General features: G+C 41.2%; 4 protein-coding genes and 1 non-coding gene across 8 annotated transcripts; 1 reads left to right on the top strand and 4 right to left on the bottom strand.

The window, feature by feature from the left end:
- Window positions 1–20,292: 20,292 nt before the first annotated feature.
- Window positions 20,293–25,395, top strand: LOC104137922 (cytoglobin-1). Its single transcript, XM_009665295.2, has 3 exons — window positions 20,293–20,767; window positions 22,940–23,171; window positions 24,224–25,395. The coding sequence occupies exons 1-3, from the start codon at window positions 20,673–20,675 to the stop codon at window positions 24,350–24,352; spliced, it is 456 nt and encodes a 151-aa protein (XP_009663590.1). The 5' UTR covers window positions 20,293–20,672; the 3' UTR covers window positions 24,353–25,395.
- Window positions 25,396–35,634: 10,239 nt separating this feature from the next.
- LUC7L2 (LUC7 like 2, pre-mRNA splicing factor) lies at window positions 35,635–70,638 on the bottom strand. 4 transcript variants are annotated; one of them, XM_068940265.1, is made up of 11 exons: window positions 70,196–70,498; window positions 61,055–61,125; window positions 59,277–59,371; window positions 47,967–48,065; window positions 46,958–47,068; window positions 46,005–46,148; window positions 44,678–44,854; window positions 42,352–42,443; window positions 41,612–41,641; window positions 40,477–40,671; window positions 35,635–36,553 (listed from the first exon to the last, which is right to left on the bottom strand). In XM_068940265.1, the coding sequence occupies exons 4-11, from the start codon at window positions 48,060–48,062 to the stop codon at window positions 36,361–36,363; spliced, it is 1,038 nt and encodes a 345-aa protein (XP_068796366.1). In that variant the 5' UTR covers window positions 48,063–48,065; window positions 59,277–59,371; window positions 61,055–61,125; window positions 70,196–70,498; the 3' UTR covers window positions 35,635–36,360. The 4 variants fall into 4 exon arrangements, with proteins under 4 accessions (XP_068796366.1, XP_068796375.1, XP_068796346.1 ...); XM_068940274.1 differs by lacking the exon at window positions 70,196–70,498 and adding an exon at window positions 69,143–69,945; XM_068940245.1 differs by lacking the exon at window positions 70,196–70,498 and adding an exon at window positions 64,117–64,363.
- Window positions 70,639–73,157: 2,519 nt separating this feature from the next.
- On the bottom strand, window positions 73,158–74,070 carry FMC1 (formation of mitochondrial complex V assembly factor 1 homolog). Its single transcript, XM_068940286.1, has 2 exons — window positions 73,683–74,070; window positions 73,158–73,461 (listed from the first exon to the last, which is right to left on the bottom strand). Exons 1-2 carry the CDS (start codon window positions 73,818–73,820, stop codon window positions 73,258–73,260), a joined length of 342 nt encoding a protein of 113 aa, XP_068796387.1. The 5' UTR covers window positions 73,821–74,070; the 3' UTR covers window positions 73,158–73,257.
- An 850-nt stretch (window positions 74,071–74,920) lies between these two features.
- TRNAR-CCU (transfer RNA arginine (anticodon CCU)) lies at window positions 74,921–74,993 on the bottom strand. Its single transcript has one exon. It is a non-coding gene; the product is annotated as a tRNA-Arg (tRNA).
- A 495-nt stretch (window positions 74,994–75,488) lies between these two features.
- UBN2 (ubinuclein 2) lies at window positions 75,489–131,190 on the bottom strand. Its single transcript, XM_068940234.1, has 17 exons — window positions 130,639–131,190; window positions 126,473–126,565; window positions 119,772–119,873; window positions 110,632–110,769; window positions 109,511–109,623; window positions 107,912–108,410; window positions 104,316–104,386; window positions 103,454–103,583; window positions 102,062–102,180; window positions 101,269–101,382; window positions 99,763–99,906; window positions 94,611–94,661; window positions 93,141–93,183; window positions 90,922–92,460; window positions 86,669–86,915; window positions 85,960–86,049; window positions 75,489–84,785 (listed from the first exon to the last, which is right to left on the bottom strand). Exons 1-17 carry the CDS (start codon window positions 131,110–131,112, stop codon window positions 84,736–84,738), a joined length of 4,017 nt encoding a protein of 1,338 aa, XP_068796335.1. The 5' UTR covers window positions 131,113–131,190; the 3' UTR covers window positions 75,489–84,735.
- Between the last annotated feature and the right edge of the window lie 5,676 nt (window positions 131,191–136,866).

The raw sequence follows: 136,866 nt of genomic DNA, 5'->3' as shown, positions 1-136,866 counted from the left end.
CCCCCTTGATGGCAGTAATACTATCATCAGAATTATTACCTTGACACAGAAACACTTTGTATGAAATTGATTAAACGATCTTGTAATTAAACTCAAGAGGGAATTAGCTGCTGTTGGGGTAATTTTTCTGTGTCAGGTTTTGCACACTGAAGTAGGATCCTAGTAATTACAATAACAATTCCCTGACCTCTTACATATTCTTTTTACTTTGTTTTTTTTCAGATGTAAGCCATCGAGGCATCAGCTTTTTGGAATGTTATATTAAAACGTGCATTAATGTAGGTTTTGTTTGAGTTTTATTGCTTGTTCACATCTATAAACTGAGATTTTTGATGTTGTATTCATTAAGAAAGATGCATATTTCCTAGTGGGAACAATTTTTACTAAAAAAAAAAAAACAGGAAAAAAAAGTGACCAAATCTGGGGTTGATTTGGAATTTAAAAAAAAAAAATTGTAGAAGTCATTTTTGCTCCTTCTAATTTCTTCACTGGAATACTTCTGTTATTTGTATTGGACATATTACAGAATAGAACAGGATCTGCTTTGTTGCTGTTGCTTTCTCTTTAGATTAGAAATGGGAGTTGCCGTTTTAAAGGCAGACTGTCGGATCCTGGGTGTGGATCCTGGGTTCTCTACATGGGAGTTTTCGTGTCCTGCACCACTAGAGGAGGTAGGTGCACGCTTCTTGCTAAATGTTAGCTTTCCGGAGACCTCCCAGGCATCAAACAGCTCGTGGGGTTAATGTGTTTGTCCTGTGATCAAACCCTGGCAGTGCCACTGCCGATGCGTCGCTCAAATGTTAGAAAAGAGACTCCAGCCTGGGATAAGGCATTACACTTCAGAGATCTAATTAATTGTAAGGTATTTTTTGATATAACGGTGAGCACAGAGCTTTGTTTTTCCATGCCACCAGCACCTTCCCTGGCATCCCTCCCCAGCAGCTGGCAGAGGCAGGCAGGTGCCCCCCATGCCCTGTGCTGTGCCCCCCGGGGACACGTCGGTAGGGAAAGCCACACAACCGCGCTGTGTCGCGGGACCTTCCCGGTGTCTGCAGGGAGGCTGGTGCTGGTGGCTGGTGCTGGGGCCAGGCTCGCACCCTCTGAAGGGAGGCACAGTGGTGGGGGCTGCAGTTTCTGCTGCATCTGACAAAGTATTTGCTCTGGGACCCCGCCATCACCACCAGAGGAAGTTTGTCTTACAGGACCCCTAGGTTTCATTATCACTAAAATAACTTTTTACACCAAAAAGCCCAAGACCCTAAGAGCACTACTAGCAGCACTGACCAGGGATTTCTAATGCTCTACTAAACGGAGTCCACTGGATGAACGCTGGCTTGCTCCTTCTTCCGAGAGCTGAGCCTCCTGGGTGCCAGCCCCACTGCTTTCTTGTCTTCTGGGCTTGCTGCCGCCACTGAGCGGGTCCTCTGTCCCCCCACCCTGCTCTCTCTGCAGCTATCAGTGAGGAGCCACAGGAAGCAGCACCTGTCTTTGTGGCTCAGGGACTTTACATGGGCTAATTAATGAAACTTAATCTGACCCCAAATGCAAATATCCTCAGCTGTGGAAAGTCTCCGATGAGAAAATATTGATGTTTCATCCTTGGCTGTCCCTTCTTCAGAAAGTTCAGCTAAAGGAAAGCGAAAGAGCCAGTTTCAGCAGGCTTTGGGCAGAACAAGGTGCAGCAGTAAGAAATCACAGACAGGCTCTGTCAGAGGAGGAAATGCCATTTCGTACTACAACCCATGAACCTTCCTTCTTTGGGCGGGGACTGTTTTTGCCTGCTGCCAGGAAAACCAGGGCAGGAGGGCTCGCTCAGAGCCACAAGCACCTCCTTTTGCTTCCTCTCTCCAGATGCCTGAGCCCATGAACTCTGGTCCTTTGCAGCTGTCAGGGAGGAAGAGGCTGAGTGACAAGAGACGGATCCAAGGGTTCGCTGCTCTCGCAGTGCGCGCTTCCTTCAGCCTGCCCTCACTGGTATCATATCGAGTACTCGAGGCATTTCTGGTTTAACCAGTGAGTTGCGTCAAGGTCCAGAACATGAGAGAGAAACTGTGAGTGACATCCGAGGGCAGCTTTACGCCACCTCGCACACACACACCTGCAGGGCTGTCAGGCCATCAGAAGTCAGTCCTTCAGTACTGCGAATAATGGAGGAGATACCCAGGTGTCTGGACTTATGGAAAAGCCCACGTGAGGCAACTTATCTGACCTCGGCTCTCTTCTGCAGAGTTTATTGTGACCCTGCCCCTTGTGCTCCAGAACGTCAAGCTGATCGCCACTTGATTTTGGTTTGAATGTGTTCAGCCTGACAAGGCTCTGCAAGCATCTCCAATGCATCTGAATAGATGCTGTGGCTCACTGACCGGTCTGTTCTGTCACCAGAGCTTCCCACATGCGTGAAATAAATGAGAGCTGCGCAGAGATAGGAAAGGTCAAACCCCAGTGAACAGCTAAGCAGACATCTGTGGAGTATAACTACTGGCATACTTTTCCTCTGATGGAAAATATTCCGTCCTCCAGAAACTAGGGCTCTTTGTGTTATGGAGCAATAGATGGCAGCTCTGCACAAGATTATGAGACGTCAGACGTGGGCTGTGTGCCTTCCAAATTTCTTAGCCTGTGCAAAGCAAGATCAGTTCACCAGGAGCACTGAGGGTCGCTGGAGTTATGGAAGGTCACAGGGAGTTACGTTGCTGCTGCAGAGTGTGGGAGGTAAAGAGCAGGCTCAGCGATTCTCTGAGTCAGAGCAGTTACAGACTTGTGCAGGAGAGGCAAGAGAGGCCAAACACAGGATGGTTTCAATTTACCCGGTCCAGTTGGCCTTGCGCTTTGCTAACATGTAACGTGCATGACCAGGTCCGTACAGTAGCCTGAAGAGAGAGCCCTCACGAGTACCCCAAAAAGGTTGGGGGAAGCCTCAGTCTGCTGCGTTATGTATATTATTATTCAACTTTCAGTGGTACGGTCTACCCTTTACCCTTTTGGTTAATGCTAGTTCACTTCAATTAGGATACTAGCAAACTGTTTTCTTAGACAAGTGGAGCACTGAGTGGCTGCTTATGTTTCTGGTAACGCCTCTACCAGGATGTGAGTGGTATTTTAAAACTCCCCTGGGAACAGGCTCTTTCTCCCTCTCAGGACAGTGGGGAGAGCAGAAAGGAAGAGAACACCTAGGCTGGGTCTTTTGGTGGGAGCAGACAGACAGATCTTCCACCAAAGGCTGATAGCTTGAGATAGCAACCAGCTGCATCCTATGGTGCTGAAGAACATGCCATTGTGCCTCAGCCCCAGGTGATAACACTGCATTGCTGGTAGGATAATAGCATAGCGCAGAGGAAATCTTTCCTCATGCCAGGCTGAGGAGCTAACCCACCTGGCTGTGTGAATTCATCTATCCAGAGCTCTTGTGCTGCAGAAGACAATGCCTCTGGCAGGAGATGAGCAAACTCTAACTCTTACCCTTTGCCATCCATCTGTGAGATGTAAGGCGGACAGATATGGGTTGACTGGCTTCCCACCAGCCTAGATGCAGAGCCTATGAGCAGGGAAAGGGTCCCAGGGCCTCCACTGAAAATTGGAAAAAGTCTAGATCAAAACTGTCTTAGCTTGGTCTAGCTAGCAAATGAGACCAAGGGAGAGGGAGGCTCTCACATGGTTGTGTTGACACACAAAAGGCAAAAGGGAGGGGAGGAGATGCTGGGGAATAGAACAGACTTCTCAATCAGGCCATCAAAAAAGCTGCTTGTGCCTAAGAGGTGGAAGAAGCTAGGGGGAGGACTATGTTTCCCTCCAGGTTGCAGTGGCATTTTTCTGCAAGCCTCTTAACAATGGCGTAGAGCCAGAGAAGGAAGGGAAGACCACAGTGGGATATTTCGTAACTGCATCCCACTACAAAATGGGAGAAGGGGGGGGGGATATTTGTGTGGCTCACCTTGTTCCTCTTCAGGGAGTATGCTGACATTCTTGTTCAGAGGCTGTACACTAACTCAGGACGGAGCAGCAACAGCGACAACTTGCATTGCCTTTCCCCCAGTGACCTTTCTAGGACAACAGAGTTTTGTTGATTGTTCCAAAGCGCTTAGACTTAGCCGGAATGTATTTGAAACCCAAATTCAGCACCTTGCTTTGCTGGTAGGACTAATTTAAGGAATGCAAGCCACACCAAATGTGTAGCCTAACTCACCACACTGGTTGGTACACTGGATGCTCAGCCCAGTTGAAATTTCACTCTCAAATGTCAAGAATCAGGGAAAGAGCTCATTTTGAATCACAGGCTAGATGTTGTCCTTTGCACCAGGAGATATGAGGGACTGGAAATAGGGAAATGTCATGCACAGAGACATGTCGTGGCAATCAGAAGACCTTTGCTCCTAGCTAATGAAATACCTGGCGTTTTGCGAATGGCTAAAAGTCAGGTAGCTGGGCAGGAAGGAAGCAGCTCTTTCATTGGGTCCTGCCTACTGCACTTCTGGGCCAAATGAAATGTTTTGCAGAGAGGGGGAAATCCCTGTGCCTTCAAGACCAGCTGTGCCACGTGGAACGGGGAGAAGATATTTCAGCAGTGCCTCAGAGCCCAAGTCTGCTAGGTTCTGCTAGGTGCTGTACAAGCAGAGCATAAAGACTGCTCCTGCTGCTAAGGGAGACTAGGAAGCGTGTGCAAAGCATGCTAGGAGGAGTGCAGCAGTGCTAGCAGCCCTTTTGAATTGGCCTTTGAAGTATAAAGCTTTGTAACTTGAGTGCTTTAGCCTAAAGCCTCCCCTCCCCCCCCAAAAAAAAAAAAAAGATGTCAAGAAAAGAATAATCAAAGGAAAGGACCATAGGTGAGAAACTGAAGCAGCAATGAACTTCAGCGGTAATGTTAACCCGCAGAACAGGGCCAGACTGACCCAGGGAGACACAGGGTCTTAAAAAGCAGGCTAACTAAATTGCCAAGCAGGTAACAAATGGAGCATAGCAGCTTGACATATCTGTACTGCTGCACCTTTATAATCATGTGGCATTAGGCTCAGGGTCATGCTGAAGGTCTCACTTTCTGGTACAGGACAGCTTCCCTGTGATTTATCTTCTAAAGCTTGGACAAGAGGAAAGTGTTTATGGGCTGTCCACCTTAGTCTGCAACACCTTAAAAAGTATGAAAACCTTACTATTGTGGTTCTTTCTTCTTGGTAAGCTTATAGGAAATATAATGCATATGTAATTTTCATTCACCTGCTCTATTCTGTAATAAATATTTCCAGTTAAGGTCTTTTACAATCGGTTCTTCAGAGTACTCTGGTTTTCTGAAAGCCAGGTTTCTTGAACACCCCTGGTTCCCAGATCGTGTTGCGGAGGTCAACAACCTGCACCATGCTCACAAAACGGAGGATCTCTGAGAGGTACCAAGGAATTTGCCTGCTACAGAGAGCTGCACAGGAAGAAAGTTTTCTTTCTGGAGCCCTAGAGTAAATGACAGAGACTTTGTGCAACCCAGGAAGCCACTGGAACTTGCTGGACTAGCAAGCAAAAGCCTCAGTGGGCAAGCAGCAGGCTTTCCAACTGTTTTTATTTGGTGAATTTCAAGTTTCTCACTAAAAGGAGTTTTGTCACGCAAGCACGTAAGCATGCATTTGCCGCTCTGCATCCCCTGCTCCGCTGCAAAATAGAGTTTCTAGAGTGCTTTGATCAAGAGCTGCGGTGGGTGTAGGACTACGGTGCAGTAAATTGTACAGACATGGGAGTACTAGTAGGCAGACTAGCAGGCACCAGTGAGTGGCCTTTTGGTGTGTAAGAGCGGGCTTCAGTGTCTGTCTCTGCGTACGTACACCTACACGGTGTCCTACGAGAGTCTGTAGCCTTTGTGAGCTCAGGTTTCCTTGTCTTTTAATTCCTTGTCCCCTTTCTCAACTCAGTGCATTTTTATCCAAGCAGGAGTCTTGCTTCTTAACAGAAGTGAACAGGATTTCTGTGAACAGGCCATCTTCGTGCTCACTGCTCGCTCATTAGCAGAATATGAGCCTGCAGTTTGTGCCCCTGCTGCAGACACAGCGGAGAGTAGTGGTGCCACCACTGGTAGGGGTCCTGCTAAGGCGCAATTCAGAGCTCCTCAGAGTAGGAGCCCACATGCTGCTAGTAGGGAGGTAGGTGCTCCACAGGATGGGCGAGATCCCCAATGCTGTCTGTCTAAAATTAGCCCGCAACGTCACAAGTATCTGTGAAGAACGCCTAAGGCAGGCTAGAAGCACAGACTCTTTTTCCATACAAATGCTGCTTAGAGACAGTGAGGAACAAAAGTTACATAACATGTAACTTGCCTGCTGCCTAGGCAAACATCTTCAATTTTTAATACTTTCTTTGTAAATAACAATGTGTCCAAGGTGTCCCCAGCCAGCAGTGTCTAACTTACTAGGTCTGGAAAACAGGCAGTTCATGGGAGAAAGAAAAGCAGCATATTGCACAGCAGCTGACTCATCTCCCAATGGTCATATAAGTAACTTGACTCCAAAGTCATGTTGCTTTTTATCATAGATGACACCTTTCCTAATGACTTGTGCCCCACTTTTCAGAACAGGCCACAGAAGCGCTACTTTTTTCCCGCAGTGCTCCAAGCCTTTCTTGTCCACCTGCTCTAAATGTTTTTCTGAACGTTCCTCTAAGTACCACTCAGCTTTAATGGGTGAGTCCTGAAGACGCAGCAAACAATAAACTTTGCAGCACCCCATTATAAAGTGTCTTTGAGTGTCATTTTTTTTGATCAATGTCAGTGAGCTGAAAAAAAAAAATCACGTAAAAACAGTTTTACAGGCTTTGCAATGTTGCTTTGATGAACTACTCTGATTCTGTGCAGCTCCTCCACATGAACTAAGCATTAATTTCATCTGTCAAAGCTGCTGATGCTGTTTGAGTGGGACAGACAGGGGTCCCAGAGTCACTTTAAAAGCTCTTTTATTTACTGAGTCTTGCCTTCTGGACCATTCCAGTGCCCAGCAGCTGTCTGTATCTCCTCATATCCAACAGAGGCCTGCAAAGAGCTTGACAAGCCTGAGCTTTTGGAAAGGCCCAGGAAGCTGCAAGTGTATGAAGCTGCTCTTTGGAAGCTTTACCAGGATATGAGTGGAAAAAAAACTAGATTATAGCCCACTTGGACAGCAAGTATCATGGTCCTGAACGCACCAACAGTCTCTGCAACCTTCCCCCCACCCCAGACATTTGGCTACCTGTGCTCAAAGTCAGCTCTGATATGCCATAGCCATGTAACCTTGCATCAGATCACTGCAAAAACAGCTAAGCTGGCAGAAGAGTGCTGTGAGAAGGAGGTGCTAGAAGCTGCGTCTGGTGCCTCCGTCCACGCACCCTCTGCCTCTCGACTCAGGAGCTGGTTTAAGCTCAGGATTGCCTGGGTGCTTGCCTGAGCTATGCTGTCGGGATGCCGGCGCCCAGACCTGTACCTTGCTGACCCCAACCAATGGATTAACTTCCCGGCTTGACCTCGACCTGCCTCATCGCTGTGGGCTTGCCTGGCGATCATCGGGCTGTGGCTGACGCAGATGACCATCACCTGGCCTGCTCGGCTCACCTTGCTCAGGTGCTGTGGGGGTGTGCTCTTGCTGGTGAGAGCGCTGCCCTGCTTGTCCTGCTGTCCCCAGGTCCCATGTCCTTGAGGAGCAGCCTCATGCTCACTGTTCCCTGACAGCAAGCTGCCAGATGCTTGCTAGGGCTCTTGTCTAAATCAGACAGCTGCTCTGGTGTCTCCCCATGCAGCTCACCTCCAAGCCAGCTCTCCTGGTCACACACTGTCCTCCAGCGGATGGGGGGAACGCTGTGACATGGAGCCATGGGAAGAGCTGGGTGAGCTTCTCAGCTGGAGGGGGATCTGCCCAGGTGCAGCTCTGGGGAGATACAAGGATACACGTACCTCTGTGCGTGCCTGTGAGAGTATATGAGCTGGAAAATCCTCTCTACAAGTGGAAAACAATCCTAAGCAGAAGAGAGGCCTCTCCTGTTTTATACCAAGCTGCAGACATGTCAGCCCTTCTTCTGCGCTGTAAAACTTTAGGTTGTTTTGGGAATAGGTTTATTTTAAGCTGTCCCTCATCTGTTGTGTCAGCCCCTACAAACTAAGCACAGCACAAAACAGACCGTTAGCGTGTGACATGGCCAGCAGTACAGTCCCTGAGCACTGGGAAATTTTGTTTCCCTGAATGCACCAGTGAGCTATGGAAAGCTTCTAGTTTCAAGTTTTGGAGGAAGGTCCCATAATAGGAACACAGGCCTGGGAAGTGCTTTTTGCATTTGTATGTGTGCCCCAGCCAGCCAGATGACTCAGACATGCAGCAATATGTCTGTGCATCACAGGACGGAAAATGTTGCCTGCTGCCTGGGTTAAACTACTACTGATCACAGACCCTAGCTCTGTCCTGGACTGCACCAGCTTTCGCCTAACCTCACAGAAAACCATGCTGAAGCTCACCTTTCCACTCCCCTTTTTCTCTCAGTTTGTAAGTTATCCCCCTGTATTTGCCAGTATGCTCTGGGCAATGTCCCTAGCAGAAACAAAGCTCTAAAAGGATAACAGACACAGACGGCCCAGTTATCCCAGTTGGCCTGGGCCCAACTGCAACGAGACATTAAGTACTTGTTTGCTCTTCATCCTAGTGTCATTCGAAGCTGGAATCTCAAGGACTTCAAATACTTTATTCATTCTCCCCTGTAAATCCATCTCACAGGCATCAAACAGCTCCTGCGATGCAAAGACAACAGCCGATCACAGCAGCAATCACAGTGATACTAGAAACATGGTGTGGAAAGCACACACTGAAACCACATATGCATTAGAGTACTTTGTAGGTCCCATAATTGACTGAAATACATCTTGAATACCTGGGAAAGAAAGTGTTTCAATGAGCTGTCTGCGTGATGAACCTCAAACACTCTTTAGCATCTGTGGGGCCTTGTCATTGTAATCAATACTAATAATAGCCTCTTCCGCAATCTTGTCCTTAAAATTTTGATTTAAAGCGTACCACTTTGATATTTCCCTTTAGATCTGCCTCCAACATCAGACCCAGTGAGTCAGATATCAGAAGAGGCTCTCCCACCTAGTACTTAAAGCATTAACCGTAAGGAAACTGAGCTGTTTCCCCACTCTACCAGCTAGTACCTAGTATGGGTAAGATATGGGACTGGGATTTTAATGTGCTTTTCTGAAAGGCAGAAGGAAGCAGGTCACTTGTCAGTTTGGTCTTTACAGCATTACACAGGCCCTGCTGGACCGGGAAATAACACATCATCATTTAGTACCCAGCCCTGTCTGATAGAGAAGTACTAAACACTCAAAGCCTGCTCTGCTGGCTACGGCGCACTGATTTGATAAAACTCAGCTCTAGAAAATAGACATGAACAAACCTTAATCATCCTCTTGCCAATTGTTATATGTCAAACGGGGGACTGTGGAGCTCCTGAATTTTTCCCACTCCTGTAGCCTGAGCATGTCGCACCTCTGCAGCGCTGCAGACAAACGCCAACAGTCATTCATGTTCTCAGAGCGCTTGTGCATGCTCAGGGCTTTAGACAGGAGCGCTTGGATTCTAGGACAAGAAGAAGATTCAAAAGCACCTTCCCTGCTAGTGATTTTCCACTGGTTAGACTCTGACCTAGTCTTTTCTCTAGTTGTTCCCTCCATCTTTAACGTCAAAACATTACCACCAAACATCCCAAAACCAGGGAGTTTCTATCCTCTTGGAGTCCTTTCTCCATAGATGCCTGGGTAATTTTGGGTTCCTGTTCTCCCAGTGGCTGAAATTCTCCTGTCTCCAGTGCCTGCTCTTCAGGTGATGCTGCTAGAGCTTAAAAAAAAAGAGCCCTTTCTACATGATGACCTTAGTGGTCTGTCCGGTGCATACTCACGCCATGTGAGCACTGGGATTTGTTGCTTTTTATCATTCACCGGGGGGCTTTAGAGGTTGTGTTTTCTTCGGTATTGCAGATCTCAGAGCGAGTACATGCAATCCTAACATAAAGGAGGCCTCTTCTCCCATGTTTTCTTCCCCTCCTTGCAGAGCAAGCTAGACCATCTTACATATACATTCTGATCTTGTGAGTTTTCCCCTTAAATCTCTGCTTTGTCGGTTAGACTACCTTCATTCCTGCACATGGAAATACGGTGTGCAGAGTCTGTCTAAACGTGGAAGTGGTAGATGTATTATGCGTGTTGGAGGAAGATGACTGGCTGTGGGTGAAAGGACACTTCTGAGAAGAGCCAATTCAGAAAAACACAACGCTCACTCCTAGCAGTTCTGCTGTCTCTGGCAGTGCAGAGCCTCAGGGTCACTGGTCTCCTTCCACTCGCAATGACCAGGTGCTGTACTCTGGCAAGAGATGAGAGAAAATGATCTGTGTCAAGCAGGCAGACCTGGCAGGCCGAGAACCGGGACCTGAATTTGGGAGGTATAATCTGGATCTAGATTGGCTTTATACCAGCCTTCTGTAATGAGGCAAGGAAACTCAGGGACAAAGGTGACTAACTTGCTTATTATCCCTGTTGAGGTCTAATGTTGGGGAACCTTTGTCTTACATCAACCCAAGTCTCAAACTTGAACCACTCCTGAATAAAGCTCCAAAGGTTTGAAAAAGGCCATGAGTGAGCACCAGAAAACCCACACACCCTTCAGGCCCTTACACACATGCCAGGGATGACCAGAAGCCTTACAATACCACAGAAACAGCCTGTCTTCACTGAAATCCCAGCAGGAAAGTCTCTTCTCCACAGAGCTCTGCAGAGTTCAGGTAAGGTTTGGAAATCTAACTGTAACATTGGAAGTTTATTCATCCCTGTCTTTAGTCACTGAGGATGACTTAATTTTGCATTTTATCCCCTAGATGCCATCCCTTAGGCTATCTATCATTTATTTTCCCTTCCTCCTGATTAACTCCTTCCCTCCCTCTCACAAGAGTCCCTGCCACTATATCTTCTCTCGATGCTTGCCTAGCTCATGAGAGGGCAGTTCTCACAATGGTTTGAATACGATTCAGTGTCAGTCCCAGAAACATTTACAGTTTTTCCCTCTTTTGTACACATTCTCCCTATTAAAGATCACATTATCTGTTGAAACACTCCAAAAAATGAAAAACGTTTTGGCCCACAGGAAAATCCCAGGCAGTGTAATTTCTGGTGACCAGACCAGGCTCACCCCATTTCTTTTTCCACCTCCTTAGGCCCTTCTGCCTGGTCAGCACATGGGGTCTTCAGGTATGAAACCTTGCTCTTGCCTCCACAGACTGCTTGTTGCCACTGGCTGCCAGCTGTTCTTCCGCAGGAAAAAAGAAAAGGGAATTTGTACAGTGAAGGAAGAAACCCTCATAGCTGCTTTCTACAAGACAGCCCTGTGAGCAGAGGCTCCAAAGCTGCCTCTATGCTAGTGAATAAAGCAAACCAGAACAGAGGCTGCAGGGCACACAGTGGCCAAGCACGCTCCCGGGCACAGTTTTGGCACCTGCAAACTAGCACTCTCCCAGGTGATGCCTGGCACAGCTCAGAAGACAGTGCAGGTGAGGGCTGGCTGGAAAAAGGCAGAAGATTTGAGCAGTTGTTCGGGCTGGATGAAGGGGGCGGGATACAGGCAGAACTCCTAGAAAACAAACTCAGCCCAGAACTGTAGAGCGTGAAACGGGATCGGGAAACGATAAATGCAGGGGGCTGTTTTGCTGAAATCACCTCCGTAAGGTATGTTCTCTTTTCACAGAGAAGAATAAAGCTGTGTGTCCAGAAGGTAATTTTCATTTCTTTAGAGAAAGCCTAAGCACGAGGCTTCACAGTCAGTTCATGGGGAGTCAAGTCTGCATGGCTGCTGCAAGAGGCCGTCCTGCCCCTCTCTCCCAGCGCTTCTCCCTTGCACTCCCACTGGCATAGGTGATGGTGGTGTTTACAAGGATTGACCAGTTTTAACTAGTTTACTAGTTTTCAGCCACATCACTTCATCTCCAGTCTTTTGCTGAGGACACAGTTTACTTGCTGAGCTCAACAATTCAGTATAAAACCTCGATTACGTCAAGCTTTCCCCTCAAAGCGAAGGTGCTCAGAGATCTTTCCCCCAGAGTCCCGCTGCCTAGGATCTGTTACACTGCTTAAACTCTTCTTTCCAATCTCTCCTCCCCTCACAGCCATTTAAGAGGTGCATCGCCCTTTGGAGCTGCGTTTGATCACAGGACGCTGACCGGCCCTGTGCCTCCAGCACAGAGCTCCACCGGGTAGGAAGCAGGAAACGCAGCTTTTGCTGAAATAGGTCACAGTCAGGAAATGTTTCAGTCTCTCGTTGCAACCACCAAGGAACGCTGTAGGGATTTTCAGACCGATGTCTCCGCAAGGTGGGCTCTAAGGTGAAACTTCCTCCAGTTAGCCAGAGAAGCCCTCCGCATGCAACACACCTGTCATCTCCTTCTGAAGTCACCTCTTCAGCGTCAGGGCCCGTACATGATGCTTCATACATCCAAGCTTTGCTGTCAGAAGAAAGCTCAGTTTTATCCATGTGTCTATAGCTGCAGAAAATGTTTGCCCAGACAAGCGGCAGCAGAAGGGAGAAGACGACTCAGGTTCACAGGAGCACAGGAAACTACTGCAAGTGTCAGGCATTTTCTCACTTTCACAAACAAAGGGACAAAGTCATTTCTGCTATAAAGAGCAGAAGTATCATATCCTTTGTCCAATAGAGACCCAAGCAGCCATTGCAAAAGGGGCTGTTTTATTTGGAGTCAGTCCACAGATTGTTGCCTCAAGAATCAGTGCTCAGACATATGGCATAGCAGTAACTCAGAAATTTGATCCCATATCCATAATTTATGTAAATAGAGAGTCTCCAAATGTAGTGACTATGTTCACTGTGATGATCTCTTCAAGAAAGTGGTGGGGAATTGAGGAGTCAGTGAATATAAATGAAGTTGCCCACTATACTTTACATTCAGTGGAATCAGACCAGAGAAGTGCATGCTTTTCTTTCTATTACACAGAAAAGCAGGATGCTCAGTATGTGGATGAGGAAGGGCTGGACCTGCTTGGCTCCTGTAGGGTTCCAATGCCAGATACAAAGCTGGGGAAGAAGCGTCAACTCAAGCTGGAGATTAAATTTGGGCTCACTGAATTTAAAACCCCAGGTACCGATATCCAAACAAAGTCGGGCAGTTATGATAGATTTTTTTTAGCCGTGCAAATATTCAGTTCATAGAGCAGCAGGGATAATAACTCAAGGGACGGACTGGCTCAAATGTGAGGTACCAGCTACCACAATTGAAAAAGCAAATGGACCGTAAAGTCCATCATCCAACCTTCTGCTCACACAAGTAAACAGTTTACTAGTGTGATCCCCTGGTTCCTTCCATTCCGCCCTCCCCAACTACCCTTTCAGTCCAGCATCTTATTATCTGCCATACGTGAGATCAGGTTTATTGGCTGTTTTATCTCTTTCCTTGTATCTCTTCCTTTTAGCTTAGCCCTGTTGCATCGCTGAACACAGTAGTCCATACCACCAGTATGTCCATACCACCTGTACCCTGCCTGTATTTGATACAAAGCTTCCGGGCTGGTATCTAGCTTCCTCATATACCAACCCGTACCTATTTCTTTCAGCCCAGTGTCTTCTTTCAGCCACAACCTCTCTTCCTCTATCTCATATCTCTTTATCTGGAGTCCAGATTTAACTCTGCCAATAGTGACATTCAACGGATTTGAGTTTTCTTCAGAACATGGCTTCATGTATAGATCATGTATAATTAATTATGTACAGATCATGTATAATTAAAAGGCACTTATCTCAGACAAAGGTACTACGTGAAGCAGTCACTCAATATAGTCTGGTGACTTGCATCCAAAACTGTCAGTGCTGTGTTTGCATTAAACCACTGGGTGATTTGGCTTTATTAACTGAGCAGATATCAATGTCAGATTGTAACATTAAAGATCTGAATAATGCTTACGCACCTGTCTGAATCCCTCTGTCCAGTTGTGGGTACTTCCTACACCTGACTTGGGCTTGATAATTTCTATGTCCACAAAAGCTCCTTTGCCTTCTGCCTAGCGCTCCTGCAAACAGGTCCAGCAGTCCGGCTGGCATGAGTCCAGAGTTATCCAAGGAAAAGCTGTGATCCTGCAGTCTGATTTAGTCGAGCAAAATTCCTATACCTATGAGCCCTGCTGCCTTCAAAGGGGTTTTGTATAAGCCCAATTATGAGTCCACATCAGAACAGATCCACCACCTAGTCAGGCCTTAACGTGATTATCTCTGCTTGCATGCTAAGGCTGTTACACCCTCCACCCAGCTATTTTTGCTCCTTTTGCTCTCAAACTAGCTATCCTCTGTCCCCCATACTACACCAGTTTCAAGTCCATCTGTGCTGCTAAAAAGATAAAAAGTGAATTCAAAAGCTGAATATTCCTGCTTTGTCTTAATCTTTGGAATTTGTACTTTCACCATGCAAAGTGTAACATGGCTCCAACTGAGTCCACTGTTGCTCTTTCAAAGGAAGAGAGAAGTGTGGTGTGATTACAGCTGGGAAAGCTGCTTGCTTCTAGCCCCAGCTCTTTCTCACTCATGTTCTGTGTGATTCTTGGCATTCAGACATTGAGACCAGGAGCCTGATGGCAGTTCCTAATTTTTCTTGTTTTGAATGACTAATAATGCTTGATATTCTCAAATACTGAGCATGGAGCAGACACAGGTACTTGTCATCTCTGTAAAAGGAGCACTGAGTGCTAGCATCTCAGGCTAAGCAGCCAAGAAACTTGGCAACACCTTTTATGGGAGGCTTTAACCTCAGTCTGAAAGGACATGGGGGCATCAGCAAAGTAAGAGTTACTGGGCAGAAAATGAGAGGAAGAACATTACATAAGCCAAGCATTGTTGTCAAGCTCATCACAGTGAATTAAGCAAGGGCTAAAACTGCCTCCAAAACCATTATCTCCAGTCTCATATTATGGTTCTAGACAGAATGGTTATATTTTAAGGTATTTATTTTGCACTGCCTCATTTCATCTAGGAACATAGGTGTGAATAACCTGAGCAAATGCTTTTCCCAATGAATTTATAGGTCTAACTAAAGCCAGTAAGTACCTGCTCTTGCACAAAAGTTCTTCCTAAAATGAATAAGCTCCACATTCAAAAATCTATTCACTCAGTGCAACTTCTCGCAGTTGCACAACTACCCTAGAATTAGATCTCACAGCCCAGTGAATTAGTGGTGCAAAGGAGCAGCAGCAACAGAACCATGCTTTAGTCCTGCCCTTTCCTTCCTGATGCTGGGGCTATGCTGCTGACTGCTGGAAAAGGGAAGATCCTCTGCTTCCTTTGGCAGCCACTTGTCTTCACCCTGCTCCTGTCTCTGCAGGCAGAGCCCACCCAAGAGGCCGGGTGCCTCCAGCAGCAGTGACCATTGCAGGGGCCTGCTGGAGACACAGGTTTGCCACACAGCATCTGCACCTCCCTTGTGCTTTAGACATGTATGCCAGACACATCTGAAATATCAGTGAGAATAACACGGAGAAGACTAAAAGATGCTTCCTACTGTAGTGCTTTTTTTTTTTTTTTTTTTTAAACAGCTTATTTTGGGTTTGTTTGTTTGTTTGTTTTAAGACTGTGTTTATTGTAACTATGGCTTTTGCATTAAGATGAACTTGGACATTAGGAGGAACCCAATGCCTTGAGAGAAAACCAAATTCAACAGTTACAGGTTTACTGCTTCATTACAACCCACCCCATGCCCTTGACCAACAGTCAACCAACAGTCCCGCAGGAAGATTTCCCCCCATGTCCTAGTCAGGGCTGGTAAGCTGCACTCTGCTTCTGGTTTGAGAGGAAAGCATTGGTCCCTCCATGATACCTAACACAGGGCAGTTACAGACAGCCAGAATAAGGACTGTGGATGCTGAGCTGAGGAAAGGGGCAGCACAGCCCCAAGGATCTGGCTGGGTTATGGTTTCAGTTCAGCCACTGACACCCTTGTGCCCCTACACTCTCAGTGTAGTCTTGCTGGGCCTCAGTGTTCCCATTTTTTAAAGAAGGAATTATTTCTACTAGCCTTTATAAAGGCTTTGCGTCTTTATCATACAGTCAAACCAACCTACTGTTAGGCTGAAAGCAGGCAAACAGCTGTTTTCCAGCTGCAGTTTACATACACCTGAAGTCTGATGGGAACTCAAATCCCAGCCAGTTCCAGTCCTAGTCCTGGCTTAGTCTCGAACACAAGCATGGGTCTAATCTTGCTTCACATCTGGGTCTGACTGTTCCCCCTTTATCCTATTTCAAGCTACGCAAGGGATTGCTTCTGCGCTCTCAGCCGGGGAACGTATATATGTTAATGCCTTCACTTGACTTTTAGTATGAAAATTCAAGATATTCAACTGCTTTGGTTTCCTCTGATAAAGAGTGTCTCCATGGGAAGTGACAGTGGAAGAGAGAGAAAAAATCCCAAGCCTCATCTTCTTCTGAAATCCTGGTCCACACTACGAAGAATGAAACTTCTTTCTCACCTAATTTATGGAGTACCTCTCTTGAAGGATTTTTCTTGAAAAGGTCGATCTGAATCTTAGTTCAAAAGATCAAAGGAGACACTGATAACTCATCTTCCCTCAGATGACCTATTAAAAAGTACTTTTAATAGGGGGGAAAAAAAAAAAGAATATTTACTCCCACAGTATGTTCCTCTGGCAAAAGCCCCACTCCTTTCTTGGTAACAGGCCCCTCAAAAGTCTCCTCCAGGTGTTCCAGTCCTGTCCTTACTACAGAACTGCTCACAGCTCATCTGATGGGTCTGGGTCCTATTGAAGTAGCCAAAACTAACCTTTCCCTCTCCCTCCTAGCTGGTGAGCGCTTTTCCAACTATCATCTACAACAGGTGTGCCTGCTGAGCTCAGGATTAGGCACTGTTAAATAGGGTGATTCTATTTATATTAAATATTAAACTTAAATAGCAATTCATAAACTTTAAAAGAGAATCCAACACGGACAGCTTCACAGCGCCCAGTAACCTGGAAATCAGCTAAATCTTCAGGTAGAGTCATCATCTGACTAATGTGTAAAAAGATGAAGTGTTTTCAGCTCCTATATATAGGTGCTAAGCCCCGGAGCTCGTCATATTGACTTGTCTAAACCAGACGATTTCCTCAGAAACGGAAAGGGAACAAACACTTTTTAGAATTGTGATTATTCTCCCATACTGTATTAAGAAGTCTGTCACATGCTTTACTGGCAATAGTCAGAGGTAGAAAAAGCACAGTCATTCTGCTCAGTCCAAGCTAATATGGCTTTGCTCTTTACCCGTTATTTCCCAATGGTCTGTCCAACCCCAGATTTGTCCATCCACCAGTAATGAAGTTCCCACTCATGTTTGAGGCTATATCTGTAATTCTACCTGGCACCCTTCTTCAGAAAAATATTTCTCCATATTCAGCAGAAACTACATTTAACTCAATTCTTTCGATAAGTTGATTATTAAACAGAACAGAATACCAGAGAGGAAAAAGAAATAAAAAAGCCTGCATCCTTCTCCCCTAAGATGATCGAGTGAGGGTCAGCAAAAACACAAAGACTTTATGATTAAACAGAAAAATGTTCAGAGCTATTCCATTTTAAGGTCTAAAACCCAGCCCTTTAGAGTTTTTGTTTTTGTTTTTTTAATCACTAGAGATCCCTGAGATGTGATATAGACATGTATAACCCTATTAGAGATGTCAAAACTTTATGAGGTATTATTGTGTTCATCTTACAAGGACTTGGCAAATTGCGCATGGGGAAAATAAAAAATAATTTTCCAAAATGGTAAAAACAATACTGAGAGGTACAAGGAAAGAATATTAAAGCATGACACAGAGAACACAATGACATGCTTGACGAAATTATCATTTGTTTTCTCTGTGGGGATATCTGACAAAATAAGGAGTGAACACACACCTTTGTAATGAAATGACCTGAGCTAGAGATAGGGGAGAGGAGCCGAGAAGTCCCCTAGTGAAGCTGAGGCTTGTTTGTGAACCACTGCACACAAAAGTGGAGGGAAAGAAAGAGAGAACAAGGGAGATGAAGAGGAAAAAGAAAGTTAAGGGGGAAGATGCTCTCTCGAGCAACGTGCATTGCTACTGCAGTTCCTTCCAGGTGTATCCATGACCGTGAGCTTTTCCAGAGTTCCCAACTGTTATTCCTCCCTCATCAAAACAGCAGGGCTCACCATCACTCTCTAGTTCCTCCTATGAGGAGTGCCCACAGCAAGTCAGGATGTATCTTGATTTAAGAGAACATGACACCTGCAGAGAGGAAGAAAAGTTGCAAGTGAGTAATCATGTAGCTTTATATTCCAAAGGAACATCCACTCTGTCTCTGTGCTCTGGACGTGCCTGACTCCTTCTGCTTATGTTAGTCAGTGCCACTCTTTCTGCAGGAGTTCCCTCTCTTTCAGATTGCCCGTGATAAGTACCCACACCACGTGCTCTGCTCTCATCCAAAAACTTTGTGGTTTACCCATCCAACTCCTACCAGGGAGTTATGGATCCCAAGGCCTGGAAACCACCACCTCATGTGATTTTGCTCCTTCCTCTGAGTGTCTGTTGGTGGCTGCTGGGCTCAGCTGATCAGAATTTCCCTATTTTGTGTTGGCATTCAACAACGCAGCAGTCCCAACAGCACAGCTTCCCCGTCCTGCCCTCTCAGGGCTTTCCTGAAATCTGGGACATTTTTCTGAGGATTTTTGTATGAGAAAGCAGAAGTTTGTGCAGCTTTGTATCAGACTACTCCTTGTTTGCTTTGGGGAAAAGGGAGAGGAAGAGAAGGGGGATGCGTAGTTTCCATGAAGTCATTTAAGGTAACGTGCGGTCTCGCAGCTCTTCCCAGCACTGTCCGAGGTAGCCCCTGGCTCCTCTAACACACTTCCTTCCCCTCCTTGCCATACACACTAAAGTCTCAACCCCACATATAAGGCTGCTCAACTCTTCCCACTGCAGAAACACAGATTATGGCCACGTGTGCTCCCCAAAACTGCACCCTCCCCAAACACAGCATCCCTAATTTCACACAGAATATACACAATACCCCAAGAGGGAGGCACAGAGCAGCAAGATGCCTTTGCTTCACAGTGTGGAGGACCAGCATGTTATGAGGTGGAGCTGGAGCAAACTCCCTTCTGCACCGTGACAGAGTTGCTATGAATTTGTAAGGACCACAGCGAGATGGCTCTCACCTCTATCAGGAGAGACAGGCCCTAGGAAAGCACGAGGTACGACGTGAACGAGTCTAGAGGTATACTACAAAGGCCTTGGGGTTGCACGTCAGTTTGTCACTATGTTAAATATCATTACTTTCTCTCTCAGCATTTTAAATGATTCCATCACAGCAGTGCCTGGACACAACTCTGCTAAGACTGATCAATCTTCATGCGGATACAACCACCCCTTTCCTTCTGTGTGCAGTATCAGACTAGTTTTGCTCACTCTGTTGCACCAGACTTTTCTACCTTGCGCCTGCTCCTTTCCCCCCTATAACCACCCCTAACAATAGGAGGTTTTGTCTCTGCCTGGCATCCGGCGGTAACAATTCCTCAAGCCTCCTTAGCTATTATTTTGTGTGCGCAGCCTGGACTTAATCAGAACATTCCTGCCAGATTTTAAGCTATGGCACTGCGTGGATAATCTAAGCTTTTTTTTTTTTTTACTTCCCATTCTAAGTGACTGTGAGAATAATGAGCCCATACTCTCTCTGGCTGCAGCTCCAAGCTAGCTGTTTTCCTGTCCTTTATCTCTTCTCTCCACCAAGCAGACTCTTTAGCAATAGGAAAAAGATCACAGCTGCAAACCAGGAAAATTAGGGTAACAAAAGGGAAGAAACATATGTGCTCCCGGTCTGCATATTCTGTACCAGTTTTTCTGTTGCGTTGAAGTGACACAGTTCTTCAGGGCACTGTGGCTGTTTCACTGCCAAGAACTCCTGCCCTAGTGAAATGAGTCAGCCTGGCTGTCCATGGATGCTTTGCCCACACTGTAGTCACCGTCCGCAGTACAGTATCATTCTGCACTGGTGATGTTTCCCACCCACCTGGTACCAAGGCCTGCAGCAGCAGCAGCAATGCGAGTCCCCAGGCAAACCAGAGAGCTGTAAAGAAAGTAGTAACTGGTGCACAAAAGCAAGAATAAACTGAATTGCCAGAGCTGGAAAAGGGATCCTTAGACTGAAGGATCAAGAAGCACTGGAAAGGCAGGATGGCAGTGCACCATGGCACCTAGAGCACAGCAATGCTCTCAGGAACAAACCAGGAAAATCAGTGCTCAGGCAAAGACTGCAGTCTGGAAAAACAGCCAAAGAGTGGGTCGAGGGAAAAGGTAAGAGAGCAAGAGAGTTGTTTTCTTCCCCACACAAAACCTTCTTTTTTTCCCCCTTCTCTCCTTGGACAGCAAGATCTTTGCTTTGGCACCTGACTCCGCAGTGAGAGAGCTATTCCTCCTTCCTCATGTGGTTATTTCCTTTCCTGATTAAAAGTGATTAAGCAGCTCTAAAACCTACACCAATGCAACTGACTGGAACAGAAACAAAGAGTCCATTCAAGATCTCTTAAATCCCCACGGCAGTATTTAGAGAGCCCTGAAGCAGAGACCTGGAGCAGAACCACTCCATCAATAACTCCCTGTTCTTCCTCCTTTTGTGCTCTTTGTTGCCAACGTCTCCTGCACGATGTCATTCTCTGAAGCAGAAGTGCAAAGCGCTCGCGGCGCCTGGGAGAAGATATATGTTGATGCGGAAGACAACGGGACAGCTGTGCTGGTCAGGTAAGGAAAGAGCCCATCCCACTGCTACCCCAGAGGTTTCAACAAGAAAGGACAAGGAGGAGGAGCTGGAGTTAATGCCTAGAAGCGCGTCTTGATGCATATCACATAGCCCTTGCTGGGAACATTATGATTTGCTGTGATTTATCCCACCTCAGGAAGTAAACAGCAAAGACAAGAGAATCATACATATAAAAGCAGTAAGAGGAATGGGAGAAAGGGTTTGGAAAAGGAAGAAAAGACTAGAAGAACAATTTCCGCACCATGCCCTAAAAAAAAAAAAAAGTGATATAGTCAAGGTAAAGACAAGGAAGTACAGTATAAAAGAGAACAGGAACAAAACAAGGGCCCTATATCCTTCTTTTCCTTTGCCTCTGAACTCCTTTAATGTTGTTTTTTTTTTTTTTTAAACTTTATGTCCTTGATATTTCTTATGGTTCTTCTTCAGCTTTTCCAGTCTACAGCTCATCTTTTTCACTGTGCTGTGTCATTTCTATTGTCTTTCCTCGTTTAGTTTTTACATTATTTTCTCTCTTTTTCCATAAGACACAAGTTTCTTCCACTCACTTTTGACATATTCCTCTCTTAGCTGGGATTTACATCATGTCCATGTGCACTGACCAGGCCAAATATTATTTGTTTATCATGCCTTTACCATTCACTTCGGCCTCCCTGTATATCACATATTTTGCCTGGATCAGCCTCCACAAATGTTATGCGCCATTCTTTCCCTCTCCAGTCTACACAACCTGAGGACAGTTAGGGTCAGAAATGCAGCTACAAAATGGCAGTGTCATCCAATGGTTTGGCTCCCTGGGGCAGTTTACTGCAAAGGATTTTGTGCTAACGTCCTACAGACCAGCCCTGCCTTTACGGAATGATCCAGGTTCTTCTCCTTATCGAGGGCTACATATAATTGCCAGTCACTAGCACGTCACTGCAGAGACATTTTATCTGTGATAAGAGCAACCCAGATCCCTAAAACTTTCACCTTAGACTAAGATCCTGACCTACATTGGTAAAGCTATAAATTTCTGGAAAATTACCTTTCCTTATGAAGCGATATGAAAGTCAAAAGTGACACAAAAGACAAAGTCTTTCCCAGAGCAATTATTGCAGTGAATGCCGACAAAAATCTCAACTCTTGGCCGCTCTCAGCATTTCAACTGCAACAGTCACTGCCTGCTACATTTCTGTTGTAAACTGTAATAATGTGTGGCCCTTTGGATCTTAAGCCCTCCTATTCTAGAAATGCAATCTGGAATTCGCTACTGCTGTTTCTGGTGGAAATTGCTTTATCCAGTGAAGTAAACTCTGCTTTCTTAAGAACTTGACCGAGATGACTCTAATTGATGGATTATAAAAAACAAGTGGCATAAAATTATGTCACCTTTTCAAAAAATGAGATGAGCAGTATCTCAATAATCCATCAATAAACAGTAATCCATTACAGGCAATAAGGCGGGTCTGGGATGGACTCTAGAAAGGGGTTAACGAACAAAGCCAGTAGCAGGGTTTCCTCCATGAAAATGTCCATTGGGACCAAAACAGAAACATCTGCTGCCTAGATCATCATTGTGACTATTGCACTGTCACACTTGTCCTGCTAGGAATGAGCTATTTCCCTGTGGATTTTGTCTCCACCTAGCACTGAGTCAAGCCTGAGAAAATGTTTACTTTAGGAACAGTGTGAGTGTGGGGGGAAACCAGATTCAGCCTTTCTCAGGCAGATAACAGTTTCAGATGTTCCCAGACCTCATGCTGTGGAGTCCTAGTTAGAAGTTCTTATGAAGTGAAACTCATCTGGGAGGAAAAATGAAGAAAGTTCGTCACATTGCTGTGAATGAGCCTCCCAGCAGAGCGGTGAATCACAGATTAGCAGCAGTGCCAGCAGGTTTTCAGATGCAGTGAGCAAAGCAAAGAGCCCTGGGGAGAGGCAAGGGGAGGGACAGACTGCTATGGACACTGGGGCCATGCACAGATGGGGGATAGGAAGGACAAAGAAGAACAAACATACACATGAGAAGGAGTTTGCTCTTATAAAGAGAAGGAAAAAGGTCAATAAATGCATAAGACAAGGCCTAGAACATGAAGACGTATCAGTGCTAATGCCTCAGTCTGCAAATTAGGCTCTCTCTCATTTCTTGCCCCGGTTTCTCTCCCCCCTCACTACAGGATGTTTACAGAGCACCCAGACACCAAGTCCTACTTCACACACTTCAAAGGCATGGACAGTGCCGAAGAGATGAAACAGTCAGATCAGGTCAGGGGGCACGGCAAAAAGGTTTTTACTGCCATCAATGACATAGTGCAACATTTGGACAACACCGAAGCTTTTCTTGGGATAGTGAACCCCCTGGGCAAGAAACATGCCACCCAGCTCAAGATTGACCCCAAAAACTTTAAGGTGAGCCAGCAGCCATTTTCCCCTGAGGCGTCATTGTGAAGGGATGATGTCTTCCCTTGGAGGGGAAGAACTGGGGAAAACAGGTTTTTTGATACTTCAGAGAGTGAAGAGGGTGGAAAGTAAGACAGTAGATGGTGGAAGATGGTAGAAATGAGAGATCTGACGTATGCAATGAGTTTGTTATCACAAAACCCTTTTCTGGCTTCTCATGAGAGCTAAGATCTGTCATATAACAGCATATACAGCACAGTACTATGTACTGTACATAAACATATATATATATATATATATATAGATGTATATACGTTACTGCTGTATACATTGATTTTCAGAAGCTGAATCTGTTGCTATTTGTCTGGCTTCCTGACTGGTATGATCAAGCTGTTGAGGGAGACAGCCAAGGGCTGTTAGGAAAGCGGCTTTTCAGCAGATGCAACGCGGGCAGGTCTGCTCAGATAGGAGCTGCAGGCTGCCTGTGTGCAGTAGTGGCTTTCTTGCTTTAAGTGCAACAGGATTCACGTTTGCTTGTCATCTAATAATAAGACACAAATAAAAAGCTTACACCAGGCTTCAATCTGTGATATCAAATTTTCCGTAGTAAGGAGAATTGAGCTTTTGCAGGACAACCGAAACAGCCACCGACAAACAGCATTGCCATCATTAAACAAACGCAGAAAACAAATAGAGCATCAGATCACTTGCCCAAGCCCATCTAAAGTCACTAGCAGAGAGCATTTGCATCTGTTTTATCTGCCTTACAGAACACAAAATGCAAAAAAAACCCCCCACAAACCAAAGATCCCCACACACAAACAAAAAAAAAACAAAAACAACTTCGCAAAAGCACGAGAAGGGTGCTCATTTCCAGTTCTGTATACCATATATGGCTAACTTGTTTTTGTATCCTGTCTTTTTTCAGAAATCAGGAACCCCCTCCCCACCCCCCACCCCCCCCCCCCAAAAAAAAAACCCCACCACATCACACATCTTTCTTATGCATCTAACATGGAAGAAAGTTCACACTGTTTGTTTCTTCTCTTCTCCCTATTTAGATTATCTGTGACATTATCTTGCAACTGATGGAGGAGAAATTTGGTGGAGACTGCAAAGCTTCCTTTGAGAAGGTGACCAATGAAATCTGCGCTCACCTGAACAATGCCTACAAAGAAGCTGGTTGGTGAGGATGCAACACCTAGGCTTCTCAAACTTCTCACCAGCCCTGATTTGCTGCTTTTGGTCCTCCAGCCACAGTTGGAAGAAAGAAAAAGTCAAAAAAAAAAAAAAAAAAGAGTTGAGAGAAAGAGAGAGACTTATATAATACAGATATTAATGTCAATAATTGCCTTAGCAAACTGAGTTTCTACAATTAAATGAAAACCACATACACATACATGAAAACCAACCAACTAATCCTGACATGCTTTGCAGCTGCAGTGTTCCAGGTGGGTTCTTCTGGCAACAGTCCTCGAAGACCACATAGCTGATTTTAAACTTGCTAATCCTGAGTGAAAGACTTTCTCCTTACACCAGCCCAGAGAGGAACCAGCAGCTCTTTTATCTCAGCTATCACCTTTCCGCACTTGTGAATGACAAGCAGGAGACCGTTTTGAAGCATCTCTTGTGTCAGGGACTTTGAAGAGGTCATGTTCTGAGAGACATAAGAGCCATTTCTTGTTTGAAGTTAAAAATGGGGGCAGGGGGAGGTTCTCTGAGTATAGGAAAGAATAACTTCTGAGAACGTCACAGGGAAAGTCCTATCTCGAGCAAGCCGGCAGAGCCCCCCCGCAACCTGGGACGAGGGTGTCTCAGAGAGCTCAGGGGATGGCAATGCTTTATGGGAGGTGGCCTGGGGCCTGCGGTCACCACTCCTTCTCCAACCCTCCCATTGGCATGGGATGAACACTCTCAGCACCTAGGTTTCACGGTGCCTGTCACAGAAAATTGCTCCAATAACCTACCCAGGAGAGGGCAATAGTACCATGCTCATTGGCTCCCACACTACTTAAAATTCATCCAAACGAGGGAGGTTTCTCTTCCCCTCCTCCCAAGTGCGGTGTGGCAGGTTCAGCTCTCTGCAAGATTTCTACAGTGCTTCCCTCTTCCTATCCTTTCATGAGGCCTGAATCTCATTTTAGGAGTAACTGAGTCCAAAACTATTTAATTGCTTTTTCTCGTATTCCTTAGAGGTGGTGAAATCATCAGCTAATAACTGCAAATAACCACATGCCATTTTGCTGAAGTGTAACACAATAAACACAAAGAAAGCAGATGCATCTTCTCATTTGTAACACAGAACAGGCACTCAAAACGCGTTTGCCTTGCAGAAATGGTAGCTGGCAATAATGCAGGGTTGCTAGTGGTAGTGTGGGGTTCACCTAAATCAGCTCAAGCTGCCATCCAGGCACCCATCAAACTTGCACTAATCAGACTCCTAAGATGATGAGAAGGGAAGATTTTCACTTCTCCATGGAAGAAAAATATTGTAAACAGTTTAAAAAAACCCAAAAGGCAGAATTAGAATTCTCCTTCATTTGATGTAGACTTTTCCTCACCAAACCAGGTTGTTTGCCAAGGACACTGAAATCCCAAAGTCCAGAATATGAACTCTTGCTGGAGAAGGAGGGTGAGGTAGTAAGTCAATGTAAGTCAATATTCTGTCCTGCTAAAGGAGCCAGGCAGAGTTGGGCTTTCACATGCCTGGAATAAAATTATGGCACAATGGCAATAGAGGAAAGTGATGAATGAAGAGGGTTTCTCAGAGCTCAGGATCTTATCGTTTCCAAGGTCTTTCCCAAATGCACCGCTTCTCATGTTGCAAATCAAAGCACAAAATGAGTAGAATCTGAAAGCAGTCCAGGAAAAGGGAAACGAACTAAGTGTTTAAGCTGTATTTTAAAAGGGGGTAAGTTGGTAGGTAGGTTGGGAGGATTCAGTAGTTTCTTCACTGGGAACAGAATATGCACTTGAAAGGGTAAAAGGTAAAAATCAATTTTTAATCTAGCTCTCCAGAAGACATGATCACATCTAAAACATTGTCTGCGTAGGTGGGTGGGGAGTGTTACTGGGAAGCATATTGCTCTACATTTTCAAATTTTACAAGGAAAGACTTGTAAAAATTATTTATAGTCTCACATTCATCAGAGACTGCACATGCAAAGCTAACACTTTGAAATGCTTAGAACTAATTTCCATTTTTATTTGCTCTGGTGCATGTTAAGAGTGCTATTTGCCATGACAATGGATATACAGAATACTATGCTTGTCATAGGCCAGCAGGCATAAACATCCCAAGCTGACAGGGACTTGGAAACACCGGCTGATGGTTTAAGGCTCTTGTGTTATCTGCTGCTGTGATGGAGAAGGAGAGGTGTAGCAAAAGCAAAGTGTGTAAAACAACTCAAACTCAGGAAGAGAACTAAAGGGGGAATTATTTTTTAATTCCATTTACAAGGAAGCTACACAAATTTTTAAAGAGTTGTATGATATGAATGTTTTAGGAATTCATGAGCTTTTTTCTTTAATACTATAACTCAGATTTCATAGGATGGCAGGAAGTGTTCACAAAAGAAAATGAGATGGTACCTTGAGTTTGAGGATATCTGGGTTTAATTCTCATTTTCCACCAGCTTCATTACACAGCTCTGGCTGACTTGCCTTTCTTTGACCTCAATGTCCCTCTGCAAAACGTGGAAAATAATCTATCTTTGTGTCATGGGAACATTCACAGAATCACAGAATCGTTTAGGTTGGAAGGGACCTCTGGAGATCATCTAGTCCAACCTCCCTGTTCAAGCAGGGTCACCTAGAGCATATTGCCCAGGATCACATCCAGGCGGGTTTTGAATATCTCCAGCGAAGGAGACTCCACCACCTCTCTGGGCAACCTGTTCCAATGCTCTGTCACCCTCACAGTCAAGAAGTTTTTTCTCAGGTTCAGATGGAACTTCCTGTGGTTCAGACTTCCTGTGGTTCACACACTTAGAAGGCAAATCAAACACACTCTTTACTTGGGTGAACTAGTAAATACATGATTTTATAATGTAACATATGCATCTTAGAAATAACGTTGATCCTGTGAAGAGAAACCTAAGGAAAACAACATACCTAAGGATGGCAGGAAGAGATTTTCTACGGAACAATACCAGTGAGTGGGTCCAAAGCCTTCACATACAATCATACAATCTGTGGGACATCAAGAATCACAGAATCACAGAATCGTTTAGGTTGGAAGGGACCTCTAGAGATCATCTAGTCCAACCTCCCTGCTCAAGCAGGGTCCTCTAGAGCACACTGCCCAGGATCACATCCAGACGGGTTTTGAATAACTCCAGGGAAGGAGATTCCACCACCTCTCTGGGCAACCTGTTCCAGTGCTCTCTCACCCTCACAGTCAAGAAGTTTTTCTCAGGTTCAGGTGGAACTTCCTGTGGTTCAGTTTCTGCCCGTTGCCTCTTGTCCTGTTGCTGGGCACCACGGAGAAGAGACTGGCCTCATCCTCTCGACACTCCCCCTTCAGATACTTGTACACATTGATCAGATCACCTCTCAGTCTTCTCTTCTCCAGGCTCAACAGGCCCAGCTCTCGCAGTCTTTCTTCATAGGAGAGGTGCTCCAGTCCTCTAATCATCTTGGTAGCCCTCCGCTGGACTCTCTCCAGGAGTGCCACGTCTCTCTTGCATTGGGGAGCCCAGAATTGCGACACAGTACTCCAAGTGAGGCCTCCCCAGGGCTGAGAAGAGGGGCAGGATCACCTCCCTCGACCTGCTGGCAACACTCTTCCAAAGGCACCCCAGGATACCATTGGCCTTCTTGGCCACCAGGGCACACTGCTGGTTCATGCTTAACTTGTTGTCCACCAGCACTCCCAGGTCCTTCTCCGCAGAGCTGCTTTCCAGCAGGTCAACCCCCAGCCTGTACTGGTGCATGGGATTATTTCTCCCTAGGGGCAGGACCTTGCACTTGCCTTTGTTGAACTTCAGGAGGTTCCTCTCCGCCCACCTCTCCAGCCTGTCCAGGTCCCTCTGAATGGCAGCACAGTCTTCTGGTGTATCAGCCACTCCCCCCAGTTTAGTATCATCAGCAAACCTGCTGAGGGTGCACTCTGTCCCTTCCACCAGGTCATTGATAAATATATTGAACAAGACTGGACCCAGGACTGACCCCTGGGGGACACCACTAGCTACAGGCCTCCAACTTGACTCTGCGCCATTCACCACAACCCTCTGCGCTCGGCCATCCAGCCAGTTCTCAATCCACCTCACCGGCCACTCATCCAGCCCACGCTTCCTGAGTTTACCTACGAGGATGTGATGGGAGACAGCGTCAAAAGCCTTGCTGAAGTCCAGGGAGACAACAGCCACTGCTCTGCCCTCATCTACCCAGCCAGTCATTCCATCATAGGCCTGGAAGAAGGTCTGGGTGAGACTAAGTTGTGACATAGCTTGTCTACTATGACAAATGCCTGTGACAAGTTAAATCGGCTAAGTGCCATGGAATTTTGTTTGTATGTGATTAACTTCTCTAAAGCCTAAAGCCAGAATAATGCAAAGACATGAAAAATACTGAGGAGAAAAGGAGAGAGGGAGATAAAAGAGGAAGTTTATCCCCTCTGCTAACAAAATCAAAATGTCTTGCGAGTGACACGTTGCTGGAGAAAGAAAGCATTCCCACAAGCAGAACTTGACATTGCAGAGACAAGCAAACACTTCCCAAGATTCAAAATATCAGCTAAACAATGTAAAAACACATATATTCTCAAAATCAGTTCATTAACTCTGTTTAATGAACTGAGACCTTCTAATGCTTTCCTGTTGGGCTTGCTGGCACAGCTGCGGTAAGTAACAAGGAATACTAAATAAAGAAACAAAGGCAAATAGATGAGAGAAATTTAACTGGAAAAAAATTCAGCCTCTGTAGTGATAGAGCAGAAACTTACCCGGAGGGAAATATACTTGCAAGGCATCTCTGTGAGCGGCTCAGACACCGCAGCAGCACTGTATCACCAGATACGTTGCCAGCAGCACCGGGGCATGGCAAGAGCTACCAGAGCAGTCCAGGCCCATGGTGCTTCCCTTTTCCACCTGGCTGCCAGGTCACACAGCACACAAAAAAAATTACATGCAATTTAGTGCAAGACATTCCTATTGCTTAGCTGTAGTAAGGAAAGTTACCAGTATTAATTTTATCTTTCATTCATTTTTTCACACTATATAAGATTCACATATTCTCCTGCCTTTCTGCCACCCAACAAACGAATGTTGGGATAAAATCCAAGAGTCCAGTGGTGTGCGACAAGATCACAAAATCACTTTGAAACAAGAGCTAAGAACATACCAAGGCCATTTGAAATGACAGAGAACATTTTACAGAATTAGCTAACCCAGCCATCGAGGCATTTAAGCTTTGTAATTTTCTTCCTAAAGAGTCTGATCCAAGCAGTCTTCCTGCCCCTGCCTGGAACGCTCCTCTGTTACTCATGTAATAGAGGGGCTCAGAGAAGCTTAGTGATGTGAAGAAGGCAGAAAAGGTAATCCAAGGTATCTGGGGCTGCCCAGAGAGGAGACCAATGACCTTGCAAGAGGCTTTGAGGAAGCTTTTAAAAAAATCCTTCCAGCAGGGCCCAGAAAAATAAAACCCCCTCTTGCATCCACTCTTCCTGCTGTAAGGCCGATCATGTTATCGGTGATTAAAACTTCAGTTCCTTTGCTGTAGACCTGTGAGTGCAGCTATGGCCCTCAGTGGTGTCGCTTCACACCAAGAGAGTAGTGGCTTCGTATGCAGCTGTTAAAAACACTTAGCTACCAGCAGAGGGATATGAGGGTATGGCCCAGAAGGGAACAAACAGAGAGCAGCAACCCATGCTAAGTGCTACAGAGGTAGCTTCTGATCAAAGAGAGTAGACCAGGGGAGCCCTGACAAACCTTTAAGTAGCCTTCCTGCTTAAAGGGAAGGTACCACAGGCTTGCAATGACACAACATGCAATCAGAAAGGACTGCTGCCTACAGAAAATCATATTTAGCTATGACCACTGAACTATCTGAATCAGCATTAGTATTCAGTGGTGCCTGGAAGACCGTTAGAACTGCCACTAAACTTCAGTGCCAGCTCATCGGGCATGGCATTTTATTATGTTCAGGAACCTCATAAAATCACATATACGAATCATGCTGCAAACCAAACCAAAAAAGCCCCAAACTTATTCTAACCTTCTGAATGACTCTCGACATCTCAAAGTATCTGATTTAATTTTTCTTTCATTACAACATCCTGCCTTAGGAGAAGGGGATGTAAGAAGATAGCTCTTCTTCCCTTTGCCTTTTTTAAAGCCAATATTCAGATAATGAACATTTGAAAGTTAGAATAGAACATGTGAAGTTCAGTGAACCGCACATGCCATACCAGAGCATTTCTGGTTTATCTGGTGAAGTACATATGAGCCAGGTCATGGTGTAGTTACATCAGTCACTTGGTGACAGATGTACACTGCCAGTACCAAGGTAGCCTAAATCACATAGCAGTGATTTCCTCCCGCTGGTGTAAAGCCATCTGCGTACTGAGCAACATCCCAGATTGAGTCACTTGCCTACTCAGCAGACAGTGGGGGCGGCAGCCCTGTTGCACTTCAAGAATATTCTGCACAGCACCCCTGGAGAGCCCACGCTTCTCCTCCCAATGCCCCTGGAAGCGGTTTCCCCAAGAGGGAGCACAGTCACAGCGTGTCTTGGTGGCAACAACATGGTGCTTCACCTCGCCCCCGTGCTACCACAGCAGTAGGCGCATCAGGGACCCTTTGCTAGTGCTGCTGGTGCTGCCAGCAGCAGATCTCTATCCAGCCTCCTCAGGCTGTTCACCAAGGACACCTGGCAGCAGCTGACCACCGACAAAGCAAGAGCATGCTGATCCTCCCATCACTGAGCTGGCACTTCCCGTTAGCACAGGCCCACCAGCAAACCCGCTCCATGTGGAGTCAGGCACACGGGCAGAACTTTGTCCTGCATGACAAGCAGATGTAGAATTTTAGTATGAGGAAGATGCTGGTCATGAAACATCAGAGCCTACGCCTGGATGACCAAGATGAGAGTCCCACTATTCATCAAGAAGGCCCTAGCCTGTGGGAAATTGGCAATTCCTTACTCTTATTGCTCTGTTACAAACCAGTTTGAGCTTGAGAAGACAGCAGCAATTTGAAGTGACAGCAGTCACACGCAAAGTTCCCAACCCATTTATCACCTTCTTGCGATGGATGCACAAAGGCTGCAGGAAGCCTTTTACGCTGGGGTTGCCCGACTGCTAGTGCTACAAAAGTTAACGCTATTTGCAGCTACTCTTAGCCAGCAGCAGAAACAATTTTTACCTTTATACTCCTAACTGTAGATCACCATCATTATTTTACTGCAGTCAGCATTAACTGGCCCTTTTCAGCCTAGGAAAGGGCTGTACAATCACAGCAGTTTCCACTAGGCCCTTTTTGACATTGCCAGTTGCCACTTCTGCTCTGTTGCTGGTTAATCCTGCCTCCCTGCTGGTGCATTTCCTAGGATACTGTTTGCCTGCTCTGTTCTTCGCAGCACTACAGAGAGCAAGGGGAAGCAGCTTGGGACTATGGTTACCCCAGCAACATAAGGTGAAGAGTGAGAGCCAGGGGAGACAAGTCATGAGGAAGTTTTATAATTGCCCGCTACCTTTCCGCTATGTGCCTATAGAAGGAAAATCAGGGATAAAAAGGGAAGCCTGAGGTAGAAACAAACATTTTGTCCTCTCCTCCCCCTGCATTTCCAGCTGCTGATACAACCCCTGCCCAGCAGTCCACTGCTTCCCAGTTTTGCAGGCTGCAGTGAAAGCTAGATTTCCAGGACTTACTGAAAAAAAAAAAAAAAAAAAAAAAAAAAAAGAATGAAAGAATTGCATCAGCAGTAAAGGCGCACGAATTTATTAAGAATCAAGTAGAAAAAAAGTGATCAAAGCACGAAACAAAGAGCAAGAACCATACAAGACCGGGTGAAGATCACATTAACACTTTTCTATAAACCACCACATCAAGCAAAACTCACCTCTACCATTTGCCGAACAACTATTCTGATGAAGGTGGCATGAGAAACGTGTGATGGGGGATGGCAGAACTGAGGGAGCATCAGGTCCGGGTCCTGCAGATCCTTACAACATACTCTACCAAATTGCTCGCTCTCACCTCCAGCACACAGCTCATTCCGCATTTATGCTGCTGCACATGTTTAACACTGACTGCAACTGTATTCTGCTTTAATCCCTAACAGTTATGGAGCAGAGAGTACACGCTTATTTCACTTAGTTGTTTTCAGCACCACAGAAGCTCCTCCTTTGTTGCCATACTTCAGTCACCATAGATGAAACTATTCTTTCAGATGGAGTAGGCACCCCGCACTCTTGGCTGTTTTGCTTTGGCCCCTCATGTCTTGAACAAGGTAAGCCACCATCACTCTCTCTTCAGCTAAAGAGATAAACCCTTCCTCAAAGAGATTTAAGGTTATCATAACCTTACATTTACATGGGCTTAGGGGGCTGGTTCATATATTTTGTCCCGCTACCCAAAGGGCGGGACGGAAGGTGCCTTGAAGGCACTAAATGGTGCAAGACAAGAGTGGACAAACTGACAAGACGGGCTCCAGGATTAAGGTTCACCCTGTAGCAGTATGAGGAAAATTTCCTGATTCACTGCCTGATGAAAGGTGAGAACAGATAGGAATAGCCTCCTCTGCTAGCTTCATAGGCAAGTCTCATGCTGGATAATAAATACAGCTGCACCATGTCAAGCCCCTTTTGCATGGAAATATTGCCATTCTTCTTCCTGCTTCAGCAGGAAAAGCAACCCACATAGGTTCAGTAAAGGACCCAATGTCTTGTAACACATTCTCTAGCTGTTTCCCATCTTAATGTTGTTATATTTTACATTCCCTTGATTGATCCAGAGCAAGAGTTATTTGAGATACAGAAATAATGCTTTTAGACCCACCCTAACTTTATTTCAAACACTTTAAATAAGTGAAACAAACTACTATTTCTGCTCTATTTATATAACCTGTAGTCAGATAAAAAAATGACATAGAGCTACCACAGTGCAAACAAACAAAATTTCAAGGACAAGATGCTCTGCTACAGCATCCTCGGGTCACTCAGGAGCTACATCCACATTCCCTTCCTAGGCTGCAGAAAGCCTCCTTAAGATTTTTCCTCAAACAGGAACGCCCTTTAGCATTCTCAGTTCTCTCTAAGGGCCTCTCAAGGACCTGCAGACCTCCTGAGATCCCTTGGCAAAGCACCAGCAGCAGTACAGTGCGGACAGACCATGGCATACACTGCCAGTGACAGATACCACACAGCAGCTTCCCTCATTTCCTGGGGGTCTAGCATTCCTGTCTGTGGCTCTCAGTGAACAAAAATGGACTCGAGATGCACACTGTCTACATATGGGGGGGGGGGGGGGGAAGGGGGACCTAGCACAAATTCTGACCATAAGTAATAAAGCCTAAATTCTTTGATTTGTTTGAAGCACTCTGATACTGTGTCATAACTCTTTCTCTTGTCTTGATGCAGCAAAGAGTGACAGAGATTTACTTCCCTCAAATCCCTTTCATCATTTGGAGCATCCAAAATGATTTCATCAGTATCACTCTTTAGCTGTCCAGCATGAAACAGTCAGGTGATGAACACCTCAGAGCTTTACCCTCCTAGAAATTACTAATTAAGGTAGCTTGGTTTGGAGAGAAGGGTGGCAGATCATTACTTACATGGGCACAGTTAATAAAGCAGTTTCCCTTACTGTTAGATGATCCAGTTCTCTTGCAGCAGGAGGAAGGTATCATCAGTATCCTTAATTAGGTTCTCTTCCTAACTGTACTCCAGTCCCCCTTTCAGACATAAGGCAAATATTAATTTCCACTTTTTTTTTTTTTTTTAAATCAGGAAACTAGCAGTAACACTTACCTTCTCTTTGCTTAATATTTGTGGGGTACTTGGATATTATGGAGCTCATCACCCTAGGAAAACCTATAAATAAGGAAAGGCCCAAATCCAATAATCCAGAGGTTCCTTCCAACCTCAACCATTCTGTGATCCTTTCATAATTAAAAAAATTTCCAAAAATTAAGTACCATTTGTAAAATCAATGGCCTATTTTCCATGATTTGCTACTAAGCAGTCTAAGCAGTGCTTTTTTTTTTTTTTTTTTTTTTTTTTAAAACAGAACCACAGTATCTTTAGTTGCTGGGTACAGGGGGAAAAAAGCCTTCAGTACTTGTGCAATATTTATATTCTAGAAGTTAGGCAGCAATACACTCATCTGCAATTCTGCTACACAAGATGCAACTAGAAATGACCGTTCATCTTTTGTCACACTGGGAACTAGAACTCCATTAACAAAGGTGTGACAACAGACTTTAGCAAGCACTTGCAGTGTGCACATACCAGAGGGACAAACATTGGTGACTTACATTCATCATGCAGTTGGGCCATGCAGGAAATCACAAAATAGATTAAAAAAAAGTAGTCAGCCTTCATTATTACAGTCTTTCTACAGGAGCTCAGAAGGCCATGAATTTAAAGAAGAGGGAACGTGTCATGTTGGATACATGTTATAGGTCCTTGCTGAAATGGAACAGTCTTGTTCTAGCTTTCAATGCCAACCGAAATACTGCTGGAATTATCCACTGTGCTAGAATTATGAACTATGCGTTCAGACCATTGAGAAAAGCAAATGCTACAGAAAAGATATTAAAGAAGAAATGCACGTAGTGATAGATACAAAGCAGCAAAGACATACTATATGTCCATGATTATCTGGCCTACACAGGCCCTCTGTCTAGAGCTATAGAGGAGACTGCAGAACCTGCCGGAAATGCCAATAAATCCTTACAAACATTGCTCTTAAGTATTGCTGTTATGTAATTCAGTGGTGCTACCTCAAGAAGGAAAACTTACCCGACGCCTAAATTCTTCTGTGTGAAGGTAGGACAAATCTAAAGAATTCATGTGCCCCAAAGCACTTTCAATCCTACAAAATCTACAGCAATCCCTTTCTGTGAGGATAACTTCCATCTAAATGAAAGATTGCTTTTTGAAATTTAAGTCCTTAAATAGTTAAGATATGATCTTTATGGTTCTATAAGTTTTAACCTCTAAAGATCTGAGGATAGTTGGGACTGTAATCAGAAAGACTGTTTTTCCTGGAGCATGCCTGCATGTTAAAAACAAACAAACAAACAAAACTAGTAACCAAAAGTCAATCTTCAAATGACGGAATGGCTACGGAATATACAGTAACTACCTTATGAGACCAGTATACTCCTGTTAAGTTATTGGACAATGCAGTTTCCTTTTTTATTTTTTATTTTTGTTCTCAGTTTTTGTTTGTTGTTGTTGTTTTACTTTGTTATTTTTACAATTAAGGATGTGCTGTTTACACCCCACAAGAAAAAGCAGAAAGAGTCCTTATGGAAAAAAAACAAATATATTGAACACATACCAATCAAATGGTACAGATATGGGACTGGCTTTGATTTCAAAATTTAAGTAGAAATAAAAAAAAAAAAAAGATGTAATGCAACAGCTGTTCAATTTCCAAGTCTAAATAGGCACTGTAAAAAGACATTTCAGCTTTCTCCAGCACACATTCCTGTCTAAATGCTCCCACTGTAATCAACTCCTGGGTTCCCAAACAAAAAATCCCTGGGAACGTAACCTTAGAGTAAAAGTCAATATCCATCCACCCACCCTCTTACAAAAAAAGCAAACCAAAAAAATCCCCCAAAATACAACCTTTCAATGCTGCTGTTTTGACTGGAGCAGAATTGGAGAATTTATAAAGGTTCAAAAGCACCCAAGGCAAGTAGTACAATATAATTTGTTCACTAACGTGTATTGGAAAGGAGATTAAAAACATTGAGATCTGCATCTTGGTACATAAAACTGTTGTCCTGAATAAAGAGAAATCTTTCAGAAAAGTTTTACAACTTGAAAGTCCAGGACCCAGCTTTAGGCATCATTAACCAATGGGATTTAATTCTGACTTGGTTATAACCACTTTTATATACTGTACATCTACCCTAGTTGGATCAGTGTCTGGAACTGCTCACTGGTGTCCCTTTGAACAACTGTAAACTAAACCTTAGTATGCAACTCCATAGGAAGCTAGAGATCAGGTGAATATACAGCCAGTTATATTTCCCCTGCTTCACGCTCTTCTGAGCTCCTCGGGTCTTCTGATCGGCCATTAGCACTTTCATAAGAACGTTTCTTGTCTTTGAAATCTCGGGGTGATCTTTCTCTTGAGCTTCTATCCTTATCACGTGATGTTCTATCACGATCTCTTGAACGTTCTTTGTCTCTGGAAGATCTTTCTTTTGAGGATCTGAAAAGTGCAGTATATTTGAGAATTCAAATTAGTCATGAACTTGTAGCTGTCACAACAGCATTTCAATTGTGTATTTCTTCTTCTTATTCTGATCCAAATTTAGACTTATATTAACATGAATGTCTGAGAAGACATCAGAAGCCGATCTACTTTTCTCCCTTCCCCACTTCCAATTTCAATATACAAATACTGATAGAAGCAAAATTTTTAAGTGTACATTACTGAGCCCAGATTAAAGTTAACTTGCTTCATTAAGTCTCTTAATTTTCAACCTCTGCCCGTTTATAGTCTTTAGCTTGAGAAGAACGTGTAGCAGAACGCGTAGATGTGTAGGTAAGTCTCTAATCAGCTGACAAGAACAAAGACTGACCTTCATGCAACAGCATAGTGGCATGGAAGTTTACACAATTGCACCAGCAAGTAATATTACCACAATAACGCTTTCAAGAGAACTAAAATACCATTCCTGCCTCCTTCAAGGACAAGGTATAGCCTTTAAAATTAGAGGCTCGCTAGGTTTACCTTATTTAGAAGGCTTGGAAAGGATTATTTCGCAGCTAGCCAAATAGATACTTCCAGTAGAAACACCTCCCTGCCCCCACCTGATATGGAGGCAATAGCTACCCTGCCAGATGTACTAACTGTGAATCTGTTTATAATATGCGATACTGGTTCCAAGTCAGTGGATGCTTGAATTTCTCTTAAGAGAAAAACCATAAGTAGCCTTGGCAGATCAGGTCTTAGATCTGGAAAAGTAGAAAAAGATGTAGATATGACTTCAAACCTACCAAGAGGAAGATATTCAACCAAAATCCTAGTCTGCTTTTTTATTAATAATAAAGAAACCTAAATCTTTGCATTTCTCTGCTAAAGCAGAGAATAAGCATAGGGCTAGAATATTCTGTTGTCAATATGGACTTGAAACATACTGAAGAAATATTTCTGTCTAAATTCTAAGAGAAGTCTATCTCATCATCCAGCTGTAGATGTCTACAGACATCTAAGCTGATTGATCAGATTTCCTTAACAGTCAACAGAAGAAACGGACGCTTTTAGGGCATGATTTGTCTCATCTTAAAATAGACACAAAAATAGGTTAGATGAGCCTGTAATGGGACTCATGAGATTTACATTTGAACTCGTCATCTAAAGCTAGGTGAAATGAAGTCCCACGTTAGGTCTTTGGGTACTCTATTTGATCATATGATGCCTGCATGGGAATACATTATCCCTTGTCACACAAACTCTTGCAAGTCGGCTCAAGCACAGACACACTAACTTCTCTCAATAAGGAGATCTAAATGACGAAAGATGATTCATTTTAGTTCTTTGGAACTTCTAGTTTGCAGTGAGTAAAAGGAAGAGTTTATTTAGACCTGCTCTTGATAAACCAGTAATCCAAGCCTGGAAAGACCTAGGGTTCCCATTATCTTAGACACGTTGCTACTACTGCCAGATGCTTTGCACATGTTCAGTGGTGTTGAGGCAATTTGGAGGTCAGCTCTTTATATTGTTAAAGGCTGGGATCTCACTTCAAAGGTAAGAGACTTAAGTTTATCCACCTATTTGCAGGGTGAATAATGATATGGAGTGAAAAAACGACATTTGTCTGAACATGAGACAAATTTACGTATTTGTAGAATTCACTCAAATAATAACACACAAACATCTCTTTACTTTCAGAATGAAGAAATGCCTGAGAGGTGGCAGCTTTTCATTTTATGTGAAAGGCTCTTCAGAAAATGCTTTCTGAAGAGGGTGAACAGGAAAGGCAAAGGAACTGGATATGTTTGTTGCAAACGATGGTACCTAGCATCTGTTTCCTGTGAAAATGTTCAATCACCTCTGGGAAAAGGGATTCCAGGAGAAGCACACTATTAAGAGTCTCTCCACTGGAAGTCTAATTGCCAAGTATGATTACATGTTGAAACCGTACTGGGTATGAGCAAAACTAAAAAAACACCATCTATATAGCTTTTAGAACAGGATTCGGGCGGGCTACAAGACTTTAGCTAAGACTACTGGGTATTTTATGGTATTCTGACCATCCTAGAAGTCACACTGAAGGCTTTAAGTTAATGTAAGATGATGCTCTTCTCACTGAGCAACCACAACTCCACACTTCTCTCAATGGCCCTAGAAAAGGCAAGACGTGCTGCCACCGCTGCAGCCTGCAGAGGTCTTTCTGCTGCTTCTAAAGTCAAACTCTCCCAGAAGAGCAGAGGATGACAAAAACATTATGTTCCTCAGATCTGAACTTCTATTTGATAAGAATCCTGGAAAAACGAAATCAGAATAATTTTCTTTGCTTGCTGCGAATGAGTGAAAAGTAATAGAATTCAGGGCACAACATTTCAACTTCATGGCACTCAACACTGAAAATACTTCCACTGAGGTTAGTTCTTGCCCTAAAGGAGTTAGAAGGACCTTTGTTGGAACAATCCTTGGTACATACAAGAGTTTTGGACTACCATTAACAGGAGAAAAAAATTGCTCTGCCATCATTATCAGCTCATACCTCTTACTTCCCAAAGGAACAAAGAATCAACACAATGTTCTTTGCAGAAGTGGAGAAGTTCGGTCTTCTTCAAAGTTGAAGAATCAAAGACAATTTGAGCACATGCTACATAATGGTTTAATCCAAGTGAACAAATGTATTCATTCATCAAGGGAAAATGTCTATATTAAGACTGAGAAACTACAAGTTTGAAGTTTTGCTAATCTGCCGTTGTGAATGTCTTGCAAACTAAGCCTCTACAGGATAACTGGGAGGACAGGCTACAATCAAGATGGAAATTGCCGAGTCCATAGCGTTGACTTCAGGATACTAAAAGACATCCTGAAGAATTTAAAATACCAAACGCTACTGACTGTATCACTTGGTGCACTGGACTCTGAAGTTGTATCCAGCTGCCATACAAGGAAGGAAGCAAAAGACTTGTAGCAACCCTGTCTTTTTTGCTCTCATACAGAGCATAATGGGACTACAGAGTCAGCTACTCCAGGAAGAAAAAAAGCTTGCCTCAAGGGCAAAGAGCAGATGAGATACTTGAAAACATTCAACAAGTATTTCTCCAACCTTGGTGATTTAGCTCCTAGAATTAATTGAACCACAAATCCTGGATGTGCGGCCACATCAAACCTGATCTCTTCTCTTCTTGCGAGTCCACAGCGCATCAGGGTTTTAAGGCTGGACACCCTGTCTGCTGTATTGCACTGCCTCTATGTCGCAGTTGCTGACCTTTACAAGAATGGAATCCTGCTTACAAGCAGACTTCCCTGCCAGATGCCCAGCTGTGCAATTCTAGCACTCTTCCAAATTATGCTTACCTCACTCATCTAAAATAAGCTATCATTCCTCAGAAGCAGACAGCAACCGAGTCATTTGAAAGCAGCAGCCCCAGATCGCTCTCTGTAGTAATCCTTCAGAGAGGAGTCAAGTCACTTTCCTTGCAAAGCAACATCTTCATATTCAATGCAACAAGCTTTTTTCTTTTTTAAGCACATCTAAACTTGACTTTATCTGGCACAGTACACAGCTAACAGGCTCCACCTCTGGAATAAGAGCCCAAAGGGAAAAAACAAATGGGTGACAGTAAAAAGACTGCTTACATCCCTGGGCTCAAATAGAGATCAATTATTTCACCTTTTATATTGCAGGAAGCTGACAGTGTTATCAACTTGACACCAATACCCTGTATCACTCCTTGAAAACAGAAATAATATATAACCCTATTATTTTTATTGAAAAATACAATCACTACTCTGTGTTAAATCACAAACATGCTAAAGGAGTAACCAAAATCTCAGACAGCCCCCAAATTTAAATTTTTAAGTGCTGCAAGTAAACTTAATCTAGTTCAAGAATTCTCAATGTCTATCTAGGAAGAAAAGTCATTTCTTTCTAGACCAGAGTTTACCTTTTTTTGGAGCTGCGTTCTCGGCTTCTCTCCCTGGAACTATGCCTGCTTCTATGGTGGCTGCGGCTGCGGCTCCGGCTGTTAGAGCGAGACCTGTGACGATGGCGTTTCTCACGGGATTTGGAACGAGTTCTTCTCTTTCGTTCCCGGGAGGCTGAACGAGACCGATGCCTGCGACGCTCTCGGGATCTAGATCTAGGAACAGAAAGGACTTAGAAAGGACACTGTATTCACCTAGCTACTCTATCAACGCATTTTGAGCATTAGGCGCTCTACGCATAAGCAGGTTTACAGAGAGAACTGTCTACAGTGTTTAGCGCTATGGCATTGTCCTATCACAGGCAAACACAAAGAGAGGGGAAAGCAACATTAGAAAGCCTACAGACTCCTCTGTAACCAATGCAGACAATTTTACAGCTGATTCATGACCATATGTATGATTAGAGCACAGCCAATTCAGGTTTTGGAAAAGAATTACAAAATGGAAAAATTCTGCTTTTTGTTTGAAGTCTTCTATTTATCAGACAAAGTTTTAGAACTTGTCAATGCAGTGACAATGATCTTCTGGCAGAAGTTGTGCATTATGACGTCCTGAGATCACAGGACTATATTTTTTTTCCAGAGCTACTACAGTAAGACTAGTCTGGAAGGTTCTAAACATCATAGAGGTTCATGATTTTTTAAAAATTTTTTAATCACCTTGCAATAATACCTCATTGGTGACTTTCAACTGTAGGTTAGGAAGAAAATCGATACTATGGAGATGGGTCATCTGCCAAGACTTAACTTGGAGCTTGGGATTTAAATACGTGGGTTTTCACAAAGAGACATTAACCACAAGCGTCTATTTGGAACCAGAAGTAATCCTCTATGTTCCAGCCATTACCAGAGGACAAAAAGCTGCATCGCAGTAGCCACAGATTAGACATACATGCATAAACGATTTCAGTAACGCTGAAATAATGTTTAACAGGTGATAAACGCTGTATAAACACCCAGAAAGAGGATCATATAGGATGCTTTGGTCAGTAAACAAGGGCATTGTAAACTAATAAAGCTCGATAAACTCATCACGTTCCCAGCTTGCGAAAGTTTGGCTTCACTGATGGTATTCCTTGTCTGCAGATTTATATACCTTTTGGTATGCTTGCTATGGGATCTGGACCTGAAACAAATGGAAAATGGTCCATCAACTTTTGTTACAGAATCTTATTTTTAAATATGGAGTACAATTTACTAATAACAAGTTGAACTAGTTGATAACAGGTTGTTGAACTACTTGTCCTGTTATTGTATTTCTTAACAAAAAAGTTCAAGGCCTTTCATTTTATGTTAACATCTTTGTAACCTATTTACTAGGAAACATGCCCCTCGGACTGCTGCTGCTTTTTATTTTTGAGCACACCACACTAAAGAGCTAACCTGCTATTTTACTCGCAACCCTCCCACAAAAAAGCTTACAGTTAAAATAGACTGTACTCCCTTATTTCTTGTGAGACACAAAGCATCAAGACTGCAACAAAGATGTCAAAGTTTACATCATTAACCTCTGAAACCCACGTCAAAATCTCTAATATCATCTGTCAGCTCTCAAAATAAGATACACATTTGAAATAATACATCTCATTTAAAGGCCGTTTTTTCCAGATATGTAGAAATACTTGTAATTGCTCATAATTTTAAAGAAGCAGCTTTCTAGAGAAACAATCCAGGTTTTAAGAGTAAAACATTAACTTCACTTTCAATCCATTTAAGTTTTCAGGAAATAAAACTTATTGTGATTCTGCAGTTTTAAAAAAGTGTATATAGACCACATCACAGTTTTTACGTGAAACAATTGGTCATTATGCATATGCAATTAAAGTAGACATCTACCTCCTCAGTTTCTCCCTTTCTTCTCTTTCCCTCTCTTCTCTACGTTTCAGACGTTCCTGATTTCGTTTCTCTTGTTTATCAGCCACAATCCTCTAAAAACAAAGGAATACATTCAATAAGTTACACTCCAAAATTTCTCAAATGAAGGTGCTATAAAAATAACCTAGACCATTAATGTTCAGTCCTTTCCCTGATGTATACTCGTGTACATTACTCCCTCTCTCTTCCTCAGCATATTTGACTTAATTTTTTCCAAGACATACAAGTTATTGCAGAAGAGCTGCAGCAAACAGAGGTACACCAAGACCTGAAAGATGTAAATTTATATTAATTAAAAGTTTCTCATGAAGGGGAATTCAGAGTACTAAAGTCATGTCTTTAAAGTGAGAGCTTCCATAACAATCCTATCATATTTTGGCCACTGGTGAAGGAGAGAAGGGAATCAGAACTGGGAGAGTTAAGAATTTCATTAACTCCTTCAGCTATACTGTCACATTTAAAAAAAAAAAAAAAAAAAACCCACCACTCTAAAAGGACTTGGTTGGGCGGGTACCTAGTTTTGAGGCTACTTTTCCTCTATTGTGAGCACGAGATGTATAATTAGAAAGGATGCTTTAGCTGACAGCCCCCAGGTTGAACTCACTACTACTGGGGACAAGGCACGCTCAGTAGAGGGCCCTCAAATGTGGAACTCACAACTGGAGATCTGGCCAAACCCAAGTCTTGCCACCTTCTGGACATGATGCAAGAAATTCAACTCTTTGTAAAGACCTTCTTCTGAGATGTGGAATTGCCCCAGCAGCATCTTGATTAGATCTCTGAGGAGAGCTCTGAGGAAGGAGGGGATAATTATTGTTTTCTTTTTTTGTTAGCGAAGTAATTCAAAAGATTATTTTATTGATGCTTTGGGAATGTGTAAGAATCATCCATGCATAATTTTTTCAAATTATGTAAATAATCAATTATTTAAACCCTTTGTGTCAAATTATATCTATACTTCCTCATATAGTATCAGAAATTTAACTGTACGCAAGGTTTCCTGTTCAAGTGAGTGTTTGCACAATTTCACAGAGCGATGAGAGGAAACACATAACATACATCTAAGACGTTCTAAGATTTGAACTGCAGCAGCCATATTTAGGAGCCTAAACTGCCAGTACAGTCAACGGAAAGAGTTAAGGATCAGTCACAGTGACCATGTAAGACAGCTGGAATATTATGAAATAAGCCAAGCTGATTTATTCAAACTCAGTAGCAGCATTTTCTGCTTTTAGGGCTCCAACCCATTTAGACATGGTCTTTAGTAGTGATTTCTACAGTAAAATGCCTAATTGAGCTTGAACCCCAGAACTTGCATATTAAGACTATAAAAGGCTAAGTGTCCAAGTCCATTCTCTTGAATACCCAAAGTATAGAGCTTAATTCCAATAATTCCTTCCTCAAGCACATGATCTCTAGTCAAGATAAATAGTGCTGTTTGAGAAAATATTCCATCTCAATTTCAAAAACTTCAAGCTAGGGAGAACATGCAACTTCCCCGTAACAATTATTTTAACTGGTTAGTCTCACTTCAACATATACACCTTTTTGCATTCTGACTTTGCATAGCTTCAGCCTTCCATTGTTGGAACTTACTTCACCTATTGCCAGTTAAGCCGAAAAGCCCTGAACTACTAACAATCTTATTTCATTGTTGGTACCTCTAGAATGAAAGTCACCTCCTAAACTTTGGAGGAAATAAGCATACTGAGTTCCTTTAGTCTTTCACCATACAGTAGGCTACTTCATCTCCAAACATTTCTGTATATCTTTTGTTATGTGTTAACATTCTCTTCATGTGCTGGTACCAAAACTGAACACAACATTTCAACAACAGCCTTATTCATATTTTGCCCTAAATAAAGTAAAATAAAATATGACTTCCTTAGGCCCACTATAAGTTCCTGTATTTCCAAGAATCTCCTTATTACTTTCAGCCAATAAACTGGCTAAAGGTAAGGTTCATTTGGCTATCTCCTATGACTGAATTTGTTTCAATATCACTATAATTCAGAATAGTTCCCAAGTGGACCTACACTCTTTGTTGCCAAAACACGTTACTTTGAACAACGTGCTTTAATCTATCTCAGTGCAAAAGAGGCCATCTTATAAGTTATCTAGATAACTCTGATATTAAATGAGCACGTTCAATGTTTTACAGATTGATGAAATACCTCAAATTTTAAATTAATAAGAAAAAATCCACGCAGGAAGAGAAGTATTCCTTTAAGAATGCCAGGTAAACAGTTAAGTAGAAGCATAAAAAAAAAATATAGCAATGATTTACCCTGAGTTCCTCAAGCTTCTCTCTTATTTCGATAAACCCTAAATGTAGTTTTCCTCCAAAGTGGTCAGCAAGTCGTCGGTCGTTGTCATGAAGACCGAGATAAGCAGAACATACTTCACAAACCCGTAGCTTCTGCTGTTGAAAGCTGGAGGCAGGCATAGAATTCCTGTATACTTCCTGGAAAAAAGACATTTTGAAAACTCTTACTCCTCAATGCACAAAAATACAACGATTATATATATTTAACAGAAGTGTATTAGTTTTGATAACTGAATTCAATATCAGCATGATTTTAGTCATACTATTCTTAATTCAACTGCCTGATTAAAATATAGAGTAGGTTCACGGTTTTGAAGATTTGACATATGAAAAATAAGACATTAGCAATCGGTTTTGCAAATCAAACCAAAAGAAAGTGATTATCGTCAGATTGACATTTTTTGGAAGTAATGCAGTCTTCTTTCTCACACTCAACACAATGAATATACGCTAACATTACAATTACTATATGTTAACAGATTATGAAAACATTGAACCAGTTTTAATACTGAACCCAGTTAAAACAGTAGCTTTTTGATAAATCTAGTTTCATTTTAGTCACTAGTTTAATAACTTAACTGAGCAAAATTTACCTACAGATGACATACACGTGAGAGACACAGCAACATCTCTGGTACCATTACAATAGCTGCAGATGTTTGTCCCTACAAATTTAAGTATTAAGGTGAAATCTGATATGGAAAAGCTCTTGATGAGATTTGCCACCTCAACATTACAGCAAAGTAAATTACTTCAAATTACGTCGACCTGCCTGATACACAAGCCATCGAAGCAGTATCTTGCAACGAACACGCATAGCGGTGGCTGGAATGGTACCTTTCATTGAAGCATTTCTGTTACCAGCCACACTAGCACACCACAAGGCATGAGGGGGTTGCCAGCAAGAGCCATGGGACTGAATAAGATAAATCCGTCCAACAAATACGGACCCGACTGTAGTGTCAAACACACACAATTAGCCAATACAGCTAAGCGAAGCATCACCACTGGAAGTGAGTATCATTTTAACAGTACAGGAATATATTTAAAGGCATACTGAATTAAAAAAATACATGGATTATTTCCAGAGCTGTCCTCCAGACCAAACAGTATAAACGCACCGAAACTTCTCCTGTATACGACGCCACAAAGCAAACTCCTCAGTTTTAAGTAAAGTAATTAGCTAAGAAAGCGCCAGCAGCTAAGACAGCTCATATCACACAGATGCTGACTAATTTAATACTGGACCCTGCCCTCCCTGCCCCCAAGCCTTACGTTATCAACTTACTTCTGCTTCTCTCTTCTTTACTCGGGCCTTCTCCACTTCATCCATTACTTTCTGAGATTCTTCCACATTCCCATCAGCTCCCAGCTGCTCTACTTTGGCCAGTAGTTTCCCAATTTCTTCATTCAATTCATGAACTCTTTCAGCCTTGAAAGATAAGGAAAGGATCAACACAAGAAAAGCTTGAGAGTTAATTTTGGGAAACAAAGTCAAAAACCTTCAATCCCTATTCAGGAGCCATTACTATATGCAAAATCCATAGGCTAGAATCAGTGGAAACATGCAGAGATAAGACCTCCAGGTAAAAGCGAGACAGAAGTTAATTCATGTCAAAACACACAAAGAAAGGCTAAGCTGCCAAATCTATGTACCAATGCCAGAGCAGGATTCTGTTCAGAAACTTGTAGCTATTCATGCTGTTATCTATACCACGTACACACCTGCAAAATTTGTGCTCACACTATTTTTCCTGGCATGTGCGTATATGTATACAAAAGTGATAAAACTTTTTTTTCAATTAAGAACTAGAGAAAAGCACATCAACCACTTTTTACTTCACAGATGAGGTTTTCATTAAAAAGTGTAAGGATTACCAACATTTTTGTAGCAGGGCATCACAGAGAAGCAAGTTTCCTGAGCTGGAAAACATAGACAAGGTCTCTTCTCTGTGTTCTCTCCTCCCTGCTTTAGAGGCAGGTTTGGGTAGGAGAAAGATTACTTTCCCCTCATATGCATGAATTCTCAGATGGGATAGCATGCCAAATTCTGAAGTTGGCTCCTTAGAAAAACACCGCATTTTAGCCAAAACATTCAGTCTTGTACAGAGTTCAGTTCCAGTCGCTTGTTATTTAAAAAAAAAAAAAAAAAAAAAAAAAAAGCACTTCTGCTGCAAACATTCCCATTCAGCAACATGCAGTCGCTCAAAAAAGCTTCCGTAACTAGTTATACACGCTTACCTTAGCTGCAACTTCAGCACTGATCTCTTCTTGGGTTTCTGCTAGTCTTTTCTTAGCCACTTCTGTTCTTCTGTCGCAGTCTGCAATAAATGATTGCAGGTGGTCCATTGCCTACCACACCAACAAAAATATTTATCAGTGCTGTAAAGAACATGAGTATTTCATTAGCCTTAAAACATTTTTTTGGTTTATTGGGAGGAACTTTTAGAAGTTTTTTTAATCTAAACCTTTGGAAAACAATATTCTAACAGTGCATGACAGGTAACGCCATTAGACAGTCCAGTAACCACATATATTCATGCTAACGTTTTTAAAGTCACAGTTTACAAGTATTTGCAGAAATTTGTATTGAATCTCCCTCCAAATCTTCTTCCCTAGGAAGAAGGGAGCATTCATAACATGCATTAAAATTCTGCAAAGGATACTCAGGTTCAACTCCCCCAGCCGATACATGCAATACTGTAACTTCTTTCTGCTAGTATTTTAAGCTGTTAATCATATCAACAGCCTCCCTCCCAAAACAACACAAAACACACACACTTTTCCCCTAGTGAAGACTAACTTCCTAGCTGGGAGTTCACAACTTTATTATTCAAACTATCATGTACTGAAACATAAGATTTGTCATCCCCAATAAAAAAAACCCAGCAACACAGTTTTCTTCAGCAAATACGTAAAGAGTCTTAACGTCTCTCTTCAAGACGTACATGGCATTAGCATTTGCTTGCAGTTTGATAACACTATGACAACATCCAGGTTTAGGATATTTTTCTGTGGAGACTTAACAGATCTACCTAGAGATGACTACCAATGCAAATTTAATATATACAATCATGATGAGCCATGTAAGTATTTGAATAACTATGTAAGGCTTTCTCTATTTCTACCTACAAAATAAACAATGTAAATGTTTTTGAAAGTTATGTACCGAAACTAACTTTTTTGCTCAGTTTATCTACAAAGATACAGAATTTATGGTTTCTCTCCATCATTAGGACAAAATACATACATCAAGTTCAAAGAAGAAATCTTGATCTTTCGATGCTATTTCATAGTCTGCCCTTAACGCCAGGTCATGCACTTTCAGACATTCTCCAAGGTCCATCCTCTGGAAAGAGACAGATGGAAAGCAGCATAGCTTTATTGAAGTATTACTAAGAATCGAGTTAGCATAATTTTCTTTAGCTGTGAAGTATTCTAAAGTAAATAATTTCCCTTATGGGACTGAAAGGGCATTTAAACAAACCTGTGAGACAAAACCAGATCTTTAATGAGCATGCATGAATCAGGAAAAAAAATGAAGTAGACAGAGGGAACCATTTATCCAATCATTACGGCTGCAACCTGCTTATGTTACGGAGTATCATTAAAGTCCTGCAAAAGCATATTTTACTAGAAGTTCAAAAAGTGACTGAAGTGGAACTAATCCTGTATTGAGTTAAAACAACTGAGGAGAAACAAGTTCCCTGCAGATAACTGGCAAGTAAAGGTTAAATGCTTGATCTGAACTCTCTATACATTCTATGTTATAAATGTCCTGGCCACAATCACCATCTGAAATAGCTGCAACCACAGCTCATTACAAGTGCTGTTTAAAAAAAAACATTCTTAGAGCACTTAAAACAAGGTCGCCAAAACTAAGTCCCTTCAGAACATTTTGGTAAGGAGCAGAAACAAGTTGAGTGTTAAAGTCCTGAATGAGGAAAGACAGAGCCTAAGTACTTGACTTTTAATCTAAAACCATTCTAGAAAGGGCAGGAAGGAAGCGTGAGCGTCAATCAACAAAGACTGCATCACTATTCTTTAATCTTCTGTAGAATGCCACTGAGCATCCAGAGTCCTCCTAGGTAATAACTACTGTTTTTAAATTGAAATTTGCATACTATAAAGCATAAGGAATTATAATGAAATATGCTCCCTGGAGGTTAGTCTGGTGATCAAGACAGAATAATGTAAAACACAACAACAAAAAAAATCATAATGAAAACCAAATTAAACAAAAACAAGGCACCTTCTCTGCGAAAATCAGATGCTGATGTTTAACACTGATATTTCATTGAAAGTGAAATTATTTATCAGTATTGCTAAAAAACAGAATACAGCTTAATGTCATTCACTGCTGTTGGCACTGATCACTTCATTAAGGAAAAATTGTTTCTTGATACCAAAAGCATATAAGGAAAAGTTGGAACTCTGATAGAAAATCAATTTCTCTTGTAGTTTAATAGCAGTTTTAGAACCAAAAATAAATAATTAGCTGCTTTGTTGTGATTTTTTAAAATAAAAGACGAGTGTTAAGTCAGAAACTGCAGAAGTCATCTGGTATCTGAGCCTAGAGCGCTAAAATTAAAACAAACAAAAAGCCCCAGAAACTTGCATTTAAGTAGCTATTCAAGCTTCACAAGTGTAGTGCGATAGCAAATACTAGTTGCTTTCAACTGCTTAAATCAGTCAGATGTTCGAACAAATCCGTTTAAGTGAGTTTTTACAGAAGTTAGTGGCTTATTTTAAGTATTAAAAATGGACAACCCACTGTTAAAAGTGCAGAATCTTGAACTAAATCAACCAAAGCTTTTGATGAACTATAGTTATTTAAATACTCTTCAGCTTATTAATGCCACTGTAACGTCCTGTTTCCAGGAGAACATCTGCTTTAAGTCTAAAGAAAAGATTCCTTAAGTTACTACAGAGAACCTTGGCGATTTTGTTAAGTGAGGTAAATCCATGAAGACCTGGAAGCTGAGCAACAAACCACCTACGTCCACTTTCCACGTCAGCAGACGCCAACGTCACTGAAACCACAACATTCTTTCAGGCGACTATTTCAGTACAAGCAAAACAATATGAAAGAACATTTTAAAGTTATTTAAAAATTAGGTGCTTAAGCATTCTCCAAAATTTGGAAAAAGCTTGTCTTTATGTTGATTCATCACTTGCACTGATGCAAGTTATTTAAGGTTGAATTGCAAAATTCAAGGCTAATCCTTTAAGTGTAGCCCTCCAGTTCTAATTGCATAGGTAAGGCTAGTGACACATTTCAAGAGATCTGAATATAATGACAAAAAAGCCCTGAAACACATCCACCATGGTATCAAAATAAACTAACAAGTCAAATACTTGTATTTTCTGAGACCTTTGAGTAGGTAATCGAAATACACTTTGAACAGTATATGAAAAACTTCTTCACACCCTAAAAAACCCTGTAGAATTCACATGACATTACTATGATGACACACTGTTCACTTCACATGATTTTTTATGTTCCTTTCTCATCTATTCAGACTGGATTTGCTCTCGTGGGGACAGTATATCTTCTAGTTTCTTCTTTTCCTGTTTCTTACTGCAACTTCTAAACCCATACCCTGAAAGAATTGTAATTACTTTGAGCCAGCATTACTACTGAAAGAAGTTCTGCTCTCCCTTTATCACTATGCTGTGCCTCCCCTATTCTGGCACATCTGCCCGTGCAGTTGAACAAGATCAGGGAATTTACTGGGTAAAACACAACTTAGCAAACAAAAAAAGGAGGCGGTTTTTCAGCACTATCAGTACCTTTGTCCAACTTGCTAGCCGACCCACAAACAGGCATGCTGACAATGTAATATGTAAGGGACAGTGCCAGAGTGGAACTGAGCAGGTAGGATGTCTTACAGTCTCAGGATGCCATTTCAATATCCCTTAAATAACTTCAGTAATGATAATAGCTGCAATTTGTGGAAGGTTGGGGGAAGGGTAGATTTTTGTTAGATAATAGCTCATCAGGATAAAGGAAATTTTGGATCCTCTCCTCTCCTCTTCTTTTAACATCTAGATCATTTCAGTTGTCCGACTTAGAGCATGGCCTTATAAATACTCACATGGTATGAACTGAGAAGGAGCAAGAATAAGTAGATATGAGTAAGAGAAAATGATTAATTTTCATTAGTTTTGCTGCTAAAGAAATCTTATCATTGGAACTGCACCTTAACAGAGCCTGTACTAGTCTTGTCTTGGCTGATCCTTTGCAAATACCTTAAGGGCGGTACTACTACTGAACACCCTACTTTAAAATTCTATTAGCAAAGCCAAATTTAGAGACACATACAAAAAAAAAAAAAGTCATATTTAAAACTCTTATGCCAAAGTTTGCATGTCACATGCAAAATCAGGCTGAAAAGTACTTCTGCTGGTATAAGTTATGCAACATTTGGCAAAAAGAATTCATCTTGGAGATATTACTGTCAAAGGTCCATGCTGGACCAGGACTGCTGAGTACTTTGAAAAAACACAGACCAGGTCATATTACAGCTTGGTTCACATAGCTAGCTACAAAGTAGAGCTAGTATATGGAACTGGACAGAAGATACAATGAGAGACATTATTCCCACTTTCCGTAATGCCAAATTGTGATTTGCAGCCAATATCTGCTCTTCTCCAGAGGCAAAGAACAAATATTAGCAGTCAGCCCTTTAGGACCAATCATATTTGAAACAGGAGATGGCTATGAGGGAGACTAATGTTTAGCCATTAAGCTACTACTGAAGGCTCAGAAAGAATGCATGTAAACTTTGTCTTTCACTGTTGATGCAGTGACTTTTAAACAGATTCATGATACTTAAGGTGATTTACAGAGGGCTCCTGATGGGTAAAGTAAACAAAAAAAGGTGAGATCAGAGTCCTCAGGCTTTGCATAACAAAAAGTTATTGAACGTCTGAAGCCATGCTTGGGGGCTTTTTGCAGCTATTACACTTTTACTGAAGAGTAAAACAAAGGACATCCATATATTTGGGGAATCCTACTTACAAGCAAAAGCCAGTGCAGAAGTTTAGTCTAGAACACAGCAAATGCAAGCACATGCAAAGCAAGATATTAGTAGTCCTTTTGCTGTTGCAGAACTCTGCTTACAGAACTAGTTCCTGCTACTAACAATTTGCCAAATACCGTTACCATTTTCTGTAACTTAAAAACAAACAAACAAACAAACAAAAACAAACTCCAAGCGTTAAATGAACAATTGAAGTTACTTGATTTCCCAGAGCTGAGGTTTAGGTTACTAGCCTTCTGTCCCAAGCAAACTCTTACTGAAATTATTTCGTTGCTATTTTTGTCATTACATCCACAAAAACGAACAGAATGGATTTGGCATTAATATAGAAATATGGACTACCTAAATTTAGTTTACTGACGATGTTCGGCTCTGCTTCAGTCAAATCAGGTGCAAAAAAAGAATAGCACCTTAATGAAGTCAGAACAGACGAGGAAGTCAGAATAGACAAGGAAGAGCAGGCCAAGGACTTAACCTATACAGAAACTGAAGAGTTTATCTGAAAAATAAACGTGCACTCAGAGTAGCCAGCATTAACAACTTTGAATCAGAGATTAAACTAGATCAGATGTGGTGCTGTTTCTGGAACACGAAACTAAGGCGGCCCTTTTTTGAGATCTGGATCTAGGTAGAGCAAAATTCCTGCTTTGCTGATTTTACAACTACTACACGTTCCTTTGATACTAGAGAGTGTGCTAGAGTATATGGACTGCAAAAAGAGCATAGAAAAGCCAAAGCTACTTAACATGCAGAAGGCTGATGTTGAGCCAAGTGTGACACAGTAGCACACGCTATCAATGCTTCTAAAAATAGCATGCATCTTTGCTAGGTTTCGAAAGAAGACACTCTGGGCAGTGTTTCCAGCTAAAACGATGCCAAGTACCAAAGCAGTTCGCATTCAGCAAGAGAAGTTAAGGCTTTTTATTTATTATTTTTAAATATGTTTTACATGATTGGGAGATTTATATTGCAGATTCAGTACCACAGGAACCGAATCTCTCCCTTTTTCAAATTGCCAAGGCAGCTATTAGTGGCTGAGAGAGAACACTCTTGCTGTAGGTGCAAAGAAAGTTGCTGATGGGCACTTTGCCAAGATCTGTTTTGTTATGGAACTCACTTTTCATCTGCACTAACGATTCTGACAGATTTCTAGGCATGCCATAAAACCATCTTTTCTCCTAGGCACCCCAGGCTCAGAAGGGAAAGCCCAAGATGACATAACCTTTAACGATGTAAGTCCTCTGACTCCAATAACTTGGTTAACTTTTGTACGACTTCACTAGCAGGAAAAAAAATGCTGAGCTTAAAGTTTAAGGCTTTAGATATTGTAAAGTCCTTACCAATCAGTGAAAATTCCATCCACCTTCGGAAGTATCGTATTCCTTTAAAGACATTTCTCCCCTTACTCTCAACCCTACTCTTATTCTTGAGGACTTTAAATCCTCAGAACAGGTTTCACTGAAAAACAAAGCTAGCAACCAGTCTTTCCCATTGATAAATATACAGAGATATTTCAGCGTTTCCATAGTATTCAGATCATACAGCCTGACTACATAGTATACTAACATTGAAGTTAGATTACCATACTGAAGAATACTAAAAAGGCCTTTAACTAGGTAAGTGGAGCCCATTAAAATAGAATAGGGTACAATCAATTCACTTTCCGGGTGTCGGTCAAGAAAATTGAGAATATGTCTGAAGAGGTTCACGTGATCATCTGCTGCCACAAGAGAGCACTTAACCATTCACTGCCACTGGGCTGAAGGCTACAAATTGAGGTGGTTTACGCAAGCCTAATCTTACTTTGATTTGCAAAGGGTTGAAGCAGCTCCCATGATCAAATCAGTCCTAAATCAAAAAGCTGATACCCTCTAGCAGAATGCTTGCATTCTGTAACACTGCAGGAAATAAATCACATAAGCACCTAAGTTTTAAGCATGGAAATAGTTCCCATCGCGCCACTGGGACTACTGCTGAAGAACTCAGCTCCAGACTAAGACACCCAAATGTTACAGGGTTAAATGCAGGTATCTACAAACATGCGAACTATCCACATTCCTCTTACAGTTAAAGGAGATCTGGGCAGTACAGTCAGTCTAGATGGATTCAGCTCACCTTGAGAGGGACACTTAGCGGCAGGTAAACTGAACCTCTCTCTGGGCTTCCCTGTCTATATCTCCATTGACTCCAGTGCAAGGTTAGACAACTAGTGCACCAGCTGAAATCTAAATTTAGGAGTCTTAATCTGGAGCTGAATTCCACCCCTAACAAGCTTAAAGATAATCATGTATTAAAGTATGGTGCTAACCCAAGGTCTCAATCAGTATGCTTCTGGTTAGCAAGAGTCTTGACGAGAAGTGCAATAAATTCAAGAGCAACTAATGATATACATAATTGCAAGACTGAACTGGTAGAGCATATTTTGAGATCTGTATGAATAAAATGCAAAACGTGATGCTCCTCCACCCACAAATACACATAACGTTCATCCACTGAGAGAAAGGAGTTTCTCAATCATGGTTTGCAAGACAACATGCAGTATTTGTGTAATTTTCTTTTCTACAGGGAAGCACAATCAAGACTAATAAGAAAACTAGATTACTGCAAAGGTGTTGAATTTGGGGGCTCTTCAAGGACAGCTAGCAGCTTATTGTAAATATTCAGGGTATTATTACTTACAACCTTATTAAAGTACTTGCTTTAAGTTTTACCACCTTTTCATTAATACTCTGCTATTCATTTAGAAACATACACGAGAAGATAAAAACACATTCTTATAAATCTTGCGTACCTCCAAAGAACGCGACTTACTAGGTTCACGCTTTCACAAAGGAGCCATCTGACTACTATAGAGGTAGCTCCAGTCATATATACAGATATAAATAAATACTTTTGTAATGCTGATGAAAAGTAACTCAAGAACTATGGACTGAAAGACAGACATGCCTGAATATCAGGTATTACTAAGGATAAAATGGTAAGAGGAGAGCGTGAGACCTTTAAGACAAAATATTTGAAATAAAAACAGAAATAAAAAACGTTTAAAATGGCAAATGATTCATTGTGTACTTTAAAAGACAAACGATAGCTAAGACTCACAAAATCTTATATCTCTGTCATTATAAAAGTCTCAACCTGAAATGAATGATCACACTCTTAAATCACCAAGTTCTGGAGAATTTCCCCATGGGAATTAGTGCCCCAAGGGAACAGCTTGAAAAAGTAAAAGCTTGAAAAGCAAAGCACTGAAACGTGAAAAAGCAGTCAATTAAAAAAAAAAAAAAAAGCAAGCTTTGAGAGAGGTATTGTCAAAAGTAGGCTCTGAAGAGACAGTTTTACAACTTTAAATACAGTCATTTCTGTGATTTTACCCATTACTTCACTACATGCTTCACAAACTTCAGAACACATTTCAAGTACAAAGATATTCACAAAGCACAATTCCTTTGAAAATTGTAATTTAATGATCCCCAAAAGGATATTATAATTTTCTTATCTTTGTTTTAAATTTGTTTCAAATTTCTGCATTTAGGACACACTAGTCTAGCTATGTCTTCCAAAGAGCCTGTCATTTCCATTGCTCTCAAAAGCAGATTACAAAGAAAGAAAACCATACTCTCACTGTCTCTTTCCGACAAATGACTCAAAAGCACCTCTCCTCCAGGCATTGAGACAGCTCTGACTGCTGATCTACAACAACAGAAAACTAGTTGCATAAAAACATGTACCTGAATCAAATGGAATACTAAGAAAAAAAGCAAACAAAATCTCCTGATTTGAATAGGTAACAACTCTTCAACAGACAACTAGATGAGTTTACTTAGAAACTAGAAGAAGGTGATAACAGTGATACAGAACTAACTGTATTGGTGGCAACAGCAGCCAGTAGATAAGAAAAGATTTTATTTCAAAATACAGTTACCACTTACAGCTTTACAGCCTGAGGCACGTCAGATATTTAGGGTTCTCTTAAAGACAACTTTATGCTAACAAACTACTCTGATGAAGAAAGACCCAGAGGAAGGCAAAAGAAAGCTGGAAAAAGGAGGAAGCTGTGTACTGTTCCTGATCCAAACATGGAAGTTTGAGTAAAACTAAAAACTGAGATGTTTACTTATTTGTATGGATGTTTTTTCCCCGATTTTTTTTCCTGACGTTAACCAAAAGATAAATCCAACTGAAGAAGCATGAGGAAAATAATTGCTTCAAGTGTTTCTGAGAAGTTGAGAAATACCAAAAGACTCCATACAGTATTCTTAAAAATAAGCATTTTATCTAAAAAGAGAGCAGATAAAATATGCAGAAATTTGGACTACAGAGAGAAACTTTCCAATCTTCTATTTTAAGAAAAGGTTACGGGCATTACTTTTGCCAATACATGCCGCAGTCTAGGGACCATGATTTTAGTATCAAGGGAAATCAGTATGCTTCTCCTTGGCTCAGCTTCTGGGTGTGTGGCCATTAAGGAAAAGAACATCACTAAATTAACAGAGCCTACTCATGAGTCATTTCATTTGTCTCATGTATCTATGAATGTTTTTCCTGAGTGCTTTCAAAAGTGTGGGTGGACTGGAGTAGCATAAAAGTCTGTATTTTGCTGATGGGAACAGTAACATACATTTCACAAGGAGGCAGATTACCTTGTTAAGCTTAAAGAATCCACAATTCATGTCTAGTACATTACTGATTATCCAGTAAAAATGATTTAACCTTATGAAAGAGTCCAAGAGAATTTACTCTTTCAGAAGTATAAGATTCTGGATTTTTATTCATAAAAAAGTCAACCAATCCCTGTCACCTAGAGGTCTTGAGATGCTGTGTCATAATTTTCCTATATCAATACTGCAGAGAAAACTCTGCAACCATTTTGCAAGTAAACGATAAACCATTCGATCACATTATATGCTTTTTGCCCTTTTGAAATTGTACTATTAAGATAGGAGGACCACTTCTTCTGACCCACGGCTAGGTAAACAGCAGAACATTGGATGGGTCAGACAAAAAGCCTGTCTCTTATGATTCACTCTCCACTACTCCCACAGGGAGGGAAAACAAACAAACAAACAAACAATCACTTTTTTTCTGGGCCCAGAATTTTATTGTGGAACACATTTTACGCTCAATGACTATTTGCATCATTAGGAAGAAAGTAAGAGACTGATACTCAGGAGGGAAACAGTTTAGTTTAGTACTCCAGTAATCGTTAACAGAAGAACGCGGTACAAGACAGAAGAGAACTTTCAGTAAGAACTAACAAATTCAGTAAACAGGTCCTACCTACACATTTGGTCTGCACTGTAAGAGGCACTATTGCATGGTACTTGTGAACTTTATAACTGAAGATAAATTTATCTTACTTGCTAAAGACAGCCATTCTAGAAATCTTTGCGTATGGAAATTAGACCACAAAGAAAAACTGTCAAATCAATCTTTTAACAATATCTCCTCGAGAGTTCTGATCAATGCCTTTGTATGCTACTAAAGTATCCATATCTCCCTCCAAGCTAGAGGCAGGAATGATAAGCAGAGAGCCTCATCACACAAGCAAGATACTGGATAACATAACAGATGGGGTAGGAGGAACACTTTCTTCTTCCCCTTTCAACGTTTTGTTTGGATAGTGAAACAAAATTGTTCAAAAATAAAATTATACGTGCAATGATACACAAGGCACAGTTATCTAAGGAAATTTTTAAGATGTATTATCTTCAGTGTGAATTATCTTCAATAACTGTGTATGCCAAAAGTACCATATGAACCTCAAAAAGCCTGACTTTTAGGATGAGAGAGAAAGTCTTTGCTATGTGAAGGAAAAAGGTAGGAAAAAACGTCTTTAAGAAGCAGGAAAAGCTATTTAGGAAGCCAAAGGACTAAAAGGAAAGAAGAGTTCAACAAGTAAGACTTTTCTGTTACCTCTGTTATTACAATAAACGCTAAATTCTCTAGTTCCCTTCTACTATTTTTTTTTTCTTTTTTTGCCTCTTATGCCTGTGCTTACCTATTACAGTTACACCTACTTCTGTAGGGACTCTCTAGGGGACAGATGGACTGTAACTGTTGGTCTGTCAAGTGTCAAAATTAGTAAAAGAAACAAAATATGTGCATGCGCGTGTGCACGTTTGAAGTTCTTTGATCAACCAAGATTTTAAGGTAATTTAAAATCACAGCTACATGGGAAGTATATTAGCGGACAGGTGACAGATAAGTAGACATTACTAAGTCTACTTATTCCAGGTTTTCATTTTCCAAGTGAAATTCATCATTCTGTGTATCGTTTAAAGGCTCCAGTCAGGCTGGCCCTCTGGAAGGAATAATGCTTCAAATAATCCCTAAAACGTGTTTTCAAGTATTCGTTTCCCCCATGCTACAGAATAAGAAAAGCTACCAAAGTGCAGCAATAAGAACGGCAGACACATTAGACTCAGCGTATCATCATACCGAATCTCTCTACTGTTAGCTTTCTAGCACCAGGGAACGTTAGGTTAAAGGAGATCTTCAACACTTAGTGACAGTTGTGGTAGGGAAAGGAACTTTGCTAAGCATTAGAAAGAACAAAACAAAACAAAAAACCTCAAACGCATATCCCTCAGACTTTGACAGAGGAGAACAACGCTGCTGGACAACAAGTTACTATGCATCAATTGTTTGGGTAAACTGCCTACGCATATATGCTTATTCCATAATCAGTGCAAAGCAGCTTACCTGTTTTTCACCAAGAGTAAGCTACTTTGAATTACCTTTCAAGCACCGCATGGTAAAGCACGACACATTGGCACAACTGCTGGCACGTGTCAAAGCTCTGTTTGCTATACTCAGGCAGAGGAATTTCTGACTCAGAGTACAGATAAAAATCTAAGTCAAACAAGCAAAGTTTATTAATAATGTCAGAATTGAAGATGAGGACATCATACTTTAAAATAAATGCCTTCTTGAAAAGTAAAATGAAATTGCCTTTAAATTTGTGAAAACAGCACTCCAAGTTCTACACTAGAAGAAAAAGGTAACTCCAAGTTCTACACTAGAAGAACATTTATTTACCATGTTCAATGCATCTCAGCTTCTAGAAATATAATTATTTGAAGTTTCAATCATTATCATTTAACTACTTCTAAAGAAAGGAAAATCACCTCATCTGTATACAAGTATTTGTATGGGGTAGTCTGTAACTACAACAGAAAACTTTTACAAAGAAACTTCAAATCCATGCGTGGGTGTACAAGTTTCTAAGAGTATTATAAAAACACTTTACTATGCCATAATTTATGTAGGAAAGCATTCGTCTTACATATTGTATGCTTTCTATAAATCAACAAATAATAAAAAAAACCACACACACACACAAACTTCATAACCCATAAATCAGTTGTTTGTAGAAGTTCATAGGAATACTACCACTAGGGTCAAGATAGCTATTTGCTGAAAACCATGAAGTTAGAAGAGATACTACAGAGAACAAACCTAACTTTAATTTCACAATTTTTTATCTAAATAAAACATAAGATTTAGCTACATACAGTTCCAGAGAGCACATCATGAGGGCAGCAGTTGAGAAGGTGACTCTTGCACACTCTGTCATCACTAAATTTGATTCGCTGGCGGGTCGTGTCACCTGCAATATAGAAATCAACACATTCCAGGTGAGATACCTGGAGAAGCCAGACATGTTCTGCAAGTTACATGCAAAGCATTAACATTCCCCTGTTACATAGTGAAAACCTATGGAAACTAGAACTTAAAATGCTATATGGTTCTTGGCCAAAAAACAAACAAACAAAACAAAACAAAAACAAAATACACATTTAAATGCTACAAAATGCTATTTAAAAACGCTTTCAACTTCCCCTTCAAAAACACAGCATGAGAAGTGCTTAAAACCAGAAGGACAGTATTAGCTTAAATACACTTCGCTATGACAGCAGTTGTGAAAGGAGCTATATAACGCTCTATTCAGATTCTGCATGAAATTGTGATGTATTTGTATGTAACAGGTAGCATATAAAGCAGCCTCAAACACATAATGATACACATTGAGAGTCTTCTCTGAATCCCACCTGATACTCATTCTATTATTTTGTTCTTGGATGCAAAGCACCCTCTTACTTCTGATGGGAGTTGCATAAAGAGTTGGCAGAAGAATGTATTTAAATGCTTACAAACCTGGAAAAAAAATCAGTCAAACATATGGACAAGGCCTACATGCAACATTTTACATAAGTCTGAATATCCCCATCTCATAAGCCGTATTTTTTTCTACATGCTGCTAGGCTGGGAACATCTTAATTATATCTTCATCATGGCAGGTTGTAGTTCCTGCATCAGCAGAAGCATCAACCTGCCCACACACTGAGGTCCAAATGCAAATTTAAGTAATCCCATCTGGAAGCAAGACCTGAAGTCTTCAGACCAAAATAACTAGCTGATATTTTCGGAGTGGGGAAGGGAATAGGTTTTCCTTCATGTCATAATGTAATTGTCACTGTTCAAGATTTGGAAGCGAGATCACTATCATGGCTCTCTTGCTGTTAAGATACAGCCATTGTAAAGCACCTTGATCTCTCAGGATGTATCTACTTACTTACTAAAAAAAAGTAACAACCTCTAAAAAAAAAAAACTCTAATCTTTGAAAACCTACTGGTGAATTACTGAAGCAAGGAGGGCTGCTGAAGGAAAAAATATGTAGAATGAGTTCAGATTGCAACCTTCTGCTTCTCATGAAATATTTCAAGTGTGGCTATTTTTTGCAGTTTAAGTAATTACAGCTTCATTAGCATTTAACCTCAAATGCTGAGAATTTTGAATCTATTCAATGATTTTAGAAGCCAACCCATTACTTAGATAACTATAACAAAGGGGAAAAATAAACATGCTCTTACTAGTCAAGCCTTTCTCACTATTATATAATCAGATTTTTAAATACCACTTCTACGCATAAGATGCTAACATATAACATTTTCAGATGGGCAAAGTTTCAAAATCTCAAGCAACCAAAAGTTTGCAAAACACCACACACTTAATTTGCCTGCAGGATACAACCCCATTAAAACCAGTACCCCCAAGCTAGAACAGCTTCAAAGCAGTTCAACAATAGGTTTTCTGGAGGGCAAGTCTAGTGTTACTTACAATAATAAAAATTTAGAGCAATCCCTTTATAATCATGCCTGCTACTGCAGTAAGAATTTGAGTTTTGTTTTCGTTTTCCTTTTTGGGGGGTGGATCCATTTTGTTTTTTAAACACATAACTGCGTTTGTTCCACATTCATTAACACATCTGAAAAGTTAGCGATAACTCACGGCTCGGCGAATGCGGGGCCTTTCTGACACTCCCTTGCAGATTGATGTAGGCAGGCAAAGATACATTGAACCTTTATAAATAAAACAAGGGGCCAGATTGTTCAGTTTGTATAGAATAATAGACTCCGCCAGCAATTTTAACACAGCATCTAGAAATACATGTTGACTGTAAAGCTCCTTCTAGGTAAAAACAAATGAACAAAAATCAAGTAAAGTAATTTTTTAAAAAGACAACTAATGGCCTATGAGTACTAATCTATCAGGAGGGATACTGAGATTAGAAAAATCTCTGAAAGACTCAGGGTTCCTTAGGTAAAGGGAGAACGAAACATTTTCAGAGATGTTACCTCAACAGCTAGAGATTTTTTTTTTTTTTTCATACCTCTACCACAAGTAACAACTGACCCCCCAGCTGCAATACCACCTCTCTCATTTTTTCCATTTAAGTGGCTACTGTGACAGTCACAATTACCACTAAAGCAGGATAAAACAATACAGAAAAAACTGGTAGCAGAAATGGAAGAAATGGCAGCCTTAAGAATGTGTTCCATATTCACATTTTAATTGGCACTTATTTTTTCCCCGCACTGTGTCTTTGGACCAGTATCTAACGGTCTTCCAGATCAGTTCTCTTACACAGAAAATTCAGATATCCACCTTCTCCTTCTCATGGAAGGCAGTCTCATCATACATTTGTCTTCCCCTCCCGCCTTAATCTATGCTATTTCAGTGTCATGTACTATGCCCTAACAATGACCGAATTCTGTATCCCTCTAGCACCTCATTCTAGAGCCTGATAGCCTCAGAAGACATTGCTTTTATTTCCTTCACGCATTTTGTGAGCGCCAATATCCCAAAACAGAAGTGCAGAAGTGTTGGCAAAGACAGAAGGTGCATTCTGCTGCTGACCTACAGATGAGCCATCTTGAGAAGGTGACCACCTCTGTGGTCTATATAGTTTGCTAGGGAGAATCTACAGAACCGCTATACACCTGATGCTTAGCCTAACGCAAAAGACTCTTGCAGATGCTTTCTAAAGATTCAAATAATATAGACGTGAATAAAAGTGTTCTTAAGCCAAGGATTTCGGTGGCGCTTCTGATAACCAAGATACTACTTCTCTTTGTCTAACTGAATTTAAGTCGATGCGCTCTTTGTATGGCCAAGCAATCAAGCAAACATTAAGTGGCATTTGAGCATTACAGAATTAAAAAAAGCTTTGTGCGTTTTTTTTTTTTTTAAAATAAGAAAAAAATACATCTAGGTACCAAGTAGCTGCAGTCATTTAAACTTAAGGTATCCTTTCCCATTCATGAACGAACAGGAGACTATTCACTGATATTTCAGACCCTATTACAAGTTCTATTTTAATAGGTAACTCATTAAATTAGCTCAGAACAGCACCTTATTTAATCCTGTCTCCGTAGGGTAGCACAGTATTCAACTGCTTGATCTTTAGGACTTAAACTCATTAAAGAAATCAGAAAGTAATTTGCCAGTGCATCACAGGAGTCAACATCCATTACTACAAGTCATTCTAGTGTTTCCAATTAGATTTTGCCATAAAAAGCAAAGAATTTATATAGAAACAAACAAAAATTTTTACCTAAAGAAGCAGCAGCTTTAGTTTCACTCAAAGTATCTGGCCCAAACCACATTTCTATAATGTGTTACTTTCAGGATGAAGAGAGAAACTTGAAATAGAATTTAAACCATTTGAAAGAAAAAAAGCCAAATATCAAGGAAATTTCTATGCTTGCACATATCATATCCTTTATGAACGTAAGGAAACTGCAGACCTCTACACTAGAGACACAAATATTAGGATACTATCTTAACAGATGGCAGCAGTAATGGAAAACTTTTAAAGGAAGTTTTCCCAAGTTTGTTAAACATGCTAACTACAAAAGTAACGTCAATATTTAAGACCAATACATACTACTGATTAAAGAACATCCAAAGCACAATATCATAATGTGCAATTGTAACTACAGAATTTATTTCAAATTTCCAAATTTAAGCTTTCAACAAGCCTCCACAACTTCGTTTCCCTTCAATATATTTTGATTGCAAATCAGTGGAACAAACATGCCGGTATCAACAATGCTTAGTGCTAACTGCTTATAACAATTATTTGATTCATCATCTCTGCCTATTCTGATGTAGCCTAACACACTACTAACAACAATCCTGGTGCATGGAGGAGAATTACCCTTTGAAATCAAACTGTAACCTCCAATTACAAACACATGGTGAAATCCACGCAAAGACAGCAATGTGCATTTTCATTTTCACGCTGTTAACTCCCTGTGTTAAGTTACATCAACCAAAACCGGCTGGGTTTGCGCTCAAATTTTTGAAGCATGAGTTCCAGTATTTTGGCAAGGGATCTCAAAAATTTCTTCATAAAGAGCTATTAACTGGATGGAATACTGGTTAAAGACTGAGTATCAAGTTTCATCTGCAAAGGAAGAGCCTTGTATAACAATACTTCAGCATCATTACTTAATTCCTGCTTAAATGAGGCTTATGCAGTCAAAGAAGATCCTGTTCCTGCTACAGACTGAATAGGCAGCTAATTCTGATATTTTTGACATTAATGCTGGACACATTTTTACCATAATACATTCAGAATAACACATCTCTAGCCAATATTTCTTCCGATTTACAATATGACTGAATTAACACTGGTAAATACAGAATATAAATTAAAAAGAAAATGGTTTCCCAATTAAGGACTTACAAGTGAACAAATGCAGGAATGATATTCTATGAGGCCAAAATATGCCTATTTGCGTCTTCATAAATGTCTTTCCAAACCATGGTCCCAAATCGAGAGTGGAAAAGATTCCTCAAGTCCTTTACTTTTCCCCTTATTTTTAAGGGCTGAAGTACCAGAAATTTACACCGAGTCACCAAACGCACACAATTCATTAAAAATATCATTGCTCTTAGAGCCTTCTCATCAGTCGTGATTATCAAATAAAGAATCTGTCATGAAGTTTGTTTTACTACTACTACTTTTAGATTTCCGAGCTGATATCAACTCAACATTTTGTTACCTTTTGAACACATTTATAGGGACAAGATATTTTCTGCCTTCATTTTGCCGCTGCTCCATATTTGAAACGAGGGTCCTCAGGGGGAGGTTCTTGCCTTCCTAATCTGCCTCTCAGCCTAAAGCTATCCAAATGGCTAGCCGTGTACTCCAGTCACAGACAACAAAGTACTGAAACTCACTTCAAAAGCATAAACTATCTTTCACCTCACAGTGCAAACCTTACAAGGTTGAAAAAAATACATCTATGCACCCTGAGAATACCAGCATCAACCCACTACCCATCCTTAGGTACACAGACAGCTCTTGATTATTCCTGTATGGAAACAAAGAAATGCTTTGAAGGTGTCACAAACTGTCACAGGAGTAACTTCAAACAGGAACTTAAGTGATCTGACCAGGTTTATGAGTGTACCCGAAGCAGTAAGTCAACATCTTCCCCTTAAGAACATAAGCAGAGATAGAATGTTAGACTTCTGAAAAAAAGCTGTCCAGCACCTGTGATTCTGACAGCCATGTCACAGGGCTGCTGCTTCCACTGTAGAGACCCCCTCAGAGTTAAATGGAACTCAGTATCAGAAGTTTGACATGCTGAGGCTAAAAGCATTCTTAACAGACTGAGATTAAGGCATTTGCACCAAGCCACTGTTTCCCCCCCCCCGCCCATGGAAAAGTTACACTTGCACTAAGTGCCTCTTTTACAAAGAGGCTGAAGACTCCAGGTTAGTGGCCAATTTAGGTTTCTTGAGAATTTACTCTTTTAAGTTCTTCTTGTAAGTTTCATGCAAAGCTTACATGAGATAAACTCAAGGAGAGAACAAGTTATTTGCATTTACTTAAAACCCAAGGTGAGTTCTGCAAAAACATTTGCTGCACTCCTTGTTTTACAGCGTGTTCATCTGTCATCTGCATTCCCGTTTCAGCAATACAGTCTGAAGTTGTTGAAGAGTTTTCCCCTATCCCAGCCCTTAACATTTCCCTCCCCAGTCCCCAAAATGGAAATGGAATACAAGGAGATACTCTGCTGAAAGGAAGCACTACAGACAAACTTGAACACTACTTCAGAGATGGTCTACGAGTTCTAGATTACACTTCTGTTACCACAAAAAGGGCGTCATACATGAAGACTTCAAGTGAGGTAAGCAAGGAGGTGTCATTTCAACTCCTCCCAAACAAGGAAGATCACAGAAAAGTCACACATCAGTAATCACTGTTAAGCACAACTGAAGAGGCTAGTGTAAAATAGAAAAAAAATTGTTAAGAGGTGAAAAGATGCAAAAGGATATTCTAAGTTTTAGTGCAAAAGGAACAAGATCTAGAACAAGAAAAATGCTTTGCTAGTAACAGGTAAAGAACAGAGTTAAAGATTCCAAATACAGCAGTGCAGATCAGAATGATAGCAGAGGAAGCAGAAGAGGTGCTGACTGGTGCTTCTTCACATATATGGGCTCCATACACCCGAAGTCCCCAAATATTAAGTTTCTGCTAGTCACATAAGCATCCTAAGAGTATGCCTGGAGAATGTTTTCATGACCACATGTAAATCACAGATGCACGCACAATTTTACCTTTTTGTCTGTAAAAAAGAACCTAATTAACTTTGCTCGTTTGTCATATTTTTAGAGTATAAACAGATTTTGATGCACTGGCAATTATAAGAACTACCCCCCATTTCTTTGTAGCGTCTTGAAACTGCCAAGACTTGACTGTTACAAAGCCGTTCTGATCTGATCTGGGTCTGCAATACTGCCAAAAGAAATGATCTTACTCCACCCTCTGCTTCTAAACCATTCCTCCATTCCTCACATTGTCTCCAAAATTCATGTGGCAAGGCAGATCAGGTAACTGACCTGGCCAAAAAAAAAAAAAAAAAAAACCCACCAATTGAACAAGATATACTGGTTTAAAATAAAACTGTATCTTTACAATCAGGTGTTTTAAACAGTAGTTAGCATTATTACCATTATTACCTCAGGAGTTCTTTTTTAGCGCTTAGCTGAAATGGATAAAAATTACCAAGCGCTATGCTACAGTTTACTCAGCTAACTTGTAAATGACTCCTGGTAAATATTTTTTAAAACAGTTGTGATACTATTTGTAAGGATCCTTCCTGTATTCTAGAGAATGGAAGTGGCCAAAAAAGGCTTCACGTAAACATATTCTTTTAAAAGTTTAATCAAGACTACTCATTTTATAGTTGAGAAGTGTTAATTTAAAAAAGTCATACTTTTAAGTCTATCAATTGATTCTTAATACTTCTGAGTGACACGTCCATATGGCTCTGGATGTTGTCAAGAAATTCAACTTAAACTAACCTTTTAACTATTGCCAGATTTAATATAAAGTCCTTCAGTTTAACTGCTAATAGTGCAAAAATGATATGGACAAAATATTAAGGTGCTAACCGTATGTGGTTATCTGATCTTCAGCATTCATCTCCCAATATCTGAGAAATCCAGTATTTGCAGTAATCAGTATTTACATTAAAGCCTCTCTATTTAAGCATGTCAGCTTATCGGTACTCCGGTTGACATGTTTCCCCTATTTAGAAGAATATTTTTTCAACCTGTAGTCATGACTTATGTTGAAGTTAGTCCAGCTACCATCAAAATCCAAACTTTTTTTTTTTTTTTAAATTCAGCACAGTCCACTTCCAATCCAGTTCTCCACCTTTCTTGCAAACTTCTCTAACAAAAAGTGCAACTCAGCTATATTTAAGGTACTTACAAACACTTACTTTTGAAATAATGTGCTTTTCCTAGTGTGCAACAGAACCATAGCTGCCATTTACAGAATGATTTTATTGTAGTGACATTAACAGCACAAGTATTTTTAGATACCCCAAATGAAATCTAAAAACTGCAACTCAGTGGAAACACCTGAAGACCATCTGCCAAGTCTGACAGGTGTCTGCCACCTAAGCAAAGGCAAGCTCCTAACAGCAGGGGACTGGAGCAGTCAGCTGACAAGCAGCTTCCTGAAAATCACATCCTGTCACTGTAACACTCCTGAATGCATCACAGGTTGACAGTTGTGACTACAAGTGCATCTATCCCATTGCCAAAATCCAGACAAGGGAAGAAGCAGGTTGTCAAAACGAGTCACAAAGCCCTCGATTTTCTCTGCCCACAAACATAAGAGTCCTTTGGGAAAGGATACAGCAAGGGGCAGGCCAGGAGCTGTATATATAATTCTGGAAAGCCAGAGACCGGGCATTTCTGTTGAAATGAAAAGGGTCCTCACTAACACAGTTTGTTCTTTATAAATATTCCTAAAGCAACCTGAACGTTCACCGAGTATTTTCAAAATTAATTTGACAGATATGAAACTGTACTCAATACTGAACTCAACAGCAAATACATGACAACATTTAAAAACTACATCTTGCAAGCTTCCTCACCCTGGCCCCAGAGACATCACTTCATAAGAGCATGCATAAACCTTCACAAATTACAGCCTACAGTTCGGCTCCTAAAACCATGTAGGATTTTCAAAACCATTTTGGCAGCATGTTCCTAATCTCCACAGAGGATACTACTACTACAATCTCTGAAAGATTAATACAGACTATATATTCAGCCAATGCTATTTGCTTTGCCTTTACCTCCGAGTTTGTGCTATTCTCATTGCAGAGATCAAGCGTTTGATCTGTCTTTTCTAATATAGGTGAGAATTTTAAACTTGCACATTCTAGACTAAAAACAAATCCAAGAATAACATTCTGCTAATCAGGAAATTAAAGAGTATTTTGGTAATTTTGAACAATATAGTACACAGAAAAACTACCTACGTATGATTTTTAGAAGCATTTTAAAATCTACTCTGTTGCCAGGCAGAACAAAATGAAAGGGGACAGGGATAAGTCGGGAAATGAGAACCACAGTCTACCCAGAAATGAAAAAACTGCCACATTCTAAGGAAAAGCTATGATTTGCATATTATTAGAAATATTATATTTGTTAAAGACAACAGAAAAAACAAACAAACTAAAAAACACTACTCTCAAGGTCAGCAGTATTTCAGTGACCTTGAGCCTGGCCTTGAATTTAGCTTTGCAGAACAGTATGATTTTGAATATCTGGGAAGACTTTGGTTTAAATAATGCTCCACTGGATTTATTTTTCTTAAAACTATATTAGCGTTACAGAGACTCTCAATTCCCCCCTTAATCCAATAGTGAAAGCCAGTTCTGCCAACATTCTTTCCTACTTATCCCTCCTTATCCCTGCTAATTTCATTTATATGTTTCCTTCCTAGAAAGTTAATTTCTAAACAGTTCAGCATATTTTTTGGGGGGAGGGATGGATGAAGACTTATGATTTGCAGGGGTGTAATTATCTATACGATGACTGCTTTCATCACAATGCTAAAGGAAATCTAGAACAGGGATTTTTCTCATGGTTTAGATCTTAAACGTAGCATTTTTAAACGGCTGTGACAGGTAACTCACACTCCCAAGGGATAACATGTTCATAAGCTGAAATACCCCCCCGCCTTTTTAAAACATTCTGTGTAGTCCTAACTAGCTCTCTTGAGTGCCCACACTGGAAACACTCAAGATCCATGAGGACAGTGTTTCCTTGCCAGATTAAGCACTTAGACATGCGCAGGCACAACAGGAAGTATTCAAAACCGTCTGGCCCAGACACAAACACCATAAGTCAGAGCCAGCATGCCGACTACTCGCTAACCAGCCCTGCTTAGGGAGACAATCTCTGCAGAACAGTACTTTTTCAATGAGATTGTCATGCCTCTTGTTAAAACAGCTATTAGTATTTAGCACAAAGCCCTCAGGACATACCAGATGCATGCAAATTAGCCACACTTACTCAGAATCCTAGATTCTAAAAGACAAACAACCCCCCCCCCCGCCATACACCCTAACAAATAAACCTGCATTGGCCTCAGTACCAACAGGCGACTGGTAAATAAAAGGTAAATACCAGCCTCACATAACCTAGCAGAGCATGGGAAAATAGATAATCATTAATTCAGCACGAAGTTCAACAAACATGCATGCTACCACGTACCTGCAAGACTTAGTACAACATGTAGAATGTTCAAATCATCTCTAATTAGTCTCCCCTCTCGTGCAGCATTCCCTTGTTTATAAATAAAATACTTGGGACAGCGTAACAGAAACAGCTCCTTTCCTGCAGTCCACAAACTTTCTGAATTCAGGGATTACTGTCAATTCAAGCTTGCATGCTGACCACTATGCACCATTTCAAAAATTTCCAAAAACTTTACAAAGTGATAATTCTTCAGCTCACAATGACACCATAAAGTGATCTGAAGTCTGACTGTACATCTAGTACATCTCTCTTGGGATTACTGCCGCTGAAATATTAAACTTTAATTTAGCTTTTTTTTTTTTTTTTTTAAATAAAGAGTTCATCCACCTGGGTTAACTAAATTCTCTCTATCAGAAAGCAACGGCGTGCTTTCAGCCACGTGCTGACTGAAATGATGGTTTGGGTCAGACTTTAGACAAAATTATAATAACACGAAAGCACCGCTGCTGTACTGAAGCGGGTGTTGTTCGGGTTTTGGGTGGGGTTTTTTTCTTTTTCCTGGTTTGAACCAAGCAAACTACCGTTTCCCTCAAAGGTAAGCGACGCGGGCGCGCCTTTAGCGGCGCAGTTCCGCTGCTGCCTGGGGAACCGCGGGGAGGGCGCGCGGTTCTGTGACCCTGGAGCAGAAGGGGATCTGAAACCGCAGCGCTATGCCTCGAGCAGCTGGAGCAGTTCCGCGGGGCTCCCGCCGCCCAGACAGCGCCTGGCACTGGCAGCCCCGCGGGGGCAGCGGCGTGCGGCTCCCCCAGGCCCAAGAGGGCGGCAGAGGCGGGAGCCGGCGCGCAGCGCCCAAGACCCGACCCCCCCCCCGCTACTGACCGATGACCTCGGCAGGCCCCGCCCCCGCGGGGGGGGGAGGAAGGAAGAGCGGGCCCTGGGCCTCGCAGTCACCATCAACGGCCGGCCGGCCTCCCCACCCGGCACCACCGTGACCGCAGGGGCTTCGGTAGCTCCGCCCCTTCGCCTCGCCTCGCCTCCCCTCCCCCACCCCGGCCGGGGGGCACTTACCGTCCCGGGACGTGCCCATGAGCTGGTCCAGCATGGCGCGCATCTGGGCCTGCGCCGACATCTTGAGCGCGCGGGGGGCCGGCCCGGCCGAGTCACGCCGACAGCGGCCTACAAGGCCCGAGGCCCGGCGCGGCTCTCAGCCCTCCCCCTCGCGTCACTGGCGGGCCCGGGCGGAGCCGCTCCCCCGGCGCCGCGGGGGGGAGAAGCGGGCGCTGCCTCTGCCTCGCGCTCCCGGTGACAGGCGGAGCGGGAAACCTGCCTCTGCCTCGCGCCGGGCTCGGCTCGCCGCCTCCCCCTCCCCCCTCCTCGCTCTTCCTCTCACGCCTGCCACGCGCGCGCGCCAGCGGTAACGGAAACCCGCGCGCACGCGCCCTAGCCCTCTCGTCCGCTCCGCGACGTCAGCGCGGACGAGCTTTGGCGCCCGCCGATTGGCCACGGCGGACGGTTTTCGGCGGGTGACGCGCGGCGCGGCGGGTTCCCTGATTGGGCGGGCCGGCCTTTCGCCGGGCTGCGCCCCGGGAGCGCGCCGATTGGCCGGGCGGCCGCGCGTTACCGCCGTGACGTGCCGGTTTCCAGGGCGGTGGGCGCGGCGGTTGCGCGGCCCTGACGGCGGGGCGGCGCCGCGCCCGCGGAGGGCGATGCGCGGCGGCTGCGTGGTGCTCCCGGCGCCGCGGGAGGCAGCACGGGAGGAGCGACCCCTCCCGCGGCTCCGGGCCCGCTCCTCGAGAGCGGAGAGCGGGCCCAGCCCGGCGGGCCCCGGCGCCCCTTCCGCCGCGGAGCACCAAGGGGCCCCGCAGACACGGCCCGCCCGTCCCGGCGAGGGATCCTGCTCGCTCTCTTGTCGTCCGGTTTTTGCCCCTCCGAGAGAAGAGCCGAACCGGAACAGTTTCATTAGAGTTAACGCCAACGTGCTTTTAAAAAGCACGTGGCATAGCTGAAATAAATATTTTTTTAGCTGCTTTCCTGGTCTCCAAAGGTAGAAGGGGCAGGGAGAAATATTTCTCAATTGTACAAACTGCCACTAAGAGGAATGACATCTAAAGGGTGACAACAAAGAGAGGGTAACCATAGCAGCCTGTGATGAAGGAAACGAGAAACAGAGCACGACAGATGTAGTCATTAGTTTACATAGGACCCTTTTGTCAAGGGATCTTCACTACCAGAAATGAAAACTTTTAGCCCTTCTTTCATGTGAGAGGCGAAGAAACTTGACCTAATTGAAAGTGCAAAACAGGAAGAAAACCTGGACTGTGTAATAAGCTACCTCTATACCAAATGTCCTGTCCCTGCTTAGTCACCTCCAGCAAAGAAACATTTTCTGTAATGGCTGCTGGGATGTTAGCAAGTTACTAAATGCACGGGTGCGTACACACACCTTGGCTAGGTAGGAGTAGGTGTGAATGCATATGTATGTCCGAGCAACCATAGACAGAAGATGCTTTTTTAAGATTATTTCTCTCATTAGATTGACATTCAGCACCATTTTAAAGGTTCTGTTCTTCTCACAAGCTGTCAAGTGCAATTATGGTTTCATAAGTGAGAAATGCTACTATAACAGCAAGTTTTTAGAGAACCTCCCTTAAAACAGAAGCAACTGTTATGTATCAGATCCAATTACTTTTCCAGAGCACCCAGACCCACTATGAAACAAAATAATTCCACAACTTCTGCTCATCTTAACTCATGCATTTTGCAGCCGTCTTAACCATCGTGTTGCCATCTAGTGCCCAAAAGCAGTCAATGACCGGCACAAGTAAGAATCAGGTTCGATTGTCCACAACCAGGGACGTTTGTGTTAATTAACAGAACACCCTCCTCAGTGCTCCTCAACCATTCAGAACATGCCCTATTTTTTTTTCCCTTTAACATATAAATAAGGTTTGCTAGTCATTATATTGTTTTGGATTGTAGGGGAAGTGATCCAAAAAGATACTGGTTAAATTTATTTCCATTAATACCTTAGTATGTTCAGGGGAAATGGAGAAAGCTTAGTCCTCATTTGTACCCAAACCATAAAACCTTTAGCTCTAGGTACTCTTTAAGGAGCAGAGATAGCCCCATTTCAGCTATCTGTAGCCAAATTTCAGCTTTTCATCCATAAGGTTTCAGTGAGCCATCCATTTTTCGTCTAGAGCAATATACAACATATACAGAGCAATATACAACATACTTTAGATGGGCCATCTGGAAAATGAAAGGCAGAACATAGCAGCTGCTTTAAATAAAGCATCTCACAACAGCAAAGATATTACATAAATTCTCCGGGTATGCTGGCTCCCAGTAACTTTGATCCACTGAGCTACAAATAGGTTGTTATTTTCCCCACTTGTGACATCACCAGTTTTCCAAAGTAACACCACTGCTGTTCACCTGGTGGGACTCTGCAAAAACATCAAAAGGATTTTCAGTCTGCAGAACCATAAAACTTTTAAATTTGCATTCACAAGTAGTCAGTTCACTGCTTAATGAAGTGTTTCCAAGACACACAATGTATTAGAACCAGTATAGGAATCCTACTGTCTTAGGGTGAACCATTCCCAAGCCCTCAGAAACTTGTAACTCATGAAGCAGTATTCTCCTCTGAACTATTATCGCTCACTACTGCGGCCAAAAATCTTCAAGGTTAAAGAGGTCTCTGTTAACATCTTCAGGGAAAGCGTCTTTGCTCTTGGGAAAATGAAAAATCTGCTACACACAGAATGTGACAGAAAAATCCTCTTACCTTCATATTTAGAAAACCTTACAACTGTTTAGACAGAACAGTTTAGCAAAGGCAGCGTGGTCATGCTTTCCCCCTACAAATAACCTCTCATATCCTACAGGTTGCCTGTCACACCAGATATTCAGAACTAATGGGCGAGTTGAGCATGCTTGATAAACATAGAGGGATTTCCAGTTACGGATCTTTTGAATCACACCTACCACCTAAAACTGAGAGAAAATATAAGCTAGAAAACCTAGACAGTTTCTATAATCAAGGATATTTATTCAGAGATAAATAGTACATACAACACAACCATTCTCAAGTCCTTGTAAAGCGGTCTTGGCAAGCATTTGCATTCCTACGAATCCCAACCCTTTCCTCCCGGCTGCTGCGGCAGCCTGAAGCCCACCAAGCCAGCAACCTCCTCAGGCGAGCGCTCCCCTTTGCCGTGGTACTCCTGGTGAAGGGCCAAGTGCTCCCGGACACTGCGGAGCAAGCAGAGGTACGTGGCTGCCTGGAAGTGCAGCTCCTGCTGGGCCCGGCAGAGCTTCTCACTGGTGACCTGCAGAAAGGAGGGAACAAGCGCCAGAGGCTTCAGCTCCCCCCGAAGGCTACAGGCAACCGCGCGGCCTCGGGCAGAGGCGCCCCTGCCTCCTCCGCGAGGAAATATGAGAGGGAGGCGGCGGGGGGGGGTGTGGGGGAGAAGTGAGTGGAGCCCTCGAGTCCTGGGCCTCGGCCAGCGGGAGCCTCGCCAGCCCGGAGGCGGGGGAGCCCGTGCCGTACCCGGTGGGCGCGGAAGGCCGAGAGGATGTGTTGATAGGCGGGCGTGTCCCGGTAGGGGCGGCCCGCCCGGGCGCTCGCGTGGCGGAGCTCGCGCAGGAGCCCTCGCAACGTCCGCAGCGGTGAGCCCAGCGCCGCCATCTTGTGGTTCTTCCCCTCCACCCTCCCCCAACTCCTTGCCCTCCGCCAATCGGGCGCCGCCGCCTGGCCGCAGCAGCCAATAAGGAAGCGGGCGGAGGGCGCAGGCTTCAACCCTCGCGCATTCGGCGGCGTCTCGCGGGAGGGGCAGTTGGGAAGCGGGCAGGCAGGCGCGGCACGCGTCGGCCAACGGTCCGCAAGGCGCAGCGCCGCCAGTCCAAGCTATCGAGCGCTGAGTCGCACGATCGCTTCCCCCCCCCCTCCTCCCCCGCACCCTACCCCCACACTCAGCGCGGGTCAAGTGCAGAAGGACGAGCGTCGAGCGGAGGGAGCGCGCGGCTGCACGCACTCCGCCCCAGCCCTGCCAGCGCGCGGCACGCGGGCGGGGAGGGGGAGCGACTCTGCAGCTGCGCGCGCGCGCGCCCGCCCGGCCAGGCTGAGGTGGCCGCGCCCCCGCGTGTCCCTCGCGCCGCTCCGTCCGCGGCCCGCCGGAGCGGAGTGAGCCGCGCACTCACCGGGCCGGGGGGGGAAGGGCGGGCCTAAATTACTGGGAGGGAAGCGGGGGCTTCGCTCGGCCAGCCCCGGTGCTTGCCCGCCCCGCCGCGGGAAGCTGGGCCGTGCCCCTTTTTTTTCCTGTGAGCAGCACACGCCGGATGCCGGACCGCGGCTTCGTTAACGCGGCCATGGGTGGCGGAGGGTGTGCTTGAGAGGCTGTGGAATGTTCTACCGCCTCCTTGTTAAGACTCTGTCGGAAAAAGCTGGAAAGCGCAGGAAACATCCTCAGCCGTTTGAGTTTCAAAGTCCGCGCGTTTGAAATCAAATTCCTGATTTTCGGGCTGAATACGCGGGGTTTAAGATCATTCAGCTTCAGAAAGACAGGCAAGTACTTTTCCCTGCTCAAGGGAAGGAAAGCACAAAACCGTGTCGTTAATGGCGGGCTCAAGCGCTGCATTTTGGACTCTTAGAGGGTCACGCTCAGCCCACTCCCGTCAGCCTCCACGTCGCGTTGAAATACCACCTTCATAACGACCGTTGAGAAAGGCCCGTCTCGTTTTGGTAAGTCGGGGGTAAAATGGAGGCCGGCACGAGGCAAAAAGAGAGCCCACCCCAGATGGGACTCGAACCCACAATCCCTGGCTTAGGAGGCCAATGCCTTATCCATTAGGCCACTGGGGCTGCCGCGGGAGAAGACTTCGTAGGTGCTCACTTCTTTCTTATCACCGCCCCTTTTCCTTTTATGGCTTTCATGGGCCTCTCTTCAAGCCTGCTGATTGGTCAGTGGCGCTCTGCCTGAGGCTGGCAGACCGGAACACGGTGGCGCGAAGCCTCCTGGGACCTATCGTTTCTGCGGGGGCGGGGGGAGGGGGGAAGCCGTGTCGCGCACGGCCTGCTGGGAGGAGTAGTTCCCGCGAGAAACGGGCGCCGCCCCGGCCGCGGCCAGCGGGGAAACACTCGTTTCCTACACTTTGAAATGAACGACGGGAGGTTTTGTCTGGAAGGAGAGATAATCTCTACATAATTTTTAAGCACTCCTCCTCGTTCCCAGTATTTCCCTCCCCTCCCCCCCCCCAAAAAAGAAAAAAAAAACACCAAAAGCCCCCCCCAATCAACCCGTCAAGGGGACCATTTACATCTTTATCTTCGTGAGAAATCACAGAGACACGCAGCTAGTATGTACATTCCTCTTTATTTAATACAGCACAGACACATGACACATACAAAATAAAAGTACACTCATGAAAAAAGCCTGTCACAGTTAAGGACAGGGAACAGCTACACCGTACTGCGTAAGGCTCTTACTGTGGAACAGGGGTCTGCTGGCTGCCCGCTTGGGTCCCGGGGCAAAGACTGCTGCTAAAACGAACAAGGGGAGGGGGGAAAAAAAAAAAGAAAAGAAAAGGAAAAAAAAAACTTTGCACTCCTTTCAGAACAGTGGAAAACACAAGGGAAAGTTGCCCCTGGAACAGGTGAAGCAGTCAGCACCTGCGAGAATTATGCTGTTAGGTATCACGGGGTACATACACCGTTATCTTCTGGGACCAAAGCATCGTCAGGGATCGTAAACCTGAATACCTGGAAGGAGTGAAAAGAGCAAGTAGTCAAACAGAAGAGATTTAAAATTACAAGTCTCCCTGATAGGGCTCTGCTGGCCACAACTGGGAATGTACAGTGGCTTCCCAATCAAAAAAAATACTAGCAGGTATTAAACTGATCAGAACAACAACACCCAGTTTGGAACTGGTGCAGGCTTCGGTGGCGGTAGCTTCCCCATTTTCCTGCTTCAGTTCAAGATGAAAATTAAGCAGGCACCAGTTCCTCTGTCAGAGAGCCTTACGCACTTTTAAAAAATTAAAATACAAAAGAGGGAAACAGGTGTATTTACAAAAATCCATGGCTGGTACAGTACATCATTTTTAAGACACACTAAATGCTACAATCTTTCAGGTCCTGAGATTATTACAAAAAAACTCAAAACTTGTGTTCAGGTCCAGTTTTATAAGAAGAGAGGAAAGAAATTAAACCACACATTTAAAATACAGTATCCTTTGAAGTTAGTGGAACACATCTCCCTAAAAATCCAAACGAAAGTGGTGCTAATCACCCAAACGTAGCTGCATTTGGTTGTTCAGCCATGTTGTTGCAAGAGGGGAGCATTTCACATGGGAGTAGTACTCTGGAGAGGTCAAGTAAGCACACAGCTGTTAGGATCCTCTCCATCGCTAAGCCCTATGCTCTGAAATAGGCAAGTATTAAAAGAAGCAAGGTGACCTCATACAAATTCGTGATGGACTAAAAGAAGCACTATAGGAATCACCAACTCAAAACAGGTTTGCCGTCTCATAGTAACTGTGCGTTCCTTTGTTTGACACTGTGGACTACAAAGAATTGTAGCTTTTATTATTTATATTATTTTTATTATTTGTCCTAAGCTACACAGGAAAAGGCAGAAAAAACTCCAGGTATCTACATTTCTCAGCCCCTCACTTTACATAGCCTCATTCATTCTCATGATCAGCCAGTCAAGAAGAATTAAGCTGGCTATTTTCAAATTCTTTTTAAAACATATACACTAATTGTGACAACAAACAAAGGACACTGAGGCCAAAACTCCGTCACTGGGATGATTCTCCCTACTATCAGCAGGGCAGGCGGGTATCTGGAAGCTCTAGTCTTGCATGAGCCTCTCCATCAGGCAGAATTAAAGGGCCTCACACCCACACTGTTTTTTCAATGAAATATTTTGAACACAGTGCTTTTGTATCTTTAGAAGTTATAATCACACTGATGCCCTTTCATTATAAGCAACTGACTTGTAAGCTAGAAAATGCAAACACTTTAAGGATTACTTATGAAATGCTCCTAACTCTCCCTCAGGAAAAGACTACAAGACTACAAATCACATAACAAGAGTACTACTTTAACTGCTAAAATATAACACTATTCAGTAGACTTTGGGGGAAAAAGTAGTAATGAATTTTGTAATTTTTTTTTAAACAGTAGTCCAAAAATAATTTTTCTCCATCTATTTCCAGTGTGGATCTTGAGAACTATGCAAGAACATGGTACTAATTGCTACAAGATGGAATTACTGGCAATAACACACACACACACTACAGTTCTCACCTCCGAGCTAAATTGTTCTTTTGTAATTACATACAAGGCTAAAAGGTCAGTGACAAATACATGGGGAAATCTCAATTTAATTTTATTTAGAGAGTCACCTACTGTGTAGCTAATACCTCCCCTTGTTTAGAAGAAACTTCATTTAAGTAAGGAATTGATTGAATACACTTCTGATACTGGAAGGAAATACAGGATGTCTCTCTCACTAGCTTCTCCCCAAATCCAAACTGTACATTTAAAAAAATTGCCGTGGCTTCTTAAACCAATTTTGAGAGCTGAACGTTCGAAAAGCTCTCAGACTAAAACTTGTCTGACTAAAACAAGAGGCGATTTTAGCTTAGCTCTTACAGCAATTCCATGACACTTTTGACACTAGGTGCTGCACCAGTGAAAGGGTTTCTTTTTAAAATACAAATTTCTTTCTTCATGTTAGCAAAAAAGTTCTGTAGTACAGACATTCAAAAAATATTCCATTTTCTTTGGGTAAAACTTTGATGTGTTAACAGGGGTGGCTGGGGGAAGGAGCGCATGTAACACTGAAACATGTAAAGAATACTCATCTGCATAGTTGATATTAGTGACTACTAATCAAACTAAGGCCTTATCTGGAAAAAGCTGAGAACACAAAAATGTCTCTTCCCCCACCCCCCTCCCCACTGGTGAAATCTGATCAGTCTCAAAGAAGCTCTGGCTGCCTCAATAGCTACTTGCTTTGGCTTACAACTGGTGGTATCTCCTGACTGGTTTTGGTTGGTTCTCTCACCTGCTTTCTCTCGGTGCTGGACAGTTACAAACATTACTGAATTTTCTGGCAACACATATCTGCACGTGCTGCTGGGCCAAAAAACCCTTGGTGTTGAGCATGACAAAAGTCAAAGACAGTGTGAACTACTTGTTTCGGATTACTTCACTATAAAGAGAAACTTATGAATGGTTACTGCATAAGCCAAAGCTGGCAAAGAAGATAAGACTGAAATTCACTAATATTATAAAACATGAAAACCCATTTCTTTTCCAGAGTTGCTCTGTAGAATTATAGCCGTCAAAAACTGGCTACGAAATACAGACCTCTGTCCTTGACTACTGACAAGATTAGCACAGCATCATTTATGAAAAGTGTGCAAAACTGGCTGTAGGGAATCACTGCATTTCCCCAGTTTTGGGTCAGTTCCAGGCCATGCTGATCTCTCAGCATAACTCATAGCAGCAGTAGGGCTTTCCATGGCCCCCCAAAGGCTATTACAGTAGCAAGGGATCGCTGGGTCATAGGAAAAGGATGATGAAGCTACACTAGCAGTTTCTGCAACCAGAGCATTCCCCTACACAACTGTTACTTTTCCAGTAGCCCAGGAAGTTTACTTCTGGCTGCTTTGCATTGGCAGTGATTACTTAAGCAGTAGATGGACATCGACTCTGAGAACAGCTGCACCTGCAAACATTGCCACAGTCAGCACTCATCACCAGTCATAGATTTCTGATCTCCCAGTTAGGCCAAAGATAAGGAGCAGGGGTGCCTCAAATGAGTTAAACAGCACTAGAACAGCCAAGTTAGCTCAGTTTACTGCCAACAGTGAACGTGGCTGTCTCCACTGAAGTAACTTCACCGACTTGCCTAAGGCAGATCAGGAAGCACTCACGTAATCACTTCCACAGCCAAGCTACCAGCAATCGTACTCTCTCTGACTGGCACCATTAGATTGGGAAAGAATATCTGCCTATAGCCTAGTTTACATAACAGGTTCATTTACATGTGTTCAGATGAGCCAAGAACTGAAATAGCAGTTAGACTATTTTTTGCCAAACGAACACACGTCGTATCAATATCTTATTTATTGCTCTCTAGACGGGCTTTCCACCTAATTAGGAAGAACTTTGCATGCCATTCCTATTCTGGTTTCTGAAAAGGAAAGATAAACACCTCCTTTTCACAAGGCAACTCAAAATTAGATCTTGCCTAACGGAAGCACATCACGGAACAAGCATAGCCTAGTGATGCTATTTGCTGTCATAAGTGTAGCACAGATCAACACATGAATTGCTAATTTCAGGTACGTATGTTTGTAATAATTGTAACCTAGACATATCCTCAGCACAGAATTGTTAAATCCCTAGAATACCTTTTGCTGATAGCTAATTTTGTCAGAGAACAAGGAAACAAGCATAAGTGATATTCTGACAGTTCACTTGCAGCTAACAATACATTAACTTACTGTTCATTATTTGAGAAGAACAAACCATTACTGAAATCTCATTAATAGAGAAGGTACAAATAGAAAAGTACTTTTGATGGTGTATGATTCAGGCAGCTTGTGAAGTTTAGCCAGGTTTAATTTCAATTAGCAGCTCTATTCTAACACGTTATATAGAGCTTCTTCTTACATATGTTGTATGACAAGAAGTGACAACTTTGGTAAATGTGAGAATCCTTGCAATAACTAGTGTTGGGCTACGTGACCAGCCAAACGAGATTCCTTGCAATTCATCTCAACTCAGACTTGCTGGAAGCTGCTATTTTAACCTTTTTCCTGCTCACATTTATGTCAGCTGCATGCCTTTGCAAACTCAGTAATTGTGTGAAGCGGTCCAGTATTTAATAAGGTATCCAGACAGGGCCTGTGTTTTACTTGTGACCTAATTACGATCCAAATTTAAAACCTTCAAGAGGAAAATGCAAGAAATTTCTTTTCCATTAGCCACTTCCTTTCTCCTATACGCATTTACAATCACACACACACACACATCCCTTTTATTATGTTGCCTTCTTTCCTCAAATGTCCACCTTTTATAAGTAAAATGTTTAACAGAGCCAGAGTGCAGAAGGATAAACAGGATTCTCAGGAATACTGGTTTGTGTGTGTGTGTGCGTGTGTGCACGTGTGTGTGAGAGAGTGAGTATGAGAAAACAAGCACAAGCATACAGAACCAATGCCATGGTACAGCAGCTTTGAAGTTACACACACATTACATTTTTTTTTTTTTTTTTTTTTTTTTTTTACAAAAGGGAAAAATAGTATAACAGCATAAAGTCATCTTGGCAAGCTTAAGATTTTTCCTCCAAAATGCCTTCCAGCACTTCAGGATCTCTGAGAACGGTTTAAAGAGGGTGGGGGGGATAAAATAAAAAAGGCACTTAAACAAAGGACAAAGGCCTGAATCAAGTCAGTCATGAAGGGTAACAGGCATTTCACCAGAGCTAGGACCAATCAAAAGTCTACCAACTTTTTTTAATTTCTATAAAATTAAAATTGCATAAAGTGTTAATTAATCAGTCATTTACCTACTGCTTTCTGGTTCATTTTATGAAAAAACAAACAAACAATAAGCAAGTGTCCCTTTAATGATTCCCCCCAATTCAGCAAAAGATGAAAGTTAGAGGTGTGGGAGGAAGCCTTCGAGAGCTTACCTTGACTGCAGGTTTTCCTGCAATACCATCTTCAAAAAAATCCAAAACAAGAACAGAAGTGGGACCACTGTGCCTTTAGCAATTCACTCAAAACAAAGAAAACCCCAAACACCAACACTTCTAATCCATCTGTGGGCAAAAACTACTCAAAAAAAAAAACAACCTCAAACTGTAAACTAGATTAAAATTTGCTAATAAATACAGCCAAAAGTTCATTTTACGAATGTAGCAGCAAATGTGATAAAGTTAGTTGGAGTCCAAGATGACTCCTAGAGGGTTAATGGTTCACACAACTGATGGCAGCTTGGGAGAGTTGCAGGATTTCTTTTTTCATGTCCTCAAGGCTCTTGCACCAAGTGGAGAAGGAGTGTGGAGGAAGGGTCAGGTGATGGGACTGGAGGAAGGAAACAGGTTCTTGTCACCTGTTCCACCTCCATGTGTGTGCATCAGACAACTTGGATTGGATTCGGTCAAGAAGTAGAACCCAGACAATTAAAAGTTACTTCTGATTAGCAGAAAACAGATGTAAAACCCACAGCATCCACACTTGTGACTGAGTTACTCAGTATTAGTCATGTATCTTGAATTAACAGAGAAGGCTGGACAAAGTGATTTCGGCCATTAGCATCGTTCTTGGAGGGAGAGAACACTGCAGTTATAGTCCAAGGCATCAACAATTTTGCAGCCTGTTTTTTCATCTTGCCTGCCTCCTTTTTACTTACTTTGCGAATGTCTCAAAAGGATTTAAAATAGCTACCATGACTTTTGGGGATTTGGATCATGTAGCAGAAAGTATCACTCAGAGGGTTTTAACATCTAAAACCTGTGTTTGAAATTATTGCTTGCATTTGGATGGGGCTCACAGTGAGCTTGACGCGTTTGCTCATATACAGTCCCCAAACCAAGTTCAGCCCTGCTGCCTGGAAAGACAGCTCTACTTGGCTTTCTTATTGCTTGTGAATACTGAGGGTTATTTAGTATGTACAACTACAGTTTATTTATTACCAAAGGCCCTTAAAAAAGTAGTAAAAACTTGGGAAAAATATCTTTAGAAGAGTTGCTGTGCAGGAAGTAGTAAAATATTAACCTAATTTTGCATTGGGATGTTGCAGAAATCTTTCACTTTTCATCCTGTTTATGCTACCTGCAGAGGTACCTGGGAGCCAATCTATTATTTCCTTTGATTTTGCCTTGCTAGGTTTAACTCTCAAGGGAGAATAGGGAAAAAGGAATACAGGCCCTTTCATCACCATGTTGCCAATTCCAAAACAGCTCTGGATAACTGACTGAAAACAGTTACCCTTTGGTGGCTTGTTTGACCTGGCTTCATGAAGAATGTATCATCTTATTTATGCTCATCATCCTACAGCCTAACTCCACAATAAGTATTAGTTTACCTGTTTCCCAAGACTGAGAAGCTCAAGAGGCCATACAGACTGATCTACTCCCTCATCTCCTTAAGATCTAGAGAGGATACCCCTCAACAGGAGGTGAGGCATACTTCCAGGAAGAGAGAGATGCTGAAAGGAAAATTTATTCTGTAAGCTTCAAGCCTCCAGATCTCAAATTTCATTAAGCAAATATGAAGACAAAAATATGGGAACTTGAATGAGATGCCTTGATGAAGAAAACGTAGAAGAGGTAGAACTCTTAGGACAGGTTCTTTTTAAATATATTGCTGCTTGGTGGCTCACTGCTGCAACTCCCCTAGCTACATGCATTATTTTAGTAGTATCAGATTTGACACAGTTCAGAGAATTAACACCCCTCCAGAATTGTTTGGCCTCAAATTTTAGTTCCTTCAACCCTTCCTGAAGAAAAAAAAACTCAGGTAAAACTTGCATTCTGTGCCACTGAATTCGCATCAGATTAGGAATGCCAGGGTCTGTGTAGCTGTACGTTTCAACTCAAAACCTTGAAGACTGCGATGCAAGCTTATCTAATCAACACGCCACATACAAAACAGTAGCTAAAAAGCATGTAATTTGGCTGATGCTACGGAGAGAAATTCATGAACTAATGCATCTTATTTTAACTCAACCTGTCTTTCACAGAAGTGTTGTGCAAAAACATTTATTGCTGAGCTCAACCCAACATTTTTATACTAGATATACAATATATATTATTTTAAATTCATGTATATATATATTTATATAAAATTAAAATGAGCTCTAAATAGAAAAGAAAATTGTTGCCTTGTCTAAGAAAAATAAATCACACATAAAAGAACGGAAAGCTATAAGTTAATCTGGCAAAAAACACTGAAAATTCAATAACCATGAGTCAAAGTTTGTCTCTTGAAGGTGTGAGATGACCAGTTGTCACTGGTTCAATCTCAGATCAAACTACTGGAAAGACTAGCTAGCTACTAGGAATTTCAGCTGCTCTGATCAAAGGAATGTTTCAGGGTTGAAGGAGAAGAGCATCATATGATTTTAGCTGCTGCTTTCCTCTATGACTTATTTCAGTTTGCCATTCTCATCTTTTATTTGACAATGCAAGGGACTCAGTGAAGTTCTGCCCTAGTGTCAAAAGTGCAACGTGTGCTGGATATTTCCTAACCTTACAAATGAACAAGTCAATGTATTGCTATCCAATTAAGGGAAAAAAAAAAAAAAAAAAGGCAAGCAAGCTAGCTTTGCAGTCTTGTGCTACCACGTAAGGAAGAGTTCAGGTCAGGAACTCCCCAGGCCAGCAGGGGCTGGAAATGCTGGAGACAACCCATTCAGCCCCCGGAAGAGAAGGCACCTCTGGTCGCTCTTGAACGACTCCTCTTTGGCTAATGCCTGAAGCAGTATTAACCTGGCTCTGGAATAAGTCACATTCAGCTTTCCTTGACTAGCAGGTCAGTATAATGCATGGCTTTTGGGAGGAGTTAGATGAAAGATGAGGAAGCTCTAGAACGGGTGAAGAACTGGTTGTTTTTATAAAGGATGTGATAGGACATTACTTCGTTTTAGTAGCAGACAGGCACAAGGCAAACGAGAAAGAATTGAGCAAACTAAAGAAATGAAATACAAGTGTGCCTTAAAAACAGGGTTGGGGGCAGGGAAGAAATGCTAGTCTGACCAATAAAATGTAAATTTCCTTTTAATGTAAGATGAACGATTTTCACATCCTTCCTCCCTTAAATATCTGTGTTAAACAAAAAACAAAAAAACAAAACCCCCAAAAGCAAGGAGCAAGGGGTTTCCCAGTAGTCTGTCTCTGATGTCTCATGTACCAGAGATCTGTTTTGAAGACAGCTCTCTGGGACTAATGAGACTGCATATATCTGTAGGCTCCCTAAAGCCAAAAACCCTTACAAAGCTGGAAAAATGCCCATATCAGAAACTCTGCATCTGTGTAAGGTTTTAAGTATAACCCAAAAGTATCCCAACATCACCTCTACTCTACATATCCTTTTGGTCCGCAACTGTATGGTACGTTCAGGACCTACATATAACTTTACGTGGGGCACGTCAGGAACTAAGTGGACAACTCCACCTCACACAATGGATGAAGAAACCTGTTGTAGCTCCTCTCACGCTTTCAACTTTTCACTGGACATCACCCAGAAAATATGTTTGTGCTGCTGTGGGTTTGACAACCAATTTTTTTTTTTTTTTTTAAAAGCCAATCAGAGTGGATTAAAAAAAAAAAAAAAGCTTTGTTTCTTTAGGCAAGATCAAACTATGACCAGTCTGTATGACCAGGAGGACCAGTCCTCCTTTTCCTTCTCTCTTTGATCAAGTATTGTTTTCTTTTTCTTCTTCCTCTCACCACAGTGCTTGGGATCAGAATATGTAAACATTGACAGAAACAGCAGCCCTGTGACAATAAGCACTTTCCCAACCGGGCACATTCTGTCAGCCAACCAGAACTGCTTCAGCTCCCTTGCTTGTCCAGAAGTCACTGGTTTTTCCGCTGTAACTTAGTGTCCCCTTTACTTTGGCCTCCATCTGTAGTTTAGAGACAGAAAAAGAAGGGGAAGAATAAAGGCATAAGTGAATTTTTATTTTTTAACTTACAACCTAAAAAAGGGAGGGCTTAGCATGGTCAACTTCAGCATTATCAGAAAGCACATTGCTTTTATGGGATGAAGAACTATGCATCTCCTCAGCAGTAGTTTCTTTTGAAATAGCACTGTTTAAACTTGAGATATCAAGATACGTACCATAAGATATAATCTCTCTAAAAATTAAGTTGCAGTTTGGGACACTATAAAAAACAAGCCTTTAACAACCTTTTCTTTGTAATAAAGCATTTTTGGAAGAGTCAACCCATGGCACTCACTGTCACAAAAAATTATTAAAGATGATACCAAATAGAGGTGATTGGTTTGCATTCACAGCCTCTTAGAACAACACTTCGCAAGAATAGGATGAAGTACCTGCCAAGTCACTGCTACCTTTCCTCTTCCCCTATCTGGCTAAAAAACCCTACAGAGTGGTCAAGAAGAGTACACTCTAAATTACATCACCTTCTGAAACTACATGACAATTTTTCAGCTTTAAGGCTCACAAACAGGAAAAGCAGAAGTTCTACTCCTTCAACTACTCTCAATCAAAATACGTAATTTTGTCAAGGATAAAGTTTTCAGGGAAGACATATCTTCCATTAGGAAGCCACCACACTGTTCACGCATGTGCACAAACTTAGAAGAAAAGTCAAGAAGCTTCTAGCTGGAAGTTCAGTTTCTTCTCCAAAGGAGAAATTAAAATGGAGTGGGGGGAAAAAAAAAAAAAGCAAGCCCCTCAATACAGCCTTTATACAGCCTGTTTAAAAAAAAAAAAAAATCGACTTAAGTGTCTAGGGAGTAGTATTCTTTTTTCTGCTGGTTGAAATTGGAGGCTTGGGTTTCTCGAACCACTACAATAAAGTATTACCCATGAGATTGACCTTTTTTTTTTTTTGTCCCTGGTATTGAAGACAGGTCTAAAGTCATTCAGGTTCAAAAAATACCACTATAGCAGAATTTGCACCACCTGCCACTACCAAAGCTTGTTCCTACGTTGTCTGTCTTCTCTAAACTAATTTCAAATCTGGCATACATTTTGTTTCAATCTAGGGCATTTATTTTTATTTATTTATTCTTAAGTTAAAAGGAAGGTGGAAGAGGAACATTATCTTTACCTGTGTAAGCTTGCTGCAAGTGAGCAGGCAGAGGTGAGTGAGACAGCGTTGCTGCATGCTGAGCACCTGGCTGTAAACCCTTCAGTAAGTCTAGAGAAGGGAGGGAGGAAAAAAAAAAGGAGGGGGGAAGAAATGGGGAGGAAGAGAGAGACAGAATGAGAGAGAAAGTAAGCAACTCCAACCTTTATGAAAATAAAATCATCTTATTTTACAGTAATAGCTATTTCTGGAGACACCTCAACAACAACAGCAACAACAAATAAATAGCTGATAGGAGAAAGTATTAGCCATCAGAATGCTAAGAAAATGATTTTAGTATCAGAGGGTCCAAGTCATTATTTAACTAAGGATTTTTTGAGCAATCACAATATTACGCTTATTTGTATTGTAAAATTTGGAGACTTTTAAAGATATATTCCCTTCTAAAGATATGGCAATAAGTTAACCTGAAAAAGCACATTCAAATCCAGCCATCCACTATGAACATGACAATGATGAAGTTAAATCTATCAAAGGTGATCCATAACATTTGAATAACATGAATATGACTTTTTTTTTTTTTTAAAACCAGATAAGTCACATTTAATCTCCCCTCTATGGGTTTTCCTGAACTGAATTTAAGTCACTCAGTTACCACTGCTTCCTTTCTCAATTTCAGTTTTCAGTGCGCAACTTTCCTTACAGCAGCCTGACAACTAGTAACACTTACTCTGAGTTAGGCTGTGGTGGAAAGCTGCTGAGGTAGATCCCGAGGTGGTTGTCACTCCAGCTGTGTCCGTCCCAAAGCCAAGCAGCTCCAAGGGAAATTGGAAGGGCACGGTCACAGGAACAAGGCCACCCAGCATCCCAAAAGGAGTTAATGGCGCAGACGTCACATTCTGACTGGTTACAGACAGGGGTGAGGCCATGAGAGTCAGAGGTGAGGCATTAGCCAGTAATGATGCTCCTGCTGTTGACTGTACAAAAAGAAGGAGTACTTCAAGATTTTAAAGCTTCATTTTCAGCAGCATCTTCTAAGGAGATAGGAGTCAATTATTTTCTGTTAAGTATGGCCCTTAAATTGTTAACAAGTATCCACTTATCCACCTAGGAGGTCTTCCCATTGTTAGTTTGCTAGACAAGCACAACTACATCTCAGATGCAGGAACGGCAACATAGTTCCAACTCTTATGCTTTTCTTGTCAGCCTCGCAGATAATTTCCTTTATCTTACTAATTATGCACAGAATCAGTAGTCAGAAATGCAGCGTTTCCATTAAATTAATAACAAAATCATCAGATGCAGGTCTAAAGTTCTTTTAGAAGCACAAAATCACCCCCCCCCATACTATTTCTAAAGAAGTTGCTTAAAAGTAATAATTTGAGAGTCAAAAATCCACATTTAACAGCCACCATACTTCAAGAGAGAAGTCAGGCTGCCAAGATGCAGATATACATATGCATATACATATACACATGCCTATACATAAATGCATACAGAATATTTCAGAGCAAAAGACAAGAAAGACTTCCCACTTGAAAAAATAATCTCTCTACCCTGCATATGTCACAATTAAATTAAATGCATTGTAATTTAAAATGAAAAATCAAGATCAGCCAGAACATTTCAGCTGCAATAGTTCCCAAATTGCATTAATTCCTCAAACGTTAGAAGCTGCCCAGCTCATTCTTGTTTAACTATCTTTCCCTCACTAAACATATCGTGACTTTATACGCTACTGTTCAGTTCTCAAATGATCTACTACAACATAGCCAGTACAGAAAACATTTAGAAGACTCAGATATTTTGTAGGTATTTTAGCTAAAAAGACTCAAGTGTGAGCAGGACTCCCAGACCTGTGCATTTGGACAAGTAAGCCTTAACTAAAAACAAAACTTAAATAGGTTTTAATGAATACCTGATACCAAAGTGAAAAGGACATTTCCTTGAATTGTATTGTAACAACTTACATAAAAAGCAAAGCGATGAAAACGCCACAGGAAGAATAAAGTTTCTATTACCAATTTTGTTCTTAATATGCTGAAAGCAACTAAAGAATGTTTAGCAACTCATAAGAAAACAAAATATTAAAATGTTACTATCCTTTAAGTCTAAACAGCTACAGATCTCACATCTGTAGAAACTGTTTGCATTAGTAATCTTAGCAGTGACAGCTTCTGTCTACATACATAAGACATACTCTGTCCCACACCTGGAAAAGTACATGGATGAAAATCTTCATACACACATACACATCCTTATTCTCTTTTGCATTTAAAAGTATTAATTTCACGATAAGCCCCTAAAGAAAAATGACAGCCATTCACTATGTAATCTTTAGTGTGCAATGACATAAAAGCCATACTGCAATCTCTTGCAATTGTTCCTTTGTAAAATGCCTGAAAAGAGAAAGCAGCTTTGTTAACATATTCTGCCAAGACTTTGTTTACTTTCTGAAAAAGGAGAGAAGTTCAGTGATGGAAAGGACAGAAAATGCCCTAGAAAGAGAAGTACATTCCAAATGTTTCCATTTATCTCAACTACACTAGCACTTCATAAGAGGGTTCACCCTGGTCATATAAAATCTGAGTCATTAAGAGCTAAAAGTCTAAGAAAGATTCTGCTCAAGAATACAAACAGCACGTGTTTTTATTAAGAAACTGTAAGATGGCTGCTGAGTTTTAGATTACTTTGGCTTTGTATTCTTAAGATGCAACCAGATAAGAGTAGCTTATAGTAAAATTTTGGTGAAGCTATAGTAAGGGCAAGTTTACATTCAAGTAATTAACTCTCAAAGGGGAAAAGGAGGGAAGTACACCTTTTGGAAACTCTTCCACGATAGGAAAATCCTAGTATCAGATGAAATGATCTAGTCTGACCTATGTATGCAGACCAGGACAGTCTAATAAGCAACTCATGCATCATTCTTACCTTCTGACTGATTAGCATAATCTCATTTAGAGAGGTATTACATACCTAAACACTTAGTGGAAAGAAGATTCACTTCAGCCCTATGTGATGTATTAGGAGTTAGTTCCCCCTCCTTGGTACGTTGTACCTTATAGCTAGGCTGGAATTAAGTTCAGTAGCCAGCCATTAGATCATTCAGGCTAAAAAAAAAAGGCCTTCTGCTGTCATGAATCTTTCTGCTCCTTCAGGGTACTTGGATTGTGTGGTAATTCAACTCTAATCTCTTGCATGCACCACACTGACTGAGCCTCAGTCTGCACAGCAGCAACTGCCTTACAGATCCTGTATCAACCTTGCATCACTCTTTTGAACCATCTCCAGTTTACCGAGGTGCCTTCTGAAGTGTCAGCCGGAAAAACACATGTAAAGTCACAGTAATGAACTTAGTAACACCATAACCTGCCCAGTTCCTCTAGCTGATTTCCCCTTTTTACATGCCAAAACATTGTATGTATTTTGCTGCATTACAGTATGTTATCACGTTACTTGATTATCCACCAGCCCTGCTCCAGTCCTCCTCTTCAACATCACTGCATTCCTCACACCATCCACAGAAGGTTACTAGTTATTGCTCTGGTCTGTCATCTTTAAGTACTACCACAGCCACTTCAGGTTTTTTTCCACATCACTGCAATTTCATCCACCAGCTTGCGTGCACTGCATGAGAGAAAACCCTCAGCTCCCAAAACCCTCAGTTCCCAACCCATTTAACTACATGCTTGCATGTCAGGGAAGGCACTTTCTGAAGCATCCAAGCTGCAATATACCTGGTTCAGTTCTTCTCTAGGCCCTATTTGGTACCTACGTGGCCCTTGCACAGTGTATTTGCTGTGCTTTTTTTCCATTCAAAGCACCCAAAATGATGGCAAAGTCGTGTCAGAGCCTGCCAGGCATATCTGTTGTTTAACACAACAGACCTACTTAAGGTACAGCAGAGTGAAACACCACAAAACTGCCTCATGAAAATCATCCTCTTACACATCTGCATCAAAACAATTGATAGCATGCTAAAAGAATTGTATAAAGCTTTATACAAAAAAAATGAGTATCCATGCAATAGCTATACACACTGTTCAGGAAAACACACGGCTTTTCTAATTTAATTCTAATATAGACTAAGATTCTGACTTACAATGACTTAGCCTTTAACTTTACTGAAGAAGCGAAGAGAGCAATAAAGAGAGACAAATACCTCAAATTATCTCAGTAATTAAATCATTCCCAGTAAGAAGAACATACAATTTTGGAAAGCAGATTGTCTTCTGGGTAAACAGGTGTGCATGGCTTTTAGAACAATACTTTCCAAATATTTGTTTTGTATGGCTTGTCTTATCTTTATGGAGAAAGCTCTGCATGAGCTCTCTCAAACCATTTCTAGGAAACTTATGTATTGGTGAGCTCTTTCATTCAGTTTGAGAAAAAAAATATATATTTTACTCTGTAGGATATAATCAAATATTAGAAAAGGCTTGCAAGTGTTATTTTAATAGATGTCTGGTGTTATACTCTAATACCACAAACTCTATACTGACAAACAACTGAACTCCAGTTTTGCAAATTAAGCATGAAGTGTGGCAAGAAGCGTACCAAGATAGCTTTTCACATGAGCACCATCATCACAAGAAAGCAAATATACAAGAAAACGCCTATCCAATAATGCAGGACAATACTGCATCCCCTGAAATCGTGGCCACAAAAGCTTACCTTTTCCAGTGTTTAAAAAACCCAAAACAAAAAATTGAAAACACTGAATTCTGCTGCACCGCCATATTGACCAGCCAATAATTTAAGTGAGGATTCCTTCCCTCGCCCGATCCTTGGATTTCACAATCAGTTGGAAGTGCTCGTTTCATTAGTGTAAAAAGGTTTCAGTATTAGCCTCTATATTTAGTAGAGGTTCAGTATAGATATTAAATCATTTTCAAATCAAGATATTTTAATAAAGGATGTTTATGAAGTACGTGTAATAAGTTATCAACGTAAGATTTAATTGTAAACCCATTAGATGCATACCTGCACACTGGCTGCTACAACTGGAGACCCTGAGGCAGAAGATGGTCTGTGTGGAGTTGACAATTGCTTAGTAGCACCCTGTGTTCCACTTCCTGCTCCCCCAGATAGACTAGTCCTACTAGCTCCACTTGAGTTAAGATTACTGCCTCTGCTGGCAGGTACATTCATTCCAACTCCACCCAAATTATTTTTGCCAACAGTTCCAGAAGGAGAAGAGTTGGGCAATTTTGAAGAAGCCTGAGGGTTCTTTGCAGGCTGAAGGCCTGAGGTGCGATTAGAGGGCAGCAAATTCATTGTGGGAGACTGCCTGCTGATATTTACACCACTGGTCTGTTTATGAAGGGAGTTGCTGCTGGAGTGACTACTCTGGGAAACTAGTGCACTTGAACTGGAAGAACTGGGTGTTGTTGCAGGCCTGGGGGATGAGGTGGACTTCGATGAAAATTTAGGTGATGCATTGGGCTTGGGCGTCACAGAGGGCTTAGAGGCAGTGGACTTGGGAGAGGCAGCAGGTTTGGGAGAGGCAGCCATGGAGAAGGGAGGCTTGAAACCCTGGGAAGAAACCTGTGACACCATAGCCTTGGCTAAATAGTTACTAGAGGTAGAGGTGCTGGATGTTGTCCGAGAAACCAGTGGGTGAGATACTTGAGAGCCGCTTCCAGATGAGGCATTAGACAAAGGCAGGCGATACACTACAGACTTATCTTGAGCCTTGATGACTGGTGATGAACAAGATAGTTTAGGATTACTACTCAATTTCACCACTGGATTGGTCTGTGATTTACTAATGGTTGCTTGCAGAGGAGATACATATTTCTGTTGTACAGCTGAATGCTGGTGCACCTTTGTCACTTGCGATGTTGAGGAAGAACCACTTTGGGCCTCAGAAGATGATACCAAGATATTAGCCTCCTTGGGTCTTTGAGAGGAGGTGGAAATAGCTGCTTGGGTCTTAGAGGAAGAAACATGGGTCTGTGAAGAGGAGGAAGCAGCTTGGATCTGGCTTGACCTCTGCAGTCCTTGCTGAAGTAGTTTGGCTGGCAAAGGCTCTAAGGAAACCTTAGGATTTTGAATTGAAGATCCAGCAATAAGGCCTGAAGAGATACCAGTGTGAACTAAGTCCTGGGGTTTCTTTGGTACTGGCCCTGTGTGACCAGCAATAAGACTTGATGAATGGGGTGTCTGAGTGGGCTCTACTTTCTTTGAAGTTGCCAGAGGCAACTTACTCATGATGCTTGCCAGTTTCTCTTCCCTCAGCCCAGGGCGAGGTCTTGATGTTGGTGTTTCTACAGTAGACCCAAGAGGTGATCCCTTGGCACCGTTATTGATAACTGCCAGAGCATCAGAGATAGAATCCAGTGAGGGTGGATGGAAAGAGAGGTCTTCATCCAGTGAGTCATCCAAGCAGATAGTCTCCGGAGCTGGTGTGCAGCTAGAGCCGGCTGGGGTGCAGATAGGTGCGCTGGAACTCAGCGTAGTAGCACAACCTGAATTGACTGAAGATGTACAGGTTTTCTGTTCTTTCTTTGGACTGGAGTCCTGAGAAGAAAGAGAAGGAAAAAACGCTTAGCAGCCTTCCTAAAGCTGAACCAAAGTTTTCTTTAGTATGTTACTATCATTCTGTAAATTCAGATGAAGATTTACTGTTGAATTTTCTATATAAAGGTACCTATGATACCTAGGTATCAGAGTCAGGTGTACTAATCCAATATTTATATTAAAAAACCCAGTGCTGTCGCTCCACAAAGATGACTACCCCACACAGTTAAGAATAATCTATGCTGCAAAGAACAGGATAGCTAATCTGATCTTTAGGCAAAATGACTACTGATTTCAGACAACACCCAGTCACGTTTACTGAGAACCTGTATCAACTTCTGTTATTCCCCCCCAAATACAGATTTTTCCAATGTTGCCAAATATAACGAGGTGAAAACAAAAACAAAGCACACAAACATTTTGAAACTTCAATGCAACTAGTACCTCTTCACAGTCTATTTTCAAAACTTATATAGTTTAAACTTAAGAGCTATACAGATAAGTCTTTTGTATTACTCGGTTTAAAGCCTACGTTACCAAATGAATAAGCTCTTACAGCATTTCCTTAAATTAGGATTTTCTAATGGAAACTTTCTGCCAGAATTTTTTTAGATCACAGGCAGAAAACTGTTCAAGTCAGAGTCACATCAAAGTCTTAATTTAAAACAGGCTGCATTTACCTTCACTTTGGGTTTAGGTGCCAGAATCACCTTCTTTTTTGCCCTAAAACAGAAGAGACAGATAAGCAAATCAGAAGACAAAAGACAGGCAAGTCATTTTAATATTAACTGTTACCCTGATTATATCCAAATAAACTATAAAGCTGGCGTCCAGTAGTCATCCTTTATAATATACTATCCTTGAGACAGAAATTGGGTTCAAGTGTCAGGAGGGTTGGGGGGGGCGGAGAGGGGTTGGAAAAGAGAATGAGCATACTTTTAGTCTATTTTCACTTGTCAGGTGTCTCTGTAGATATATTAGATATAAACACTCACGGAATTGTTGATATAATCTAGTGTATGTCAATGCAAGACACTTGTTTTTTTTACTTTTTCAGTTTAGAAAAAACTCAAAATATCAAGTCATTTCAGCCTCTTACAATCTTAAGATTTTGCCTACTTGGCAGAGCTTTATCCAGACTAAAATTACCTGTAACACCTATATAATTTCACTTTATATTGCCATCTTTTATCTCACCCCTTTTGTATTACATCAAACTACAAAAACAGTTGTGGTATGCGCCCCGCCCCCCATGCCAGCAAAGTGATTTGTTGCTTGTCAAATATAAAACATATCTAATTTGTTTGTTGCAGTTTAATATGCTTCTAGTCTTTTCTGCTATTTAAATGAACGTGACTGTGTCAACTGCAGTTATGCAAACAAGGGTAGCATTAATACTCCTCAGTTTCAAATTAGAAACTAAGCCCTTCTTACGTTCTTATCTCACTTCTATGTCCTCAAAAGGATCAACAGATTAACACCTTATAGTTCTCTCATGCGCCTTTCCAAAGCGATTTGGAACATGTCTGGTTTTAAAAAGTATTTATCTTCCTGAAGGTGGATCACTGATCAGTTTTAGTATTGTGTAGAAAAATAGCCTGTTAACTGTATCTATCACAAAAGTTGTAATTTAGTTATGACTTTGAATGCCATCTAGTTATTTGAACACTGACTTAATGATAACGGGTCCCCAGGGGGATACAGTGTTGTTCGAGAATCAGGAAGGTAAAATTCCATCAACATACAATAGTCTGCTGTTGGTAGGAGGTATTTCTGAGGAGAAGACGACCAGGAAATACTGCCGTCTGTGGGTTCAATTTGTTATGCTACATAGCAAAATTTAGGCAGTGTACAGCATTTTGAAATACTTTGATGAAAAGGCATTAATCCAAGAATGAATACCCACTTGAGATATTTAATCAACTCATGCTTGAGTTAAACTACAGTGCCCCAAGAACACTACAGGCACATGTTAAGGCATTAAAACTTTAGGAACTTCATAAATATCTTCCAAGAAACCCCTAAATATCTCCCTTCATGCTACCTCTTTCTGAACAGAGGGGAAGAGAAAACAGGAAAAGAGTAAGAAGCAAGCCACACAATGCTATGAACTACCTGAAGATACTAGCAATTGTCAATGTTATACTCACGGAGCAGAAGTGAGGTGATTGTGAACACTTCGACTTTCTTTAAAAAGCATCCTGGAAGAGGGGTGAGAAAAGAAACACAAGGTGATTCTACAGGGACAATCAGCATATGATCCCCAGGTACTCAGCTACCCTTAAATTTTCACAACACTTTGATTATCTGTCCTCAAATTAGATGGTAAGTATATTATCTGCATTGCTATTACAGTGGCAGTTACAGGCAGGCATAAAGAGAAAAATGTTAATTAAAAAGGGATTTACATTTAAAATTCTTAAAGTATTTTACATTTTACATTTAAAATACTTAAAAGTCAATGGCCAAGCAAAGTCAACATAACACCATTACCTCCTTCAGCAGGACAGAAGAAACATTTTGAATTCTCCCCCCTTCTCAGGGCAGTTAACAATAGTTCAAATATCAAATTAAGGATTACTTTAAACTCGTCACACTAACTACCCACACACTGATCACAGGTTTGAGTTTGCTGTTTTTCTTTTTTTTTCTTTTTTTTTTTTTTTTTCAAGTAAGGGGACAGGGGTGGGAAATCACAATAGAAGAGACACTCTTGTTTTAAGTTTTTTTAATATTCTGTATAAGCTATTGTGTACCGTTTCCGTGATATCAATTACACTGCATCTACATTTGCATTTTACTATAGAGCCAGTCGTGCAGCTCCATAAATGGCAAGACTCAATATAATAATCCCAAGAAAGTTCACATGCTTTTACTCCCATGTTATCAACTCCTGCTCTGGAAAGTTAGAACAATTCATGACCTGTACCTATACTACAGCTTGCTATCCAAATGCAGCTATAACCAGATAACTAATGAAAACTCACTCCCCTTCCCTACTCCCAAGTAGGCAAGCCTAGAGTGGTATTGCACAGAAACAGCCAAGGTTTTCCTACACCAATGTCATTATGTAAACACGGACCACATCTCAAGCAGCTGTCTAAACAGCTTTCACCACCGATAACACATCCTGTAGAGCTGCAACAGTTATGAAAAAATCCATGTATCCACAAGTCTCATGCAAACTAATACGAAAACATTAACATCCTAGCTATGGTTCCAATGTTTGCCATTCCACCGTTAAAACTTTCAGCTCCATGCTTGCATCTATTTTCTTCAGCCCACCAGTCTCCAAACCGGTATTACATTACTCTCCAGAGACTACTGAATGCCTATGAAAAACAGCAGGAATCGATACAGACTTTCCTCATTACAAGTTCAATTTGCCACTTTTGGAACTATCCATCTTCTCCAAACAATTTTCCCCCTCCCCCACACTTTCTCCTTGGTGCTTTGTCTTTTCCTTAGTCTTTTTCATTTCTGGCATCCCAAACACTGGTAATTTGTAATGCCACGCTTCAAAGTTCAAGACAAGAAGTGTAATTACTACAAGGACAGAAATCAAAAGGTACGATGCACAAAAGGACAGAGTAACACACACACATTCTAAAGCAAAAAACATGCTTGGAAAATAATCACTCTATGGCATACATATTTTTTAATGCTAAAGGTCATGAGATGCTTCAGTATGAGACTGTTTCTCTGATTACGATTTCAGGTCAAGCGCGCTGCCTGAATCGCACAGGAGCTCCCACCAGAACTACCAAAAAAATGCGCCACAAGTCTACTTGCGAGATCATCTTCAAAGATGACAAAACTCTTGGAATTAATGGAAATAGAAGTAAAAGGGACAGGAAGCCTATTTTAAACATATACATAGATTGCACAGTTTTTTTAGCTAGATATGGAATTAACATGCAACCTGTTTATATAAAAAGGATTTGGAATCCTTTAGGATGAAAGGTGTTTCTCTAAATCCATGTATATCACAATAAAATTTCCTGGGGCAGAGTATGGAAGGTATGCATATTAAAAAAACACACGCACACAACAATGGACATTGTACTTGTGATACACTTGGGCCAATGAAAACAGTACATCTTACAGCTGAAGTTACCACTGAGGTACCCTTACCTCATGCTTCTGCACTAAGCTACAGGGAACAATGTCTTTAAGAGAAGAAGAAAAATAAACAAAAAGCACTTTACTGAGTTGAACCTACAAAGTTTGGGTACTGTGGACCTACTTGAATTAGTAAGCATTTCTTATGAAATACATGTTTACCTGTCAGTAGGCCATTTTTAATACAAAATGTCTGAATTTTCTCCAGTTTCTGTAGCTCCTTCTTGCTCAAGGCCGCACATAGAGCTACAAAACGTAAGCCTTCAGCATGATCATCCCTACCATAACGCCCCAACAAGATGAGGAACTTATAGCACCCAGGAGATGAGTAATTATTGTATTAGGGGTTACCATTGTCAGATCCTAGGAAATATTTGCTTTTCCTCTTTCCACGCATAACTGTTTGCCTACAAGTTACAATAGATCATTTCTTAAATGGAGAGTAGAGAAGTGCTCCCCTGGATCTAGAATCATTTCTGTAGGAAATCATTTACACTACAATGCTGTAATATCATGTCCCTGATTATTGATATAGCCTGTCACGCGCCAGGAAAGATGCTTTTACTACTGCCTTGCAGAAAAAGCATTTACTGGTTTATCTCCTATGTAGCCAGTTAATTGAAAAGAATTTGCTTAGTATACGTTATAGCCAAAACATTGACAGATTCACAAAGCACAGTACAAATCTTATTTTATCTAAAACTCTATTTCTATACATCCCTCTTTACCTGTTTGAAAGAGGGCTGTAAGTTGGACCATTCAATTAACAGAAACGCACGTCAAAGCTGAATGCATCAAAATGCAATAGTATACAACCGCTATGGAATAAACACACATTCAACAAGCATGATGAAGTTAAAGCTAGTTGTTCTGATCAGTGACTTCCAGAAAGGGAACAAAACGCTTACCATTCCTTTTCTACCGACTGGCAGTTTTATCATGCAGGAGTCGACATCCATATTCTCTTTCTTACAATATAACCTTTGACAAAACATTTATCTACCTTTTGGCCCAGTCATTACAGTTTGGTCATCACCTGTTTCACACAGTTACTTACTCCTGTTTGAAGCAGATTTTTAGACAGAAAGCAGCCTGAGTTTTATGGAAAGGAAAGAGCTATCCTATAAAGGACAGATGTCCATTTGCTTCTGAAAAGCCCAAAATACAAACAGTGGTTCCAGTGCAGATGGTCTTGTTACAGTACAAAACTATTTCTTCTCTTGTCAGGTCCCCAAAAATAGTAAACTGTTGACTTGCTTTCACTGGGCACATAAGAACATCCAGTTTTCTGACAGAAACACTGAAAGCAACAAATTCATCCATTGCAGTTATAATATGTTAGAGCTTAAGGGTTATAACAACATAGTTGATTTGTGCTTTGAAATCAACATAACTGGTGTACAAGCCTTGATATCTCACAACAGCGAGATAAACATTTCAGACAGTGGAAAGTGGTTTTCCAGAGTTTAGCCTAGAATCTTTACAGACAAAATATGAAATATTCCTAAAATTTAGGACTGAGAACAAGTAGTCTCTCCTTCAGACACCTCCCAGAAGTATGCAGGATAGGATGCAAATTATACATTTAGATATAAAAACAGTAATGATTGATAAAGTACAACTCAATAAAAAACATGCTTGATGGAAGTCTTCCACAGTGTTCAAAATAGTTTCTAGATGCAAGTACAGGATGATCTATACGTGAATACATATCACTGTGGTATCAAAACTGCCCAGTTTGTGGTATCAAAACTGCCCAGTTTGTGGTATCAAAACTGCCCAGTTTGTGGTATCAAAACTGCCCAGTTTGTGAACAAACCATGCTGGTCAACAGAAAGTTATGTTCAAACAGCTCTTATCATTGCTTTATTCCTTGAAACCACTTTTAGAGAAAGTTTAAATACCTGATAGAACTTTTAAAGCATACTTACCCTATGGAAAGGGTACCTTATATGCTATAATGTTTTCAAATACAATGTTTTGACATGCTTCACTTACACATTCTAGAATGACCACACACCTTCACCTGACTACTTCACTGCTATCATCAGTGATCTCTCTGCATCTTCTCTTAAGCAAAACTGCAATTTCATGTCTTGTCTACTTCAGCAAAGCCTTCCAAATAGGTTAACATTTTACTGACGTATTCATCGACATATTTACTATATAAAGTTAGATCCTTGAATAAAAAATAAGCCTCTAGTATGCCAAGAAATGTAGTATTTCATTTGTTCATTTCATTACTATTTCACAAGCAAGTTATTACACCCTCATTTTTTACACTGACTACTCAGTGTAGTTATTTTTACAACTTGATACAGATTTGACTAATTTATACTCAACATATCCTTCAGCAAATCTATTAGTACTGTTATATCACCTAGCTTTCACACTTACGTAAAGATTTGATAGAAAACTGTCTTGTGATGGGTGCTACAGAAGGAAAGGATTCAAACTTGTCATATGTATTTGCTTCTTTTCTCCTCCCACTTCAAAATGCTTGAGAATTTTGCCAAATTTGTATTTCAGAATGACTGGTTATCTCATTTTATTCTTGCTCTGCGTGGTTGTTCCCTTCTTAATACATCAGTAGGAATCAAGCACAAGTTTTCACTAAGAACACTGGTGTATTTTGAACAGCGGCACCACAGAGCATCCTGATTGTACATAGGAAATAAGAGTACAAAACTTGCTATAAAACGTGTTTTTTTTTGTTTTTTAAAAAAAACTCTGGTGTTGAAATTCCGGTTTATAAATTTAAAGTCTATGTATTTTGTAAGCAGTCTGAGATGCAGTATGACAGATAACACTGCTTTCTGTATCATCCTCCATCACAGGAAAAGCTTTCCAAGCAGTCACCCTTTTCTCCCTCCCAAAAAGGAGCATCATGGACAATGTTATGAACGTTAGTAAATTCAGTCTCTGGCAGATGACTAAAGGGAATAATTCTCCAAGAAAAGCAGTGTTCTTTCAACTCTCAAGCTTCCACACAAGATGGAAACTTTACTTTTGAAAAAACACATCCACTCTTCTATAATATTCCAGTTGCACTGGCATATTTTGAACTTTTAAACAATCCTTAACGTCAGTAGTACATGGATGAATGAACTGTATCACAACAAATAAGGTTCAGGAAATAGTCACAACACAATAAATAGATATATCAAGTGTGTATCTTACCTTGCCTGCATCCAGCCTTTAGGCCAAAGTGGTTTCACCTCTGTTTCCATAAAGGTTTTGAGGTAATCTTCAGCAGATTGACTTCTATTTGGCTCTAGCTCATAACATCCCAGCTTGATCTTGACAAGATTACACAACAAAGACCTAAAGAAAAAACAAACACAGAGCAAACGTATTGAAAGAAATAGTCCTTTCTAAAGCTCAGCAGAAAAGCCCTGAGAAATGGAAGAACTAACGCTGTATAACTGCTATCCACTGGCAGTTATAGAAAGAGCTCATCTCTAACCATTTTTTGGTTTAACACTTACCTCTAACATGTTTGCTACCATAACTGGTACATTTGTGCCCTGCCACTATTCTCCTCAGTTTCCATCAGGCCTTATAGCTCATTTCTTTTTATCTTTAGTAACTTTTTGTATTTATTCCCACATCACCTTTGTGGTCTCCTCACACCTGAGATGTCTTCTCTCACTTTGCCAAAAGCAAGTGATGAATCCCATTCTACACTTACTATTTCAACAGAACAGCTTTTCTGACAGGGATGCTGTTTTTTTTTTTTAGTGTCCTTAAAAAAAAAATTAAAATTGCACAGATTTAGACACCGTTCACCCTTCTGAGCCTCATGAAAAGGCTGAACTGAAAAAACAAAAGACTTAAATATCTCGTCTCTAAATATGGCTCTTCCAAGCCAACCCAAGCTATGCTGGTTATACATATTCCAAAAAGCTCGCGTCCCTGTTGTCCTACCATAATATGGATGAATAAAGATTTATTTTGAGAAATCCAATGGCATGTTCTAAATAATACTCTTGCTTGTTCTATAATCAGCTTACATCTTCCATGGGAAATGACTAGTTTAGTGGGATCTGCTTGCTAAAAAGCATATCTCTCTCTTAAATAATCTAAATAATCCTGTTTATCAATAAAATCTACTCTAGGAAATAGAGCAATGAGACTGCAGCATTTCGGACAAGAATCTGTGCTGCTGCTCTCCAGAGACAACAGATTTTTTTTGTCCAAAGGAGATGTAGCCATCACATATTCTGAATTCTGGCTTGCCTGAGAACTGGGAAGCCTGCCAACACAGCACAGCCAATTTTGGTGGTCTCTGTTATCGTGACAAATCTTAACTGCTCTTTGGATGACAGTGTTTTGTGACAGCGTTCCTAGAGTGGCGTGAAGCAGCTGTAACTCTGCTTACACTTCTGTTCTTTGCTTAAAGCAGCCCATGGTGTTAGCACCAGAAAAATTTTCCTGCCTTTGGACAAATCACATCAATAAGCAGTGAAAAAAAAAGAGTTGGGCATGATCTTGCCTTTCAAGTTAAAGAAAAGCGTGTGCAGCTTTCTAGCTTGCCTATTTTGCCCCAATGCTCTCCAAAGGTTCAATGAACTGTGCTTCTGAGAGGATTATTTATTAATAATGTATTGTGCAAAATCATCACCCTGGTGATCCTATTATGAAGGCGGCGAAAAATCTTGGTGGAAAAAGGTAGTTTCAGCTCACCTCACTGTATCATCCCAGTGAAACTTTTTTCTGGGCCCCACAACCCTCTTTCCAGGCTTTTCATCATCATCTTCCTCTGATCCATTTTTTTCTCGTTCATCTTCTGCTTGCAACCTAAGTTTAGAACAATTGTTTTCTTTATAGGTACATGACACAGATACAAACTGCTTCCTTAAATAAGGAATTAACGTCCTGTGTTAGGTGCCAGAAAAAAGGGGCCTGTCTTCAGATTCTCATTATACCCTTCTAGGAAGGGTAAACAGTTCATCTTCCTCTTCCCTATTGCTTTGTGGTCCTCACTATCATGAGGAAAAGGGGCACACTGGATGGACGTCATCAGGATGCTGATGATAAACTTCAAATAGTGCCTCTACGTGGAGACAGAAAGAGGCAGAAGCATGAATTCGTTGATCAGCAAGTCTAAAATCAGTTAGCTAGGAGGGAAACAACTACAAGGAACAAGAACAAAAGCACAAAAGACAGTCAAAACATGAACGCATCTTCCTTCTATTGTCTCTCTATTAATCTAGCATGCTGAGGTCTCCGGTATCCCCCTCACAGAGTACAATTTCTTTCTCTCATGATCGATACCATTCATTTAACAGGATTTCTTTCTAGAGTAAGGTGATCACCTCATTTAGATGAAACTTTAGGTACTTTGTACAACTCAAAACTTACAGGCATGCACAAAGAAACTGGAGCATACTACTTTGAGCTCAGGGAATGAACAACCTGGTGACAGGCTTCCAGCTGGCCTCTAGAATGGTCACGTACAGATTCCAGAAGTACCTACTTGGCATTCTTGGCTTGATTACGGGCCTGACAATCCTCTTGATATTTGCATAACTGTTCAGGCATGACATTACTGACAGCCAGTTTCAGCTTTTGCAGTGGTTCTCTCAAACGGTCATCCTGGGAAAACACAAACACCAAAGCGATCCTATTAGACACAAAGTAAAGTGCATTTCAGATCATTCGAGAAATTATGTTTTTCTCACTCCCAAGTGGCAATACTTCCAGTACTAACTATTGACTGCAACAGTCGTTTCCTACATGACACTTCATTAATTCTGTAAGGTCTGCCAACAATATGAACGTGCATATGCTTGTAACTTCTCATACAATTAATGTAGTCTTAAGCCCAGAAATCATGAAAGGTTGCCACATACAAGGAACCACTTAAGGAATATTATGGCATGATCTCTTTAAACAATCCTTTTCAATCAAAAGAGGCAAGAAAAACTGAGTGGATAAAGCAAGACGACTGGACCAAAGAGTATCCCAACACTTGCAAATAAGTAATGAATCAAGTCTCCAAAAAAAAAAAAAACACTCTGGTATAAAAGTCTTCTGGGTAATGAGCAAAATCAGGACTATGTATATAATATTATTTCCAAACATTAAAGTGGTACCATACTATACACTTACCTATATTTTTAAATTCTCTTCCTACATCATCTGACTTTGCATTATGAGTCATAACCATTTCCTGAGAAGAACTATAATACTATGTGTTATTATGTCCTACTGCTGAATGCAGAAACAGCACGTGAAACTTTTCCCTCCTAGTATGTTCTTAGTTCTCTGCATTCACGATCCTCAGATCCTCTGCAAGTCTTACTTCTGATCTCATCTAAAGAACCAGGTCAGGATACTTTAGGTCACAAATATCATTTCTATTCAAGAGGAGAGCATATATATTCTTTAAAAAAAAAAAAGCAACTGTAAATGAAACAAAGTACTTGCAAGATTGAAGCACAAAGGCAGTACATCGGTACAAACAATATAAGCTAGGTCATCTAACATCAACCTATCCTTTTTTTTCTTGGAACAAAAATGAACACAGCGGTAATTTTAGTCCTAACTATGGACTAATAATAGTCCTAACTATGATCACTGTGGGTCTCTAGTTCTGCTACTTCGATATGTACTCCGTATCCAGCTTTCAAAATGAAAACATTTCATTCTTATACACAGAAAGGTCTAAAATATTTAGCAAATACTAGTTCTCAGAATAGCCACAATAATAGGAACACAGAAAAACAGCATTTAAAACAATCTAGCGACTGATTAAAAAAAAATTTTGCTTCACTGGAGACCGCGTAGCTGCTGTTCTATCCTTCTGCACTCTGTCCTCACTACTACACAACTGACTTATGCTGGAGCTACTCTTCCCCGCCGTTACCTGGACATTGAGGTGTAACTTCTTCAGACGCTTTATCAGTGTGTCCTTATTGCATGGCACAAAAGCCTCAAGGTGAGAGTACACTCCATTGCGGATGGCAGGATTTATCTCCTGTAACTGTAGCTCAATACTGACAAACAAACAAGAGACAGCCAACTAGTGAGGCACTCCAAGATGAAGATGACGACTGAACAAAAACCTAAGGAAGTTTCGTATGCACAACACATTCTGGCTATGCATACTAAAAATAGCAGCTTGGGATATATTTTCAGATGCATTAAGTTATTAACCTTTTAAAAAGGAAGAAGTCTTAATCAATGGTGAGAGACCATTCAAAAGACTTTCAGGGACATACTTTCCCAGCAATGTTGAACACTGACATTCAAATTTAATTTCCTCCCGCGATTTCACATCAAGCTTGATTCAATTTTGGCTATTACTGTTTCCAGAGATTACTTTTTGTTTCATAGAGTAAGAACAAAGAACTTGCTATATCAGATGCTTGGTTGAAGGATTACAGAGTCAGAAAAGTCTGCATTTTCCTTCATAAAAGCTGAAGGCATTTAAGTTTATGAAAATGTGGGACAGGAAGAAAATAATGGTAGAGTTCTGTTGAATTTTGCACACAAAGTCAAGGACACAGGGCACTACAAAACACTTTACAGTGGATAAAGACAGACAGATACTTAGGACAGGAATTGTATTCATATACAAATCTCTTTCACTAGTAACTAGCTTAGACTGATCTGTCTTCATTGACTGTTAAGATCTTTTTAGGAACATTCTCAGTAATACCTCCTCTCCCATACTTTTCCTTTCACCCCCTTTTTCAAAAGGGGGAGTTGTACAGATAAGCACTTACTCCAGCAGAATATTATTCATGTCTTGTGTGAAAAATTTTTTCCTGCCTTCTTCATCAAACATCTTTGCGGCCTGAAAAGACAGCAATAAAAAGTACCCAAATGTTCATAGCACATATTATCCCAACAAACTTAACATCCTCAGCTTTACAGCTTTATCACATTATTATTTTCCAGAGAACGGCATTACATGAAAAACAAACTGTTCTCAGCTATCTGGAAAAGGAGGTGAAGATCACATTCATATCCAAATAAAAACTCCTCCTTGTTCTAAGGCAAGTAATCATTCTACTTGAAATCTGCCTAGATCACTGAGGTTAACATGCTATTCTCGTTAAAAACACTGAAGAAAAAAAAAAAAAAAGAGCTTTGTTTTAATATCTCACCTAAAATAATATCACCAACAGTAACATTCCGGTATCACTGTTTGCTTAAAAAGAAGATCATTGCTTGACAAATCACTCTGCTCTCGATCCATATAAGGCTTCTTTTCTTCCTTTATTATTGTGCCTGGCCCAGTCATAACTTCGCAGTGTTCTGAGACAGATCATCTCAACCTCTCAATGCAATTTCTACAAGGGAATTATGTATGCTAGAGGAATACCTCATCCCTCTTTTCTGGTGCTGTCCAGCATTCTCTCCATCTTTAGACTTGGGGAGTGAAGATTGGAACTGTGCCCCACTCTAATACTTTTGTATTTTTGTCTGGTCTCTTCCTGACTCTGTTTGGGATGGAAAAAAGGCAAGCTTACTCCTATATATACTACTTTTTATTAAGAGTTTTTCCTGGTCTCTCAGGAAGGCCCATGCAGAATCCCTTTAGTTTTGCTTCTAGATTCCTATTTTCCACAAACCACAACAGCTTCTAGGAGAAAATCACGTCAATTCCCTGCAGCATTCTACAAAGTCAGTAAGATCTTCCCTCTAGTGTTCTTCTACTCCTCAAATTTATGGGAGTCAAGAGAGAAAACACTTTTAAATGTCCTTATTTTCTTACTATATTCTGGCCCTGGGACCAGAAAGCCAATACCCAACGGGTCTGGAAAAGGGTGAGCATACAGAACAGCATGCAAGTGTGATACCATACTGAATGCCAAACATTAGAGGCAGTCAGCATGCTACAAGACTGACTATTCAAGTAAATTTAAAAGGCTCGATAATTCTGCCTTTAAAAAAGTAGCTAGTTGGCTGTGACAACATTGCTAAAAACTGCAAGTAAATAAAAGTGTTAACTTGATAAAATTCCTTTATTACTATGAAATACTCATGTTCTTGCTCTTTGTAACTGACCCATCTAAATTAGAAAGAAAAGTATTTTCTATGATTAGGGACTCTATATCACACAGAAAAACAGGAGTCTGATACTTCATCAGAATTCATGCATTAGCCCATTGTCTTGTATGCTTTGTCATTTCTGTTATGAACATCTAGGGAGTTTTTTTTTCATTTCCTGTAAGGACTATACTTTACTTGCTACTTTTTACTGTAAAGTCAGTTGCTGAGGGTAGAGTACTATCTGTTTAAAGAATACTGAAGCCTTTGTTCTTAAAAAAATAGTTACGGATGTTTTTAAGTGATAAGATATCAAAAAGAAAACAAGTTTGGAAGTCTTAAATCCAGTATCTTTAAGAATAACTAATACAACAATTAACATCTTAAGGTTTATATAAAAGTGGGAGGAAAGATATGCTTTGATGCTTGGGTCCTAGGGAGACTTTAAAGCTGATTTCAACATTATAGTCATACAGCACAGTGCGCTGGTCTTTGAGGAGAGTTACACTGGGAGATTCAAAAACACATTGCTATCACTGAACTTTTTGGTCCAAGGATAAGTTATGTGGACAGCTATCTTGACAATACAAAAAAAGCCACCTTATTACTTTCCTGCTGGTGTACTGTATTATCTTCTGCCAAAGTAGTTCAGAACTGCCCACTTAGGAAACTAGAAGATATGAAAGGAGGTTGGAAGTTTTTAATTGTATCCAGCCAATGGCTTTCTAATAAGTTTTTTAAAAAGAACCTATTTTATCCAAGTATATCATAACTTCATGGAACACAGGCTTTTGTCTACAGCTTTGTAAGCTTTTTAGCTTTCTTTGTACTAAAGAGCACTAAAGCTGCAAGCCTCAAACCTTTTTTTAAAAGTTTATAGGAATCACTTTTTTCCTGCTTTTTCAGAAAAATATTCTACCTCAATGATAATGTTTCAGCTGATGACAAATTGTAGGGGGTAAGGAAGTTGCATTTTTAGGTCAACGTGCAGTGTAGTTCTCTCCCAAATATGAGAAAACATATGGCTACTTCCTACTCCCATGAATAGACTTGCTCTGCTCAGCCAGCTCGACACTTCCACAAGACAACACAGTGATTAAAAGCAGAAGACTGTAGGTTTCCTGAAAGCAACTGAATTAACACTTTCTGCAAATAGGCTGGCTTGCTATATCATGCAGCAGAGCGAATTTGGGGTAAGCCACTAATACTTACTAATTTTTGGCCTAATCCAGCTCTTCTTCTGTTCTACTAAAAACTTATTGCTGACTCATGGCAAAGTTAATCTGAAAACTCAAAAGTAGACAAAATCTTCTGACTTGCTTTAATAAATATTAATCCCTTGGCTACAGGTAACTCAGTACATTTCAAAACAACTAAGAACACTGTAAGAAGTTTACATACAGGTATCAGAGTAACGATAACCACATCTAACAAACAGCAAAGCAACCTTTGCTACTGTTTACATTATTGCTTTCCAAAAAGGTGGTATGGTGAACTACTTTTTCAGTGCTTAAGAGCTACACTTTATTCTGAGTAAGGAAAAGCTACACTTTATTCTGAGTAAGGAAAAGCTACACTTTATTCTGAGTAAGGAAAAGCTACACTTTATTCTGAGTAAGGAAAAGCTACACTTTATTCTGAGTAAGGAAATATTTGCATGTAGAATCAGAACCTGAACTATCAAACAAAAAATTTATTCTTAAGATAACAAACACAACTGAAACAAAGAGCATAATAAAATACCTTAATACATCTGTTCCTTTTAAATAAGCTCTTAGGATGCTTGGAATCAGGGGATCTAATATTTTCAATTAGTATTTTTGAAAAATATTTGGACTCCATTCCAGCCTTCCAAAAGGAAAATATTCAGATATATATTTTTAAACTGACAAATTAAGAACATTCAAATTACAGGGCTAGAATTCAAGGCCAATATTGGATTGTAAGCTGCAGTGTTTCAGGTTTCTTCTCCAATACAAATGAGAGCAACCATTCATTTTACCAACTATTAATTCAAAGTTAAAGAATGGGAACATTTTACTGACACTCCCATTATGGAAAAATATTACAAGTTACTGTATATAGAAGATTAAGCAGAAAACCTTATTTCCACCGGGAAATATCTCCTCAACAATTAACCTGTATCATCTCTGTGGTCATATTTGCCTCAGTCTAATTACAGCCATTAAGATCAACAGTAAGATCAATGCTACATTTTTTAATGTTTCAGCCAGTTTTTCTGAGGATGACAGCTCAGGCCCTAGTTATTCTTCCTTGTTCTCTCAGATCCTTGAATGCAATCCCTTACCAGTGAATTCATACTTACTGTTCGAAGGTCTCCAATGCGCTTTTCAAGAAGCATAGGCAGACCTTCTGGGAGGGCCGGCACCTGCTTGGGTGTCATGACCTGAGAGGTGTAGGTTGCCTGAGTGACATTTCCATTTTCTCCTGACAGCTCAGATACTGGGCTGCCATCAGAAGTGCCATCAAGCAACTTGTCAAAGTCAATGTCTCCCAGAATCTCCAGGGCACTTTCAGCTTCTTGCAGGAGCTCACGTTCATTTGTGCTACCAAAAATGGAGAGGACAGGATCACTGATCCTCAGGTTCAAGTCAGAGATATCATTTCCTGCACTGAGAGAGGAAGAAGGAATTTTACTAGGGGTAGAGGTTGCAATAGTCACTGGAGGTTTTGGACCAGATTCCTTCTTCCTCATGGCTTCCTTCTCCTTTTGAAATTTACGGATCATGGCAGCCAGAGAAAGTGAGTCTTTATATAATTTCTTTTTCTTCTTTTCAGACTTGTGTGAATTTAAGGCCATTACTCTGTAGAGAAAAAGAAATCTTTCATTAGAGTGCATGTGACTTCCAAAGCCTTAGCCATCTTCAGCAAAAATGTTCAGTACAATTAAAAGAAATTAGCAGGGGGAAGTGAGCATCTTGTGATGGGTGACAGAATAATCTGAAGATGGAAGCACAAAACCCTTGTCACTCATGTGATTCCATGCTCTCCAATTTTTTTTCCAAGTTTTGCACGCATTAAGGCAAAGCTTATTTACTCTTAACTTCTCAATTTAAGCATGGAGAGACTGGCACCACTGCTAAAGTTACGGCTAATCTATGCCTCTAAAACATTTTAAAATTTGCCTGACTCTTGAATGGTGGTAGCTTGCTTTAAGCGCAGGTGTGCTACATGGGTTAAACAAATTCTCTTGACTGCTAACAATTTTTGTCATACAGGCTCAACATTTATGTGCTAATCAAATTGAGCACTTTTCCCTAAATCACCACCAGGACAGAAACAGTATCAATAACAAATTTTCAATACCAACTCAAATATTTATAAGAATAGTACAGCTTTCATTCAAGGGGAGTTTTTCTGAACCAGTTAAGTAAACCCATCACCTTAATCATTCCATACAAGCCTCAGAAGACAGGAAAGCTCACACAAGATAAATTTAGTAAGAAAGATAAATAAAACAAAAGGTAAGTTTAGTAAGAGACATGGAGAATATTTAAACTGTGTTTACATTTTTCCAGAACAGGAGTCTAGGGATAGGGGGAAAAAAACATTTTTCACTGGAAGATGGAGAGGAAAGATATGATTTTTTTACTACTACAAGGCCTGGGATAGAACAGTAATGGATAATTCTATTCATAGACTCAGAATTTCTTTTCCATAATTTATCTTTCCATGCTTTACTGTTCATCATTACAAATTTTGTGGGAGTTGAATTAATTTTTTTTTTTTAAATAAGCTTGTAGAACTAATTTATAAAAAACATGAGTTTCCAAACAAAACCTGTTACCTCTTAATTATGGCTGAAAAAAAAAAAAACCCCACAACCCCTTTATTCTAAAAAGCTATGAAAATCTCACTATGGTACGCAAACTTCTGAAAAGTCCGTCTAAAGAAAGAAACCTACCCCAACTGCTTAGGAACTTTCATTTTCCGAGGCTTCTTCTCCTTTTCTGTCTCTTCGTCTTTCCGCTTGCGCTTCTTCATTCCACGGTCTTCGCTTTCTTTTAACTTTGCTATCTACAAAGCAGACCAAATAAAGGACAATGTTTTTTCCAACCTACAAGGCTTTTACAGCAAGAAGCATTTGATTTTCCCTACATTTTCCGAATCAAAGCTGACATTACTATAGTAGAGCAGAGAGAAGAAGGAAGGAAAAGGACAGACAGGTAAATAACAGTCACCTTTTCATCTGAAAATAACCCAATACCTTCCTTGCACTTTCTTTCTGTTTCTATTTACAAATTTATCATAAGTAGCTATTTAATTTACATTTTTCCAGTCATGGAAAAGTACCTCAATATGTGAAAGGCCAAACAGTAGAACTAGATTCCTAAGTAACAACTGCAGTTACTGACAAATTGCCATTGTTAATCTTTCTAAATAGCTATTTAATTCAGAGTTTTCAATAATAAAACTATTTTCCAGCTCCTAAAATTATCTAATAAGTTAAAAAGAAAAGCTAAAATGCAGGAAAGGACAGAGAAAATAGAAAATTCTAGGAATGCTATGAATGGAACTTGTGAATGGCATGTGCAAATAGTTATGCTGGCATTGATCAGAACTTCTGAAAGTACATAGAACAATACACTGTGCGAGAGCATATAAGCTTATTTTAAAATAGCTAGTTTTATAAGCTGAACTGCATTTTAACAGGTATTGTGTTAAGTGTTATTCTGAATATTAGGCACCATTACAAATCATGCAAATTTTAGCAAGATGGTAAGTGTAGTGTTGGGGCATTTTCACTTTTTCATCTTACATAAAAACACTCATGTAAAATTAAGGAACTATCTATCACTTCTTAAAATGGATGGGCTCAACTCATTTGCCTGCCTACCTGTAGACATCATGAGTTATTTCCCCAATGCTTGTACATTAGCCACAAAACAGAAGTTGCTGTAGAAGAATACTGTGCATCACTCTGCTTTCAGCCTCCTCATCTGAGACATTCTAAGTATGTCAAATCTTTCCCAGTCTCCACCTAGCCATAAGTTCTCTACGCAAAGTACAATTAATAGTTCTCACTTTAGGTGGCCTGTGCTTTTTGTCTTCTGCAAAGTCTTCATCCTCCGAGTCAGATGCCTGGCGGAACTGCAGTGTACCAGTGTTGATATAAAACCCTCCATATTTGGTTGTCAGTGATGCAGGAACCAATTCATCATACTGGGCAGCAAACAGAAGGTAATGGGTTTATTAGTATTTCTTAATAAAATGAATAGGACATTCATTTACAAGTCCCTACAGATGAAGAATTAAATACAAGTACACAGTACAGCTTCATAAGACCAGAAACAGGAAACTAATGCTGTTGAAAACTTATCGGCCAGGACATAGAACATTAACGTTACAGAATAGCCTTCCTACTTTCAAAGCCAAGTGTTATATTTGGAAGAAGAGAAAGCACTAAACAAAACCAAAAAAACTGCTCTCTGAAGGGAGTGAGGATGGGCACATAGGCATTTTTTCCTCTGAGGAGACAATCTTTTAACTAGTTTTCCCTGGTACTCCATCTCTGACAGTACCTTATGCTAGAAGGTTAATCTCAACAGGCATAAGCCATTTGAATAACTGAATATCAGCTGCCTACGAGCAGCTTAACTTCACTGTTTATTGGCTAGTTTTGGCTGGGCAGTAGGCAGGCACACAGCAAACTATTTTAGTCTACTACAGCTTTAAAGGCATGCTAGAGACATCACTGGTTTACAAAAAAATTTTGTAGAAACATTACCTCTATACACTTTAAATGGCAAGTTTCAAACTTCTATTAAATGTCCTTCAATTTTACAAGAAAAACCGTGCAGTTTATCTTAGTGTATGAGTAACGGAAGGTATTGCTATCACAGGCCTTTTAGTTATCTCTAAGTGAAAGACAGCTATAAACACTTATTTCCAGAATCTCTTCCTTGTATCTTAAAAAAGTAACAATGGAAGAAGTCCAATATATATCAGAATTTTACAGAATTGGATATTATTATATACAGGAAACAGAACTGAAAATATCAGAGATGTTTACTTTTGCAAGATAAGCATAAAACCCCTCTCAGATTATATGCTTTTTTTCATTGAGACAGCCACAGTAACGCTCAAATATTTTTCCCCAGTTAGTTTTTATTAATACATAGCTCTGCAGTGCATGTCACAGGTTCATATTGTCCCAACACGCTTCACATGCAATACCTCTAACAAGGCTACCTGCTCACATATCTATCCCCTCTTTTAAAGTTCTTGGCAATTTTCTTCTGTTAAAATAACCTCAGATATGACAAACTTTAATTAATCACAGTATCTGTTACCTTATTTATGATTTTTGGTGTTGAATATGACATGGTCTACTATACAAATACTACTGTGACAGGACTTGTTCTACTGAAAGTCAGATATTTTCACTCTGTTTACGCTGTTTTGAAGCCATGAAAGGTTGCAGTCTCTTGCACACAGTGCTTTATTTTGCATAGTACTCAATACACATGGAGGACTTCTCAAGTTAAATTACAAAGCCGTATCTCAAAAATATTACAGTCCAAAGATATATAGGAAAAGAGGTCAATGTTAAGTATAGTGGAAGACAGAAGAATACTACTATTTTATGAACAGCAGCTTCTTAAGAATCTGATATTCTCCCCCAAGCATTATCATAACCCAGGTAATCTCTAGTAAATATCTTGTTATTGGTAAAGTTTCAAAAAGGTTAAGACGACTCATAGAGCCTTTATGCATAAATACCAACAAAGCATATCATGAAAGTATTTACAAGCGAAACAAGGGAGGGTCGCTTGACAATGCCATTACCACTATGTAGAAGAACAACGTTGCCCTGATCTACTTCAAACTCTTCTGGTTTTGGCTTTCAAATACTGAAAATAGCAAGATGGTGAACTTCAGCGACCAATACAATTCTGGAAGCTATAGCCTATCTGGAGGCATAAAACAGGATGTCTGTGCAACACGCGTGCCAACAAAAGGTAAAGGAGGAAGCGTTTACAGGACCCAGAAAACATTGCATTGTTATTGCATGTGTCTGGTCATTGTAATAACCAAGAATCAATTTCTGCCCTTCTTTTGTTAAAACCCTACTCTTTCTTTCACACTTTAAAGGCGTGCACTCAAGCAGAAGAAAAAGGCAATTCCAAGTTACAGCTGCAAGCAATGGAGCAAGTATGGTAGCATGGCCAAATGATTAAGAGTTAAGTAGGATACATGAGAACAAAAACACTTGTTACTTTGAAGCTTCAACCAGCAGGCCTTCCACTGCAAGTGTATTAAGACAGACTATGTGCTGGATTTCAACAGGCTGAATAAATTAGTAGGCAAGCACACAAAATTTTAACTCCCACAAGGTTAACTGAAGACATGAGATCACTTATAGCAGGGAATACACAGTGCCAGGTAGACTGTCAGTTACCAAGTTAGTTAATTCTTGATGCACAGGATGCAAAACATACTGAAGATACAACCAAAGATACAGGTTAAGAACCAAAAGGTCAGGCTAGCAAGAGCATGAAGACAGCAGAGTAATGCACAAAGAGAAAATAGTTAAGTACTTTGAACAAGTGACCTGGGTGGAAGAGCCTGAACTGGAGACATTTAATTTGATCAGAGTAAATAGGAATTTCAGCAACAGTCATATCACGTTTACAGTCCTGGAATGGAAGGCTGAACAAGCATTAGAGAAAGACAGAAAGGGAGAAGTAGTGAGAGGTTCTGTGAAATACCCTGAGATCATGCAGAAGACTAGTGCAGGAAAGCAGGAGACTATTATTAGACAAAGTAAAAACAAGGGGACTTGGTTGTGGATTTCTCATCTTAAGAGATAAGAAAGAAGGAGATGCAAAGGAAAACTGAAGAGGAGGCTGAGCAAGAACAGAGAAAGCTGATTTTTTTTTTTTTTTTTTTTTACAGGCTCTCAACACCAAGTTCATTAGGTACAACCATGAAGTACAAGGGAGATGAAATGAGAGAAAATAAACGATTATCCCCAGTATTTAATGAACAGAATAGGCATTTTCCTTGTGAGCTGATGGGGAGTGAACTGAACTGGTAAGGTTGGGGCAACATGCGATCAAAACAGAAGAATATAGTTGTTGCCAAGCTTGGAGGAGAAAGCATATAGCCAAAGCCGGGACTATTACCATAAGAAATTAAGAATAAGTAAAGGGAAACACAGTAAAGTCTTAGCTGCTAGATAGTAGAGGAAGCCCTGGAAAACATAAAAGAGATACCAAAAATTAAAGACAGTACACAAGTGAGGAAGCCATGAATTACTGCAGAAGATGAGTATGATCAGCATGCTACACGGCACAGATCTGTAGGAGCAAGTCACCCAGAAAGGCAGACTTCATTGAGTATACAAATCAGAGTGCAAACTATTCCACAGCAGTCAACAAGCAAGCAATGAGAAGCAAGGTCAGCAAAACGCGGATACCTAACTTACCAGCTGAAGTTTCAACACGTTCTGCTGAGGACTACGAATTTAGTCATACTTCCAAAAACCTCTTTGACATACAGTTCTCCTTAATCAACTACATTTACTTGTCCGAGTTTACTTTTCCTTATCAAAATTTGATTCGTCCTCAGTCTATTGAGGCAAATTTATAACCCTATATTTCATTTTCTTTTCAACTTACCTACCGAAAACAAAAATACCTCTGGTGCCTGCAGACCACATTAGCGTACCCAGTGCCTCTCCTCCTTCAATTTGAGCTTACTGTTTTCTAGTGCCCTAATTAAACAGAAAATTTGAATAAGAGCGTATTTGCAATAGTTAAACTAAACTTCATGCTGACGTTTGTTCAAGACTCTCAGTTAAAGGGCATATGAGTCTTGCAACTTGGAAATCTTACGAATTAAGTCTCAGGTCTTTCTCTTTGCATTAGCTTTTCTTCCCCTCACAGAAGATCAGAAGTGGCTCTCTTCTGATCCTATTATTAAAGGAAAATAATTTAACTCTTTTACAGTGTTCAACCTTCCTTATTCATTCCAAGATCGAGAATAAAAATTCTTCTCTCAGAGCTACAAACGGACAAGACTTCATATATGATTGACTCCTGCGAACACCAGTTTTGTCCCCCTTTCGATCATGGACTCATTCTGCAAAATAAGACTGATATATTGTCTGACTGCCTAAAAGCAGATCAGTATATGCAATTCATTTTCAACTACTGTCGTTGAGTAGTGCCTTCAACACTTAAACGTTTAAGTGTGAAAAGGAATCTAAAGGCTTTTTTGAAGATAAACCAACCAATATACCAAAAATGAATAATACAATAAAATTCTATGGCTTATACCAATTTAGTTCCAAAAACCAAGACCTGCTTACACATAACAGTATTATTTTATCCTGTATTAATATTGTCTGCTTTTGTGTTCAGATATTCTAACCATGATTCTCCTCCTTCACCTCTTCACCACAGAAGAGCATACGGTAGGGATCCTCAAAGTGAGTTTTGCTGCATATATGTACAAGTATTTTTTAAAATGCAGATTATGCATTATCTGCTGTGAAAATGGTATTTAGATAAAAGGCAACCAGAGACTATTTTTGTTCCTTGTTCAGGGTATTTCTGAGATGACTCTAACCAACTGTGTTTTTCCGTTTATTTTTGATCATCACTAGCCCACTGAATAAAGTCAAGCTATTGAAGTCATGCTGATTATGGCTGCTGTAGCCCAATGAACTGGAGATCCACATTGTTAACTACATATTTAAGATACTTCAAACAGTGTTGATTCATCTCTTAACTATGCCTCTAAAGATGTAACAACTGAAAGGCACTCTTCTAATCTGCCATCTTTTAAGGGTAAGTTTTCACACAAAGGCCAAAATTATCTTTTAGAAAAACAGCATAGTAGAATACACGTTATTATCCTGAACAAGGTCAACAGGGAACAATAAATTGCCTTTCTAATCAAAAAACAAGTAGAAAAAAACCCAAACTCCCCAAAACTTTCCTATGCTAAAGAAGGTCCTTTTTCACACAATGTATATGTAAGCTTAAGTTTTTAGCTTAACCTTTTTTTATCCTGTGGCAAAGAGCAACTGGAACTTGCGCTGCTTATAGGTTTCAAGGCAGGCAGTTCTCTCCCTGAATTTATCTACCCTACAAGAGAGGATGGTGCTGACTGGCCTTTGTTTCTGAATGTGCAAGTCTTATCTCTGTGTAAGAGTAACTGCATACTTTTTAGTAAACACTGACCATGTATTATCTCATATCCCTGTTCTATACTACACAGGAGAAAGGATGGAAAGCTCTGGGAGATCACCATATTTCCCTGGGATCTGTAACATCTATATAAAGCTTACGTTGCCAGGTAGGTATTCAGCAAGTCAAATATTTGGAAGTCACTGCCATAGCAAGTAGCCCAGCCAAATTAGACTCAGGCATGCGTAAGTAGATGTGTACATGCAGGTACAATGGGGGGTGGGGAGCAGAAGTCTACAGGAACACCGTTCCACAATGACTGCACCACCTGGCAAGTCACACTATAGCAGAGCCCATTTTCAACACTGAAGCAGTGGGAACACTGAGGATGGACAGTTTTCTTTCCAGGTTATGTACATTTTGTGTGTTACTATTTCAGAGGTCTTAAGGTAAACAAAGATTAGAACTCTTCATCAGATTAACTGCTACAGAGCAGTTACAAATAGTATCAAGATGGTCTTGAGTTAAATTATCTGGAATAAGAAGTTCAGCATCCACTGAAGAGTCAAAATAATCAACCTAAAGAGATCCTCTGTATAGACCGAAGCATGGATTTCCTACCTGTCTACAATTCTATTCAGAGAGGAAAATCCATTTCTTCCAAATGGGACCAGCTAATAAGATTATCCAAGAAGGCAGATGGCAAAGTAAAAAATTGAACAGCATATAAACCAGGTATGTCCAAAGAAAACAGCAACATGCAACCACATACTTTCTGCTATAAGAGGAAACAAGTCTGAAGGAAGAGGGGAGGCAGGAATTGAAGGTATTGCCTAGGGTAATATGCACCCAAGATCCTTTCGCCAATATTTTCCTTTGGCTGGCTTCATGTCTGAGTCCTCTGAATCTCCCTTTGGGAGCCCCTGCCTTTCCATGTTCAGTAGCCCAAAGGACTTGGACAGTAGGAATACAGCCATACTGCAGAAGTCTCAACTATACTGTAGGAAAGTGTTCATTTTTTCCAGAGTAAGCAATGAAAGCCGAACTGCAAGACCAGTAAGAAGAATCGCATTCAAGATTCTCTCTCACAGAGAGGAGACACTGGCTATTTAGCTTACTGAACAGCCTAAACCCTACTCCATTCTCCTTCAGTGCAGGTACCAATGCCCTTTCAGGAGTCTGAGAGGAAAAACCTCTTCTGCTTATGAGAAGTTCCCTTCCATCAGCACCTTCCAAGAAGCTTCCTCCAGAAATGCATGTCCTGTAGCAGTCTATACTTCAGCCCTATTAAAGTCCATCACCTGGGGCCATGTCACTGGCAGATTCCCAGCACTTAACTCTGATTTTAAAAAAGCCACCAAAAAAAGAGCAGTTACTTTCCTGTATCCTTAGAGGATACAAGTATATGACCTATATATATAATGTGTGTGTGTGTATACATATATATAGGTCATCTACATAAAGAAATATAAAGAGCAAGTGAACTCTGCTTCCTTTACTACACCGCTTGTTAAAAAAATAGGCTTAGATTTTGATTGCTTTGATTTCTTCAACAATATTTCGTGTCATTACCTAAAAATCTGGTTTCTAGAACTCTCTCTATAAGGAGCAAGTCTGTTTCAGCGTCAAGGAGCTCAGTATTTTTCTCACACCTGAGATGCAACAAAAACAACTAAAATTGAAAGCTGCTTCCAATTTTGCAGGGAATACAGAGGGAGACAACAGGACTCTGATCCTGGATTAATTCAAGAGGCACTCTTGTACTCATTTTTCAAGTGTTTGTGTCCAAGACGTCGCTTTTTTTGTGTATCAGAAAGCGTGCTTCCTTCTGGAAGATAAGTCTAGGCTGGGCCTGCCTGTGACATCTCTCAAGGTGCACTATGATTTAATAGCTGGCCACATAAAAGATGAGCAAACCAGACACGAAGGCTTTCCTTCCAAACATTTTTCCATTTGCATCTGACAGAGATGGAATGAGAGGTTTTGTTGAACTTAACTCCTACGTTACAGGATCCTTAAACTCTGCAACAGGAATCTAGACTGACAGCTGTATACAGTGCATTTTTCTGCTTTTCTATATAGAAACGGATAAAAGCAGAACTGAGAGATGACCTCTCAATAGTCTATTTGCAACGCAGACATAAGGCAAAATGATATGTTCAGGAGAGCAATCTTTAGAGAATACACCATTCTCCCCAGTAGCTTCCACAGCTACCACATGACACAACCATTTGGTCCTCTGACAACTGCCTTTTGTATGTTCTTGCAAGGAGTCTGGCAAGAGATATCAGAAGTAAACGCTACTGCAGATCTAATGGATCTGCTGCTGACAACAGCAGCCCTCGAAACAGGCACAGTATTAGAAACAGCCTGCTAGATTCAAGTACAGCATCGAGAGAGTCCTGTACTATGAATAGTAGACAGCTCACTGAATGCTATCTGAATTCAAATATCAAACCCATGATAGGCCATGATAAATTCAGAAAACCAAGATACAACTCAGGTCCTGTATCAGAAGATTTTGAAACTGAGGATAGTTATCTTGAGCAACACTGAGAAAAAGGTAAGCCTATAGACTACTGGTTTCTCAAAGGAAAGCAGCACATCATCTTCTATGGTTACTGAGCCGAAGATGACAATCTGAAATTGGACAGGACACACTAAGTCTTAGTATGGACCTTGATATGGTCACAGTGGCACAACCAAAAGCTGAAGGAGATGACAGGATAGTTTAATACAGGTAAGTTCAACTAAAATTTTAGTCTAAACCAAGAACAACAAATACAAGCCAAGATAAGCATCTACAGCAACTTATTTTTTGCACAACTTGTTCAGTTGTTTAGTTACCAAAACTAAATACAAAAAGACAAGCCAAAAAGACAAGCCTGTTATCCACTGCAGTGAATAGCTGAGGTCCTTTTGTGCAAGAAGGTATCGGTTCTACAGCGTGACTCCTATGCACCCTACACTGTGAATAGCAATATGCAGTCCAACAGCTCTGTGCTAGAGACCTCACAGCTCAGTGTTCACAGAAGTCCTTAGAAAGGATTTATAGTTTCCTGGATTTAATATCACATTCAAATTGAGGAGCAGCATAATATATATGCTAAGTACTTTGGTGCTTTTTCTACTCTTTTCTCACAACTCCTTTTCATCATCTTTTCTCTCCCACTCAACTTTCAGCCCCCTTGTTGCAGCTGTTTTCTCCAGTGTCACTCAACAGATAAAGACAGTGGGGGAGACCGAAGGCTGGCTGGCTTCACTAAACAGTGCACCTAATTCTTCCTGGTATTGTGTAAAGGTGAGTCACAGGAGGTTCCCAGTATCATCCATTCTTCTGAGCTGCTTCTTCCCTGTTGTCATGATTTCCTAGATCACCTCTAGGATTTCTTTACGTGTCCTCTTATAAGCTTCCCAGAATCCCTGACATTACCGGCACTTAACTAAATCCCTTTTCTTTTACCTCATTTGAGATAGCATTGTTTTTGAAAAGTACTCAAATAAAATAAGCTGAAAAATCTTGCTGTTTAACCAAGTGGCGCTCTCAAATTTTTCAGATATGCTCAGTGAATGTTTAAAAACCTGTAAGAATGTAGTGATTATTTTGAGAGCAGAATAGCATCCCTACCTAATGCAGGAAACCCAACATTAGTAATCTACTAGTAATCCAGACAGCTGGTACAATAAAGCAAACAGAGTCAGTGTAATTTCACAGATAAATGAAGTGTATGAATAAAGACAGTTTTATTTCTAAAACTGGAAATCTTAAATACATTTGAAGAAAACTAAATATGTGATATAGTAATAGCTTTCCTAAATCTTCCAATGCATCACAATGCTTGAATGAGATTACAATAAATACAATAGTTCCTTGGATGCCTGAAGTAGTGCATCCTTTGGATCCACACACCAGTTACACATGGGCACAAAGTATTTCCCCTTATCTTTCCTCTTTCTTCAGGAAAAAAAGAAAAAGAGTAAAATACTGTTTTATTTCTTGTGGCTGCTTTAATAAGGCTTACTTACCGCTTCAGAATTATCTATGAAAGGGTCTGTTTCATCATAACCATAACCTATATCAATCAGATCCTGCAGGCGATCCTTCCGATGTTTGTGGGGCTTTCCACCCTGAAAACAAAATAAATGTTAGATCATTAGGGAGGGGGAAGCAATGCACTAAGTATTAAAATCCATGAAACAGATAGCATTAAAGGGATGGTCATTCAGGGAATTAGGAGAGTTTTGCTTTCTTGCACGTCTCCTCAAAGATAGTCTAGATGACTAAAAACTAGAAGGCATAACTCTCCAGAGACTTTTCTCATACAAAACATGATGAGTTCCTGCAAACGTGCTGAAATTCAGACAATAGTCTCACCAGAATCATCCCTGTAAGGCATTCACTAGCCACTTGCTTTCCAAGTGACTGAGACCTTCATAATATTTCCTATTTAGAGACATTTAATTAACCTAAGTTTTTAAAATTTTCATTGGCGGTAAAAGGACTGGTATAATTTAGAAAGTTTAAGTTTTTCCTGTATGTTACAGTCATTACAAAGGAAAACACAAATGACCTAGCATTCACTAACATTCTCCCACACAAGATAGATTGCTTCTGTCCAGAAAGGTGAAGACTAAGGCATAAGAGGAAAACGTTGACCTTTCATATGCATATGAAGTTTGAAGAAGTTTTAGCATTCATTTAACATAACTGAAGAAAAACATCACTGAAGTAAAATCCTTTGAAATGCAACAGCTATCACCACAATTGGTAGGACCAAACATGAAATGATTACTTTAGTAACATAAAGCCAGAAGTTGCAACTTAAACTGTAGGTTCACTTACTTCCAGGAGACAATAAACTTCAGATAATTCTGTTGAATTCTTTTCTAATGTGCAAGTGAAATAGTAAGAAGTCATACGCAGCTCAAACAGACAGAATTCAGGAAATCTAAACCTACAGCTATCCAAATGTGTCAATATAAAATTCTTAAAGACAGCATCCTCCAAAAGGCATCTCCTTCACTAAAACAGTAATGTGTTTTGTTTTTTTTTTGCATAGATTCAAGATGACTTGCCCCTGAAGCTTCTCACCCTGCATTCTGCAGTTCTAAGCATGTTTAGAACAAGTACAAGTCCTTTCATTTGTAAGATACAAATATCACAGCCCACTCATTACTGTGAGCAGGCTGTAACTTCCTTTGAACAGTGTCTGCCTTGCTCTAATAAAAATGTAAGCATCTGAACACTTGTATTTTAATACTACTTTGTAACCAAGTTTGAGTTCCTATGTAGGTTCTTGCAAGCAAACAGGAATCTCTCAAGTATAATTAAATAGATAAATTAGATAGTTGCAGAAAAAACTCAAAAGTGAGTGTTAGAGAAGGAAACTGTAGCTGATTTAGCTTCAGCTTAGCATAAGTCACACTCTTGCTTAGCACTAGAGTCTAAAGTAGATGAAGCCTGCAGGCCTCAAAACCAAACTGTCAGTGAACTCAAGAAACATTGCTGATGATGCAACCACAAAACCAATTAAAACCAGCTAATGAGGATACAAAACAGGATGCAGGAGACAAGATGGGATGCACCTGGGTTATGGTTGACCTTCAAGTAAGATAAGGGACTCGAAGACAAGGACATAGCAACCAGCCTGGGATGGAGGCCAGGAACAATCAGAAAGAGAGAGACAACCAACTCAGCAAAGAAGATTAGAAGAGACCTTCACTGGCAGGTGGGGAAAATAAGCCTGTAAAGGGTATAATTAGCCCAGAATTTCTTTGTTTGGGGTCCCTCCTTGGAGGCACCCAGCTCAAGCTGTTGCTTTGCTGTACCCAATCAATCAATAAATAATTTTGCTGCTATACCTGCATAAGACTCTGCTCCTTGGAGACCTAGGGCTGAACTGCTTCCATAACAGTGAGTTTCATTTTTAATTCAGATTTTCAAGCTTTATAACACTATTCCTAACCTTATCAGTCCTATTCCGACCCCACCCCCAACCACACACACACTCACTCAGCTGGTCAAACATCTGAATGATTGCATATCCACAAAACATGCAGTACATTAAGAGTTTACAAGAGGAGAAAAAAAATCTTAAAAAAAAAAAATAGAGGTAGCATGTAAGAATTCTCACTGTTGAATTTTCACTACATATCATGCAAAGCTTATTTAGCTGTCATGATTGATGGAGGCACCTGCTGGGTGTCTCAAGAACACTACTTAAACTATACTTTACCTCTACTTATCTCTTTAATGATTACAGTGCAATCCATCTCTGTACCAGATCTCTTCCTAAATCCAAATAACCATGGGTGAAACACTCAGAAGGCCTACATCATTGATTGCATGCCCAAATCGTTTTGCAGGAATAGCTATTTCCGAGTACGGGCATAAAAAGAAAAAAATGTTCAATACCTTCTTACTGCCTGGTATTCATAAAAATCACGATGCAGTTATGGGACAAAGCTAACAAATGAAACAGAAGCCTAATAAGAGCAGAATGACTAAAACTAGGATCAAAGCAATAAGCTGTATTCAGATATACGAGGATATCTGAACCACCGTATGTATAGTTAAAGAATTTCCTTCAGGCCTGACTGTACCCAGTTACGTTTAAGGGAGTGCGCCGAAAAGTCCGTAGAATCAAGACGGTAAGGATGCAGTACTACAGCACAAAAACTGAAGGAATTATCTGCACCGCTATTAACTACAGAGCGGTTCAGGGACGTTTTCTCACTGAAGCCCTTAACTTCCACCTCTCCCAAAACAGTTCCTTCAACCTTTGTCTCAAAACATAAGCAGGCATAATACTACAGCAAGTTAAGATGTTTTAACTCCCAAGACTGTGTGTTCAGGAAATTCAAATACAAACTCAACAGATTAAAACTTAAGTTACAAGCCAAAGTTAAGCCACCTTTGTACAATGGACTAGAATGCAACAAATACAATACCAATTTTAACAAGTCTTCCAATGGCCCAAAAGGAATCTATAAGCCAGTAAACCTGACCTTTATTATTGGGCAAGTTAATAGAAGTTATAAAGAACAGGATCATCAGAATTAGAATGTCTATCAAGAGAATATACATTCCAGGGCAGAAAAGAACCAAAGTAGGTAGAAGTGTCCTACTTCAAAAGCTTTAAATAAGGTCCATCAAAGATGTTTAAAGAAAACAAGGTATCATGAGATAAGAGGAAAGGCCTACTCAAATTATTGACTGGCTTAAGGCTAGGAAACAAAGGGTAACAATAAATAGCTCACTTTGGCAAAGATCATCATCATCAGTGGTATCACCAAGGGATCTGCGCTTTTCACCTTCAGAGAGAGAGAGAGGGCTAACAGTGGGCATGAAGCAGGGTTGGGAGGGGGAACCACACAAAATTTGAGAGGACATAATTAGTCAGGATAGTAAACAAAATGCAACTGAAGAACCACTGGAAGACCTCACAGTTGCTTAGTATTTAGCATGACAATCAGTTGGATTCAGTATCAATAAAAGTCAGGTAATGCACACAAAGAAAGCAAACCTCAACAACAGCAGCAACAACAAAAAAAAGACGTGCTCTCAATTTGTTATGCTGCTCAGGAAGCACTGGAATTGTTACACACAGTACTCTGACACCAGTCAAAAAAAAAAAAGAGTGGTCAAAAAGAGAACAGTGTTAAGATTTATGAAGCAAAGCACAGAACAAAAACAGAAATCATCATTGTATCACTGATAAATCAGCGCATCCTACCACTGATATCCTTTCATTTAAAAGAATAAATTAGAACAAAAAAATAGAAGCAAGCAAACTAACAGGAATGTTTGAAGGTTAAAAAAATTCAACTTCTGTACAAGAATGGAACGTTAAGACACTTCAGCTGAGGAAAGAAAGGGCTGAGTTCAGATGATAGTACCAGAATCACATGCAACGTGGAGAAGGTGAACAGGAAACAATTCTTCATTGTTTCTCACAGTACAAGAACTATGGAGTTCTCTGAACACATTAGCCAATGGGTTTAAAACAAAGTGTTTTCATATGATGTAATCAACATGGTACTCATTGCCATGGGACACAATCTCAGACATATCAATGAACTCAGAAAATGATTAAGCAAGTTCATAGGAGAAAACTATATGAAGGGCAGTTAAACACAGAGCCTTTGACTCGGGAAGAAATTAAACCAGATCACTAGAAAGACACACTGAAAAAGACATCAATGTACACTTACACAGTGCTAAACTTTCAAGTATGAGATTCCACTAGTGTCAGAGGACTATACTACCACGCATTAAATGAACCTTTGTTCTGATCCAGTAAAAATTCTTACATTATGTAAAATATCATCTGAGATTCAGTATCACATTTTTACAACACACTCAACATGCCAGGCTGGTAGGCCCAACAAGCAGCCATTTGTTTGATTTTGTCTTGAGAAATAACAAGAGAACTATAAAGGAGAACCATTCAGAACAGACTTCCTCGCTGATGTTCTAAAATTTGAAGTAATTCATCCATTCAAAAAAGTTCTTAATAATCAAGCAAGCAAATGCTGCTACACTAACTTTACACATCTTGTTTTACGAAAATTTACTTACTCATACCTCTTTTGCAGAATCAGCAAGATATATATCCAATACTGTACTGATTATGAATAAAGGAATTTACTTGAAAATAAATAAAAAGCCTAAGTAAGATTAATTTTGATGTGCATTACATTTTTCTAAATGAATGCAGCATCAGTGCAAAGTTGACAGCTGCCACATACACTATGATTAAAAAGATAATTTGGCTACACTTTAAATGGATTTAGACAAATAATACCTAATTAATTTAAGAAGAAACAAACACTTTCCTGCAAATTTGAAGAAAAACGCTACTTCATTCTCATACAATCAACGATCATTTTTCATATAAAAAGTACTGTTAGAGGAAAGAGGAGAACTGGTATTTACTTCATGGGATCCTTGTTCTAGTTTAAGCTATGGAGCAAACGTCTCTCCGCAAGATTTACGAGAAGGCTGGATGTTGTCAGAACATGAGCAACTGTACTGGATCAGTGTACAAAGATGTAATCCCACTGAGCATGGAGGGTAAGTAGAGACTGATTGTTCTTGTACTGGAAGAGAGAAAGAACAGGGAGTATCTAACAAAAGAACTATCAATCACTAGCCACCCTCTATGCTTAGTGGTCCTAATCTGTTAAATTCTTCTTTGTACAGAAGCCATTTCCTTTATAAGATTTTTTTCCTTTTTTTTTTGGGGGGGGGGGGAGAGAGGGAGTTTAAGGTGTGGAAGGGAACGACAGAAAGGCAAGAAATCAAAAGTGAAAACACTATTCAAAATATGAGTACACTATGGATTTAGACGGTGGTTTAATGATAGTTCCTATTTCATTATCTGTTGCTTTCCTAATAGTTAGGAATATTCTATTTTCCTTTTTTCTCGACTACGGAGCATTGAACTGAAGTTTTTATGAATCTAGTAGCACCATATCTCGTCCATAAATGGCAATCATTATTTCAGATGTACGTGCAAAGGTGTACGTAATGTTAGAATTTCTTTCCCCACTACTACTCCCCACATACATCGCTTTACATTTTCTACAATGACTTTCATTTGCTATAGTTATGCAGCTTGTTTCAGGACATTGTAAAACTCATAACATATGTTATGGAAATAAGTTCTACAGAAAAGTACAGTTGAAAGATTTTTCTAAGTTCAAAAAAACTGTATTCAAATGAAGACTAAACAGTATTATGAAATTGTCTTCTCTGTACTCTTATATATTGAGTTTATGTCAATCCCTCCAAAAGATGACAATGGTTCTTTTCAATTTAAGAATTTCTTCTCTTACGTATCACAGCTAATAGCAATTACTTCCGCAAAATATAGACCAACGCTCATTAGGCAAATCTGCCTTTGCCAAAGATAATCCAAAGAAATTAGACAAATAACATTTAAAATTCATATATTAATAACAAAAAGATACAAATAACTGCTGTTCCTTCTTTTTACTATTGAGGTGCTGTATTACTAAGCCAGAATATCAACATGTCTAAGCATGATGATTAGTTTTCATTGCCAGCTCAGAATTAATCACCCAACCCTACCTGTCTGAATTCTTAAAGACCTGTTTTGGGTGTGGTTTTAGTCAACATTTTCTGATTTCTACCTCCATTTACTAGTAGAAGCCTCTTTATGTCGCTACCTGGTGCTGTTCAAGTCATTCATGTTATGCTTTCAGGACTAAGCAGAGTACCTTTAGGCAGCTACAGGAAACTCAAGTGAGGACTTCTTCACTTGGCAATAACTTCCTAAGGAAGCATTCCAAACTAGGCACAAATGCATCAAGATTCATTTGTATTTAGCACAAAACAGAAGAGCCATTTAACAGTGCACAACAGCATTACATAAGAATTCTTTCCTCCAGCGCAGTATTTATCATGAACATTGACCTGCATCTATTACTCAGTTGTATTTATATAGGAAGCTTTTCCAAGAATAGCCTCACAAGCTATAACATCCTACAGAAAAATCTATTTAACAACAGACTCATCTAATAAGCCTGTAGCAGCTTCAAACTGCTTAGATGAAATATAATGAAAGTCAGCTGATACGTACAGAAGTTGTTTGGCATTTATTAGCAACTCTATTCAGGAAAAAAAATGATGCCGCATAGATGTTAATGTCAGAAATTACCACTAAAGATTTGTATGTTTTAACACAGGTACAGTAACTCACGTATTTCGCCTCGAACTTCTTGGCTAGCATTTCTACTTCATGCCGTTCACGTTGTTCATCATTAAATGGATCTTCTGAGTGAACTGATTTCTTCTGAAAGAGGCAAAAGTTAAACGTTCATTCCATTTCACAAGAAACAGACAGAAATGAACAACATCTAATGAAAAGCTGTTACATGTCAACAAATTACGCTCTGATGACTGTCTTAAGTAGTCAGAACTTAGGTACTAAGACATCCATATACTTACTTTGCTACCTAAAAATGAGTTTAACTTATTCAAATTGTCATCCAATTACTTATTTTCTACTGATGAAGAGACAAACGAAGAGCTGAGGAAAAACAGACTCAGATTCATATTCACCCAGCCATTCTGCCACAACCTCAACTGAAAGTGTAGGCATGAGACAAAACTGCAACTGATTGAGGTTCAAAAAGGAAGAACCACCTCCAAATATGACTTTCACCACTACTTCCATTGGTGCCTATTTGCTGTGATCCTTTAAGACACAATACACAAGATGTATTTGGCACGCTAATCAACAAGGAAGCAACTAGAAGACTGAAAAGCTCAGTAAGACATGACCATAACTAGCAACATAACCCCTTGAGCTCTTGTTGTTACTTTTCCTTGATAATGACGTTAGTAATCACAGCATAAATTCTACAAGTCTGCCGCAACAGAAGCCACAAGAATAATGAAGATTTAATATTCCAGTTGTACCAATAAGCAGGAAGTACTGCCTTTTTTTTTTTTTTAAAGGGATTTCACTGACAAGAAGTCAATGAACAGTAATCAAGAGTACAAATTGTGTCTGTATGGAAATAAGGTATTGCAGAAAAGCAGAACTTCATTCCTCAAATTAGAGCTTTACATATAGAGTACAGTAACTGATAGAGTAAAAATGATGTACTATGTTGAATTGAGGTGGAACGGAGTAAGCCTTTTATCAATGTCAACTAACTTCACTGCACATAGACCACGCACCAATAAATAAATCAAGACTTGTGTTAGACTAAGAACAAAAGGCAACATTCTAAGCTCACAGAAAGGCTCCCTCTACAGTATGAAAAGCCAATATATTGACTAGATAGTGACCAAATGATGACAAAGTAGCTCAACAGTATTAAGACCAGTGCAATGAGGCAGTGAAGCTGAGCTGCAGAGATCGCATCGTTATCTTTCATTTTCTAAACTGATTACTTAGACTAAAGAAGTAGAAAAGGTTATTGCTAATCCCAAAACATCTAACAAATTATACACAGGTTTCCTGCAGGCATAGCTAAATATAAAATATTGCTCAATTTATGCAACGCCCTTTTCCTGCTTGTAGCTGGGAAAACCTATTCTCCATCTTCTGCTAGGGGAAGTGTTTTTTGAATTGTGAAGTGAAGCTTTAAGAAAAGAATTCACATCAAAAGATGAACTCTACCAATAACCCTATCATGGGACGGTCTCTTTATCCAGGCAAAACAGCAGAATAAGGACAACACAAGGTTCTATCATCAACATTTCCACCAGCTTCTGATTCAGGCTGGAGACTTAATTCTAGAATAAGAAAAGCAGCACATTCATCCTGTCAAATAAGTTTTGAGGTTCTCTGGAGTTTGACTAGGGGACCTATTAAAACAATATTTGAAATTATTCCTATGCACCAGTCAGAATTATATAAAATACCATTAAAAGTTCTTTCTCTCCTGGAAGAGCCTGCCTCTGGAGAACTTTGCTTGGTTGCTCCAGCTCCAAACACCACTACAAGATAGAAGGACATGTTCCCAATTATGTAATATCAGACTTTCAATGGGAATAGTTACAAGGAAGTTGAGCAACTTCTTATAAGTGATAAGGAGCAAACAAAAGCCTTCAGAAAACCCAGTCAATCTTCACCCTACAATAACAGTTTGCATAACTAAGTTCATATAAACTGTTCATTTTAAACCAACTCATTGCTAAAATAACAGCAAATTCTGAAATCTAAAACTCCACTTAAAGCCACAGCATTACCTGCCAACTAGTTACTGTCTGCTTGGAAAGAGTAAATCGCACACATTCTGTGGAAAAGTGGTAGAGGACGCAAGTTCCATGGTCAATCTTCACTTTAACAAGGTAGTTTTCTCTGCTGCATTAACTGGAAATGCATCACTGTAGCTCTTCTACTCCACAAGTAGGATCAGTATTCCTTTCACCACTTCTCCTAATATCTTTAGGACTTAGCTGCAGAGGTTACATATTTTGTTGACCTGAGAATGACCTGTATTGTGCAAGGCAGATTCTCCCCTCTCTTTTCACATAGACTGATATAAAACTAAGTTTTAGCAACCACATCAGAGTAGCATTTTCAGCTTCTACTGTACAGCAAACAAGAAGTTAAAATGACAGGCTAAATGGACTAGTTTTGAAAGAGTAATAAAAATTCAAAATCACTTAAAGGATGGCAATTTATGACACTTTTACATAATCAGTTGATTGTTTCACAGTCCAGCAAGAGATACTTCATTATGATCCATTCATTTTCAAGTTGGACACTACAGAGAGCTGGACAACAGGAGGGATTCCTTATAAGTCATGCCCAGTTCTTTTAGCTTCACTATTTCTACCTTAAAAGCACGTTCTCTGATCCCAGTTGTACCAAAATCCACTAAATTGATGTCTGTGGCACCCCCCTCCCGAGATGTGAAAGTACCCTCAGAACTTCATCAAAAATATGATTTTCCCTGATACACTGTGATTATGTGGCTAATTAACATATTGCCAGCCTTCAGAAAAGCTAGTTACGGAACTGGGAAAAGTCAATCTCCACATACCGAGCCACTTAAACACTAACACAATTCCCATCCTCCCACAAGAACTGCTCAGAAAGATGGTACTTCACACTAGCGCTACAATAATTCAGAGTAGTCATAACTGCAATTGTTTGCCTGCAATGACTGTAGGATGCGGTGAACAAAAGAAACCTGTTAACTTGCATGGCAAGATCTCAGAGAGATTAACATCAGTCATTGATTTTTCTTTTACATTTGAAGGCAGTCTGGTTTTACACCCCTCCCTCCAAAAAGGGAACAGGGTAGTAAGTAAAGGTATGGCGTCACCATCATCTAGAAACACTTTGGACCATAACATGGAGGTTTCCACCATTTTTCAGTTTGTGCTGGATTTACAGATTAAATGCTGATATCAATACTGGCACTTGAAGCTTGCTTTTAATTTTCACCAGAACTATCATGACTTTCTCAGTAGCACTTATTTCCTTACCCCTGCCCTTTCCAAGAGGAGGTCTCTAAAATTTTCTGTGTACCAAAATTAAGAGGAGCCACAACTGCTGAAGTCAACTGCAAACTTCACCAGTATGCTCAACTCACTATGGTGAGAGGCTTAAGGACAGGCATTTCTCCTTCCTACTTTTACTCCCTGTTGATTGCACAAGGTTTTTTTTTTTCCTTAAAAAACAGAACACTTCTGAGAGCCAAATATTTTCTGTTTGGGGGAATAGGAAAAGTCCCGTCCCCCGTCCCCCCCCCCCCCCCAGTGAAGTTTCTAACAGTTACAGGAGCGATCATGGTTTCAATAACATGAACTCTCATCCTCTTCCTTCCCCCTAAAGACTGTAGAAATTCATCTCCAGCACTGGTACCACTCACTTGCCTGGCTCGGCTACAAGCCTTGTGGAGCAGTGTACTAACTCTTCATTTACCTACAGAGAATTTGGAAAAAGAGACCGGCATAGTAACACTTCCATTCAGCTGCCGGAAACGGCTCCCAGGAAGAAGCAGCAGCAGCTCCCAGGCAGGCAGAGCGAGGTGGGTTAAGACGAGGGGCACAAAACGCTGGCTCTCCCCCGCCCCTCCTCGCAGCCGCGGCCGGGAGCTCCCGGGAAAGCCGCGCCAGAGCCCTCGGCCGCCCCGGGGAGGACAAGCGCGGAGCCTCCCCTTCCCCTACGGGCCCAGCCTTCAGCGCCAGGAGGAGCCGGAGCGGCGCCGCGGCCGCCGGACCTTCCCTCCGCGGCGCGGCGCGGCGCTGCCCGCCCCGCCCCGCCGGGGCCGGGCCCAACGCCGAGCCGCACGGGGCGAGCGATAACGTTATCTGCAGGGCCGGGACGGCGGGCAGCTCCCCCCCGCGCCGCCCGGCCCGACCCCCGAAGCGGGGAAGGGGCAAGGGGAGGTGCCGTACCCGCGAGTCCCGGCACAGCAGCAGCTCCGGGTAGCTGAACTCCACGCAGCCCTCCTCCGTGGGGTCCTTCAGCACCACCTCCAGGCGCACCGTCTGGCGCAGCGGGAGCGCCTCCTGCGGCGGCGGCGGCTCCTGCCGGCTGCTCTGGCGCGGCGGCGGCGGCGGTAGTTGCGGCTGCGGCGGCGGCGGCGGCTCCGGCCGGGGGGGTTCGCGCTGCGGCGGCTGCTGCTCGGGCCGGCCGGTGTCGCGGGGCGGCTCCAGGCGGGCAGCAGCGCTCTCGCGGGGCGGCGTCGGCAGCGGCGGCGTCGGCGGCTCCGGCCGGGAGGGCTCGTGCGGCGGCTCCAGCGGCGCCAACAACGGCGCCTCGCGCCCCGCCAGCGGCGGCTCCGGCTCCCGCTCCAGCGCCGGGCTCTCGCCCTCGCGACGCCTCACGGGTGACAGACTAATGAACGGCACCCGGCGCGGCTCCGCCATCCTCCGCCACCCCCCTCCCCCCCGCCCGCCGGCCCGCCCGCCGCTCGCCGGCGCCCGCCTCGCTCGTACGGTGACACCGCTCTCCCTCCTCCCACCGGCTCCTCCTTCTCCCCTCCCCCTGCCGCCGCCGCCGCCGCGCCGGTCGGAGCGGCCCCCTACGTTCTCCTCGCTGCTACCACCCCCGCCATCTTGGAGCCCCCCCACATAAATAGAAGCAGGCCACCAGGCCGCGCAGGCGCAGCGCGGCGCACGGCGCCGACGCGCCGCCCCACGTCGCTGTTGTTATTGCTCAGCTTCCCCTCGACGTCACCGCGGCCGCCGGCGCCTACACGCCGCGGCCGCCCGCGCCCGCCCCCCAGTTGCCTTGGAAATATGCACGCTGCCTGCGGTCGCCGCCTTAAAGGGCCAGCGGCCGCCCGGCCCCCAGCGGCGCCCCGCCGCCCGCCTGTCTCCGCCGCGCAGCGCGCCCCCGCCCGCCCCTGACCGCGGCCACCTTGGCGGCCTGGTGGCCCGGCCCGGCGCGCGCCGCCTGCCCCCCCCCCCCCCCCGCTCGCGCCCCGGGGCGGCCGTTGGCGCCAGGGGAGCGCGCAGGGAGCCCCCCCCCCCCCGCGGCGAGGCGGGAAGGGAAGGGAAGGGAGGAAGGAAGAAAGGAAGGAGGCAGCTCATGGCGGCGCCGCGGAGGGTGTTGGAGGGCGGGAGCCGCCGGTCCCGGCCACCCGGACCCGCGTCCGTCTGGCTGCCCCTAAGGACGAGGGGGCAGTGAGGGAGGCGCAGCTGCGGCCTGGGCCGGGGAGCGGCTCGCCCGTGCTAAGGGGGCAGCGAGGAGTCCGCGGTGCCCCCAAGACAGGGCCTGGGGCTGTGCAACGCTCGTCTTTTCGGGGCAACCTGCTGGGGGTCATGCTTAGAGCAGTATGTGCCGAGTTCTCTTGAATTCAACAGCTCTAGGTCAGTCCCCCCCCCCCAAAAAAATCCTAAACATGATCAAGAGTTTTAATCCCGGGGTAGCCCTATCGTTTCCAGCCTGCAAGGGCCACAGTATGAATGCATCTTGTCTCAATTCCATTAACACGCCCAGTTTAAAGCGCTGCTGGACCAGCTGTCAAGACCAGTTTTGTCAAAATTGTTTCTTAAAGACTTCTGCCCAGCCTTTGTTGCAGAGCAGGAGTTAACCACTCTTAACAATGAGGTTTTCCTCTGAACAAAGGTAGCTTGTTCTGAGGCCATGTCTGGTTTGTAAAGTACCAACTCTGGATGCAGGAAGCAATTGTGGATTGCTGGGAAAGAACTGTCCTCTAGACATGGGGCAATGTAAGGAAGGTCCAGAGGAAGAGTAATAATAGTGAGGCTTCCTTCTCCATGAGCAAGAATTGCCTGCAAGCTTGTAACTACTGCAAGCGTTTCGGTCTGTCACCACCTAGCTTGACAGACTGATTGCTGGTATTTCCGGATGGAGGTGTGCTACCAAAACATTGCTAAGCTTCAAGAAGCTATGAATATCTTCACGTGTTTTGTATTCTCCAGCTGTGTTGGAACAGACGCTTTCATTTTTTGCCCCTTTTTAGCCTCAGAAACCCTTTTTAGCTAGGAAGGGTTTTGTTCTCATGTTGAAAATATACTCATGTTATACAAGGCAAGCATATTATTTTGAATAATTATAGTAGGCTGTTCTGCGTTCATCACGGTGCTTGATGTTTTCCTCTTGTCGTACATAAAGTCTTTTGACTTGGCTTATTACTTTCATCTAGACTCTAGAGAAAATTTATGACACTAGAACAGTGCTATTGAAAATTATGATTTCACCAACAGGGAATGGATTCCAGAATCTTGCTTGTAGCAGGAAGTCAGTGGAACGACTGACCTGATCTAAGAAGCTGTTCTTTTGAAGCCTGAAAAGACCTTGTTGAGTGTTGTAGTCAAATGACTTGCTTTATCTTAACAATTTGCAGGTTCTAGCATAACTAGCAAGCTTGGTAAAAGGATTCCTGACATATGCTTTGACTTTCAGTGCCATAATAAAATTATTTGAAAATCTCTCCTGTTCTCCTGTTGAGAATTTTATACAGCTATCAGATGGGGCATATAGCAGGCAATTTTTTCTTCTGGATTCAAACCGAGTATCACTAAGCTCCAAACCTGCAGCGCCTGCTAGACAGATTCTGGTCCTCATCAAAGTTTCTAAGTAGTCTCTGTTGTTAAGCCTTGTGAGGGTAGAGAGAGGGCTCTCCTTAGCAAAGGAGCAAGGTAGTGCTCAGCAAACAGAAGTCTTATGTGGAATTTATGGAACTTTTTGGCAGTTTTGCTGAAAGCTTGATTTCCGTTACCAGTTGGGAGACTAGAGTTCGAAATAAGAACAACATCATAACAGTCATACAACAATTTATGTCCCCAGTTAATACTTAGAGACATCTTTGGAAAGGAGTACAGATAAGCTGTGTAAGTATCCAACCTAAAACTCAGTTACATCTTTCAAGCTGCTGGGATATGTATTCACAAGTAACGACTGTAGGTCAAGTACTCCATCAGAAAATGAGTTTCACAAGTATCCATACCTTCAATTATCTTGATCATTGTATAGATAGATATACTTGGAATCATATCCTGGTCAGATCTTTAATACACTTTTTAAATAGGAGAAAAATAAGATACATAGATAGGAATAACTGATTTGACCTTACTAGGATTACAGAGAAAAACAGAAGATGTTATGTTATACTTTCAGGCAGCCATTTTTTCTAAGTTATGCCACTGCAGACTTTGATAGAAGTAGCAGCCTTCCACATGTAAGGTTTTGATAGATCTTTACTGTCTTGTTTATATCCCCTTTCTTCCTCCTCTCTTCTGGGGACTTAATTAAACAAATAATGCCTCATAGATATATGTATCAAAGCTCTGAGCATCTTAGAGCATACATCTTTCTTTATGAGGCTCAATATATGTTCATGCCTCTAGATAAATAGTAGTTCTGGATCTCTGAATTTAAAGTGAAGTTACCAAAGACAGTGTGCTCTGCATCTTAGTGTCAGGGCTAAACCAGAAATACACTTAGCAGCAGAGTCAAGCATAACACTCACTGGAATATGTTATCATACATTTTGTCCAAGATACTGGAAACTAAGGAAAGACTGAAGAAACTAACTCAATCCCACTAGATTGTAAGTTCTTTAAGAATTTAGTTTTGAATAGACCAGCAGAGTTCCTTGTCTTTTGCTGTACCAGGCAGTTTCAAGAGGAGTTAGGTTTTCTTTTTTTCATTATTATTTTTCTGTTGTGCCACCTGTTTTGTTCTTTGTAGTTAAGCCCTGTCTCAGACTAAGTATTGTTTGTACATTGTATCATATACATTCATGAGTGAAGCACAAAATGCTAAAAAAGTGCAGTAAGTGCATGCGTTTTACCATTTATTTTGCTTTCCCTCAGGATATATCTATAGGGAAATACTCCATCATAGAATACAGATTCCTTCCTTTTGTATGTTATCTGAAGGACACTTAATAATGAAAATTTCTCTTGAGAGGCAATGTTAAGTATTTAAAGAAGAATTTAACAGCTACAAAAAGAGGATAGTTTTGAGGTGAACATGAAGCTGCCTTTTGTTTCTTTGGGGAAAGCCAATATAAGCTGATCATAGGCCCTGGCAGCTCAGAACTACAGGTGCCACAGCCACATTAGTGGAAGTTTCTTGACCTAACTTTATCTCAAATACAGAAAAGGATGGAGAAAGCCCAATAAGCCACCGGAGACCTCTACCTAGGTGCAAGCTGGGCAGAAGTTTCTATTAGTGTTCTCAGAGATCCTTCTCCTTTGCCTTGGGATGGCTCCTCTGTCTGGGAAACAGACTGCCCGCACGCTCTCTTCCTTGGGGCCGTTTGTGTTCGTTGGGTTGGAGGCAGACATGGCACCCAGTGTTAATACAGACCGAGGTTGTTCTGCTGGACCTTAATGGAATTAGCCACTACTGTTTTGTCTATATGGCTTCCTTTAGCTGGGACACGCCGCAGCAGCAGACTCAGGTCGCATCAACATGTAGAACTATCCCTGTGATCAGTTGTCTCCCTGTATCTCAGTGGAGCTTGCTTTCAGTTTCAAATGCTTTTTTTACTTTAATCCCTGAGCTGTGAGGCTGTTGCCGTGGCATGGGAACATGGGGGAAAACATGTCGTGCATGAATCAGTAGTAAGTTTCCCCACTCAAGCTTAAGTGGCACAGGATAGCAGCTTTAAGAGTTTGTCCTCTACTTTGCCTAACAAAAACTAGTCTTGGGATTGTCCAGTGAGGTAGGAGCTACACTAGTAGCCAATTCAGGCCTGTGCCCATCAGATCTCAGATAACCACCCAAAAGTCTTCAGGAGACACTCTTACCAACTTTGGTCATTGTTTTTGTGAGAATTTCTTCATTTTCCATGAGCTGCTTCATCACTACATCCTCCTTTTATCTTGGTTTCTAATGGTGCAACCAGGCATCTTGTTGATCCTCATGATCCTTTCACTGAAACTGCTGCAACAGTAGCTGCAACTGCCGTTGCTGTGTCAGGAGCTGCTGCAGCTGCAGACAGGAACGGAATTTGTGTAGCTTTTACCAGAACCGCTGCTGCATCACCAGAATCCACTGCACCAACATGTCCGGCATTGCTGTTTTTCCTTTTGATGAGGTTCTCGGAATTCAAGTATCCTTTTTTTGAACACAGCCTCCATTCCTACATATTTACTCAGTTGCCTCCTGCCAGACCTGGAAAACACAACCACTCTGAAATAAAGTCTGGTCAAGAGACTTTGATTAAACCCAAAGAAGTAGACACAATACTGCTCAAGGAATAACAAAACCTCTCTTTCTCTCTCTCTCATTTTTTTTCCAAACCAGACATCAACGGCCTGCAAACCATCTGGATAATCTCTTTTATCTAGAGGATTCTTCCCACTAGTCGTCTTTTTTTTTTTTTTTTTTTTTAGTTAAAAATACCATCTCCTGAAGATCATACCTGTAGCTTTCTCTCCTTCAGGAGAGAAATTTTATTTAATTCTGCTATGCAGGAATCGGGCACGTGTGCTTGGAGTTATCGCTAGCTGATCTGCCACATCTTTGGAAAGCTTAAAGTACTCTAGTCAGAGAAGTAAAGGCTAGTGGCTTAGAAGGATTGTAGGGTAGGTAAAGAAATACCAGATATTAAGGAGGACTAGAAAGAGTGCACTAGCTTCAGGTAATTAGGACATACTTTACAAGAGCAGAAATAATTCTAATTTATCACCATTTTAAAGAAGAACAGTGACTGTAAACTTTATCCCATTTGATTTATTGCACACCATGGACTTGTCAAACTCTACTTCTTAGAAAATGAAATCTGAACCTGTGAGCCATTGGACTCATTTCAAGAATTTTAAGAGAAGCTTCGAACAAACCTAGTCAAAAGTTCAAGCTTTCAATGACCATGGGAAGTTTTTAAAGTAACAACAGTTTTAACGCAAATGGTTGTTACCACTACTGTAGTAGGAGGCCACACTGAAAACGCATTTTAGCTTGGAAGTGGATATGGCTGCATCTTTCGTTTGCTTCCTGGAACCAGGAATGGTGTTGCAATATCATGTTGTGTGCCTGGCTACCCCCACTAGTAGGTATAGGCAAAAATAGAATATTGGCCTTTATCTCCCATATAAGATAAGCTAGAAACCAGGACAAGTCTTCATGTTTTAGAAAAGTTAAGGAATTTACAGGCGCATGTGTCATGATAGTGTGAGTTCTACAACCAGTCAAAGGTATGG

Source organism: Struthio camelus, chromosome 1 (genome assembly GCF_040807025.1).
Source record: "Struthio camelus isolate bStrCam1 chromosome 1, bStrCam1.hap1, whole genome shotgun sequence".
Lineage (NCBI taxonomy): Eukaryota > Metazoa > Chordata > Aves > Struthioniformes > Struthionidae > Struthio > Struthio camelus.
Note: the sequence above shows the minus strand (reverse complement) of the source record. Positions and strands in the feature narration are given on the sequence as shown.

What these genes read in the sequence shown, in the direction of transcription:
- LOC104137922 (XM_009665295.2), top strand. Translation starts at nt 20,673, where the DNA reads ATGTCATTCTCTGAAGCAGAAGTGCAAAGCGCTCGCGGCGCCTGGGAG. An exon ending in GGGACAGCTGTGCTGGTCAG is followed by an intron (nt 20,768 to 22,939) that starts GTAAGGAAAGAG and finishes CCCTCACTACAG; the next exon opens with GATGTTTACAGAGCACCCAG. An exon ending in TTGACCCCAAAAACTTTAAG is followed by an intron (nt 23,172 to 24,223) that starts GTGAGCCAGCAG and finishes CTCCCTATTTAG; the next exon opens with ATTATCTGTGACATTATCTT.
- LUC7L2 (XM_068940245.1), bottom strand. Translation starts at nt 64,175, where the DNA reads ATGGAGCAGCGGCAAAATGAAGGCAGAAAATATCTTGTCCCTATAAAT. An exon ending in ATTTCTTCTTTGAACTTGAT is followed by an intron (nt 47,069 to 47,966) that starts GTATGTATTTTG and finishes TTGGTGTGGTAG; the next exon opens with GCAATGGACCACCTGCAATC. An exon ending in TAAAGAAGAGAGAAGCAGAA is followed by an intron (nt 44,855 to 46,004) that starts GTAAGTTGATAA and finishes TCTTTTTTCCAG; the next exon opens with GAAGTATACAGGAATTCTAT.
- FMC1 (XM_068940286.1), bottom strand. Translation starts at nt 73,820, where the DNA reads ATGGCGGCGCTGGGCTCACCGCTGCGGACGTTGCGAGGGCTCCTGCGC. An exon ending in CGGCCTTCCGCGCCCACCGG is followed by an intron (nt 73,462 to 73,682) that starts GTACGGCACGGG and finishes TCCTTTCTGCAG; the next exon opens with GTCACCAGTGAGAAGCTCTG.
- UBN2 (XM_068940234.1), bottom strand. Translation starts at nt 131,112, where the DNA reads ATGGCGGAGCCGCGCCGGGTGCCGTTCATTAGTCTGTCACCCGTGAGG. An exon ending in TCATAGATAATTCTGAAGCG is followed by an intron (nt 110,770 to 119,771) that starts GTAAGTAAGCCT and finishes TTTGCTGCCCAG; the next exon opens with TATGATGAATTGGTTCCTGC. An exon ending in CTTGCAGCAAGCTTACACAG is followed by an intron (nt 84,786 to 85,959) that starts GTAAAGATAATG and finishes TCTAAACTACAG; the next exon opens with ATGGAGGCCAAAGTAAAGGG.